General features: G+C 35.5%; 1 pseudogene; it reads right to left on the bottom strand.

The window, feature by feature from the left end:
• Positions 1 to 28,231: 28,231 nt before the first annotated feature.
• On the bottom strand, positions 28,232 to 115,253 carry LOC114494842 (annotated as a pseudogene).
• Positions 115,254 to 117,904: the final 2,651 nt, after the last annotated feature.

Genomic DNA, 117,904 nt, shown 5'->3' with positions numbered 1-117,904 from the left:
AATTCTTAAGTAAGAATGCACAGGAGTTGAAAAAGATCATGAAAAATACTTTTTTGAGAGTCTCCATATCTTAAACTTATTTATATGTTTCTCTTATATTGACAGATGGCTTGGCTATGGGTAAAATACTATATTGGAGGTAATTTTTTCTAGAAAATTGAACATACCACTCCATTGCCTTCTTGATTCCAATGACGCTGCTGCTAAATCCTATAACATTATAGCTCAATCCCTTGTTGTTGTAGTTTTAAGCTTACACACTTTATTAGAGTTTCACTACTTTTCCCAACAATGTCATTTCATTGGTTCAGGATCTAATACAAATGTCCACATTTTATTATTTGTCATGTCTCCTTAGTGTCCTATAATTTATGACAGTTCCTTGGTCTTTCTTTGCCTTTAATGATTGACACCTTTGAAGAGTATTAATGAGTTGTCTTATAGAATAGCCCTCAATTTGAGTTTGTGTTATGTGTTGTTCTAATTATGTTTATGCACAGTTGTCAAAATACCACAGAAGTACTGTTGTCTTTTCAGTGAATTATATCAGAAGGAACATGAGGTCTGCATGTCTTATTATTGATAATATTAACTATTATTATTTTATTATATTGGCTTCTACCAGGATACTCTACCATAAAGTTGCTAGTTTCCCCTTTGTAATTATTATTTTGTGACTGAATTCTTTGAGACTATAAGAATATCCTGTTTCTCACCCTACTTTTATCCCAAACAAAAGATTTTAATTTTTAGAGCAGTTTTAAATTTACAAAAATAAAAGAGAGAGAGAGAGATGCTAACACAGAGAGTTCCCATACTCGACATGGCCATCCCCTCCCCGCCCCGGCACACACACATGGTTTCCCCTATTACATCATCTTCTATCAGTGCGGTACGGTTGTTACAATCCATGAACCAATACTGATACATAATTATTAACTAAAGTACATAATTTAATTTTTAACCCAATGACCTTTTTTTTTCTGTTCTAGTATCCCATCCAGCTGACCGTGTTTACTTACAGTTGAGGTATCCCTAGGCTCTGTCTGGATATAAGTTTCTTAGACTTTTCCTTGTTTTCCTGGTCTTAAGAGCTTGGAGGAGCACTGGTCAGGTATACTGTAGGCTTTTCCTCTATTAGAATTTGTCTGATGGTTTTCACATATTCGGGGGGTTGGGTGTTAGGAGGAAGGTCAAAGAGGTAAAGGACCATTTTTATCAGGTTGCCTCAAGAGTGCATACTATCTCTCAACAGGGTTTATAAGTGTGGATGCTGACCTTGATTACCAGGCTGAGGTAATAATGTTTGTCAGATTTCTCCACAGTACAATTTCTTTTTTTCCCAGTTTCCATATTGTACACTTTGGAAGTAAGTCTCTATGTGCAGCCCACACTTAAGGAGGGATTATGATTCCTTTTCTTCAGTGTGGAGTTTCTACATCAATTATTTACAAGTCTTCTGCATGAAAGATTTGTCTCCTCTCCCATATTTATTAATTTACTAAATCATTTATTTATATCAGTAGGGACTCATGGATATTTTATACTTTGTGTTATAATCCAACACTACTTTATTTATTTTGTAGTTCAGATTGTTCTAGCTTTGGTCATTAGTAGCTTTTTCAGTTGGCTTCTATGTCCCTTTGCTTTAATATACCTCCATTAATGTAAAGATTTTTAGAGCACTACATTACTTTCTGGAACTACTAAGATCCTACAGACTCACCTTGTCAATATCTTACCCCCAGTTCTCAAATGAGTCCTGGTTGATTTTAACTGGAGAATATTGTTAGACCCAAAATTTGGGAAATAGTTATCTTCCCTAATCCCTTTTGTTAACTCATATTTTTTCTGTGTGGGAACTTTAATGTCTGTTATTTCATGAGGATTCTATTTGGTTGAGGCACTATTTTCACTTAAACTGATTGACCATCTGTAGGCTAATTCACTGGGGAGACCTGGGTCCTTCAACCCTGAGAAATTTTCTTGTATTATTATTTGAAGATTTAATCTCCTTATTCTCCGTTCTTGCTTTCTAGAATTCCTGTCAACTGAAGGTTAAACCTTTGGAATTTATTCTCTATTCTTATCTTTAATATCCTGTGATCTATCTCTCTGTACATTCTTTGTGATTTTCACAATATTTCCTCCAAACTCATGCTTTTTCTCCTTCTACTCTTCCTGCTCCCTCTTCCTCCTCCATTTTCCTTCTTCCTCCTCCTCCTCTTCTTCCATGTAATTCCTTCATAAGATTCCAAGAACTATTTCATGTAGTGTTTCTTTAAAACAGAGCATCCTATCCTTGTTCCATAGACATATCACTCATTTCCAACATTAATTATGTTATCTTTGATTTTTTTTCTGTGCTTTGCTCTGTCTCTACCTCCATGGAGTTACATCTTTCAATCGATTTGTTTCACTTCCTCTCTGCCATGCTGAAAGCATTCCTTAAATGTCTAGTGATAGTTGTTTAGTGATTACTGAGTAACCAGTTGGATACTCTATACATTTGTGCATGTGTTTGATGGTTGGTGAAGTAAGCTTTGTGGACTAGAAGGCTTCATTCTAGGATGATCCAGTAATCAGTTACTTTTTTTATTGAAGACATTGAAAAACTCAGTATCAATGGGTCAATCCTGTGAGATAAGTCAGATTTTCAATAGGAAGATACTAGAATCTTCCTTCTGAAATGTAAAATGTGACTACTGGAATTCTGGGTGCTGATTAAGGAAAAGAACCTAGAGTGCAGAAGAGTCTCATTACTTAGAATATAAACTTACAAGGTTTCTCTTGCCAGTCCAGCACAATTCTTCATTCTTCTGTACTTAGAATAATGCCTAGAGAACATACTTTCCAAAATAAACTGAAGAAGAGAATAGTTAGCAGGTTGGGTAGTTAGATATGACTTGGCAGAAATTGCTAGACATCCCCCAATATTTATTTCTAGCACTTTCTACATTAGTAGAAATGTCAACTTTGGGCTCAGTAAATGGGCACCAGAGTAAATATAACATTCCCCAGTTTCCTTGCAACCATTTATGACTATGGGGTTAAGTCTGGCTAATGTGATATGAACTCAAGAATATATAAAATAAAACTTGATTATAACCTTTACTGGAATGAACATGAATTCCATTTCCTCTATTTCCTTTCCCACTATCTGGAATACAAAATGCATTGATGAGCCATCCTTGATCATGCAAATGAGGGTATAGTACAGTAGAAATCGAACATCAACAAGATTGAAAGCCTGGTTCCATGATATTTGGCAGCTCTAGACTGCTAACACTTGGATTACTGATTTTAAGAGAAATAAATTTCTGCATGTTAAAGCTAAAATTATTTTAGGTGTTTGTTACAGCAGCTGAATCTGACTTTTGCACACTGTATGCATATATTCCACTATTTCATATGCATGTACACAGATTATAATGGGATGTCCAGATAAATTACAGCATATTGTAATTTTGTAATTATCATTGTTTTGTTTTGATTTTTTACTTGATAGTATTTTGGGGTTCTGCTAAACTTGGTTAGGAATTACATCAGAGATGATTGTTGGTATGAATTTGCAAAGTGGAATGTATTTGTGTAAGAACATTTTGAACAGAAACTATGGATGTGCAAGGTCTGTCCAGAAAGCATTCGACCATGTAAAATGAAAAGTAGAGACATTTATTGAAGAAGATACATGATAGAAGAAACATTGTACATTGAACAATGACACCTCAGTCCCCTTCAAAGTAGGCACCTTGGGACCTCACACAGTTATCCCAATCACCATCAACTGCTCTGTCATATTTTCCTAAATCTCATCAGTGATTTGAAATCTCTTCCCTTTCAAAAGAGATTTAGTTTGGGGAAAAGCCAGAAGTCACAGGGTGCCAAGTCTGCGCTATAGGGGAGCTGACTCACCGAGTGATTTGATGTTTCACAAAAAAACTCTGCAGGTGATGTGATGCATGAGCAGGTGTGTTGTTGTGATGAAGCTGCCAATCACCAGTTGCCCATAGCTGCAGACTTCTGAATCATCCAAATAGTTTCCATAGAGAAATGTTTAAGCTTAATGCAAAATTTGATGCAGATTTGTTGTTCTCCTCACTCAGTCATTTTGAATGTGATGGCCACATAGTACACATGCTCACTCAATGGCATCTACCACCCCTACTTGCCAGTACAGTGAAGCTGTCATTATTCACACATGTGCATTCCAGTCCACTCTCCTTGACTGTCAGGTTACATTTGTGTCACACAAAACTTTCCCCTTATATTAATAATGGCTGGACTTTCTCCAAACATACCTTGTATATGTGATTTTTAAAATCTGATTCTTGGGACTAAAGCAAACCATGAAATAAACATAAGCACAAAAAAGTCCACCTTATGAGTGTGTACTTTTTCCAAATGAGATGTTTGACATACTTTCATCCTTTCATCTCCAATATTTAATTTGATATAATTTCATCTTCAATATTTGATATTCTTTGTGACTGCCTTTCTTGGCTTCAGGCAGACCTGTGCTTTGTGTCAAGATGTATGGTGACATATTTTAACTAGACCTATTGTGGGATCATTTCACAATGTATACAAGTGTTGCATTATTATGTTGCACACCTGCAACTAATATAACACTGTATGTTAATCATTTCACTCTTAAAAAAAGGACAATACAGTGACATGGGAATTTTGAATAGGCAATACTTGGAATGGCAGCTGTCATGTCCACTCAGAGGCCACTAGCCATGCCTGACTGTCAGGAAATAGGTGAATAAGGACTACTTAGTGACACAGTATTGCATAGAGTGCATTATAAACAGAATATACCATTTTACTAGGGGTCCAGCGGGGGGAAGAGGAGAGGGGTTTGGTAAAGAGATGGCTGGACTGTGTGATGCAAAATTGTTGTCTCTTTCTAAAGACTTCCCAAAGACTGATTCTGCTTAGGTTTGGAGCAGTTTACACTGGAAAAGGGGAGTGTCTAGAAGGAAATTGGGAGGAGAGAGCAAGGAAGACAGACATGAAAAAGGCTCCTCAGTATTGAAACAACAACATTATACTGGAATCCTTTTATAAATTAAAATTGCAGTTGAAATTGTACATTGTGCGAGTAAGACCATCATACAACACAGAAAAATATGGGGTGGTTCACCACTACCTTGAAAATGTAAGAATAATTTGTATTTATTTGGTAGATAAATCTATCCAGATATGAGTACAGGTATTTCTCTACTTGCCTATGAAATCACCTTTAAATGTCTGTTTCTGAGGGCAAAAAGAGAAAATAACAATGGCCTCATCATAAAGTGATATAACATTTATATAAAATATTATCCCATCAAGACAACAGAAAGTCCAATACCCAACTCTTGTCAGCAGTACCTGATATATTCTACATAACATTTTACTTTTAAGGGAGATTCCCCTCCACATTTTATTAAATTTAGTGGCGTAACATTGGTTAATAAGATTATGTAGGTTTCAAGTATACATTTTTATGACATGGAATATTCATATTGCACTGTGTGCCCACCACTCAAAGTGAGATCATCTCCCATCACCATATATGTGACTCTCTTTACCCTTTACTATGTCCTATCCCTCCCCCTCATCCATGTTGTTGCAAATGACAGTATTTCATCTTTTTAATGGTCAAGTAGTATTCCACTATAAAAACAAGGGGGGACCCCTCAAAGAACAGAATTTATTTATAAAAAATATGTATTTATTCTTACATGTTTAAACTTCAGTTGCCTTCATAGTACTCTCCATTTGCAATACACCTATCAAGAATGTTTTCCACTGTTCAAAACAGTTTTTGAACTTGTCAATTTTAATGCCTTTTAGTGCTTGCCATTTTTTGTTTCACCTCTGCAACATTGACATAACATTTCTCTTCAAGGACTTTTTTCACCCAGCAGAGAAAAAAGTCACTCAGGGTGAATAGGGAGGGCAGGGCACAGGGGTCAGGCCATTTTTAGTCAAAAACTGCTGACTACTCAGTGCAGGTGCACTTGTAAACCACCCATCATAGAATGGTCAAAGCATTGAAAGAGTCTTAAAAAAATTCACTGAAACTGAACACAGCTTCTCACACCAATGCCAGCTGGTACACCAATACAGATGGGTTCGTAGAACACTCACCTGGCAGGGGAAACCTGTGCTACAAGAGGTTCACCTTCTAGAAGGTAATTCTGTTTTTTGTGGGTCTCCCCTTATATGTACATTTACTTTATCCAGTCATCTATTGAAGGACAGTTCAGCTGTCTCCAAGTCTTGGCCACCATGAATAATGCCGCGCTGAACATACGAGTGTGTATGTCTTCGTGAATAAATGTTTTCATTTATTTTTTAAATCCTTGGGGGATCTTTTGCTGTTCCTCTTATCAGACAGAGTTAGATACTTCAGCTATGGGCTTTCATATTACTTATTGTAATTGTTATTATGTCACTAATTTGTTTAATTTATATTTTCTTCCCAGAATGTAACATCCAAGGAGTCAGAGAACCTATTGTTCTTACCACTATTTCTCAGTATGAGCTCTGGAGATTTAAAAGTTGTTGCATGAATTATCTGCAAAACAAGGTAATAACATAACAATGTCTACAGTCTTCGGGATGATTAAATGATGCAATGAATTTAAGGCTCTTTAATGTAGTCATTACTTAATAAATATTATATTGTTATTGAACTTTCAACTACAGATTATTAAGGATCAATCAGAACAATAATAGAACAATAATACAATTTCCAAACATCTACTCTAGAGTAAAATACAGACAGGTTAAAAAAAATAACATCACATTGTAATTAGGTAGGCTACCTAGGTATTGTGACTACTTAATGCAAAGTACAAGGAGGGTTTTGGACAAGCTAAAAGAAAGACAGAAAATAAATTATGTATGATGAATAGGAAAGAAAAGTAAGATTCCAAAGTGTACTAAATATATTAAAAATATTAAGGTTATATTGCACTAGGTCTCTCTTTGCATAGTTCTAGTCTTGGTAGAAGTAAACATATACAAGCATATTAAAACACAATATTGAGCATATCAGTTTATATTAAGTGCTTAATTAGTATGTATTAATAAGTTCATTTATAATCTGTGCTTTTAGGTATTTTCCATAAAAGGTAATATATTGTTCAACAGAAACAATTTTCTATGTAGAGGTCATATTTGGCAAAAATATTTGGAGAGAGCCAGGGTGAAACCATTAAGAAATATGAACTCTGAAAAGTGTTGCAGAACTTCTCAACTCAATTATTCAAGACTATTTCTGCTTATCCAGCCTTTCTTCCCTACGATGACCAAAACTGAGGCTTTCCTAAAATTTATTCTCCCCTCTCTACCTGATTTATTTCTTACCTGCTTCCTCTGGGACCTTGTTCAGTTGACTTTCTTTATCTTTAAATTCTCCCATCTAACTTCCCTATGAAAGATATGCTACCCACTCTATCTACAGAAAAGACACAAATGCACAAACCTAGAAAGTTTTGCACTTAGTTTCATAAGGGACGTGAACTTGTCAGAAGATCATTTATTAAACTTAGGGCACAGAGTGAAGTGAAACAAGCTGCTCTTCCACGTGCTACTGTCCTCTCTTTTCTGTCACCTCCTTAGAAGAACAGCTTATACCTAATGTCTGATTCCTCCTCACTGGTTCTATCATTCTACTCTGGAATGTAGCTTTAGGCTCTTGCTCTCCCGCTGACATGCACTTGCCAGGGTCACCAATAAGAGCATCTTCTATGAATAAATAACTCTCCAAAGGGCACGCAGACAGTGATTGATGTCTCCAAAGGATGCCAGATTAGTTTATCTTTCCTTCAGTTTATGTTTTCACAAAAATTTTGCAAAGTTTACACTGCAAAAGTTAAAATTGGATATGTTTTGATACTGATTAATTGATATGTTTTATAATTCTGTGATTTCATATGTTACAGTTATTTTCCCTTTCTGGGAGATCGTGATGTTATGTTAGGACACTGGGAAGTGGGGAGGCACTGTACAGCATGATGGGAAAGATTCCCGAAATGCCAGAATCAATGGACCTCTCCGTTTCCATCTGCCTGTCAACTCTGTTGTATTATTATTTCCTTCTTGAAACTATCTTCTTTTTTTGTGTTTGCTGACACCACACATTTCTGATTCAACTTCTCTGGCACAACATCTCAAGAGATCTGGTTTCATTCCAGCTCTTTCTCTAGTGTGATCCAAAAGAACCTTCTGTCGTGATGGAAAAGTTTCATCTCTGCCTATCTGATATGGTAGTCATTAGCCATGTGTAGCTATTGAGCATTTGAAATATAACTAGTGAAATTGAGGAACAGCATTGTAAAGTTTTAATTTGCTGTAATTGATTTAAATTGAAATAGTGACATGTGGTCAGTGGCTACAATACTGGACAGTGCAATGCCAGAGAACAGTGTGATGGAGAATTTCTTCATCTACAGATGCAAAGGGTTCAGAACAATTGTTTTCATTTACTCTTTCTACCTTTCAGCTCTGCCTTCACATGGATGAAAAAAGACTTCCTGGAAACATAAGTCACAAATGTTTTCCTTTTTATATTTCAAGCAGTTTGAATACTGGAGAAGAGAATTAGCACTCAGTTAGTTATAGACATTTATTTAGTGAGTATTTGCACAAGAAAGAAGAAAGCTAGTTAAGAAGTTATAGTTTAGTTAAGGGAGTAAATCTTAAAAATTCTTATAATGAAGAAAATTGTGACTGTGTAATGATGGGTGTTAACATTATGGTGTTCATATATATATATGTATATGTATATATATATATATATCTCACGTTGTACACCTGAAACTAATATGATATTATGTGTCAATTATATCAAAACTTAAGGGATCGGCATGGCAGGGGAGAGCAACATGGGAAAAACTGGGACAACTGTAATTGAACAGTAATAAAAAAAGGTAAATGGAGCAGCCAAAGAACATACATGCATTACCCATGGATGTGGACAACCATGTGGAGATTGCCTGAGAGAATGGGGGGTGTCTGGGTAAAAGGGGACAAAGGGGGAAAATTGGGACAATTGTAATAGCATAAATAATTAAACAATAACTTAAGTTAAAAAATAAAGAATAAAAAAGGAAGCAATTATAGTTTACTATTATAAGAGGCATATGCATTAGCTACTTTGGTTTTAATGAAATTAGGAGGCATTGATTTGTATGAGGTAACTAACATTGGAAGGATAATGGATTTAATAATCATTCCATTTTAAAAACCTAGGAACTGTGTGCATATTTATCAAGAATATCCTCAACATATATGGTAGGGCAAAAGTAGGTTTACAGTCATTCCTATGGAAAGTAATATAATAATTAATAAACACTAATACAAGAATGAACTCTGTTTTGCATACTCCAACTGTAAACCTACTTTTGCCCTACCCTGTATTTTTAAAGACTCATTGAGCACATGTGACTGATTGAAAAATGTTTCAAATTGAGTTTTTCCTTTAGATACGATATATTTCATTTTATTTTTAGGCACTGCAGAGCAAGGGTTCCCCAACGTCTGGGCCATGGACTGGGACAGATTTGGGCCTGTTAGGAATCAGGCTGCACCGCAGGAGGTGAGCTTGAATGTAATGCGCTGGAATCATCCCAAAACCATCCCCTAGCCCACTCCTGGTCCGAGGAAAAATTGTTTTCCACGAAACCAGTCCCTGGTTCCAAAGAGGTTGGGAACCACTGCTATAAACAACCTTTTATTTCACAGGCTGTATTTTGATGGTGTTACAGTATATTTTAAATAAGAAAATCCCCTACTGCCCTCTGGTGTTCAAATTAGGTCATGTTCTACATAATCTACCTCCACCCCACATCCTCATCATTTTAGTAAGCTTTTTCTCATTGGAGGTAAGGTATTGTTCAAAATTTTGATTCCAGTAGCTCTATTTTCGTCCTAGTTGTGGCTTTGGTGAGATTGTTATACCTGATACTTTTTAGTTGATTCAGTTGGTATATCTGACATAATTCCTGTCTAAAATGTAAATTTCACTGTTTGCTCTTCTTTATCTCATTCTCCTTCCTTGCTCACTTCCTGTTCTCTCCCTCTCATTTATTACACGTACACATACACACATATGTATGTATTCATGAACATTTTCAAAGATGCAGTCATTTAACTTGCTTTTCCCTCCTCCTGTTCAAATTAATTCTAAGGAACATCAAAAATCAGATATTGTTAGACATTTAGAGTTGTAGCGATGTTTAGGTAACATCCAGCTCAATTTTCTCATTTTAGAATATAAGATGTCCTTCATAAGCAACAGTTAAGATAACAGAGAATCAATGATAGAGTGTCAGATGTCCTGCTCACCACTCAGACTGTGTTTCTCAATTCCCTGGAGGCAAGCAGAAAGGGAGTTTTTACTGGTCAGTTTACATAAAAACATTTGTGGGATACCTACTCTGTACCAGATTTGTGTTAGGTACAAGGTGGACCTCTCCTTTCCCTCATGAAAATTATAGTCTAATAGAAGCTACAGATAAACAAATAGGATTTACAGTATGATGTGATAAGTGCATTAAAAGAACAATACAAGATATTGTGGAGGACCCAGAAAAACCCTTCTGATCTAGATAGCAGAGATCAAAAACTTCTCATCAGGAGTGATGGTTAAGCTTTGATCAAAGTGAGAATTTCAACACCCCTATAAGAGTCTCTTTGTTTGTTGCTGCAAGAAATTTGGCCATGAAGTATAACAGCAAGGGGCTTGCATTTCTAGAGGCCATAGTTGTTTAGACACAGGGAGTAGTGTACAAAGGAAAAAAAAAACTCCAAATTTAGAACCTATTCTCTTCCACATTAAATCTTGAGCCTCCCTAATCAATGCAAGGAAAAGGTAAGGAAAGAAGGTAAAAACTAGTAGGCAGAAAAGACATTAGAAGGTTTTAAAATTACTTCAGTATAAAACAACAGTACTAAAATGCTTCAGAGAATGAATCACATTTGGAATTCTGGATAGTCCACAGATAATTTATATGAAAATGGTTCTTAAACTTTATTTTAATAAGATAATTTGTTTCAAGAATTCAGAATGCAAGGAAATTTTTGCTACATTTTGGGGGTGGGTAGTTGTAAAAAAACTTACCATTTTATTGGGAGCCAGGAAAAAAGAACAGCATTTTGGGGGTCAGAATTAGTTACAAGTTCCAGATATTGTTTTAAAAACACACTTGCTTTAGAAAATTATATTTCATATTTTAATGACAATTGAGAATTTGTTTTTTTAGACAACTACAACTGCAGATTTTAAATTTTACACAAATGCTGTAACTGTAACTAGAAGAACCTTCTGCATATAATCGATTGTAATTGCTTTTTGTCTTCAGCCATTAAGAATAAAAGTCAGTATTTGTAACAGCACAAAAATTAGCCTTGCTGCAATGGTAATGATTTTCAATAATCCAAGAGCAGGGAAGAAAACTGAAAGTGCATTTAGAGAGTGAAGATAATGTGAAAAAATATATTACTGCCTAGGCAGTTCTCTGAGTCTTGGGGACTTTGAGACTAAGGAGATTGTGAATCTCTCAGAATCCACAATTGTATCTGAAACATGATGGCTTCACTTTACTTAAAATCAGTCATTTAAAAATATTGTTTATAGTCTAAAATGTTATTCATAACATCATATGCAATACATATTTCAGCTCAAACTCAAACTTATGGTAGGTATGTATTTCATACAGGATTATTTATTGAAGTCAGAGGCATCATGGAGTATTTGAATAATGCTGTGTGTTCTATCTTCAATAATTGTTTGCCTGACAATAGCCTAGATCCTTTCTTTAGTAGGGTTCCTCACCCCTTACTCATTCCTTCCATAAGATCTCGTTATTCCCTTTCCATAAGATCTAGTGATTCTTCACTGGCTTTGAAACTTCAAATAATCCTGAATTGCTTACCTGGGCCCTAGTTATTTGGGAACAACTCGGCCTATTCTCCTCTGACATTTAATACTGCTGAACAATATGCTTCTGCTTAAGTAACTCTAAGGTTTCCATGTGTAGACAAGTAACTAGATCATAATAAACAGATCCCTGACTCCAGAAAAATGCAGAATATAATTTTTTAACTAAAAAATCTCCAATTATGCAGGTTTGAAATCTAGTTATAATAGTCATTCAGAGAATTCTTAAAGGGGATATGAATTCGTTAGAAGGCAACATGCATGGAGCAAAGGCACTGAAAATATGGAGCTTTGCCTCAACAATTAGCATTTCACCCAGCATCACTGAACATGTATTACATGTCAAACTAAAGGCTCAAAACAGAAGTAAAATTATCAACCCAGCATAAATAGTGAGTCCCAGTAGACATATTTCAGGGTCCATGTTCTTAACCCCTAGTGTATAAACTCTTTTTTAAAAAATTATTTTGTTATTGTTCAATTATAGTTGTCTGTGTTTACTCCCTCCCCACCCCAGCCAAACCCTCCTCCCTCCCTTGTTCCAATCCCTCTTGTTTTTGTCCATGTGTCCTTTATAGTAGTTCCTGAAAACCCTTCCTCCCTTCCCCCCATTATCCCCTCCTACCTCCCCTCTGGTTACTGTCAATTGTTCTTAATTTCAATGTCTCTGGTTATATTTTGCTTGCTTTTTTCTTTTGTTGATTATGTTCCAGTTAAAGGTGAGATCATATGGTATTTTTCCCTCACTGCCTGGATTATTTCACTTAGCATAATGCTCTCCAGTTCCATCCATGATGTCATGAAAGGGTAGGAGCTACTTCTTTCTTTCTGCTGTGTAATATTCCATTATATAAATGTACCATAGTTTTATGATCCACTCATTTGCTGATGGGCACTTAGGTTGCTTCCAGCTCTTGGCTATTGTAAATTGTGCTGCTATGAACATTGGGGTGCATGGGAAGACACAAACAAATGGAAGCATGTACCATGATCATGGATTGGGAGAATTAACATCATCAAAATGTCCATATTACCCAAAGCAATTTATAGATTCAACACAATCCCTATTAAAATACCAATGACATATTTCACAGATACAAAAAAAATATTTCAAAAATTTATATGGAGCCATAAATGACCCCAAATAGCTGCATAAATTTTGAGAAAGAAGAACAAAGTAGAAGTGATCATAATATCTGATGCCAAACTGTACTACAAAGCCACTATAAACAGCCTGGTACTGGCATAAAAACAGACACATAGACCAATGGAACAGAATAGAGAGCCCAGAAATAAACCCAAGTCTCTATGGTCAATTAATATTTGACAAAGGGGGCAGCAGCACAAAATGGAATAAAAATAGCATCTTTAACAAGTGGTGTTGGGAGAGCTGGACAGCCACGTGCAAAAAAAAAAAAAGAAAGAAACTCGATCACCTACTTATACCATACACTAAAATAAATTCAAGGTGGATAAAAGACTTAAATATAAGTCGTGATGCCATAAACTCTTAACCTTTAGAGTTTAAGGCAACTCATAGTCCCCAGCGTCCAATTTGCATAAAAATAGCTTGAAGAAAGTTTTGCAAATCTTGTAGATGTGGAATGGGGTTCAGGGATTTGCATTTTAACTGTAGTCCCTGTCATACATATAGACACACTAAAGTATTGTGCTCTACTGGTTTGGGAATAATTATGGATGTAATAATGTGATCATTTTTGCACATGTGAGCTCCCTGTATTTGTTTTCTACCAATTGGAGGAGCCAGCTTCCTCACTCAGTCTCATCCCCCTGTGCATCACTGCCAACCCAGCACAGCCAGACTCCCTCTTGATCTGCTCTGCTTCCTCAGGAAGAACAGCACTGGCTTCCCCCAAATATTCACTCTTCCTAATGTAACAGCTTTGGCTAAGCATTGGCATCTTAGAAGAGAGTGCTAAGGGATGGAAGAACATAATACTACTCACAGGCCCATTGAGACTGTTGAGTGGGAAGTGTTGAAAAGCAACTCTTTCCAAGCATTACTAAGAGCCATAAGTGACAAGTTAAATTTAAATCCTTTTTCTAAACACAATTAAATGGAGATACTAAAAGGAATGGAAGGATGGAAGTAGCCATCTCTTATGGTAATGACATAATTTTCAGCCTTATTGTAACTTGGATACAAAAGAGAAGAGTTAACTTGTAAAATCCATTAACATATTGGCCATTTTTATTCTTTCTAACCACCCAGTTCACTGTTTTCTAAATGTATTTCTAAATTTATTTTACTGTGTATATTGTTGTTACCCATCTGAAAGGGATTCCATTTTTGTCATCACACCCAATTTTATAATGTCTCAGTAGTGCATTGTGTGTACTCAAAAAATGTTAATATAATCACAGAAAGTATTCTAAGTAGTGCTATAAAAATAAGAAACAGCCCTGGATAGGTGGCACAGTTGGTTGGAGCATTGTCCCATACACCAAAATGTTGCAGGATCTATCCCTGGTCAGGGCACATACGTAGGTCGTGGGTTCCATCCCTGTTTGGGACACATATGGGAGGCAATGGATCAATGTTTCTCTCCGTCTCTCTCTCTCTCTCTCCCCCTTTTCTTTCTCTCTGAAATTAATGAACATATCCTCAGGTGAGTATTAAAAATGTATAAATGATAAACAAAAATGTATTTGAGAAAATTATTGGTTTTAGTAAAGCTCGCTATTAGCACAATTCTTATTAATATATTCTGAATTTCAATGTATGCTTTATATATTTTTAAAAGATTTTATTTATTTATTTTTGGACAGGGGAAGGGAGGGAGAAAGAGAAGAAGAGAAGCATCAATGTGTGGTTGCCTTGCACAAACCCCCTACTGGGGACCAGGCACGTGTCTGACTGGGAATCGAACCAGTGACTCTTTGGTGCATAGGCTGGTGTTCAATCCACTGAGCCACACCAGCTAGGGTGGATTTATACTTTTTGAATGATAAATTACTTTGGTATATTAACCTGGTATGCTCTGCTAGGATATGTGATATGTGTCCCAGATCTAAAAAAATGTAATAGTACAGATTTTGCAAAACAGTTTGAGAGTCAAACTAAGTGTTGTTGAATATGTCATTGAAAACCAGCAAATAATTTTATTCATTAAAAAGGCACTACTAAAAGTATGGAATATATTTCTAGAGTTTAACAGGAAACTCAGGCTATATGAGTACACCTGGCACCACTTATTGTCACTATAGATCTTCTTGAACTCATCTTGATTCTTAGGTCAATTCTTTGGTCCCAGTTGTTGGTTGAACTATTAATTTTATATGGATCCTGCCCCAACTGTTACAGAACAACCTAACAAAATTTTGAGATGCTTGTTTCTCTCACCCTTTCTGACTCGAATAAATTTTCACACAGCAGGCAGAGGAACTGGGCTTCCTGATGGTAGCTGAAACTATCAGGTGAGAAACCCAGAAATGAAGGCTAATCACTCTTCCATGGGGGAAAACTTTGGCCAGTAAGGAATAGGAGTCCAGTGTGAACCAGAGGAAATGACCTGTCAACATCCTGCTGGTTTGGATTATTTGAGATGCATTTTTTCATACTTTGATGAGTGTATCCAACAAGACAAAGGAAAAAAAAATCATTCTTGTTATAAAGCTGTGGCTGCTTCAGTAATGCACCCTACTTATCTGTTCTCTTTTCTCTTGTAGAAATCAGAACCCGAAGCAAAAGCCACTTGCTTATGCTTTATTGGTGATTGCAGCCCCTCAGACCTCAGCTCTAAGAAGCGGGCAATCCCCAGTATAAATCAGGCACATACTCTTTTACTTCAGATTCAATTTTCTATGTAATTCTATCTAAGACAATATGGAAGTCTGGGTAGTAATGTAATTTCAGTCCTAATGCAAGTTTCAGTGGGTGTAAGGGTTTGTCAGCTCCCACTGGAGGGAGCATGCAAAGCTATACATGCATACACTTCACCAGAGGAGCTCGAGTTAGGGAATTCGGAGACTCTCCAGTAGGGAGAGCTGCATGCCTAACACTGTTTATTCAAGTCAGCCTGAGTATTGGAGGAAGAAGAGATGGGGGTATGGTTCATAGGCACGTCAATTTAAGACTAGAAAGACTTCTGTAAGCAAAGGAAAGAAAAATATGATAATATAAAAAGTGAAGTTGGGAAAAGCAAGAAACAAAAGAGGAAAATGGTTCAGAATTCAGCTGACAGAAATAACCCTGGCTTGGAAAAGGAGCCTAGAATAAACTGCTTTAATGTCACACCAGTTGATCACGGTGTATTTCCTTTTTAGATGTGTATATTATTGGCTTGATTTACTAATATTTTGCTTAGGGTTTTGCATGTATAATCATGAGAGACATTGCATATAATTTGTTCTTCTTATAATATCCTTTCCACTGGATTCGTGGTTATAGAGACCTCATAAAATAATTCAAGCATTTTTTTTTTATTTTTCAGGAAAAGTTTATGCGTTTATTTAGGAAAGTTTATGTGTGAAACTATCTGGATCTGGCATTTTCTTTGGGGTAATGGTTTTAATTTCTTAAAAGGTATAAAACTATTCATTTTCATTTCTTCCCATAACCAAACACAGAAAATTTGTTGATTCCATTCATCTAAATGTTTAACTTATTGGAATAAATTGTTTAATATACCCTCTCCTTATCTTCTTATACCTAGAGGATATGTTGTGATGTGCATTTTTAATTCTTGATTTGGTAATTTCCTTCTTTTCTTGATCAGTCTTTTTCTTTTTGATCTTTTAAAGGAATTAAATTTGTTTTTATTGAGTCCTCTGTTATTAGTGTGTTTTCTGTTTCATTGCATCGTGTGTCTTATCTTTATTATTTATTTTCTTCTCTTTCATTTTGTCTTGATTTGCTATTTTTCTAGCTTCTTTAGATGGATTCTCCAATTAGTAATGTTTAGGCTTTCTTCTTTTTCCACAATATGCATTCAAGGCTATAAGTGTCACTTAGCATTGTTTTAGTGACATTCTGTAAGTTTCTGTTTATGTTATTTTTCATTTTTATTTAACTCAAAATATTATCTTATTCTCTTGACAATTTTGTCCAATGGGCTACTTAGACATATGCTTTTTAATTGCTAAGCAGAGATTTATTTTTTTTTGTTGTTGCTATTTACTACTAGTTTAATTTCATTGTGCTCAGATAAATATTCTGTATGATTTTTTAAACCCTGGGCTTTCTGGCCAAAGACATGGTCTACTTTGTTAAATGATCCACATGCCCTTTGGTATATTCTGTTGCTAATGGGTAGAATGCTCTACATGTCAGTCAGTCATTTTTGTTAATGGTGGTGTTTAAATATGTTATATGCTCCCTGGTTTTTTGTTGCCTTTGGATTGAACAGCTTGCTTTGTTTTTCCCATTTTATCATTTGGTTATTCTTCCCTTTCTTCCTAATATATTTATGAAGAATTAATCAAATATATTTTAAAATATTTCCATAATATTTATGAAGATATTCTCTTATATAAACTTAACTATAGATTGTGTTATTATTTGGGGAGAAGGAGAAGGGATGAGGTTCCTAGAGACTATACAATGGGTCCTTAATTTATTGACTATACCTTAAATTAATATTTTAATTTAAATTACTTTAATATTTTAATATTATTAAAATATTTTAATTGAAATTACTACCAAAATTAATATTTTAATTTAAATTACTACCTTAAAGTACTTTTTCAGGCAGTACAAATGAGTATATAAATTATGGTATATTCAAATTACTGCTATGTACAACAATTTACATGAATCTCTAAATCATAATATTCAACTAAAGAAGATATATATGAAAGTTTATATGCTTTAGGATTCTATTTTTATAGAGTATGTGGCCAAGAAATCTAATTTATGGTGATAAAAGTCAGGATAGTGGTTTCTTTTGGGGAAGGTAGAAAGAGGGAGCACAGAAATGATTTCTTAGGTGCTGTTTTGTACATTTTGATGTGAATATTGGTTATTTGGTTAACTATGTCCAATGCACATTAATTGAGATATACACTTACATATGTACTTTTCTATAGGTATATGCATATATATATATATAATATATATATTAGTAGTCGTTAATAGATATGAAACAAATTCTAGTTTATTAACATCTCCTCTGGGTTAACTTCTGTAAGTTGTCCAGACAGGGTGAATCACTCCCTTTGATGTCATAGCACATTGCTTGAGTGCCTTTTCTAAGCACTCATTTAGGTAGATTGAAATGTGTCAGTTTACTCAGCAGAGTCCCATTTAAATGATTCATTTTTCAAAGAGGATTCTGTGAAAGTCAAGGGCATGAGTCCCTAATAATCATAGTCATCCATCTTGTAATAAACCTTGATTTCAGGGGTAAAACGTAAGTCATATTTTTTTTTCAGCTCTACCCTAGGCTTGCTGTGGAGAGCCTAGAGACAGGGACTGGCCAAACAGCCCGCTAGGACCTTGCACTCTTTCTACCAGAAAACTAGGCTTACCTGCATGCCATCCAGCTGCTAAAACCTTTATGCTTTTTTCTTAGTCCTAAAATCCTGCCTAAATTCCCTTCTTCTCCCCCCCCCCCCGCCACCCTTATTCTTCATTAACTTTACCAGGTAATCAAGATGTGTGCTAGGTATATGATTAAGACAGGTTTCTCCCTGGAGAAAGATTCCTCCACATTGTGGTTCAACTATAACTGATCTCCCAGAATATTGGCTTCTTGACTTACAACTCAGAGTAAAAGTGTCTTCTCTTTAAACTCATAAGCAGATTCTTTCTTCCCTTGTTGTGTAAAGTTATAAATTCTGCATATGAATCCAACTTACTGTACTTACCTTTAGAGTAATGAGCGTGTCCTCTGCTGAAGCTTTGTCTACTGATGCCTGACCCTGGAGCCCTTCACACAATTAGCTGCATTTTTGTGTATCATCTTTCTTCTGTCACAAGAGCTTATTGTCCTTTTAACCAAAATTCCTTTTCTCCTCTTCTTTGCACAGAATTACCTATACGTTTCTTCAGTCTCTTGTAGAAAATAGCACTTATTATCTTCAAATTCTCCAGCAGCAGCCAAATCACCAGCACTAGTTAGCAGGGCAGGAGAAGGGCTCTATATCCATCCAGCCATGTCTAATACTGACCATCTTTTTTCTAGGCAAGAAAAGCTTCTACTGATTTAGTATTTGGATTTCATTGTAGGTTGGTTGAAGATACTGTTTTGTTTGCAATTTTATAGAGAAATTGCCCTGGCTTTCTCTATGAGATGAAAACAAACAAATAAAAAAGAAAAAATGCACAAATATTTTATGTCTTCTATTTTGATAAACACCCCCCCCCCCCAATCACAACTTCAGTCTGGTCGAGCTGCATGCCTTTAAATAGTGAATACTGGTATCATATGTTCATAGTTAATCGGTATTCTCAGCTCATCTCTAGGGTGATAAATTTAATTCTAGATAAGCTTTGCTTTCATTTTGAGGACAAATTTGCCAAAGAGCCAACAATAAGTTCAACACCAATTTCTAGTCCTCACCAGTCTTCGCAGGGATACAGCTGCTCTCTAGTCAACTAGATACTCAAGCCAGAAGCTTAGGGGTCATACGTGGCACTTTTTTCTCCTTGATACTCACATCTACTCCATCACTATTAATGGAACCTCTTGATTCTCTCTCAAACAGTTTTCAAACCCATATACTCACCCACTGCCACTACCCTGCTCCTAGCTACCATTGGCCCTCACCAGCCTCCTACTGCTCTAGCCAGATATTCTTTTCTATTCCAAGCAGTCTCAGAAGAAAAATATTTTCACAACATGAAACACACTTCTCCTAAAGACAAAGACCAAAATCACTAATAAGACTCATGTGGCCCTACATGGCCTGGCCTCTTTCTGCTCCTCATACTGCTTTCACTCCAAGCACTGCCTCGCTGAAAGCAGCCCTTCTGCACTCTCTTCATTTCCTCGGATGGGTTATGCGCAATCCCCTCATCACCTTCAGATCCCAGGCAAAGCTTTGATGACCATCCAGAGCAGATCAAACTCCTCTACTTTTACAATTATAGCAGTTGCAACATTAATAATTTAACATATGCACAGATGAATATTCAATCAATGTTTGTCCTTCTCCCTGAACAAAACTCAATGCAGACAGAGAAACCTAGTTTTTTAAATCTTCTTTACTATCTCAAGCTCCTAGAACACCATATTACATGTGGTTTTAGCTCACCAGCTTTCCCTTTTACACACTGTTAGGATGAGTATGGAGTTCTTGGTTAGAAGATAATTATTATAGTCCTGACTGGTGTGGCTCAGTCAGTTGGGCACCATCCTACAAAGCAAAAGGTCACCATTCAATGACCAGTCAGAGCACATGCCTGGGTTCTGGGTTCGGTTCCCAGTCAGGGCACATACGAGAGGCAACCAGTCAATGTTTCTCTCTTGCACTGATATTTCTCTCCCTCTCTCTCTCCTTCCCTTTCTCTCTCCCTAAAAATAAATAAATAAAATCTTCAAAAAAAAAAAAAGGAAAAAGAAGATAGTCCTTCTAGAAATAAGTGAAGACCATAATGCTTGACATATGCTAAGAGCACTGGTTTCAGCACTTTACATGGATTGGCTTATTTAAATTCCAAAACAACCCATTGAGTAAGGGTTAAAACCATTCTCGTTTTATTAAGAAAATGTAAGGCCCAAAGAAGTTAGTCATCTGTCAAGATCATGAGGGTGACAAATGGTTGAGCTCCTCTCTGAACCTAGAAAGTCTGAATCCACTGTCTACGATCTTTGTCACTAAGTGGCACTCTAATGCCTCCTAAAGCAACAAAATCATTCTCAGTGGTGGTGAGCCTGGAAAAGGCTGTGAAAACACATTTGTGTAAACAAAACACATTTGTGTAACTTTTGTGCTTGTCACCCCCTACCCCACACAGGATTTGCATAAACTTTAGAAAGTGACCTATAAAATATCCATAGAATGAGCAAACTAATGAAATAATTGATTAAACAATGACTCACTCTGTGAAGAGGTATGATTTAAGGGGCTGAAACAACGAAGTGATTGATAAATGGCATGTGTTAAGAATAATAATCTATAAGATAGGTTGCAGGTGAGAGCCTTGAAAAAGCACTAATGACAGTTATGATCATTTACATATGAAGTGGTGGGGCTTGGACTAGAATGTAATTAAGAAGCTGATGAGATAAATACCTTTTACAAAATGCCTTAAATGTGAAGTACGTTTTCTATTTTTTTTTCTCTGCCTTCCATTTACATATCGGTCCTACAGATAAGGCAGATAATGGGAAGTGGAAGGCAATTTATAAATTCTTTAAATATCTCATGGCCCATATTAAGAAATAACCCTCCAAAAAAAGGCCTACTTCTGTTTTAACAGAACTTAATTCTTACTTAATATCTGAGAGGAATATTATATTAACCTCTTTTTTTTTGTATTTTTAGTGATAAACTGTTTCCCAAAAGATCTTTTTTTAAATCTCCATTGCTTTCTTTCTCATTAAATTTAAATTCAAACTTCAAATGCTATTAATAGACAGAATAATGTCCTCCCTTACCGCCCACCAAAGATGTCCACATTCTGATGCTTGGAACTGTCAGTCTGTTACTTTACCCGGCAAAGTGACTTTTATATGTAATTAAGCTCTTGTGAAGGAGAGACTATCTTGGATATCTGAGTGGGTCCAATGTAATCATCAGGGTCTTTGTAAGAGGGGGGGGGGGGCACAGGTATCAGAGTCAGAGATTGTTTTGAAGATGATAAGCTGTTATCTTTGAAGGTGGAGGAAGGGCCAGGGGCCAAAGACTGGAGGAGGCCTTAGAAACTGGAAAAGGCAAGGAAATATTCTGCTTTAAAGCCTCCAGAAAGAATGCAGACCCGCTGAGGCCTTGGTTTGAGGATTTCTGACCTTCACTCTGTTGGATAACAAATTTGCATTGTTTGAAGCCACTACATTTATGGTAATTGGCTATAACAACAGGAATCTTTTGCCCTTATGGCATGCCCATGACTCAATTTTTTTTTTAAGATTAGAAAAGGAGCAAAGAACTAGTATTGATTCACCTCAAAGGATCAATTATTTTGCTGTTGCTGAGGACATAGACAATTAAAGCAATTCTTAGAACACTCTGAAGTTAAAGATATCTTGTTTTGTTTTTCAGAAATGCTTTAAGTGGTTTCAATATATCTCAGTTTTTCAAAACTGGATAACCCTGGAGAAGTAAGTGATTGACAGTGGAGGAAGGAAGAAGAGGCAATGTAGATGTAAGTACTTGTAGACTTATTGATTTAGATACGTGCTTAATTTATCAAGTACTGATATTTTTTGTTTCAATGTTTAAGATGATCAGAGGAAAAAATAGTACCTCCTTAGAGTTAATGATACATTGCATATATCAGTTTCATATAAAACATTGTGGAATTACATTGTTCAAATTTTCCTAGTAAATTAGAAGCAACATTTACTTTCCTCTGTGTTAATTACTCCCTCTATCCATATTCTAAACTACAATTTACATTTTAAATTGTATATTTTTCATTCTAGTACAGTCTTTCATTGATTTACCCATAATCTAAATACTAAATTTCTTCTTTGTATCCAATTAATAGATGGTTTATCTTTTCCTATATTCTGCACATCTGATTTATCTATCTATCTTCCCAAGACTGATCAACTATATATTTAAACAATAGTAGGAAGGACTCATGTTTTAGTATAACCTTATATATGAATTCCACAGACTTGGGGGAAAATCCTGTATTCTTTATATATTATTACAGATGTGGTGTAGATAAACTGTGAATAATTTCAAAGTCTCTTCTGACTGTGTTTGTTAAGTGATGTGTGATTAGTAAATTTTACTCCTCAAAGTAATTTAAGGAAAAACCTTCTACCTGCCAGACATCCCTCTCACCTCTGTTACACTTACTTAGGGGAGAATTTTCACAACCTAAACAAAGTTTTGCTTTCCTGGTAGCTGCATAATGCAAACTGACAGGTCATGATCTCACTAGATGATGCCAAGAGTATCTGTTATTTCTGCCTGATTAAATTCTAACATGATTCTGGTGGATGTCCTGAGCCGTAGGGTTAGGCAGGACCCCTAGACTCTATAATTTAAAATAAGGAGCCAGTTTAAATGTTGATTTAAAATGTAGACAAATGAGTTTTTTCCCTTCATCTGTGTAATTTATGGGTCAGCCACCTCCTTTTTTTTTTTCAGTTAAAGAATGTATCTTTGTACCTGAATTAAATACCTCTTACATAAACATTCTAACTCAATGAAAACAGAATTGGTAATTATCCTTCTTTTTATGTACTTGTTCTTGTATCAATCATCACTTTTTGGTTGAACTGCAACACGTCAAGCGGTTCCTGTAAGTAGTGCCTACTGCTGACCTTTGTGATTCATTCTACATTTCTTTGCAGTTTCACATGGTTTTATTAGGTTCAATCCCAGCCCATATCAAGGTCAGACTGTTAACCTGTTAGTCTGGCATAAACTCTATTATCAGCTATCATTTAAGAAACTCTCTTAAAAAGTTGCCAAACGGAAGGAAATTCAACAGGTTTTAGAACTACTCTGCCTTTGGGTATACTCTAGGCAGATGGTAACATTAGAGAAACAATCTGGCCTTGTTCTCAAGTACCCTTAGGCATGTATGGTAATTTCTATGGTTCCTCTAGCCAGAGAGGTTTGAGTGAGTCTAATGAGTCACTCTTTTCATCTTTGAGAATGTAACCAACTAGAGTCAGACAAGGAGCCAGTAAGTATTAAAGTAGGCTCATAATTTTACTGGTGAAGGATTCATTTTGAGCCTAGAAATGAGACCCTTAAGTCTCTGACCTGTCCATCATGTTGCAGGTGGACAAGCTCTTCCTAAAAGAAGGCCTGCTTCTTCATCTGACTCCATGAAATTTACAAGAGCCAGCATTTACTGTGCCTGGGCAAGGTCCTCTCCAAGAGGACAAAAGAAAGTGGGGTCTGTGCTACCTAAATTATGCTGGGGTCAGACATTTTTGATTATGTAATTCAGGAAACAGCAGACTCTTAATTGGAATGTTCACTTCTACAATGAGGACAAAGTGGGAAGGAGAATGGGATGAACTGTTCCTGGGAAATAGAATGGAAGTGACTTCATTAAAAAAAAAAGGACTTGGAGAAATAGCTCCCTGTACCAGGAAAAATACCCTCATGTGCCAGGTATATGAAACCTTGACTTCCAAGTATTTCTGTGTAGCTGCTTAGGACTTGGACTCAGCCAACATGACTTTAAATCCTAAACTGCCACCTTTCTAATAGACCATTGCATAAATATCTTAAGTGTATAAACCTCAATTTCTGCATCTGGAAAAGGGCAGTGATACCAGTAGCTACACCACAGGGTTGTGGATATTAAATGAGAAATTACATGTAAAACACTACAGAAGGTGTGGGATCTGTAGAAAGGCCATGCAAAATGAGAGCTACATAGCAATTGTAATTACTTTATTATTATCATTATTGTTATGCTTAAAGGAATATCTTTTTGTTTTGAGCTGAACTCACTTATATATTCACATATAGATCAATGGCGCTTATTCATTTGTTAAAATCAGTACTTAATTCTAACCCAGGATCAGCAAACATAGCCCACAAGCCAAATTCACCACCAAATTCTTTTTTTTTTTCTTATAAACAAATTTGTACTGGATCACAGACATGCTTACTCATTTGTGTATTGTTTATGGCTGCTTTTGAGCAACGGTGGCGGAGGTGAGTAGCTGGGACAGACACCAGACACCATCTAGCTCACACAGCTTAAGATATTTACTTTAGGGCTCCATACAGAAAAAGTTTAGCAGTCATTCCTAACATCTGTACAGGGATATGTGAAACATCAAAATGGGCCCAACTTAGGTAGAAAGAAACACTTAGGGAAATTCAAAATTAGATTGAGTGTTGATGCCCTTTGGACAAAGGTAATGAGTAAAAATGTTTGGCTTTATGAGGCAGTCAGACTTAGAAAACTTTGTTGGGATGACTTTGAAATAATGTTGTGTTTGACCCTTCTAACAAGCTACTAATAGGCATGGTTTGGTTTATGAATTATTTCTTAAAAAACAAATGTATTGGGGTGGCATTGGTTAGTAAAATTGTATGTGTCAAGTGTACAGTTCTACGATACATCTTCTGTATATTGCACTGTGTTTCCACCACCCCAAACTGAGTCTTCTGTCACCATGCATTTGACCCCTTTTACCTTTTGCTACCCCCACCCCCCTTGCTTCTATTAATCACCATACTATTGTCTATGTCAATGAGGTTTTGGTTGTTTGGTTTCCCTGGTTGTTCATTTGTTGCTTTTAGTTTTATAACATACATATGAGTGAAATCATATAGTTCTTGAATTTTTCTGTTTGACTTATTTCACTTAGCATAATATTCTTAAGACCCATCCATATTGGGCAAATAATTTTCAACAAATGAGCCAAAAACATGCAATGGAGAAGAGAAAACCTCTTCAATAAATGGTGCTGACAAAATTGTAAAGTCACATGCAAAGGATGAAACTAGACTCGTGTTTGTGCCCATATACAAAAATTAACACAAAATGGGTCAAAGCCATAATATGGGACCTGAAACAATTAAGGTATACTATTGTTTTTTAATAAAATGCTTTTAAGCACATTAGTCCTTTTCATCTTTACTAATTCTCTTTCCTCATTACTTTGGGATTGTTATTCAATTCTAATAGCTTAAGATAAATACCAACTCCTTTATTTTTAATCTTCGTTAATAATGGAGTATTGTAATGGTACATTTTTTCCTTAATTCTGCTTTTTCAGTATCCCCTTCTAAGTATTCTCCTTTTATTTATTTTAGTTTATAATTTTATTCCTCTGTTCCTTTGATTAAAAAGTTGATTCCTAAATGATTATTATAGGGAACTGTTCTGTGTAGTAAGGCGAATGTAGTCCAGCCCTATGGGAAAACCGACAGGTGTGAGTGGCACACAGGAACCAAACCGCAGATAGGTTTTCCCAGGGGGGAATCAGGGCTGCATTGTACCAAGGCTGCTTTGAGGCTTTCTTTTGCTAAAACACCTTCACCCTGAATTGAGGCAGCAAATGTTTACTAAATATCTCTAAACTAACTTCCTAAAATCTGTGCTAAACCTCCCAAGTATGGGGTGTAACCAGTTCTACTACTTTTCCCTTTATATCTGCAACATCCTTCTTTTTGAAGTAATTAGCAACATTCTTTTCTTTGTTATCTGTAAAAGGTAATCACCTACAATGAAACTGTGCATGGTAAATGAGGACCATTCTCAATGTAATGTACCCAGAAAAGCAATAAAAGCCTGTCCAGGAAGGAGTCAGGCCCTCTCTCACTTAGAGAGCGGCCATGCTGTCCCTTTTTCTCCACAGGACTTCTGTAGTCTGTGTGAATTTGGTCACAGCAGCCGCAACACACAGACCCTGCAGACCAGAGTCCACATCAGATCATGATACATTTTAAATTATTTTTTCTTGTTTTGTTACAAGTATGTGATATATAACCACTTTACTTTTTTGATTTATGATATTCATTTTAACAAAGTGCATGATTAATTTTTGAAAATGTTTCATAGATATACCATAAACCTTATTCTCTATTTGAAGTTAAGTCCCTCCATACATCTCCATATATATGTAATCAAATATACTGATTGCATTATTCATAGCCTGTATGTTTTTACCTGCTTCATTTGTTTGTTTGTTTGTTTACTATTCCAGTCCAATTCCAGATGGGTGTATTGATATGTACTTGCACTGAAAGGGGGGAAAACACACCTTGATATGATCTCATTCGTGCATATGTAAAATTGTCCTTAGATGTGTGTGACCTTTCTTATTCCCAGGTGTTATTGCCATATTGACTTCCATCACGAACCCATTCTTATTTTGACCAAATAAGGGGTTCTATATTTTTATGCCTTCCTAATTTTAAAGCTGGCATATGAATGAGTACTTCCACTGCTTGGCCCTGTGTATATCTGGCAAATTCCTTACACCTAAAAATGACTGCATGGCTGTTTTTCAGGACAGTAACTAAGTTGAAACATAGTTACCTCCCTTGATTGTATCTGCTTTGAGTCAGTGCTCAGCTTTATGCTCACTGCCTAATCTGAGTCTTGTCCAGGACAGGTTAGTTTTCATTTCCAACATGTGATCCCACTATAGGACGATAGGTGGGGCTAAAATCTCATTTAATGCTTCTCTTAAAAGACACTGATCTGGATTTTCTCCCAAATCAACCCTTGATTTGCTTTTTTCTGTGCCATATTATTGATTTTCACATACAGACCACAATCTAGAGTGATTTTTTTGCATAATAAACTTCAACATTTCTTAAAAAGTTATAAGAGAGAAATAAATACCAGGCATTCCAGTTGGTAGCATTGTAGTCTGTTCTATATAAACCAAAAAGGGGGGGAGAGAGGGCAGACTATGTGGCTACAGAGAAAACAATGTTAAAATAAATGCAAAGCAATGAAAACTTTCATTAGTCATGGAAAGCCCCAGTCCAATAGCTTGCTTCTCAATGTTTCTCAGAAGACAGAATGTACAGTAGGACAAATGTAAATCAAAACAGACAAAAAAAATCTGACTTTATAAAATCTATCACATACAGTCAAAAATGGAAGAAGAAAAAAACCCTTTAAAATTAAATTTATATAGCTAAACTATAAGCCCAAGAGTTTTGACAAGTACAATAGATTTTATGTTGGTTGAGTTTTTTATTTTTTTTTTTCCTAAACTGCTTCTTTAAGGTAAACTAATCCAATTGATCTCTGAGAAAAGAAGTTAGAAGCTACAGTTGCAACATGTTGTAAAAAACTAGGCCCTAGTATTGTAATCTAATAATTCATATATTTTAAATTGAAGTTTTGGTTGGTTTAGATATCCAGTTTAATATGGGTTTTAAAAGATGGGCAGTGGGGTGTGACCTGCCCATTAAAACTATCAGTAGGCATAACTAGAAAGTGACTGCACACACATTCTAAGTATAACTAACTTATGCGTCTAAGACTTAAGGACAAAGCTCTCAGTCGCCTAGAGCATTCACTCCAGAAATATGGAGGCTGTACTTAAGTGAGCTAAGAGTACTGCTCACTTACTCTATATGTGGTAACTGGTAGCACTGAACATTTATATCAGAAATCTTAGAATTGGCTTTGTATAATACTAAATTTCACAAATTTTTTCTGCAGTCCGCTTACTCCTCCCATGATTGCTCCTTCCAGAAAACTTGACACTCTCATTTGGTGGCCTCAGGAATCTTTTCAAAATAATTATTTCTCAAGAAAAGGAAATTTTCTAAATCACTCTTTTGGAGAAGTTCTCTTTCCAGGATTTATCTAGGTTTTCAAGAAAGTTTTCAAAAACCTTTACAGAAGGAGCTAGATTTGTTTTTCTTTAAACTATTCCATGTTTGATATCAAATTCAGCTTTGTTTTCCTCTCTGTTACTGGAAATGGCATGCAATCCATGGCAGATGGAGCTTATAGGTGGGAGTGGAAGTGGATCAAACTGGTCCACTTTCTGTAAATCAGTAGGTATGGAAATGCAGCCTTCTACAAAAGCTGCAAACACTGGAGTTGAACTGTGATGCTTTCAGAAGCTGTGCTGAAGTTCATCGTGAATTTTTTCAGGAACAAGGGCTAAAATCTTATCCTTATTTTCTTTATTTTTAAGACTATCTTGATCAAGAGATAGTCTTTAAAATATTTTTAAATTATGTTAATAGATTTTCTGTCAAAAGGTAAATTTTTCACTTAGGCAAACTTTCCTTTAACCTCTTAATCACACTTTACAATACTCAACTACCCCAGAGTGGAGTGCAGAGGACAGTTTTCTGATTGGTCACTGACCCAATGATGAACACTGTCCTTCCAGAATATATCTGGGGTGATGCTTAAATCCAAATTCCTTCTTCAGTGCTCAATGGATGATGTGAATGGCCACTGTCATGAGGGTCCAGCCCCTACAACATAAGTCTGCAGAACTGCAATGTCTCCTCAAGTAGCCATGTTCCTGCCCCGTCAATGTGAAACACTAGCTGTTTTTCCTGAGCCTGGAAAGCTCCCCGCTTCACTGTATTGTGTTGATTGGGTCTGTGGGAATATACCGTGACTATATCAATCTTGTATCTCTCTGTCTTTTTTTTGCATCTCCTTTTCCGGATCACTCTGGCTATAGAAGGATTGGTAACATATGTAAATATCATCTTTCAATGTGGATGAATTTCATGTTATTTAATGTAATTCTTTAGCACTCCGCCATAACTCAGCTAGTGTTAGTATCGGGTCTAGGGAGAGAGCCCGGTTTTGAGGCGCCAAGTGTCTCAGTACAGCGCTGAACTCAACCCAAGCAAGATTACCCCAGGAATTGGCAAGAACAGCAGACCAGCTTAGCCTCTTTACACGCACAACATTGATGTGACCCACAGAGGCCCTCAGGAATTGTAGTTATCACTTAGGTGTTAGCCTGGGCAAGAAGCGCTCTAGATAGTCTCCTCCCACCACCTCCCACACTATTTCCACTTCTCAGGTGGACAGAATGAGGCCCTGCCAATTCCAGGAAAATCTTCTGAAGGTGGGGACCGTTAAGCATATTGAGAATCAACACTGAGATGAAGAGTTACATAAGGCAAGGTAGGTGGGAATGTTACCAAGAGCGGATGGGGTCCTGTTTCCTGCCCCTACCCTCTAGGCAAAATTCCAGAGGCAAAGGTTTGGTGATAAAGGAAAGGAGTGTTTATTCAAAAGCTTCACAATTTTGGAATAGAAGCTTTCCACTTGCATTAGTCACTTAAACCTATCAAAGCTGAACATTTCACTCTTTAGTTACAGCTTTAATCACTTTAATGTATCAATTAATGCTAAACTCTAACACCTGAGTTCTCCTAGTGTTCCATTAATTTTTAATTATATTATTTCTTTGGGGCTAGTTTACAAACTAAAACAACATAAGATATAAAACCTACATAATTTTGGAAGAACGGCAGGCTTCTGCCTCGGAGTTCGTCCCCCCCGGGAACATCCAAAGACGAATAACCCTTCCACCCTTTGCCAGGTCAGCCTGATTCTAGGCTGCACCTGGAGTTCCTTCCCATCCAAAATACTGTCCATTGGAAAATGCAGGCAGCTGCAGGTTGATCATCCAGGTATCCTGGAGGAAGATAGCCTGAGAGAGCCCATGAGACTGTGAGCCAGAGAGCCCTTCTTTTATTTCAAATCTTCTGACCCATAATTCCATGTGCTCTGAAGACATTCAGGTTCTCAGCCAATCCCGTGCTGGATTGCTTACGACTGCCTCAGCAAAATCCTCCTACCACCTCTCCCTACTCCTCCCCAGTGGCCTGATTAGATCTCTCTGTATCAGAAGAGGCTTGAAGTTTCCATCACGCCACTCATTCCAGTCTCCAGGAGTTCACCAACCTGGAAGTTCCAGAGTGATTTTTAGTACACTGGAAGTTCCTGTGGCAATGACCTTTATTTTCCTGAGGAATAGAAAGAGGTTGGAACAGAGGGGCAAGTATCAAGCTCATTTGCCTGTACTCTGTAGATGTAACTGCTACCAGGAGTCTGAGCTCCATTGAGTATGAATTATAGATAAACTTCAGAATTTGCCTATTAGTCTTTAGATATTCATGGTCAAAAAGGTTTATAAATTTGCCAAGATAAGATATGATATGTTTCTGGGTAAAACTTTATTTGATTATTTCAGAACTTGTACTCTAAATTTCAAAACAGTGAGAAATAGAAATCAATTGGTACTTGACTCTTCCACTCATTGCCTATCTAGCACCATGCAAAAAGTTAGCATTACTCACATTTTTTGGAGAGGATCTGGTTTAAGAACATTTTTCCTTATCCTAAAGCCAAAACTATATTCTCCTATATTTTCTTTAAGAATTTAAAGTTATTGTTTTTTTTTTAAATAAATAGGTCCTTATTAATCTGGCATGCACTTGTTAAAGTCTAGTGAAAAACAATATGTTACTGGGGCAGAAGGCCATGGAAGGGCTTGAGAAACACAAGAAGATAAAATATATTAAAGTATCTATCCAGAGATACTGGTCAATTTAAAGAAATAATAAAGGGTACTCTAACCAGTATGACTCAGTTAGTTGGAGTGTTGCCCAATAACCAAAATGTTGCAGGTTCACATAGCGGCCTGGGCACATACCTGGGCTGTAGGTTCAATCTCTGGTCCGGGTGCAGATGATCCCCAGTCTGGGTGCCTATGGGACACAACTAATCAATTTTCTCTTTCTCCTCAGTGTTTTTCTCTCTCCTTCCCCCTCTCTCTAAAAGCAATGGAAAAATGTCCTTGGGCAAGGATGAAAAAAAATGGGCAGAGAACCTGAACAGACAGCTCTCCCAAGAAGACATACAAATAAATGACCAACAAATATATGAAAAGATGCTCAACTTCCTACTATTAGGGAAATGGAACTCAAAACTACAGTGGGATACCACCTCACACCTGTTGGAGTGACCGTTAACAAGATAGGTAGGTGTTGAAGAGCTTGTGGGGGAAAAAGAATTCTCATTCATTGCTGGTGGAAATGTAAACTGGTACAGCCACTATGTAAACAGTGTGGAGGTTTTTCAAAATATTAAGAATAGAGTTACCATACCATCCAACAACCCCCTTCTGGGTATCACTGGAAAATTTGAAAACATTTGCAAACACATATGCACCCCCTGTAGGTTATTGCAGTATTATTGTGGTGGCCAAGACATGAAAGCAACAGGTGTCCCTTGTTAGATGATTGGATAAAGAATATGTGGCACACATGCTCAGTGGAATACTACTCAGTGACAGGAAAAGATGAAATACTGCCATTTACGACAACATGGATGGGACTTGAGAATATCATGCTAAGCGAAACAAGCCATAAAAAAGTTAAGAACCATATGATTTCACTCATATGTGGGATATAAAAGTGAAAGCAACAAATAAACAAGAAAAAGAAACACTCATATACAATAGTATGGTGGTTACTAGAGAGGAGGGAGGTAAAGCGTGAAGGGGGTAAAATATAAGATGATTTGACTTTGAGTGGTGGGCACACAATGTGCAATGAAGATCATGTACCACAGAAATGTACACTTGAAACCTATATGATCTTAATAACCAGTGACACCCCAATAAATTTAACAAAAAGAAAAACAATAGTGTACATTCACAGCATAATAGCTTCATTGTCTTGTCCAGTAAATCTAAGAAGCCAAATAGCTTTTCTTTACTTCATCTTGTCTTGATCTCCTTCAAATCAAACTGACAATGTTTCTGCTTATGCAATCCCATAATCTCTTTATTGATTTATAGTCTAGCTATACTTCTGGTGTTCTGTTCTGAATAAGCTTTCTCATTTTTTTCAATATGGAGAAGCTGAAAATTTTCCAAATCTTTAAGGTTTTTTCCTTTTTGCTTAGCAGTTCCATCTTCAATTCATCTTTTTCTTCTCACATTTTATGCTTAGTAGTCAGGAAGAACCAACTGCTCCTTAAACATTTTGCCTAGAAATTTCTTCTCCTAAATATCTACACAAACACAATTCAGCTAAGTTCTTTGCCACTTTATAACAAGAATTGCCTTTTCTTTAATTTATAATAATACAGTTCTCATTTCCATCTGAGATCTTAAAATGGTCTTTCACATCCATATTTTTTTACCAATATTCTGGGTTTTTTTTATGATTATGTATGTATTCTCTAGAAAGAAAGATGCTTTCTCTCTGGCTCTCTTTTTTCTTTTTGAATTTTACTAGAATCACCCTTAATATCCATATTCTATCATGTACCTCAGAACTCCCCCAGTCTCTACCCATTACTCAGTTCCAAAGCTACTTGCACATTTTTAGTTACTTGGTATAGCAGCATCCAACTTCTTGGTACCAAAACCTTTATTAATCAGCTGAGGCTATGAAACTAAATAGATAGATTGAGTGGCCTAATAGGAATTTATTTCTCACAGTTTTAGGCTTCAAATTCTATATCAAAGTGATGGCCAATTGGTTCCCTGTTGAGGACTCTCTTTTTGGCTTACAGACAGATACCCACTTGCTGCTTGCTGTGTCTTTATATAGCAGAGATGGTGAGAGGAAGAAAACTCTCTGGGGTCCCTTCTTATAAGAGCACTAATCCCCACATGAAGGTCCCAACCTTATATACATTATATGTCACATGATATTGTATAGGATATCTTACATGTTATATATTTATGTATATAAATATGACATATAATATATGAATATATCTTGTACTTAATATATATTTATATCTGGCAGTATTATCTAAATCAACTAAAAATCAACATGCTATAAAGTTGAAACCAACTTAGCAAGAATGCATGATCTTTATTTTAAAAAGTCATATTAAGTTTATTGAACAAATTGAATGGGTAAAAAGATGTATTCATGGTGGAATGGTGTAGCATGGTAAATGTGTCAAATATTATCAATTTTCTTCCAATTAGCTTACAAATCCAATGCATTTTCAAAATAATTCCTACTGGATTTGTGGTGTAATTAACAAACTCATTCAAAAATTTTTGTTGAATGAAGATCTTTAAATTGCTAGGTATACTTTAAGAAGATAAATGAAAATACTGAGCAGATATTAAGACACTCTGAAAAGTTATAAAACTATTATCTTTATGCAAAAAGAGACATGTGGATAAATGAAACATAATAAAAACTTTCAAAATAGGTACTTGCGCATATGGAGGCATGCTATCCTATGAAATGGCACCAGAAATCAATAGCTGGAAGATATCAGGGGAAACAGATTCTCTAATTGGAGAAAAATAAGCCCGAGCCTTCCTTATTACTTATACAAAGGCAGATTCTGATAACATTATGGACAAACTATATGAAATTTGTACCATAAGCACCATAGTTTATAAAGTTATTCCTAAAAGAAGATTAGGAGAATAGCTTTGTGGACCATAGGTAGGAAAAGACTTAAGTAAGAAGACCTCTAAAGCACAAATTTTGATATGAAGAAGCCAGTTGTTACATTATCAATAAAAAGGTTTTATGTTCAATGAAGGATACAATTGGTAAATGGGAATGATACTAGCTACGTTTAAAACTAAAAGATTGCTATCTGTTATATAGAAATAACTTTTATTAATCAAGGAAAAGACTAAAACTACAATGAAAAAAATGGGCAAATGAATGAGACAAACTACCATAGACTTTTTCACAGCTAATTAGTACACAAGCATACTCTCATACTCATTATCATACAAATGCAGATGAAAACAGTGAGAGATCACTTTCCTCTTATCAGAAAGACTATAATTAAAAAGGAGAAAAATATCAAGTGGTAGTGAATGTGTATAGATAGAGTATTAACTTTCACTCACTTGCAGGGAAAAGTAATCTGGAAAGTAATTTTTTCTAAATTACATATTAATATGCCTATGATCTTATGATCCTATATACATATCATATAGAATCTTCAGAAGCATTTATACATAGATGAGTACAATGATATTGATTGTGATATTTTTGTGGTGACAGAGTTGGTGGCAACCTCAATAACTATCACTAAGAGATGTAATGGATGTTTAAATGTGGTGGATGTTTACTAAGGTTCACTATGAAATATTAAGAATAAATAAACATGTTCCCATGACATTGAAAGACCTCTAATTAGAGGTTTGGATTAGAAAAGTAGAAAGTAGAATAATCTATACACCATATAGATAAATTGGAAATATCCACAAAATGCATTACACATTTTATGAAATTATTTTTAAGGGCATAGATTAAGCCCATTAGTTATGGAATAAGGAATAGGAATAGTGACCATGAAGGAAAGGTAAAAATAAGATGAGAAAGATAACTGGCAGAGATAGATGATAGTAATGTGCTTTTTAATTTAAAAATGTGGAGACTGGATCCAAGACAGCAGAGGAGTAAGTGGAAGCTACACTAATCTCCTCCCAGGACCAATTTAGAATTACAACTACCATATTTTTCTGTGTATGATGTACACCAACATATTTGGCCCAGACTTTCAGGAAATGAAATGTTTGTTTTAATTCAATTATTTATATATTTATTTAGATACTTGTTTTTGGTATTATAAAGGAATTTTAGCATTTATTTCTGAACATATTATGGTACAAGAAATTTTATGTAACAAATAATTACAGAACAGATACAACGTATTTCAGATACTACCCTTGTATAAAGTATATTCTTATTTTTCCCTAAAAAAATTGGGCAAAAAAGTATGCATTGTAGATGGCGAAATACAGTAAATTGTAGAGAAATCATCCAGAATAACCAACTGAACACCAGCTGAAGAGAAGCCTTAGAATCACGGACAGAAGAAACCACTTCACAATGTGACTAGTAGGGAGTGGAGAGGAGATGCAAGATGGATGGCTGGGCTCACATGGGCGGCAGCTGAAGTGCTGGAAGGATAGTTCAGTGGCCAGAGGCTTCCACCTGAGAAGTGTGGGGTCTAATCCCCAAGCTGGGCTTCCCAGCCTAAAGCACCAGAGCCAGAAAGGAACCCAGATAACATCCAGAAAAGCAACAAAGTGACATGTGAAAAGCAACAGAGTTTCTGTCTGCCAAGAAGAAATGGCTAGATATGCAGAGAGCCTTTTAAAGGGCCAAAGCACAAAATTTTCTTTTGTAGCCACTTACCCTGGGTACCAGCAAAAGGAGGGCAGACAGAGTGCACTAGAGTCATTTGAGGAGAGTCTGGGAGTCATGGGGAGAAAACTGAAGGAAGAGCCACCAAAATCTTGTGCTGAGTCATTCCTCACACTTCAGGAGCCATTAGTCTCAGGCAGAATACTCCTTTCTGAGTGGTATCAGCCTGAGGGGAAGAAAGAACCCTCCCTAACCACCCCCCCCCACAGGAATTGCCCTGTCCTACCCTGTAGTGTTTAAGCCAGGCTGCTGATTACAGCATGATTAGATTAATAACTGATCATTTCAATCATTGATTAGTTTAACAGCTAAGGCAGAAAATACAAAGCAGACAAAATGGGAAGATAAATAGACCCCAAATGAAAAACAAGTGAATTTTCCAGAAGAACCAGATGAAATGGAGGCAAGCAATCTATCAGATAGAGATTTTTAGAGTAATGATTCTAAAGATAACAGCATGAAAAAAGACAGGAGTCACAGAAAAGGACCAGTCAGAAATAAAGAATGCAATACCTGAAATACATAATATACTGGAAGGAATAAATAGTACATTAGAAGAAACAGAGGATAGAATCAGTGTTTTTGAAAGACAAGGTAGAAGAACACACCGAGGCAGAGCAACAAAAGGAAAAAAATAATAAAAAAAAAATGAGGAGTGCTTAAGAAACACTTTAAACAATTTGAAACACAACAACATTCACATGATGGAAATGTCAGAAGGAGAAGAGGTCAAGAATATATTTGAAGAAATAATGACTGAAAACTTTCCTAATCTGGTGAAGGAAAAAGTCACACAAGTTCAGGAAGCTCAGAGAGTCCTAAACAAGTTGGACCCAAAGAGGCCTAACTGTGACACAGCATAATTAATATCACAACACTTAAAGACAAGGAGAGAACCCTAAAAGTTACAGGGGAAAAGTAAGTTATTACCTACAAGGGAGCACCAATTAGACTGGCATCTGATTTCTAAACAGAAACACTTCAGGCCAGAAGGGAATGGAATGCAATATTCAGGGTGATGAACAGAAAGGACCTACAACCAAGGCTCCTTTACCCAGCAAGGTTATCATTTAAAACCGAAGGAGAAATAAGGAGCTGTTTAGACAAGAAAAAAGCTAAAGGAGTTTGTTAACACCAAACAATTACTGCAACAAGTGTTAAAGGGCTTGCTTGAATAAAAAGAAGAAGAGAAAGAGAAAGGAAAAAAAAAACAGAGGAAAACAGTCTAACAATAAAATGACACTACAAACATACCTATTGATGATCACCCTAAATGTAAATGGTTTAAATGCTCTGACCAAAAGACAGGATAGCTGAGTGGATAAGAAAACAAGACCCATGTATATGCTGTCACCAATAGACCCATCTCAAATAGAAAGATACACACAGACTAAAAGCAAAGGATTAGAAAAAGATATTTCATGCAAATGGAAAAGAAAAAATAAAGCTGGGTAGCAGTAGTTATATCCAACAAAATAAACTTTAAAACCAAGGCTTTGGTTTTAAAGGGAACAATCCAACAAGAGGATACAACCCTAGTAAACATTATACACTCAACATAGGAGCACCTAAAAATGTAAAGCAAATCTTGGTGGACATAAAAGGAGAGATGGGCAGAAATACAGTCGATGTTGGGGATGTTAACACCCCAGGGATTTCAATGGATAGATCTTCCAGTCATAAACTCAACAGGGACACAACAGCCTTAAATGACATACTAGATCAAATGGATTTAATTGATATCTTCAGAACATTTCATCCCAAAGCAGCAGAATATGCATACTTTTCAAGTGCACGTGGAACATTTCCTAGGATAAACTACTGGTTGTGACAATGATTGAAATCAGAAAATGGGGACTACTGTAATTGACAACAATAACAATTTTTTTGTAAAGAATATTGAAATCATATCAAGCATCTTCTCTGGCTACGATGGTATGAAACTAGAAATCAATCACAAGCAGAACACTGAGAAAACAGGAAGACAAGGAAGCTAGATGACATGCTATTAAACAATGAATGGGTTATTAATGAGATTAAGGAAGAAATCAAAAGATACCTTGAAACAAATTAAAATGAAGATACAGCAACACAAAATCTGTGGGACCATGGGAAAGCAATCCTAAGAGGGAAATTCAGAGCATTGCACGACTACCTCAAAAACAACATCAACAAGCAAACAAACAGGAAAAAGCTCAAATGAGAGATCTGACTTCACACTTAAAGGAGCTTGAAAAAGAACAACAAACAAAGCCCAAAGTGAGACAGGGGTGTCAAATGCATTCTCACCAGGGGCCACATCAACCTCATGGTTGCCTTCAAAGGGCCAAATGCAATTTTAGGACTGTATAAATGTAACTATTCCTTAACAGTTAAGCAGGAACTTGGCACTGCTGCCAGGCCAGACAAAACAAGGTGGAGGGCCGGATTTGGCCCTCAGGCCTTGTGTTTGCCACCTGTGGAGAAGAAGGAAAGAAATAATAAAGATGAGAGCAGAAATACGAGAAATAGAGTCTAAAAAAATTATACAAAAGATCAATGAATACAAAAACTAGTTTTTGAAAAGACAAACAATATTGACAAACCTTTAACCAGACTCATCAAGAAAAAATGAGAAAGAACCCAAATAAATAAAAATCAGAAATGAAAGAAGAGAAATAGCAACTGACACCAAAGAAATACAAAGGATTGAAAGAAAATATTATGAATAATTATTTGTCAATAAACTGGACAAACTTGACAAAATTGATAAATTCTTAGAAACACAAAATTTTTGTACACTAAATCAGGAAGAATCAGAGAATGTGAATAGACAGATTACAACTAATGAAATTAAAGCAGTCATCAGAAGACTTCCAACAAACAGAAGCCCTGGACCATATTACTTCACAGATGAATTTTACCACACATCTTAAGAAGAACTATCACCACTTCTTCTCAAACTATTTCATAGATTTCAAGAGAAGGGAAGGCTTCCAAACTCATTTCAGGAGGCCAATATTATCCTCATTCCAAAACCAGATAAAGATACTACAAAGAAAGAAAGCTACAGGCCAGTATCTCTGAAGAACATAGATACTAAAATGCTCAAAAAAATATTAGCACACTTAATACAGCAATGCATCAAAAAGGTCATATACAATGATCAAGTGGGATTTATTCCAGGAATGCAAGGTTGGTACAACATTTCCAAATCAATAAATGTGATTTATGACATAAACAAAATAAAGGATAAAATCACATGATCATGTCAATAGATGCAGAAAATGCATTTGATAAAATCCAGCGTCCACTTATGATTTAATTGATTTAAATTCTGAGCAAAGTGGAAATAGAGGGAACATACCTAAACATAATGAAGGCCATGTATGACAAATCCACTTTCACCATCATACTTAGTGGGCAAGAACTACAAACATCGCCTTAAGATTGGGAATAAGTCAGGGATGCCTACTTTCACCTCTCTTATTCAGAGAGGTATAAGAGAACACTGGAAGTTCTAGCCACAGCAATCAGACAAGAAGAAGAAATACAAGGCATCCAAATTGGAAAGGAAGAAGTAAAACTGTCCTTATTGCCAGATGACATTATACTGTATGTAGAGAACCCCAAGGATTCCACCAAGAAACTACTAGAACTGATAAATTAATTCAGCAAATAGCAGGATACAAATTTAATATTCAGAAGTCAGTTACATTTTTATTTTCCTATAACAAACTAACAAAATACGAAATTAAGAAAACAATCCCATTCCCAAACACTTCAAAAACAATAGAATACCTAAGAATAAACCTAACCAAGGAGGTAAAAGACTTGTACTTGGAAAATTATAAGATATTGAAGAAGATACAAGTAAGTGGAAGCACATACTGTGTTCATGGACAGGAATAATTAACATCATTAAAATGTCTGTACTACCCAAAGCAGTCTATAGAGTCAATGCAATTCTTATCAAGATTCCAATTATGTATTTCATAGAACTAGGACAAATATTTCAAAAATTTATATGGAACTACAAAAGGCCCCACATAGAAACAGTGATCCTAAGAAAGAAGAACAAAGTTGAAGGAATCACACCACCTAATATCAAACTATACCAGAAGGCCATAGTAATAAAAATAGCCTGGTACTGGCATAAAACAGATGCATACATTAATGGAATAGAATAAAGAGCACAGAAATAAACCTGTACCTTTATAGTTAATTAATATTCAACCGAGGAAGCAAGCACATACCATGGGCTAAAGTTCATTCAATAAATGGTGTTGGAAAAATTGGACTGATACATGCAGCAAAATGAAACTAAACCATCTTCTTACACCACACACAAGAGTAAATTTAAAATGGATCAAAGACTTAAATATTAGACCTGAAACCATAAAAATCCTAGAAGAAAACATAGGCAGCAAAATCTCAGATGTTGCTTATAGAATATTTTTATTGGATATTTCCCTCCAGGCAAGGAAAACAAAAGAAAAAAATAAACAAATAGGACTACATGAAAATAACAAATTTTTACACAGCAGAGGAAATCATCAAGAACATAAAAGCCCACAGAATGGGGGAATATATTCACCGATATATCTGATAAGGGATTAATACCAAAAATTTATAAAGAACTTAGAAAACTCAACATCAAAAATTAAAATAAATAAAAATAAGAACAGCCCAATTAAAAAATGGGCAAAGGACCTGAATAGACACTCTCCAAAGAGGACTTAAAAATGGCCAATAGAGCCCTGGCTGGTGTGGTTCAGTTGATTGAGTTCCAGCTTGCAAACCAAAGGGTCATCAAAACAATTCATAGTCGAGGGCATATGCCTGGGTTGCTGGACAGGTCCCCAATAGGGGCACATGGGAGGTACCCACACATTGATGTTTCTCTATCTCTCTTTTTCCTTCCCTTCCCCTCTCTCTAAAAGTAAACAAATAAAATCTTAACAAATACGGCCAATAGGCATAGGAAAAGATGTTCAACATCACTAATAATCAGAGAAATGTAAATTAAAACCACAATGAGATACCATCTCACACCTGTCAGAATGACTATCATCAATAAATCAACAAACAACAAGTGCTTGTTGAGGATGTGGAGAAAGGGGTACCCTTTGGCACTGTTGGTGGGAATGCAAACTGGTGCAGCTACTGTGTAAAGCAGTATAGAGATACCTCAAAAAATTAAAAATGAATCTGCCTTTTGACCCAGTGATCCCACTTCTGGGAATATATCCAAAGGAACCCAAAATACTAATTTGAAAGAACATAAACATCTCCATGTTCATTGCAGTGCTATTTACAGTTGCCAAGATAAAAAAGCAGCTCAAGTGTCTGTCAATAGATGAGTGGATAAAACAATTATGGGACCTTTACACACTAGAATTCTACTCAGCTGTTAAAAAAGAAGAAAATTTTACCCTACATGGATGAACCTGGACAATATTGTGCTAAGTGAAATAAGCCAGTCAGAGAAAGACAAATACCATATGATTTCACTCATATGTGAAATCTAATGAACAAACTGAACTAACAAGCAAAACAGACAGACTCACAGATGGAGAGCAGATGACAGCTATTGACAGGGGCAGGGAATTAGGGGGTGGAGGGGTAGAGCAAAAAGGAAAAAGAGCTCATGGACATGGACAACAATGTGGTGATTGCTGGGGCAAAGAGGATATAAGGGGACCAAATGGTAATGGAAAAAATACAATAAAGATTAAATTTTTTAAAAAGTGTGATTAACTCAATTATTTTAAACTGAACTCCAAAAGGGAAAAAGAGGGAGGAGGGAGGAAGGAATGAAAGCATCCCTAATATCTGATGTTTGCTATTTGGAGTTTGGAATGTTTTGTTTAATACTTTATTTTAAATCATTTTAGTTTATGTTTAGTTTCATTTCATTTAGTTTAGTTAAGTTGAAACATTTTTAGCACTTATTCTTACACCAATTATTTACCGTTACTGTTGTTTGTTGCTGCACTATTATCATTATATCACCACTATGCATTAATATAGTGATTAATTCTTGCTTATATGGCTTGCTATTCTGTGTATAGTTGCCATATAAAGATTCCTGTCTTCCAATTATACTTTAATATTCTCAATCTAATCTCTTTGAGTATTGTTTCTCAATACTTCTTTAGTTGTCTTTCTCTTACATTCTTATTAGGGGTAAATTCGATCCTCTCACCAAATGTGTCATTTGACATCTGTCTCTGAACTTCTTTTTTTTCATGATTTTACTCCTTTTTTAAAAAGATTTTATTTATGTATTTTTAGAGAGGGAGGGGAGGGAGATAGAGAGAGAGAGAGAAACATCAATGTGCGGTTGCTGGGGCTTATGGCCTGCAACCCAGCCATGTACCGTGGCTGGGAATTGAACCTGTGACACTTTGGTTCACAGCCTGCGCTCAATCCACTGAGCTACACCAGCCAGGGGTGATTTTACTCTTTATTTTAATAGCTTTTCTAAACTTGGTGTGCATGCTTACAATAAATAGCTCATAACTTTAATCTTCTCTTTGACTATGTCTCTTTTCAATTTAAACAATCTCTGAATTTTTAAATTCCAATGATTACCTCTTTAATCCCTGGTATTTACAGGCATTTGTTTTTCATGTTACCCTGCTTTGTGCTTCATGGTTTCCTTTCTCCTATGCCTTTGAGAATCTGCAGTGTATTTATTTTACAGTATCTGAAATTTATTTTATACTACATCCATAGTAATAATCTTTTCAATTTTAATTCTGTTAGCTATTGTTTTTGCATATTTTTTCTCATTGCTTTGGAATTTTGGTTTGCATGTTACTCCTCTGGAATTACTGGTGAAACCTAAGGTGCAGTCATGGTCCAGTAAACAACTTGGTACTTAATCCTCTGTGGGAACATTTGTCTATTTTTTTTCATGTCCTTTATTACACCTTATATGTAAGTCATTCCCTTGGGTAGAGTTAAACTTTTCTTTGCACCACTTCATAGGCCTGGGTAGAAACAGCCTGAATTCAGGGTCCAGCTCTATGAGGTGTTTTTATCTCTGTAGCTCCCTGTTTATTCTGCTTGCTGCCCAATAGGTCTGAAGTTTTCACTCTGCTGTCTTTTTTTCACAACCAATTCTATTTCTCATGCCATAGATGTTTATCTTATTTTTGAGGCTTGCTATTCTTTAAAAAAATTTTTCCTTTCCAGATTTTCTCTATAAGTGATATTTATTTAATGTACAAACAGAGGCTGTCTCAAAGAGTGAGCTGGTATTTTGGTCTTCTTTGTTATTAAAAAACTAAAATAACTGAATTAAAAATACATATATACATACATGCATACATATAGCATTTAAGAGATTCTCTTAAAGTGGTTTAAAATAAATCACTTTCTTAAAAATGTCTTAAAATATGTAATTATATTCTAGTCTCCACCTAAAATCTTTCATCAGAGTGATGTTTCACAAATTATTTTTTTAATTCATGCAAATTATTTTTAATCTTCTAGTTGCTAGTCAAGATTTTTGAAGTTTCAATGACATAATTATAGCTTTTAGAAGTTGTCATCTTTTTTGATGACATACTAGCAAAACATAATTGCAAATAATATTGCTTAAGAGACAGACATTTTAGGAGCTTACTCAAACTTATTTTCATGGATTTATCCTGGAAAAATATAACTTGGGGATTGACTGTGTTTTATCTGCATTATTAATTTAGGCCAATCTCTTCATTGAGAAGTACAATTTCATTACTTTTTGGCAAAAGCTAAAATTTTGAAAGCACATTAAAAATAATATACTGCCCCTGCTTGTATGGCTCAGTGCATTGAGTGCTGGCCTGCAAACCAAATGGTCACCAATTTGGTTCCCAGTCAGGGCACATGCCTGGGTTTTGGGCCAGGTCCCCAGTAGGGGAGCATGTGAGAGGCAACCACACATCAATTCTCCCCGTCTCTTTCAGCTTCCCTTCTCCTCTGTCTGGAAATAAATAAATAAAATCTTTAAAAAACTAATGTAGTACTTATAAGTTTGCATGACTGATTAGATTACAGAGAGATACATCTATGTTAATAATAATAAGGAAGATTTATTGCAGTGTATAGTAGCTACATGTAGTGTTTTTACAATGTTGTAAAAATACTCATTTCTGTGAATTATCTTTTTCTGATATTTGTCATAAAAGTATTCATTTATTGTGTCTGATATGTTTATAGACTACTAAGTACATATTTATTTTTCAGCAAAGTTTCCAACTTTACCTTCCTAAAAATAATAATGTTGGAATTAAAGATGTTGAAAAGATATCATTTTATTCCCTAAGAGTCATAATCAAAATAAGTTCCTATAATAAATAAAGTTGCATTTGAGTGATTTTCTTCTATTTTAATCCTTACTATTTAGCTAGTTCGGACTTCATATGTTCTTTAATCCATATTCATTCATTTAATTAAAAAGCTAATAATTACAAATATTTAAGCTCTCCTCAATAGTCTAATCTCTCATTATTCATAAAAACAGCTTAGTTGTAACCTGGGTACAGAAGCAAACTGACCAACTTTACATGAATTAAATAGGAAAAGAACACGGTCTCTGGAGTTGGAAAGACCTGAATTTGTATTCCAGTTTCATCACTTAATGCCTCTATGACCTTAAGAAAGGTATTTAAGTCTCAGTTGCATCATCTGTGAAATTCTGGAAATAGCACATAACTCTCAAGTCTGTTGGAGGATAAAATGTGATAATGTAAAACCATCAGCCTAACACCTACCCCATATTAGGGACTCTCTCAGTGATTGTATCAGATATGAGAGTTCTAAATTTGATCTGATTCCTTGGAACTGAAATATCCAAAGAAAACTAACATCTTTAAAAATAGATATATTTTAATCAATAACCATCTTTTGAGTACTCACTCAGAGGCTTGTATAGGCCTACTTATTGTCAATACAAACATACACTTGAATTCTATTCTGGGAAGGAAGAACATTTATATGTAGAAAAATGTACAGAATTCCCAGTTAAAGGGCAGATGGACATTAGTCATGGGAGTAAGAACTAAGAACTATAAAATAATCAGACACTATTATTCCCATTTCTTGCATGCTTTCTTTTGGGGTTCATATTTCCTCTCATCCCTGCTTCTTATGGAGCTCAGCTTCTTTCATCTTTTTATTCTGTGTGTATGTATGTGCATCAGATTTCCTTAAGTTGCTCATGGTAGCACTTAAGGAAAGCACGCATAAGATCCTTTTGGTGCAGACACTGCATGTTCTTTTTTAAAAAATATATTTTATTGATTATGCTATTACAGTTGTCCCATTTTTTCTCTGCTTTATTCCTCTTTGCCCTATACCGCCCTCCTACCATCATTCACCCATCTTAGTTCATGTCCATGGGTCATACATATAAGTTCTTTGACTTCTCCATTTTCCATGCTATTCTTAACTTCCCTCTGTCTATTTTGTACCTACAATTTATGCTTCTTATTCCCTGTACCTTTGTCCCCATTTCCCCCTTCCCCACTGATAACCCTCCATGTAGTCTCTATTTTTGTGAATCTGTTCCTGTTCTAGTTGTTTGCTTAGTTCATTTTTGTTTTTTTTTTAGGTTCAGTTGTTGTTAGTTGTGAGTTTGTTGTCATTTTACTATTCATATTTTTTATCTTCTTCTTTTTCTTAGGTAATTCTGTTTAACATTTCATATAATAAGGACTTGGTGATGATGAACTCCTTTAACTTGACCTTATCTGGGAAGCACTTTATCTGCCCTTCCATTCTAAATGATAGCTTTGCTAGATAGAGTAGTCTTGGATGTAGGTCCTTGCCTTTTATGACTTGGAATACTTCTTTCCAGCCCCTTCTTGCTTGCAAGTTTTCTTTTGAGAAATCAGCTCATAGCCTTATGTGAACTCCTTTGTAGGTAACTGTCTCCTTTTCTCTTGCTACTTTTAAGATTCTCTACTTATCATTAATTAGTCTTGGGTAATGTAATTATGATGTGCCTTGGTGTGTGCTTCTTTGGGTACAACTTCTTTGGGACTGTGCGAGCTTCCTGGACTTCCTGGAAGTCTGTTTCCTTTGCCAGATTAGGGAAGTTCTCCTTCATTATGTTTTCAATTTCTTGCTCTTCCTTTTCTCCTTCTGGTACCCCTATGATTCAGATGTTGGAGGAAACCAGGACTCAAATCAATAGTTTGGACCAAAAGGAAGAAATAAACATTCAACCAGAACAGAATGAAGAAACAAGAATTAAAAAAAATGTAGGGAGACTGCATCTTCTAATCCCTCTGCATAATGGCTCCACGTTCCTTGGGGACAGATCACAGTTGACCCAGCTTTGGTTGCCTGTGCACCTAATGCAATGGGCTGTGGCAGGTTGCAAGGCCATAGAGTTGACTGCTAACTCTGAAGAAGCTGAGATGATGTAAGGATCTGAAGATGTGGTCTGTGCAAGCTGGAATGAAATAATTTCTAGCCACTAATAAACATTCTTAAGAAGGGACAATATATTACTCAGAGAAAATAACTTAAAAAGAAAGATACCGTAGGCTGATTGAAATAAGGTCAACCATGTCATATCTGACTTCATCTGAATTTTCTCACATCAAAGTATCTTATTACAATGCAGTGACAGAAAGTGAAGTTATTTATGGGAGTTGATGAAACTGTTTCATGGAGCTAAGAATTCCCTGGCAAAGACTTTTGGTGTCTTGATAAAGTGTTATAACTACGAAATCTCTTAGACACCTTCATAAACCACATTTATTTGTGAGCTCATTTGTTTCAACCACCTTGCTGATATGAACAAGGACATAAAACATTTAGCTTTACTCTAGTTCACTAGTACAAATTGTTCCCCAAATTCCAGCCAAATAGAATCTATTGGTCTGAAAGATGAATAGGTGAGAGTCTGTATGTATGTATTTTAAAATATATGTTTACTCAAAATTATTGGAGAAAGGATTTATGGTAGCATATTCAATACTGCATCAAAAGTATTACTTTACTATAAAAGTATTTCAAATAGCATGCCCTACTAAAAGAGGACAAAGAGCAGCACTCTACATTACACACCAAAAATCAATAGCATTATCTGGAATTTAGATCTAGGAAAATAGAAGTTGTGGCACCAAGGACAAAGAGTAAGGCAGACAGAAGTAGAAACATAATTTGGATTCTTAACACCAACTAATTCTACAGTGAGGGCAGTGGAATTTAAAACAACTTAGACAGGATAGCTTATTTAAATTTAAAAATAAAGCATTTCTCAGACTGTATGTCCACAAGGAGAATTAATAGTACATGATTTACATGGCTGAAAATCACTATTTTTCTTAAATAAAATTACCTTCAGTAGTGTTTAGATCAACCAATACTGAATGCCTAGCATATGTAAGATTCCATACTAGGTTTTGAGGATGAAGAATTAATAAAAGTTATAATAGTTTCCTTTGGGATTTAAAATGAGGAGATTGGATGAAGAAGACATGAATATACATAATTATTAATTCATTGCTACTTTCAGAAACATAGAAGCATGTATACATTATAAAAAATAATGTGAAGAAAGACTGAAACTACCAGTATGTAAAGCATAGAGTGGTTCACTAATCATATAGATTCCAGACTTAGGAAGATTGGAGATTCACCATAAATCTTTTTTTTTTAAAACGAAACTGCCTTTTTAAAATTTTTTTTTAATTTGTATTTTAAAGATTTTATTTATTTATTTTCAGAGAGGGAAGGGAGGGAGAAAGAGAGAGAGAGACAAACATCAATGTGCAGTTGCTGGGGGTCATGGCCTGCAACCCAGGCATATACCCTGACTGGGAATTGAACCTGCGACACTTTGGTTCGCAGCCTTAGCTCAATCCACTGAGCTATGCCAGCCAGGGCTCCACCATAAATCTTAATGTCACCTTCCTGAGGTAAAAAGCATTGGCAGCAGATTTCTTTCCCATGGAGAGTCAAAACTTTAGGACAAATGCTTGAGGTATTGAATATTAAATCAACAATCAGTCAATAGGTAAAAAAGTAGAGTTTTTTTTAATATGGTAGGACATTCCAATGCTTCTGAAATCAAGCTTAGAAGACAATTACCTACTTTATGCCTTGTATATGGAATAGGTCCTCTTTCAACATAACTCCACTTCGGACCACTGTTTGTGATAGCTCTCAAACAATTTTCCTGGCTTTCTTGCCTTTATTTTTCACTCCATAGCCCCATTTTATTCATGCCTATGACATTGCATGGTCTTCTTCTTGTGGTAGATGCAAGATGGTGCTGTAGATGCATTTGAAAGCTGTCCCTCATTTGTCTGCTCGAATTGGGCATCCATGATGTTCCCTTTGTGTAGTCTTGATGATGTAAGCTCTGCCTTAACTTTTCCAGTAGATTTATATCTGTTGACATTATAATGTATCGATTGAGACACATAATTTCTCATACCTTGATTACTTGGCCCAGGTACTATCTTCTTCTCCTTGCAGCTTGTGATAAAACTTTGGAATTATTTTAGGAATATATAATAATTATCCTGTATTGCTCAAAATCTGATTTATATTTGGTTATTATATCAAGGTTATAACTGTAAGCAATGGCTTTATTTATTTTTTATCCTCATTGTATCTGCAGATCCCATCAAGCCTATGCCCCCCTTTCTCCCATTGCCAGTGCGAAGCATCTTGGCTAAGCCTGTGATTAGAAGCTTAACATGGAACATGCTGTGAAAATGCTTCCAACAGTGTGCAGGTGAGTGGTTTGGTAGAAGAAGAAAGCCATACAGTGGGTTCCTTAGTACCAGGCTCTCCTCTCATTGAAATGTTATTTTTAAGCTCAGATATTTGACTCTAGTAAAGTCCATTAAGGCTGTAAGTATTATTTAGGATAAGAATTCCTTAAGAATTATTTGGTACAATCTCATTATAATTATATACATTAGTAATATTTATTTTTATTTCCATTGAGGGAAGATGTGGAATGTAAGACCAAGACATAGATAGGAGGGAGACAGTGTGAGAATGAAGTGAACAGAGACTTTAGTTATACCATATACACTAATTACTAAAACTGGCCATTAGAAAATCTCCATCCTAATCTTAAATATACCTCTGACTATAATTGGAAAACCACTGAATTTCCATATTTTCAAAACTTTCCTTTGAAAATAAAAGATACTAAGTTTAATATTTGAAGTTGCCTTTGCTCACTATGTGAAAAGGTTTGCATGGGTGTTAGAGCTTCATTCTTTGCTCTAGATGAAATTTTATGTGATAATACAAACATTTTTATTGGTTTAAAAATTCCACTGAAATGATAGCAATTTATAAGTTATAAAATAATATAAGGTATAAAACATCAAAATATTTCAAATACTTTTGATGTATGAGGGTTACTTGTGTTTAAGTATCCTTTTAAATATGGAATATGAGTAAGAAACAGTGCAAAAATACAGAATCAACAAGGGGATACATTGCTGGCATTGAACATCCTCAGTTCTTATAGTTCATGTTCTTTCAATTCTCAGAGTTAGTCTCTGTACACATTTCAGTCACTCAGAGTTCTCAAATTCTGATTTCTCCCTCTCTTATAGACAAAGATTTACAAACCATGTGCAATGAGGTATACATGATACAAGTTGAATTTCTTTCTCTTCTCAAGAACTTAAATCAACCGAGGTAAGCAATTAACTATTTCATGGAAAGAAAATGCTATTCTTGCATTCACTTTATATTTTCTTATATTTGAGAAAAGTTTATATTCAAATTGTCCACAACACAGAATTTGCTTAAATTATATTTTATTTTTCATGTCATAGTTACAAAGACTTTTTAAAAATAGAACAAATCATAACATGCACAAAAATGGAAGTAAATTGCATTTCACTTTACCTTTGTTATCTGACCCAAAGACATATTGGACAAATCAATTATTTTTTTATGTATTTGAATTTGCATGCAAAGAGGAGGAGGTGAACATTACTTCAAATCTAGGGAGTCAGAATAGATTCCACTGCTGAGCTTAGACTGTTGTTGGAGTGCTCTGGGACCATGTTATGTCTGTGATATTCACAGGTGGTATGGAAATCTGAGTCTTAGGAAATTGTCATTCTGGAATGATGCAAACACTATCAAGAAAGAAAGAAAGTTATGGAGTTTAACAAAGCAAAGATTGCTGACCATTTTTAATATCTTCATTGTAGATTTATTGGTTTTAGTTTTTATGTCTTGGAGATTTGATTTCATTGGTGTTCTCTGCTAACATTTTTCTTTCTATTTCTGTTGTATTATTTGCACACAACACCACAAGATAATAGTTTGCAAATAGGATGTGAAAAGCATAGAGAACTTAATTTGATTTATGTTTGAGATTTATTGCCTTGAAAAAAGAGGCATAGGAAAAAATTCAAGACCTTTGTTGTACAACAAGTGGAATGAGACTGAGAGTTGAGCTGTTAGAATATAAATTAATTGATTAATATGCAGTCTTATAAACAAACATTATGATGCTAAGTTCATCTTTTAAAATAGATAATTTCTACTTGAAAAATATGCTTACAAATTAAAAGTATAGTAAAAGTATTATTCTATCTTTTTATAATATAAATACATTTTGTTACTAATATTTAAAAGAGTACTTTACTCATAAGAATTGATCTGTGGCCCTGACAAGCAGTTAAGTTAAATTATCACTAAGGCAGAATTATCTTCCCATCCATTCATTATTGTAACACCCAATATTATTTCCTACTCTATATAAAGTATGGACTTCAAATTTAGCTTTCTAGGAGACTGAAATAATGGTATCTATGTTGGTTTGTGTATGACCTTGTATATGTCATTTAAAAATGTATAAATTTGCCATTATCCAATACTTAAAACCTCAGACATAAATCATAAGAATTACAACTTAAAATGATGTATGCAAAGAGAAAGTATGCAAGTGAATTTTAGTTATTTTTTATTAGATTTAAGCCAAAACTCTCTGACCAGGCTTTAACTGGTGCTATATTTTTTTTAAAACTTCACTGGAATTTATTCTATTTGAAAAAATAAAGATTCTGTGCTAAAGTCTAAAACTGTTGAAAGTAGCAAAGGCCATTCAGAAAAAAAAATTACTGCTGGATTGCTTTCTTACTTTTGGATTATTAATTTAAAATGGTTATGAAAACTATTACATTTAAAAAATATGAAGTCTAATTTCTTTGCAAAAGTCTCACAAGTTGCTTGTTCCTGAGATTTAAATATAAATGATCCAACAGGTATTTTTTGTACTTTAAAGTGATTATATAGTGTAAATATGGGATAGTTTAAAAACAAAATACAAACTCACAGGGGACTGTGGTTTCCAGCATGGATGGAGTGGAGTAACAGAATTTATACTTTCATATGAAAACAATAAATGGGTGTGCATATTTTTCCAATTAATGAATATAAGGTAACACAAAACTGATCCCTAAGCTATAAGAGAGGAAGGAAAATGAGGTAAATCTTATAATCGCCTTAACTTACTGCCTGTGACTTTGCAGGGTGCTGCACTGGGGGGGGGGGGAACCCAGGGATCCTAGTGAACTTCTGAGTTGGAAAGATGGAACTTAGAGCCTGGGGAGGCCAAGGTGTCCATGTGCCACAAAGAGTTCCGGAGAGACAAGAGCTACACAGACATATTACTCTGGAGATTTTCTGAAGGTCTCATTCAAGTGTTCAGCTTAGCACAAATTACATGAGTCTAGTCAAATAACCATCTAATATGAACAAAGGGACCAATTCAGACAGCTTGTGCATGACCTGGAAAAGCTGGTCTTCCCACAATCCAAAAATGCCTTGGTGGTGGGGTGTTGCTTCAACAGGAGGGAAAATTAGCCCTAGATTAAGGCTGCTTTGGCTCCAGATAATAAATTTTAAAAGTATGCTTTGAAAAATTCAAAGAGTTTTTAAGACTTTCCAGAAAAACAAATCCCTCAAGAATATATAGGGTATACAAATACATAGAGCACCCAAAAGGGTAAAATTCATAATATCTGGCTTCTAGTCAAAAATTACCAGGCATACCAAAGAGTGGGAAAACACTGATGCATAATGAACACACACACACACACACACACACAAAACATACTCATAAATAACACAATAGAATTTATAATAAGCATATGAGAAACTATATGCTTATTATAAATAAGCAAATAACTATAGAAACTATAGTTATTGTAACTATATTCCATATGTTCAGAAAGCTAGAAAAAAAATTGAGCAAGTTTAGAAGTAATATTGAATCTATGTAAAGTGTTCCTATAAAAACTTCTAGAAATGAAACCTAAAAATTTCTCTGATAAAAAGAACAGTATAAACTACCTAAAATGAAAATCAGAAAAGAAATTACTTTAAAAATACGGACAAAAAAGTTAAGAACTGTGGGAAAATTTAAGTGGCCTAACATGTGTAATTGAATCTCAAAAGAAACAAGGGGACTGGAAATACATTTGAAGAAGTAATGGTCAAAATTTTTCCAAATTTGATGACAATTTTAACAAATTGTTCAAATCCAAAACTTAACAAAATTCAAGCACAAGAATCTTAAGAAAACTACAGAAAGGCACATTAAAATTTCCATCCAATGTTTGTTGAGATAGTTTAATGCCATATAGGCCAAGAAAAAAAAATCCTTTAAAGAAATCATTATTCCTCTATCAGTCAGTTCCTCATTTCAGTTCAGAAAATTTTCAAGAAGACTGTCAGATAGTGGGTAGTTCAAGAATAAGGGGTCAATGAAGATTCCACATTTTGAGGCACAGTGGTGTTGATTTTTTTCCAAAGAACACTGTAGCTCTCATAATAAAGACTTGTTGATTTCCTACTTCAGGAACTCTACAAATTATTTTTCCCATTCTAATCTCTCCTACCTTCCTTCAGCTTTGGTTTTATTCTAAATGATGAAATGGGAAAAGTAATTCTGCAAGCACCTTCTGCATCTGTCAGTCTTCTATGGCTGACAAGGTTTTTAGGAATATATAGAGAGCACAAGAGTAAGGAATTATGGAGAAAAAATAATTATTTGAAATAAAATTTTGCTCAAGGGATTAAATGAAAGAGTCAGGCATAGAGCTGGGTACTGACTTGAGGATTCTCAGCTTGGGACAGCACATGTCAAATGCTTAGTTGGCTGCTTTCTCTGACCTTTCTTTCATTTGTTCTTTCTCTGTTCTAAACCCGTCATCTCTTGGGACTCTTTTGAAAGTGTGAGTAAATTACATAATATACATAAAATATACATAAGAAAATTTATGTATATTTTGATAACAATATTTTATTTTGGTAACTTGGAGTAGAATACCAATGCAGTAAAAAAGTACAGATGGGGGAAATATTTTTAGTGTAGTTAGCCAAAGTCTGAGTGAGATACTACATTTGCCTCAGGAAATCGTGGTTAATAAAGAGCTTTTGTGAGTTAGAGCTAATTACCACAATTTACATTTTCATAGATAATAATCAAGGACAAAAGGGATACAATTAATGATATTTCCATTTCTTTTCTGGAGAAAGGTGTGACTTTTGGAAGATTAAATAAATTAATTAGTTAAATAGCTAATGAACAGAATGTTATTTTCAGAATCTTGGCCCAGGAGTCCAGAATGATTTTCTCCTAGAAAAGAAAAAGAATATATTTTTTTAAGAAAAATGAATAACTTGATCAAAAATGCCTTAAACTTCATAAAAAAGATAGATATGATTATATGGTCATTTCCAAATGTTAATGCCATTCAAATTAATAATAAATTTAAAAAATAAAATTTAGTTGTTTCAAATCTAAGAGATTTCAACTAAGAAAAGGAGAAGTATCTGGGACTACAGTGCAAGGCTTTTGATGTGCTCAGATTTTAAATGTGCATTTATAAATGATGTAGGTAATATTATATAAATAACCACAATAAAATAAAAATATCTCCCAAGAATAGCGTGAACAGCTGTGAACCATAAAAATTATGTTATGAAATGATGAATACTTTTAACACTATATTTAGAACAAGAATAAGAAAAAAGTTCCAATTTGGAACACATTATATAAAATTATCAAATAAGATAAAGAGAAGGAGAGAAAGAGAGACACAGAAACAGAGAGAACACACATTTGCTTCCTTAGATTATTAAGATAATTACACAATTATTCAGATAATTACATTGAAAAACATTGAAAACCCTAGACATTGAAGGTGTGAATATAACACCACTATTGGGAATTTTTTAGATATAATATATATTGGGCAATATACTAGAAGAATGAATATTGGTGAATGTTTACATTGTTGTTAATAAAAAATAAGTAGACTGAAGATTATGAAGATAAGTAGACTGAAGATAAGTAGACTGAGTTTAACCCTTGCAAGTATATGTAAGTGTTATTAAAATTAATTATTTTTAAGTTATTTAGAAGGCAAAATAACTTCTTTACTAAGGACACTTTTCTGAAAGATTGTTCTTTAATTTTTTTTTATTTCACCAAGATCACTATAACATTCAGCCAAAATATGATTTCTTGATCTCTGTTACAGAAGACTAACTTTATCTAAATAAGAATGATTAAGTGCAAGCTTACTATAAGCCAAGATTATATGATTTAAAAGTAACATAACAAATTTCCAGCAATTCAAATGGAGAAGAAAACAAGACCCATACATCTATTGTCTATAATACAACTGCTTCAGATCAGAAGACACACACAGACTGAAATAAAGGTATGAAAAAGATATTTCATGCCAATATCTCTGATGAACATAAATGCAAGAATCCTTAACAAGATATGAGCAAACCAAATTCAACAATACATTAAAAAGATCATACATCATAATCAAGTAAAATTTCATCCCTATGTCCATTGCAACCTTATTTACAATAGCTAAAATATGGAAGCAACCTAAGTGTCCATCAATAGATGAATGGATAAAGAAATAATGAAATGTTTGCATTTATGAAAGATGAAAGCATAAGTATATATGCTTTGCTTCCTCGAACAACCAAAAGAAGGACAACAACAAATTTTAAAACAAAACCAACCAGAACTGCCAGAAAATCAAACTGTATGGAAGTCTTACAACCAAGGAGTTAAAGAAGAAATATTCACACAGACTGGTAGGAGGGGCAGAGATAGGCAGCTGGGTGGAGAAGATGTGTAGCAAGGCAGAGGCTGAAGGACTGGGAGGTTCCACATTTGTGTGCATATAAACCAGGAGGAACAACTGGGCAGCGAGACAGTCTGTGCAACCCAGGGTTCCAAATAGGAAATAAAAACCTCAAAACCTCTGGCTGTAAAGACCAGTGGGGGTTGCAGCAGTGGGAGAAACTGCCAGTCTCACAGGAGAGGCTGTTGGAGGGACCCACAGGGTCCTAGAATGTAGACAAGCCCACACACCTGGGAATCAGCACCAGAGGGACCAATTCACTTGTGGGTAGCAGAGGAAATGACTGAAAGTGGGGTGAGAGCTGAGAAACTGGCATTGTTCCCTCTCTAACCCATCTGCCACATACAGTACCACAATAAAACAATGTGGATTGCTTGCCCAGGTGAATACCTAAGACTTTGTCCCTTATGACATAACAGGTATGCCATGACAAAGAAATATGGCCCAAGTGAACGAACAGATCAAAACTCCAGAAAAAGAACTAAGCAATGAGGAGATATCCAACCTATCAGATGCAGAGTTCAAAACACTGGTAATTGTCATGGTCACAAATGATTGAGTATAGATGCAAAATAGAGGAAGAAGTGAAGACTATGCGAAGTGAAATTAAAAAAATATATACACGGAACCAACAATGAAGGGAAGGAAACTGGGACTCAAATCAATGATTTGGAGCAGAAGGAAGAAATGAACATTCAGCCAGAACACAGTGAAGACACAAGAACTCAAAAAAAATAAGGAGAGGCTTAGGAACCTCTGGGACAACTTTAAGCACTCAACATCTGAATCATAGGGATGCCAGAAGGAGAAGAGGAAGAGCAAGAAATTGAAAACTTACTTGAAAAAATAATGAAGGAAAACGTCCCCATTCTGGTGAAAGAAATAGACTTGGAGGTCCAGGAAGCTCAAAAAACCTCAAAGAAATTGGACCCAAGGAAGAACACATGAAGACACACAATAATTACATTACCCAAGATTAAAGATAAGGAGAGCATCTTAAAAGCAACAAGAGAAAAAGAGAGAATTACCTACAAAGGAGTGCCCATAAAGCTATCAGCTGATTTCTCAAAAGAAATCTTGCAGGCAAGAAGGGGCTGGAAAGAAGTATTCAAAGCCATGAAAGGCAAGAACCTACATCTAAGATTACTCTTTCTAGCAAAGCTATCCTTTAGAATGGAAAGGCAGATAAAGTGCTTCCCAGATAAGGTCAAGTTAAAGGAGTTGTCATGACCAAGCCCTTATTATAGGAAATGTTAAAGGAATTTATCTAAGAAAAAGAAGATAAAAAATATGAACAGTAAATTGACAGCAAAGTCACAATTATCAACAACTGAACCTAAAAAAAAAAAGCAATAAAACAAAAAACTAAGCAAACAACTATAACAGGAACAGAATCACAGAAATGGAGATCACATGGAATGTTGTTAGCAGGGAAGGGAAAGGGGAAGAAAAAGGGAAAAAGTACAGGGATTACAAAGCACAATTGGTAGGTACAAAATAGAGAGGTTAAAAATAGTATAGGAAATGGAGAAGCCAATGTACAACCCATGGACATGAACTAAGGGGAGATGCTGGTATGTGGGGGGAGGGCTGCAGAGCAGAAGGGGATGGAGGGAGAAAAATGGGACAACTGTAATAGTAAAATCAGTAAAATAAACAAACAAAAAAAGAAATCTTACCATTTGTGACAACATGGATGGACTAGTGGGTATTATGCTAAGTGAAATAAGTCAGAGAAAGACAAATATCATATGATTTCACTTATATGTGGAATCTAAAAAAACAAAATAAATAAACAAAACAGAAAAAAAACTCATAGATACAGCTAACAAACTGATGGTTGCCATGTGGGAGGAGAGTTTGGGTGCTGGATAAAAAAGGTAAAGGGATTAAGAAGTACAAATTGGAAGTTACAGATTAGTCACAGGGTTGTGTAAAGTACAGCATAGAAAATATGGACTCAAATCAATGATTTGAGACTAAGACTAAGTCAATAATGTTGTGGTAACTATGTATGATATCAGGGAAATACTAGGCTTATCAGGAGGATCAGTTCATAAGGTCTATAAGTGTCTTACCACTATCCTGTCACATAAAACTAATAATATATTGAATGTCAACTGCAACTGAAAAAAAATTTTAAAGAGCATTTTCAGCAACCCAACTGTAGCACCAATAAAGGACCGAATATAAGAACAAAGATATCCAAAAAAAACTTTATAGGTACAACATCATTAGAACCAGGTGACAGGGGATTTCATTTTTGATTGGGATATAAAAAGATATTGATTGCTTTCACTCCTGTGTTAGCACAAAGGGGAACCTAAAAAAATAGAAAAACCATACTTATCTGTGGGATTATTGGAGAGCAATTGATGGAATAAAGTTTTGATGACGTGATTTCTACAGAGAGGATTGGTTGATATGTGAGCAGTAAGTCCCAGAACAGTCCTGGAGCAACTGGTGGGCCTGGTTCAGCCAGACAGAAGAAAGTCTGCCAAAAAATTGTAAGAAATCTACTTACTGAGGAAAGGCCAGGAAAGTTAAATCTGGTGGCTGACTTCTCATTATAAACAAAGCATGCCAACAATTATAAAATGACATCTTTAAAGTGGTTGAAAAATAGAAAAACCCTAAAAACAAAATGATTTCCCCAAAAACAAAAGCAGAAAGGCAACTATAAACCTAGATTTATATATCAAGCATAAATATTGTTTCAGAGTAAAGGTTAAATGGAGACATTTTTAGGTAAACAAAAGCAATAGGACTTGAGGCCAACAGTTCTGTGCTACAAGAAATGCTAGAGGAAATCCTTCAGTCTAAACAAAAATAATACAAGTTGGAATGGTAGAGCCAGGGAGGATGGAAGATCACTATATATGGTAAATAAATACATATAAAATACTTTTTTCTAATTTTTTCAAAATACAGCATCTGTTTAAAGTACAAATAGTAACATGTTGTGAGGTTTATAACACACATAGTGATAAATTGCATCATAACTAGAAAAAAAGGATAACAAGGGAGTAACAGGGAAGACTACTTTTGTAACCATCATATATTATACATAAATTGGTTTAATATCAATTCAAGAAAGACTGTGATAAATTAAGAATACTATTTTAGTTGTTAGAGAAAATGCTAAAACATTAAAACAAAAAGGTACACATATAAACAATGAAGGGGGAAAAATGAAATGGAAAAAATTGAAAATACTCATTCTAAATAGGCAGAAAAAAGGGTCAAAAGACAAAGAACAGAGGAGAAAATAGAAAACACATATCAAGAAAATTAGCAAAATCAGTCATATAATTACATTAAATTTAAGTAGATTAAACACTGCAATTAAAAATAAGATTTACAGAATAGACTAAGACAAAAATCAAAACACAATTGTGATGTTCAGGAGAGCTGCATTTTATTTTTATGATGTTTGTTTTGCTTTTTATTTTGAAATACTCTCTAATATCCAGAATGTATGAGAATGGCAAAGAGAATTCCCAAATAACCCTTATCCAAATTGACTAAACAGTGCACACTGCCACACAACAATTTCATGAAGACATTTAAATTCTCTTGAGTCATCAAAGCTCAGAGAGGTTTAGATGACACTCCTAAGGCATTGCAGCTAATAAGCATTTGTGCTTCAGTGTAAACTCAGGCAGTCTTAAGTCTAGAAGACATTGTAACTGAAATGCAGGTCTGGCTGGCTGCAGCTATGGAAGCCAATACTCGAGAGGCAGGTGCTGATGTAAAGGGAAGTGGTTTATTTTCAGGTGCCAGCATCCTGGAAGATGGAGGACTCATGTCTCAAAGCTCATTCTCCATCCCCATGGTGGCTGAGGTTTTTACAAGGAGGGAACAAAAAAAGAGATCAAGGGAGGAGTTTGAAATGTTCTCTGCCTGCAGATGAGCACAGTTCATTCCGATAAGGACAGTGATCATCTGGTGTGCATCATCCTTGTTTAGTCATCCTGGCTTCTGGTCATCTTGGCTCCACTGTTGACGGTCAGCAAATCTCTCAGAGCTAGGATGCCTGAAGGTTGGAGTCTGTACATTTTGAAGTTAGCTCCTAGGATTCTCATGCAAATATGCTGTTTATCTATAAGCTATATATTAGTCAGAGTCAGCACTTAGAGAAACAATGTGAAAAGAATGGTGGGGTGGTTGATACACTGATACCTGGGTCTCCTGGTTAATTAATTCTGAAAAATGCCTGATGGGTGCTGAAATCAACCAGTACCAAGCAAACGATGAGAAATGAAGCATTTTCTCTTGAGGGTGGCATCGTGACTCATGCAGGTTCCAGCAAGTGTGATGAATCCCAAGCAAACAGATTGCTGAAACATATTTTTCTCTTGAAAACCTGAATACAGGGTTTGATGAGTTCTAAAGCCAATGAGTACTATGGTGTGACTGTAATTTCCAACTGTTACAATTTATCACTATTATGACATGTTCTTAAGTACTCTGTTTTATTACTAGTTAGGTGTATAAAAGCAACTGGTAACTACTGGTGTCAATACTCAAATGAAAGTCAGTCTGGCTTCATAATACCATTTTGTATCTCAGTGTAAAATAGTTAGTTGTCCATAAAAGGTTGATCAAAAGTCCGTTGTGATACTTTGTAGAGTACAGTAGTAGTAAGCTTATCACAGGTGTTGTTCAACGTTACAGCTAAATGACAGCATTTCATGCATAGAGTATAGAGAGATTCTGCCTTGAATAAATGATGAAATCAAATGGCAGAAAAGGCTTCTTAAAATTCTAAGAGTCTATTATATTATCTGCTGTTTTATTGGAATACTCACAATTACAGTTCCCCGATGTGCTTTTTCCCTCCAGTCCAAAAAGGATAATGGAGTATCATATCCTTTAGAAGTCATCTTGATTTATCAATAGATTTTCATTGTATTCATAATTGCCCTAGGAATTAAGGTACTTTCCAGATATTAAAAAAATCTTCATAATCTTAATAGAAAGGAGGTCTTATGTTCCATTAAAACAAACTTTATTAAAATTTTCAAGCTTCATTAAACTTAGTTAAGCCTCATTAAATGAGGCTTAGTGTCTTTAGCTCTTTTAAACCAAGCTGAGAATATCTAAAATTTTAAGAATTCTTATGTTTTTAAACTCAAAAGACTAGATAAAACTGGTTAAACCTCTAAAGCAAACCAACCTAGCATCATTGAACATCTTTTTTTTTCATGGTTGACAGAACACGTGGGTTGCCAAATCAAATTGGATTCCATTAAATAGTTTTAAATATTATTAATATTTGTTAAGCATCAGTAATCTAATTAATCATCATAAAGACAATACACTTAAACTTCTGTTTAACTTTTAAGAAAAATCTTTGGACAGATGTCATTAAATTTATGAGTAACATCAATATATTTTTAGAATTATTAACTTAAGCTATATTCCTATTTAGAGATGAAGAGACTGAATCAGTGAAATTTTAAGCATTTCATTTATCAATCCATATATCCAAAGACATAGAAACATTTAAAATCCACTGTTTATTATTCAGGTGTGCTCTCTTTCTCTGCCTCTGAATAATGAATAAATGGATAAATATGCCAGATATGGAAATTCTATGTGTGCAATTATTTGTTACTGAAAGGAAGAGAGTGCATACCAAAAGACACTTGAAGGAACCCGCAGTTATTTTTTGCATCACCATCTGCTCTTTGGTGGAGCCCTTAGACTATTTTTTTTTGTTTCAGTGCCATATGAATTGATACTTAAAATGTGTCTATACTCTTCAAAAAGTTAAATATTCTTAATGAATTCCTTTCACCTTATTTCCTTTTGATTAAAGAAATGTATCAATCAGAACAAAGTAATGTCAAAGGGGAATGAAATGTTTTTAAAGTGATAAAATGTAACATGCATTCATTCTTTCATACATATTTTCACTTAAGCTTGAGATGCTGCTGCTCATATCAGCTTCATCATTCAGCGACCACGTAACACTCAGGCCATGAGAAATAGTTTGAATTTACCACTTACAGGCCAGGCCAGTCTCCGCCAGGCTGCAGCGGCAACCTGATAACTGTGCAGAAGAGGGCATGTCCTTAATCCCCATTCCTACCCTTTAATTCACTCTGTCTTGCCAGGTGCTTCATGTAGCATCTCTTCCACTTGTATTTCCATTGCCATTGGGTGTGGTAGGGATTGTCATAAGGCCTGAATGGTAGGGGCAACTTATGCTGCAGTCTGGGCCCACTATGAGTCCTTTCTCCATCAAACCTTGTGCTAAACTGGCTGGTAAATGGGTCAGAGATTAGTCACCAATGGTATGTGTTTTCTTCAGTTATCCTAAGAATCAAAACACACATTGCGCTTCTTTCCTCACAGGGTATGGTGTAAATTGCCTTTCACTTTAGAAGGAAAATCCGGACATACCCACTTTCCTACAAACTGTACAGATACATCAAGTGCCTTAACTTTTTTTACAGGGTTCATTTCATATCCTCTTGCATTGCGTGTCTTACCAAGTTAGGCAGCTAGAAAGTGTGTCATATCCTGCTATCAGACCAATCAGCATAACATCATCAATATAACATACCAGTGTGCTATTCTGAGGAATAATAGAGAATCAAGGTCCCTCTACATTACAGCATGAGCAAAAGCGGAGGAGCTGCCATGTCCTGAGGTAAGGCAGTAAATTGTTTAGCTGTTTCTGAGTGTGATTATCTTTCTTGATAGGAAGTCTAAAGAAAGCAACATAGGATTATTGGGATATATTGATTATATCTACTAAAAATGCTTTTTTTTTTTACCACAGTTGTGATTGGTAAAAACTGATTAAGTTTGTAATAATATTTAGCCATTTATTTTGAAAGGCCTGTCTGGCTTTGTATTATATTAGCTAAAAAGGTAAGTTAATGGGCATGCCACAGTAATCATCACCACCAAATTTTCTGTGTACTATTGGATAATAGCATTGATTTCAGCCAGTTTCTTGGGATAAAAGTATTGCTCTGAATTTACTATCTTGGTACAGGTGTGATTGAATGGCTTCCACTTGACAAGCTTACCATTAATCCTCACAGCACAAGAACAAATCTAGGGATTCTTCTAGTTACCAAGTGTATATTCTAGGACCAAGGAAGGAAACACAACACGTGGCCATTATTCTACCAGATGTCTTGTCAGATGGCTCAGACTCTATCCTCATTTTTAAACTACCTTCCAAAGCCACTTAATCTGACCAGGGAATCATAGTGGAGTTTGGGCCTCTAAGAATTGGATTCAGTTAAGAGACAACCTCCAATAATTCCTGGAAGGTCTGGGTACTTCTCTTGCCCTTGGCATCTTTACCTTGGTAATATTTACATTAACAAGTTTCTGCCACTCTTTTGGGTGAAGGACATCTTTTCCCAGAGTAGGTCTTTTACTTCTCCACTGAGGCTGCTATAGGATAAAAATCTCTTGTTTGGGCCCCTGGCAATGAGAGGTCCCTATGGGAATCAGGCATTCTTGGGGCAAGTGCCTGAGGTGGAAGATTTTATGGAAAGTAATGTTGATTCTCTCATGAATGGAATGGCTGCTTCTTTAAGGAAAGAAGGTTTAGGGTGATTTAGGGATTCCGATCTCTTCATCTTACCTATTTTTACCAAAGTGACTCCCTTTTCACCCTATGGCTTCATGTTAGTCAAGAGACCTACAAAAGTTCTACATTTAAATGGCCCTGCAACTTTGTAACCTTTATGATCAGACTCAGTGTTTTCTCTGTTGTGCCTGAACAAAACAAGAAGCCTTTTAAAGATTTGATAGAGATTTTAAATTTCAGTTCTGAGCCACACATTCAAAAACTGGCACTTCTCATTTTCCCTTGGTACCATCTTGGGTTTCCAGAAGCAGCCATCCCACACCCTGGTCTTTGTAATCTCTATACAACACAATCACTACTGGAATAGCCTCTCAATAGTAAAATATCAGTATAAGCACACCAAATATATGTAACATATATCACATATATAAATATTTATATATTTATTCAATTTATATCATAGTTCAATCTTTCAAGAGAACTGCTTTCATAAATTAGAAGGACCATTTGGGGTCAAAAAATATATGTTAAATCAAGTGGTCAAATAATAGTTACCTTTCTGTTACTAAGAGTGCTAACCCAAAGCTAAAATGCTCCTCACTAATTAAGCCTGTTTAATTAGTCAATCAGAAGACCTACATCTAAAATACAAATAACAGACATTAATCACATTCCTATTGTGTAAATCTGAGGAATTTGTGATATCATAACTGTATAAAATGGATCTCATATAATCACGTGAGGTGCACATTAAGATGACATGCTGGCCCATGCCTGATCTAGCATGGTGATGGTTGTCAGTATTTCCTCCAATTTGTTTGAAGTCTTTTAAGGCCTATCAGAGTGGGGGAGGAAGCAAGGGCTGGGGAAAGTGGCAATCATGTACTCAGAAGAGTTTGTGTAGGCCTCAGGTCTGTGATCTGCTCTGCTTCTCTGGGAAATATCTGAACCACAAAGTCAGTTTTTCTCCCAGCATTTTGGGGCATGCATTCTATCCATTATTCCCAATAACTGCCACTAGCTGTTTGACTCCTTGAGGACTTGTGTTCTGCTCTATTAATTTCTGTAACAGATTCAGCCAGATTTCCCTGAATCCCGTTGAACAATGTCAGACGTGCACATCTCCAGCACCTTCCTTGTGCCAACAGAATCCAGTCTGGTGCAATGACCTGATTATTTTCATATGAACCAATGAAACTCTATCCACATTGCATAAGAAAAATTCCCTGGTGTTCCAGGAGTCATCTTCCACTCATTTGTAAGAAGCATCAACCTTAGTATCAACCTACTCACATTTTGCTTTTCAGAATGTGAACAAACTACCAATTAGGAATAGTGTCTGATAAAGGAAACAGTATGTTCTAAGTTGTTTCGTCTAAAATAAGAATAGGTCTATTCAAATAATTTAAAAGATTTTTCTTATATAGAAATGCTGTTTTATAGTACCCGCTATCATGCTGTACTCAGCCTTGAACTAGACAGTTTCTATAGAAGTGAAACTTAGAAAACTTAATTTAACTAACAGCTAAGAATGATTTATAATTAGCATATCAATTATTCATATGTAAATGTTTCCAGGCTACAAGGAATATGTATACAATTTGTCACATAAGCAGGGCAATTTCTTCACAAGATAAATATGCTTAGCAAATTATTTTCTCATAAAGCAAAGGTGAAATTAAGCTGAACCCTTACTGAAATATCAAAAATGTGAATTAGGCACAAATTAGTTTTTCCTGTAGGCTTAAAAACAGTATCTAATAGCTTTACAATCATGTGATATTTAATATCCATATATTTGCATATAAATTACTCTTTAAGATATCTTTAATATTTATACAGAAAGACTGCTGAAAATGTAGTGAATATTAAAACCAGCAATAAAATGCATCTATTGTTTGAAAACCTATTCCTCCTGAGACTGCATCAATAACTTCCATATTAAATTTTCTTACTTTATGCTTCCCAACAATATTTTTCAAATATTCTAATGCCATAAGCATAGCAAGCCAACTGCAGATCAGACTGTTTATTCTGCTTCTAGTCACTAACACTAAAACAAAAATTTTGGAGTTAAAATTTACCTGACAATTTTGCAGATGATGAGGTATTCTTTCAGTACAATGCTGGTGGCATACCTCCTTTAATTTTCCTTCATTATGGTTCTAATATTGAGAGCAAAGGCCATGCATGTCTACATTAAAAAAAAAGTATGTGAAAGAATAATCACTTTGTATCATGAAAAATGCAGTTGATGTTCAACTTAAACTTCATGCCTCCCAATGTTTTTTTCTTTTTTTCCTTTTTAAAAAATTTTTATTTAAATTGTTGTTGGAGTACAATTTTCTATCTTTTACTCCCATCCCAACCCACCCACCCAGCCCTCCCCTCCTCCCTCCAATTTCCACCCACCCCTAGTTTTTATCCATGTGTCCTTTATACTTGTTCCTGTAAACCCTTCCCCTTTTCCCATGAAATTCCCTCTCCTCTCCCCTCTGAACTCTGTCAGTCTGTTCTTTATTTCAGTGTCTTCGTTTATATTTTGCTTGTTTCTTTGTTTTGTTGTTTAGGTTCCTGTTAAAGGTGAGGTCATATGGTATTTGTCTTTCACTGCCTGGCTTATTTCGCTTAGCATAATACTTTCCAGTTGCATCCATGCTGTTGCAAAGGGTAGGAGCTCCTTCTTTCTTTCTGCTGCATAGAATTCCATTGTGTGAATGTACCATAGTCTTTTGATCCATTCATTTATTGATGGGCATCTAAGTTGCTTCCAACACTTGGCTATCGTAAATTGTGCTGCTATGAACATTGGGATGCATAGGTTCTTTTGGATTGGTGTTTTAGGGTTCTTAGGATATAATCCTAGCAGTGGAATTGCTGGGTCGAAAGACAGATCCATTTTTAGTTTTCTGAGAAAATTCCATACTGTTTTCTATAGTGGTTGTACCAGTCTGCAATCCCACCAACAGTGTACTAGGGTCCCCTTTTCACTACAACCTCTCCAACACTTATTTGTTGCTTTGTTTATGATGGCCATTCTGACTGGTGTAAAGTGGTATCTCATTGTGGTTTTAATTTGTACCTCTCTGATAGCTAGCGATATTGAGCATCTTTTCATGTGTTTCTGGATTCTCTGTATGTCCTCCTTGGAGAAATGTCTGTTCAAGTCCTTTGCCCATTTTTTAATTGGGTTGCTTGTCTTCTTAGAGTGGAGTCATATAAGTTCTTTATATAATTTGGAGATTAAACCCTTGTCTGAGGTATTATTGGCAAATATGTTTTCCCATACATTTGGATCTCTTTTTATTTTAATACTGTTTTCTTTAGCTGTGCAGAAGCTTTTTATTTTGATGAGATCCCATTTGTTTATTCTTTCCTTTGTCTCCCTTGCTTTGGGGGACGTATCAGTAAAAATGTTGCTGCATGAAATATCTGAGATTTTCCTGCCTATGTTTTCCTCTAGGGCTTTAATGGTGACATGGCTTATATTTAAGTCTTTTATCCACCTTGAATTTATTTTTGTGTATGGTGTAAGTTGGTGCTCAAGTTTCATTTTCTTGCACATACCTGTCCAGTTTTCCCAACACCATTTGTTGAAGAGACTGTTTTTACTCCATTTTATGTTGCTGCCCCTTTGTCAAATATTAATTGCCCATAGAGACTTGGACTTATTTCTGGGCTCTCTGTTCTGTTCCATTGGTCCATGTGCCTGTTTTTATGCCAGTACCAGGCTGTTTTGATTATAGTGGCCTTGTAATACAGTTTGGTATCAGGTATTGTGATCCCTCCTGTTTTGCTTTTCTTTCTCAAAATTGCAGAAGCTATTCAGGTCATTTATGGTCCCATATAAATTTCTGAAGTGTTTGTTCTATGTCTGTGAAATATACCATTGGTACTTTACTAGGTATTGCATTGAATGTGTAAATTGCTTTGGGTAGTAGGGACATTTTGATGATGTTAATTCTTCCAATCCATGAACATGGTATATGTTTCCATTTGTTCGTGTCTTCCTTGATTTCTTTCTTCAGTGTTGTGCAGTTTTCTTTATACAGGTCTTTTACTTCCTTGGTTAGGTTTATTCCTAGGTATTTTATTTTATTTTTTTTGCTATGTCAAATGGGATTTTTTTCCTGATTTCTGTTTCTGCTCTTTCATTGTTGATATACAAAAATGCCTTTGATTTCTGGATATTTACTTTGTATCCCACAGTTTCGCCAAATTCGTTTATTAGGTCAAGCAGTTTTTAGCAGAGTCTATAGGGGATTTTCTAGGTACACTGTCATGTCATCTGCAAACAATGACAGTTTTGTTTCCTCCTTTCCAGTTTGGGTGTCTTTTATTTCTTTTTCTTGTCTGATCGCTGTGGCTAAAACTTCCAATACTATACTGAATAGAAGTGGTGAAAGTGGACAGCCTTGTCTTGTTCCTGATCTTAGTGGAAAAGATTTTAGTTTTTGCCCATTGCATCTGATGTTGGCTGTAGGTCTCTCATATATGGCCTTTATTATGTTGAGGAATGCTCCCTCTATTCCCACTTTGCTGAGTGTTTTTATCAAAAATCGGTGCTGTACTTTATCAAATGCTTTTTCTGCATCTATTGATATGATCATGTGATTTTTGTCTTTGCTTTTGTTTATGTGACCTATTACATTTACTGATTTCTGAATATTGAACCATCCTTGCATCCCTGGAATGAATCCCACTTGGTCATGGTGTATGATCTTTTTAATGTATTGTTGGATGTGATTTGCCAATATTTTGTTGAGGATTTTAGTGTCTATGTTCATCAGCGATATTGGTCTGAAGTTATCTTTCTTTGTTGTGTCTTTATCTGGTTTTGGAATTAGGATGATGTTGGCCTCATAAAAAGAGTTTGGGGGTCTCCCATTTTTTTGGATTTTTTGGAATAGTCTGTGAAGGATAGGGATTAGCTCTTCCTTAAATGCTTTGTAGAATTCACTGGTGAAACTATCTGGACCTGGACTTCTGTGTGTCAGGAGTTTTTTGATTACTGCTTCAATTTCATCTGCTGTTATTGGTCTGTTCAGGCTTTCTGCTTCTTTTTTATTGAGTTTTGGAAGATTATATTTTTCTAGAAATTTGTCCATTTCACCTAAGTTTTCAAATTTCTTGGCATACAGTTCTTCATAGTAATTTCTTACAATCCTTTGTATTTCTGTGGTATCTGTTGTAATCTCTCCTCTTTCATCTCTGATTGTGTTTATTTGGATCCTTTCTCTTTTTTTCTTGATGAGCCTGCTTAAAGGCTTGTCAATTTTGTTTATCTTTTCAAAGAACCATCTCCTGGATTCATTGATCCTTAGAATTGTGCTTTTAGTCTCTATGTCTTTTAATTCTGCTCTGATCTTGGGTATTTCTTTCCTTCTGCTTGCTCTGGGCTGTCTTTGTTGTTTTTCCCTGAATTCTTGTAGATGTAGGGTTAGGTTGTTTGTTTGAAATGTTTCTATCTTTTTTAGGTAGGCCTGTATTGCTATGAACTTCCCTCTCAGGACTGCCTTCGCTGTGTCCCATAAATTTTGGGTTGTTGTGAGTTCATTCTCATTTTTTTCCAGAAACTTTTTGATTTCTTCCCTTATTTCATTCTTGACCCATTCATGGTTTAATAGCATGGTATTCAATCTCCATGATTTTGAGTGTTTTGGGTTTCTTCCCTCGGAGTTGGTTTCTAGTTTCAGTCCCTTATGGTCAGAGAAAATGCTTGGTATAATTTAAATTTTCTTAAATTTGTTAAGGCTTGCTTTGTGTCCTATCATGTGGTCTATCATTGAAAATGTTCCATGTGCGTTTGAAAAGGATGTGTATTTTGCTTCTTTGGGATGAATGGCTCTCTATATATCAGTTAAGCCCATTTCCTCTAGGGCATTATTCAATGCCACAATATCTTTGTTGATATTTTGTTTGGAAGATCTGTCCATTTTTGACAGTGGGGTGTTAAAATCCCCTGCTTTAATTGTATTGCTGTCAATATCCTTCTTAAAGTCCTCTAAGATTTTCTTTATGTGTTTGGGTGCTCCTATGTTGGGCACATATATATTTACAATGTTTATGTCTTCTTGGTGGATTCTTCCCTTGAGTATTATAAATGACCTTCTGGGTCTCTCTTTATGGCCCTTTTTTGAAAGTATATTTTGTCTGATATGAGTATTGCTACCCCACCTTTTTTTTTCCTGTCCATTTGCTTGGAAACTTTGTTTCCAGCCCTTCACTTTTAGTCTGTGTAGATCTTTTGTCCTGAGGTGGGTCTCCTATAGGCAACATATGTGTGGGTCATGCTTTCTTATCCATTCAGCTATTTTATGTCTTTTGATTGGAGCCTTTAATCCATTTACGTATAAGGTTATTACTCATAGGTACTTATTCATTGCCATTTTCATACCTCTCTCTCTCTTCCTTCTTTTCCTTAAAGCAGGCCCTTTAGCATCTCTTGCAGCGCTGATTTGGTGGAGGTGTATTCTTTTAGACTTCTTTTGTCTGGAAAGCTTTTTATTTGGCCTTCTATCTTGATTGAGAGCCTTGCTGGGTACAGTAGCCTTGGTTGCAGACCTCTGGTTCTCATTACTTGGAATATTTCTTGCCAACCTCTTCTGCCTTGGAGTGTTTCCATTGAGAAGTCAGCTGCTAACATTTTTGGGGCTCCCTTGTATGTTACTTCCTGTTTCTCCCTTGCTGCTTTTAAGATTCTCTCTTTGTCTTGGTATTTTGCCATTTTAATTATGATATGTCTTGAAGTGACCTTCTTTGGGTTCCTCTTGATTGGAACTCTCTGTGTTTCCTGGATTTGTGTGGCTTTTTCTCTCATCAAATTAGGGAAGTTTTCCATCATTACTTTCTCAAATAGGTGTTCTATCCCTTGCTCTTCTTCTCCTTCTGGTATCCCTATTATACGGATATTATTATGTTTCATATTGTCTTGTATTTCTCTTAATCCCTCTTCATTCTTTCTGAGCCTCTTTTCCTTTTGTTGCTCCTTCTGGGTGATTTCTTCTACTTTGTCCTCTAGCTCACTGATCTGATCTTCTGCTTCATCGATCCTGCTTTTCATTCCTTCTGCTGTGTTCTTCAGTTCAGAAATTGTATTCTTCATTTCCTCTTGGCCCTTGTTGATAGTTTCTATTCCTTTTTTCATATTGATGTAGTTTTCAGTGAGTTCATTGTAGCTTCCCTATAGTTTCTGGTAGCTCATTGTGAGCTCATTGAGCTTTCTGATAATGATTGCTTTGAACTCAATATCTGATAGTTGAATTGCCTCTATTTCATTTAGCATTCTTTCTGAGGCTTCCTCCTTTCCTTTCATTTGGGGATTGTTTCTTTGTCTTCCCATTGTTTGTGAGACTCTTCTTGTTAGCCTCAGCTTCTTAAATTGATCTGTTCTTGCTCCCTGGGTTTGTGGTGTGAACTTCTTTAGTAGAATAGCAGTGAGTTTCAGTGGTGCAGTTTCCTTGATCTCCCAAGCTCACTGGTCTTGGGTTGTCATTTAGGTTGGCTTTGTGTTTGCCTTTGGGTTTTGATTGTTGTTGAGTCTTTCTTTGGTGGTTCCTTCCCACCAGCTGGTTAAATGAGGGTCACTCTGTCCACCACCTCTTGTATTTTGTTGTGTTGGTGAGGGCAGGTTGTGTTGAAACTGGTTCTTCCGTGTGTATAAGGTTTTAAGGATTCTCTCTTGCTCTTGTTCAGTTGTTTGTATTGGGTACTGTCTCTACTGTTTAGTTGTATTTCTAGATAGGTCCTGGATTGAGGTTTGTGTGGTTACCACTACCTCCTTCACTTTCTTCTGTTGTTATCTGTTAGTGGTTCTTTTGTTGTTGGGTTTCCTCTTCCAGTGGGTATCCTGGTGTTCACCTATTCCTCCTACTCTTTTCTGTGATCAGTTGGTGGGGGAAGGCAAAATGGTTTAAGACAGCAAGAGAGTATTCTATGATATTTACAGTAGCAGCCAGTAGAGAAGAGATAGGAGATCCTTTGGCTATGTGTAGTGTTAACCGTGGTCTTCCACCCAGCTAGCTGATTTTTAGAAAGGATGGAAAGAAGATAAGACTCTTGTTGGGGAAGGAAGGATTGTGAGTGGGATCTAGAAAGCAGTGAGATTGTGGGAGGTCAAATTCTGAGGTAAGGTGAGAGGAAAGGATAGTAAATAGGTGTAGTGTGTGAGAGAATATAGTTAACCACTACAGTATTAGAGTTCAGGAAACTTTGATATGGGCTAAGATCTGGGAGGGGTGTTGTGAAGTAATTACAATTGCATGGAACAGCAATTATTTACAATAATATTAGGGCAACAATCATATGACAGAATCTATGAGATCTGGGTAACAAGAATAGGGAGTACAGAACCTCGAGTAGTGTGCTAATGGGACACAGGTGAGTTAAAGGACAGTAGATTAGCAATACACTATGAAAGAGATATCAGGGGAAAGCTGTCAGGTCATACAATATAACCAGCCTAGCAAAGCAGACTATACAAAAAGAAGAGGGATACAAAAATACTATTTAAAAAAGGTGTAAGAATACTGGAAAAATAATAATAATACAAATATGCAATAACTTGCAGGTTCTCTGTAATAGCAGAGTGAAATGTGTCTCACTGTCCCAGCTGTTGTGATGCCCCTTCTTTGGGTTCAACTTTGGTCTTTTCACAGATCCAGGATTTTGTCTCACTTGTAGGTATTTAAAAAAAATAAAAAAGGCAGACAAAGGAAGGAAGATGAGATAAAATTGGAGGAAAGAAAGGAGGAAGGAATAAAACAAGAGAGCAGGAAAGAGAGGAAAAAGAAATGAAAAGAGAATACAAATAATAAAAAATTAAAAATTAAGAATTGTTAAAAAAATAGAATAAAATTATAAAGTCTCTTGGTTTCAAAGTGGCCAAACCAGTTTTTCTGCTCTTGCTGGCTTCAGCAGGCTGAGGGGTGATTGGTATGGCTTTTCTTCCTTGGTCAGCAGTCAGCGGAGTGCTCGCTCTCTGGGAAGCTAATGTGGCTCCTCAGCCCTGTGCCCTGGGTGTGGGAATCGGGCCTTTCCCCAGGGTTATTGCTGTGGACTGGGGTATGGAGATGCTCTCCCCATGTGGTGTGTGCCTGTGTGCCCTTGGCTGGGTGGCAGGGAGACTGGAGCGATTGATCACTTTAGGAGAATTCCCCAAACAGTGTCTGTCTTTTCACTCCTTCCTTTTAAGAAATACCTCCTATTCAAGCCTGCTGTTCCACACAATGGTGGGCTTCTCCCGCAGCCCAACTCTCCAGCCAGACTGGTGACTGTGGGGATCAGGACTCAACCCCTCCGGTGTCCACAGCCTCGAAGGGTGCTCACAGCCCTTGTGTGTTTGCTAGCAACTGAGTTCCTCCCAGTGCCACTCAGACCTTGTTTGGTTGGGGAGGGAGCAGTTGTCCTTGCTCTCTCCCAAGGACTCTGTGCCAAACCCAGCAGTGGGCGGTGGGCCTAGGGCTGCAGCCCCTGGACTGCACTGGTCCCTGGGACCCTACCGTGTTGCAGCACTCCTCTTGGGGTCCGGTTTTTCAGTTCCGCCACAATCCTTGGTCCCCTATTTTCACATATGCTGAAGTATGTTTGTTGCTTGCTCCTCTACTCCATAGATCGGCCAAGATTTTCTCCCCTGTGCCAAGGGAAGCCAATTCTGCTCTATCCTACTCCAACGCCATCTTATAATCTCCCCAGTGTTTTGGACGAGAGTCTGTCTAACCATCTGGGAAGAACTGGATGACTGTGGTACAACACCTGGTATCATGGATTGAACTGTGTGCTCTCAAAATATATGTCAAAATTCTAACCCCTGGTACCTGTGAATGTGATCTTATTTGGAAGTGGAATCACTGCAGCTGTAATCAAGCCAAGATAAGGTCACACAGATTTAGGGTGGACCTTAATCCTATGTGGCTGGTGATGTTATAAGAAGAGGAGAAAAGACACAGATAGAAAACCCACAGGGAGATGGCCTCGTGATGCTGGAAGCAGAGCTTGAACCATGTTTCAGTAAGCCAAGGGGTGCAGAGAATTGCTGGCAACACCAGAAGCTAAAGAAGGCACAGAACATCTTCTGCAGGGCCTTCGGAGAAAGCATGGTTCTATTGGCACATTCTAGCTTCCAGAACTGAGAGAAAATACATTTTTGTTATTTTAAGCCACCAAGCTAGTCATCATTTTTTACAGCAGCCCTAAGAAACTAATATACCTGACTTTTTATGAGAGGTGCTGCTTTTCATTAGACAAAAGAGGCCTTTATTAAAATGTGTTTTTTGACAGGATAATGAATTGATTAGCAACTATTAATATATCTTTGTGGAAACAGTATCTGGAGAAATGAGACAAAGTCAGATACATTTTTTTATAAAGATGACAAGAATTACAAAATATAAAACCAATTCACAATAGAGTGACATGGCCGGGGCCTGATGATTGTATTCTGTGTTCACCCACCAGGCACCATGAGAGTTTAGTAACTGGAAAAAGAAATAAGTGTGGATTGGGTGTCAGTAAGGATGTTAGAAATAACGACATAATTTCACATTGTATTTAGGATCTGGTCAAGAACATAAAAATTTTCCTCTTAACCTTGGTCTTAATGTAAACATCATGGAAAATGTTTATGTTCTTGCCCATGATGTTTACATTAAGACCAAGGTTAAGAGGAAATTGGGTGAAGATAAAAAAAAAATCATAGCATAGAACAGTAAGAGAGGTCTTTAAGCATTATAATGTTCAATATTTTCTGGTGTTAGAATAAAATGTAGGCTAGAGAACATTAATGGAATGTAATTAGTATCCAATAAATTGAACTAAATTATTACTTAAAATGAGTTATAATGATAACATCATACAAATGATATGGTGATAAAGAAAGAATATTTATATGATAAGAATGGACCATTTTAAAACTGTAATCCTCTGGAATAATTTCTTTTATTTTATCTAATTCTCACATAAAACTTCATTGAGATTGTATGGAAGCTTTAGCCATTTAAGGAAAAGCCCTGAATTTAGATTACTATAGGGAAAAGCTATTCTAGAAATGAAATTTTATAATTTTGATAGAACAGAACTCATAACTATCATTTCAACCTATTTTGTGAAGCAATTTTTTAGCTTGTCACTAACAAGTAAAAACATTCATTTTGTGCTTCAAAATGATGAGTAAGACCACGTGATAATCCAAACTATTGAGATTCTCCAAAATACAAGTTTAGCTGGCTTTGGAATCAATTTTTTTGATGGTTTAACAAACCAACCATACTTTTTTTTTAAGTTGGTCTATTTTATCTCTGTGGAGTTTACTTTTTAATTCTTGGGGAGTTTTTTCTTCTATAAAGTCTTGGAATTCACAGTGCTAAGTATGTGCTAAAACTATGTGATTGACAAGCCAGCCAGAAATAACACAAACAGTTGGGCTACTTAAATAAATGGAAGCCTGATAAAATCCAGAAGTTTGTTATATATAATTGTCAAAAAATTATTTTAAATTGAAACAGCCAAGAAAAGAATTGGTATTCTTTCAGTGCAGTGCTGGTCTTGACTATCTGTTGACTAGGCAATTCTTGAGTCTGAAGGGATAAGAGCTTAACTTGTGGATAAGTGTCTGGATGAGAAGCAAATAATGTCTGTCCAGAAGAGCAAATGACACTAAAGATCACCCTCTGGAGACTTGTGACATAGAAACTTCCACATCAGACACAGAAATCTTATCCTAACGTTTCTTTAATTCCTTATATACTCCTAGCTTTTTAAAGGATCTATGACCCAGGCATAATTCTTACTGGCTTGCTTATTAATTAATTATTTAAATAAAATACTTGATGTGTTCATTTTATTTACAGGGTCCAGCACAAATAACACCTGTTTTGGTGTGGTTGGTAGGGTAATAATATGGGTGTAATAATTTATAGTTTTAATTTGAACATTTCACCCAAAATATCATATGGTGTGCTTGAGTGTGATATTGTTATGCTACAGAATTGCACGCTTATGATTTCATAATAAAAGATTTTATAATAAAAAGGAGTATTTTTTGTGCCAACCCTGTAGTATGAAAATCATGTTTTTTAATTTTGAAAATTACACTTTATTTGTTTTGAAGACTATCCACTGAGATGCCCAAGTGGACTCATGACAGAGTCAAGTAAATGGTATTGTAGGAGATGCATATACCACGGGCTGTTTAAATCCAGGCATATCTTTTCTTGGTTCCTCAAGTGATTCTCAAGTGGCAATAATTTTGAACTATTCTTGGTAGTGTAGGTAGTTATCTAGTTATTAATAAGAAAGGAAGCAAAAGGAATCAGATAATAAACCAGGAAGCTAAATCAGATATTAGGACAGCATTCTATTAAGCTTAGTAGGATGTTATGGTGTTTACAGACTCATTTACACTCCAGGGAACCTCAGGCTAGTAGATTTAATATTCTAGGCAGACAGAAGTGCTGTCTTGGTGTGCTGTCCTGCCAGGTATTGGGTATCAGAATTATAAGAGGGAGGAGGAGAGAAAATTTCACTGCTGTGCACATGCACAGTAGAAACCAGATGATGTAACAGAACTTTTTGACATGCACGGTAGAAATCAAGATTTCACAGGGGGAGGTGTTTCTACTTTTGCTCATGCACAGTAAGAACTAAAATGGGAGCCTAAAGGTGCAGAATCTAGCCTAGGAAAAACTGGACAGGTAATCAGATTAGATGGCTACATGAAAAGATGCCACTAATCATCAGAGAAATGCTAATTAAAACCACAACGAGATATCACCTTATACCTGTCAGAATGAGGATCTTCAATAAATCAAAAAACTACAACTCTTGGCAAAGATGTGGAGAAAAGGGAACTTTCATGCACTGTTGGTGGGAATGCAGATTGGTGCCGCCACTGTGGAAAGCAATATGGAATTTCCTCAAAAAATTAAAAAGGGAACTGCCTTATGAACCAGTGATTCCACTTGTGGGAATATATTTGAAGAAACCTGAAACACTAATTCAAAAGAATATGAGTGCACCCATATGTTCATTGCAGTGTTATTTACAATAGCCAAAGTAGATGAGTAAATAAAAAAGATATGATATATTTACTCAACAGAATACTACTTGGCTGCATAAAAAAAGGAAATCTTGCCTTTTGCAATAGCATTCATGTACCTGTAAAGTATTACGCTATGTGAAACAAGACAGTCAGGGAAAGACAAATACCATATTGTCTCATTTATACATGGAATCTAATAAATAAAATAAACTAACAAAATATAAACTGACTCATAGATAAAGACTACATATGGATTGATAGCTCTCAGAAGATAAGGTGGTTGGGCACTGGGTGAAAAAGGTGAAGGGGTTAAAAAAACAGACAAAAACAACAGTATGGTTATGGTCAGAGAGAAAGGGGATATGGGAAATAGAAGAGAGTAAAGAGGGGAGACAAGTGGCAATAGAAGGAAACTTGACTTTGGGTGATGAACACACATGCAATATGCAGATGATGTGTTACAGAATTGTGCATTTCAAGTCTGTTTAATTTTATTAACCAGTGTCGCTGCAGTAAATTTTAATTGAATTGAAATCTTGAAACAAGATTTCAAGAAAGGAAGTTCTCAGGCTTTTGCGTTATGTCTTGTGAGGCTATTATTCCTAAAGCCACTGAAGCTATCTTTCCACTGTGAGAAGATAAGCCTAAGGCTGAGGATGGTCCAGTGGATAGTTGGAAAGGATCTGGATCCTGGGTAGCATTGCTATGTCATTGATTTAAAAAACTCTGTAACCACTTGTCCTCTTTCCTTTGTGTGTAATATGCGATAATAAATTTTTTGGTTTAAGCCAGTTTGAAAAAAATTTAAACAGAGTAAGATGTATTACATATATTTATAAGCTTTGCCGGTCTGCTGACATGCTTGTATATGACAGTTTTCACTTCCCTGACCCTCAGTTTTCTCTGTGAACAGAAGTTATTATTTTGGTGAAAAACTGTAATTAGTATGGGTGGACGAAATTATATTAGGAACAATAATGACAGAAATATAACTACTTGGTTTAAGAGTTTGAAATTTTTACTATCAATTATGCTAAACTAAATATTAAATCAATGATTTCTTTCTGTTGAACTTGTTTCAGAGTCTTAGTAAGGGCTAATGAGAGTTACTTTATCTTCTGTATAATGTGTCCAATAGCAGAGGTTCTGGATTTTTCCTGTATAATTATTTTTTATGTTAACTTTTCAAGTCCTCAATTATTAAAAAAATAAATAAAACTATTTTCTTTGCTTATGAATGTGCTATATTCTTAAAATCACGTTGCCCTCTTCTGTGTTTATCTTGAAACATGTTATTGTCCCTTTGGTTAAGTAGGTAACAGAATATTGTTTCTCTGTCAACTCTAATCCAATATTAATCTAGTTACAAATCTTCTTTGATGACTCTTGAATTTAACTTCCAAGTTTCAATCCTAAGTTTAGAAAATAATAAAACAAAATATGACAATATCTTTCACAGCTAAAGTTATCTTTGAAATATTTCAGAGATCTATTTGGAAACCATAAATATGCCATCTTATCTTATCAGAAGGAGGCTGTTAATTAGTAATTAGATTTTCTTGATATGCTCTCTATATCTTTTTTCCTTTCCTTTCTTTATTTTTTATTGTTCAAGCACAATTGTCTTCATTTTCACCCCACCATGCCCCCCAACCCCACCCATCCCTGCTTTTCACCCTCAAACCCACCCCCTTTGGTTTGTCCATGTGTCCTTCACACATGTTCCTTGATGGCCGCCCTATAACCCCCTATTATCCCTCTCCCCCCTCCTCTCTGGTTACTGTCAGATTGTTCTTTATTTCAGTGTCTCTGGTTATATTTTGTTTGCTTGTTTGTTTTGTTGATTAGATTCCACTTGTGGTGAGATCATATGGTATTTGTCTTTCACCTCCTGGCTTGTTTCACTTAGCCTAATGCTTTCCAGTTCCATCCATGCTGTCACAAAGGGTAGGTGCTCCTTCTTTCTTCCTGCTGCATAGTATTCCATCATATAAATGTACCATAGGTTTATTTTAAGATTTTATTTGTTTATTTTTAGAGAGAGGGGAAGGGAAAGAGAAAGAGAGGGAGAGAAACATCAATGTGTGGTTGCCTCCCAAGTGCTCCCAACTGGGGACCTGGCCTGCAACCTAGGCAAGTGCCCTGACTGGAAATCAAACTGGCGACCCTTTGGTTTGTAGGCCCACACTCAATACACTGAGCTACACCAATCAAGGCTGTACCATAGTTTTTTGATCTGTTCATTTACTGATGGGCACTTAGGTTGCTTCTAGCACTTGGCTATTGTAAATTGTGCTGCTATGAACATCAGGGTGCATGGCTTCTTTTGAATTGGTATTTCAGGATCTTTAAGGTATTATCCCAACAGTGGTATTGCTGGGTCCATATTTCTGAATTAGCTCAAAACTATTGTTAAACCCAATGAGTACACAGCCTTCTGTGGTTAACATGAGAAAAATGTCAAATCAGAACTGATCATTCTTCCCAAGGTTTGTATAGGTAAAATTCAGTTAACATAAATGTTTTATTGAGTGTGAAGGGAATAGAGTTTTGCTACCCTGAAATATGTTCTTTGGGGGATATTGATTATTTTAAGTTGGTTACTTTTAAGAAATGAAAGACTCAAGAAAAGCCTATTGTTTTAACACCCTTTGTTAAATCTTTTGCACATGGGTATATTTTCTGTTGAGTTTACTTTACCTTTTTGCCCAAAACCAGTTTTCCATATCTATTCATGTGTCTGTTTCTGTACTGTATTGTGTTTCCCTGATTTGTCTATCTTTATGCCAATACCATATTGTCTTAATTACTGTACCATTATTATGAGACTTGAAATGAAGTAGTTTTAGTTATCAAATTTTCTGGTTTTTTAAGACCTTACTTTTGAAGCATTATTAGGTGTACAGCAAAATTAAGTTGGCATACAAGGTTTCCCACTTATTTCCTACCCCAATAGTTCATGTGTAGCCTTCTCCATTATAAGTACCTCCCACCAAAATATACATTTATTATAATAGACAAACTTACATTGACACCTTATTGTAATTCAGAGTCCATAGTTTACATTGTATAGTTTACATACTTTATACTGATATTTTACTTTTTATGGGTTTAGACAAATTTATAATGACATGGATCCATTATTACGCAGTAGTTTTAGGGCCCTAAAAATTGCCTTCTTTTTAAAAGCAGACAATTTTGGCTATTTTAGGTTCTTTGTATTTTCATATTAATTTTAAAATTGGCTTGTAATTTAGATGAAAATAAATGAATTCTCTTTCTTTTTTTAGGAGGTCCTTAATTTCTCTCAGAAATACCTTGCAGTTTTAATGTACAGGTTTTGTACAAGGTCTGTCTGGAAAAAGTCCAACCATTGTTAATATAACAAGAGTAGTTTGCACAACATCAGTGTAACCTGGCAGCCAAGGAGAGTGGACTGGAATGTGCATGTGTGAACAACAGTGACTTCACTGTACTAGTCAGTAGACACCATTAAGTGAGCATGTGTCCTGTGTGTCCGTCACATTCAAAATGACTGAGTGAGTAGAATAATGAATCTGCATCAGATTTTGCATTAAGCTTGAACATTCCTCCATGGAAACTATTTGGATGATTTAGAAGGCCCCTGCTATGGGCAACTGGGCAACTGGGATTGGCAGCTTAATCATGATAATGAGCCTGCTCATGCATCACATTTCCTGTGCAGAGTTTTTTGTTAAAACATCCAATCACCCAGATGACTCAGCCCTCTACTGCCCAGATTTGGCACCCTGTGACTTCTGACTTTTCCCAAAACTAAAAGCACCTTCAGTTTTACCCTTTCACCCTTTGAAAGGAAAGAGATTTCAGGCCAATGATGAGATTCAGGAAAATATGGAGGGGCAGCTGATGGTGACTGAGAAAACTATGTGAAGTGCCAAGGTTGCCTGCTTTGAAGGGCACTGAGGTGTCATTGTCTTGTGTACAGTGTTTTTTGTATCTTGTATTTTCAGTAAATGTCTCCATTTTTTGTATTACATGCTGGATACCTTCTGGACAGACCTTGCATATATTTTATCAGATGACTTCTAGGTTTCATATTTTAATGTAAATGGTATTGATTTTATAATTTCAGTTTTCATGTGTTAGTTGCTAGTATATAGAAATACAATAGATTTTTATGTACTAATCCTGTATCCTAAAAACTTGCTAAATTCACTTATTATTTCTAGTAAATTTCATATAGAGCCCATATGATTTTCTATAAAAATGATTAGGTCATGTGCAAATGAAGTTAATTTTACTTCATACCTAATTTCTTTTCCTTTCTTCCTTCCTTCTTTCCTTCCTTCCTCTCTTCCTCCTTTATTTGTCTCTCTCTGTCTTTGTTTTTAGTCCTATTACACTGACAGTGTATTTTATTTTAAGTGAATGGGCAGACCCAATTCTATTCCTATGAGAATAAGGATTTGCATTCATATTGGTGTTCTGAAGGAAACAAAAAAAAGCCACAAAATACATCTGGTATGTGTTCTAAGGTATAAAAATTGGTAGGGAAAGGAGATTTAGAATTTTACTCTTTAAAGGATTTATAACTAGTATGTATAATAAATGCAGGAAAACTTATTATTTAATGTTAATCAATTAATTTTTGGAGCAATAGATTGTCTTTACCTTCAAAACATTTTCAGAATTGGACTACTCCCCACTTTCCACCATTACTCACAGTAATCCCCCGATTAGACTATTGCATTGGTCTCCTAACTGATCTTCCTGTTTCCATTCATTACTATTGGTAGGTTTTTCTCCATGACGGCATCCAGAATTCTTTCAAAATCAAAATGTCAATGAGGTCATGTTATTCTCATTAAAATGGTCCAATAGCTTCCCTTTTCTTACAGTAAAATTCAGTGAACTTATCATATTTATTGAAAGGTCATATATAATCTGGCTCCCAGTTATCTTTCTATGTCTTCCACCACTTTCCCTGTATTGCTTGCTGGGATTCATTTACAATAGCCTTATTTTTTTCATTGAGTAAAACATTAATACTTCTACTTCAGAATCTGGCATTTGGTATTTCTTCTCCTTGAAATGCTTTTTACTCAGATGTGTATATGACTTGTAATCTCATTTCATTTCTGTTAGAGGCAATATCTAACCCATCAGTATGAAACATGCCATTCTGTATTTTACCCTCTTTGGTTTATTTTTATTTTTTTCTCCTCCCTATTAAATTATAGGTTTTATGATGGTATGGATGGTATTTTGTTTAACACTGTATGTATATAAATACCACCTGCTACTTAGAATAATGCCTGGCCTAGAGAAAGTGTTCAATAAATATTCAATAATGATAATTTTAGAATAAATTAATTAATTTTACCAACAGTACTAGGCTTTAGACAACTGAAGTCCTGGCAAGTGATGAGCTAGCTATTATGGTTTCCTAAGAAATAAGTATATCTATATTATATAATTTTTAATGAACTAGGCAACATAAGAATCAAAAGAATAAACAAACAAACAACACAGATACAAAGAGCAGACTGCCAGCTCTCAGAGGGTAAAGGTTCGGGGGGGCTGTGTGTAAAAGGTGAAGGGACCAAGCAGTACAAATTCATAGCTGCAGATTAGCCACAGAGATGAGAATTGAGGCCTGAAGAATATAGTCAATAATGTCGAGATAACAAGGTATGGGGCCAGGTGGGTGCTCGGAACAGCAAGGTGACCATTATAGAGTTCATGGTTTCCTGGCCACTTTGCTGTACATCTGAAACTGGTGTAGAACAGTACTGAATGCAAACTGTGGTTGAAAATAATTATTTTAAAAAATAACACTTACTTTACCATATCAGGTTTTCATGCTTCCACAATTTATACTAAATTTAATGTTTGATCTAAAATCATGTGCTACCTTTAGATTAATTCCTTGCCATAGTGAATTATGTAATTAATTTTTGTATGAGTTTCTTTCTTTATTTACCTTTGTTCTTTCAACTATGAACATAAATCAGTGGTTAAAATGAAAATCATGAAACTAGTGAACATGTTCAAGATATTAAACAAAATTTAGAAGAACCACATACTTTCCAGATGTGGAAAAAGATTTGGCTTCATTTGTAAAACTGCTTTGATACAAATAATGAATCAGTAAGAGCAATCCCAGAATCTTTGTGTATATACAGTTGCTGCCTTGCACATAGGTTTTATTATTATGAAATTACCAACAGGTCTAAATATTCTTTGGTAAAAAAAGCAGAGCATTGCATTTGCAACATGCAACATTTAGAAAGAAAATCTAAAAATTTGTTTGTAATTGGAAAAAAACTTCTTCATTAAGAGAAATACAATTGAAAGCAAAAATAAAAATAAATCTTGTTTAATGCTTTCTTCAAAATAAGTTTCAGGAATCATGTTGGAGTTCATGTAATAAAAAAAAAATTAGTGAAGCCCTTTTCTGTAACTATAAGGCAAAAATATACCAACTAAAAGAAGTTTTATTATTTTCTATGCTTTTCTATGCTGTTTTTTAGAACCTTAGAAGTATTTTTATGTCAAAACCAGGACACTCCACTCATAGATGGTCCAATGTAATATTACTTAAAATGAACATAATATATACAACATTATTTATTTATTCAAAACCTAAAATCTAGCTGCTTCTACCCAAAAACCAAGAAAAAATGAAAGTAAACACACACACACAAACAAACCCACTTTATTCCTTATTTTGAATTATTTGTTGTCCAGATTTCCTCCCCATCTTCACTTATTATCTCTTTTGCTGACAATGACTTTGTCTTATTCTCATTTCTGCATACTTGTCCCTTAGTATCAACTTTATTATTCTCCAGTACATAGAAGAATATTTTGCATTTTAATACTTCAATAAAGAGATATTTTACTTTAAAACCCACAAATAGATTGTTGTGGTGCATAGATTTGATGTTTGATGAAGTCAATAAAGAACTGTCTCAGCATAAACAATATATCAATAGTCTCATGACAGCAAGATAGATTAATTCAAATCAATACCAAAATAAACCATGATATATTGGATTTCCAATACTTCATCTTCTCACAAATAGGAATTGCATTATGCAGTGGAACTAATATTTAGAAATCTTTGAATTCTCAGATTCCAGTGACTTGTGCACATAAAGTTTATGACAACACCTGGAAGCAAAAAGAGAATATTACCATTTTTGTGACAGAAGGACTTGTTTTGGAGACATCAATGTAAGTGATAAAAAGCTATTAGAAATTTTCTTAAGCTGAAGTGATAAAATTTCAACTTTCAAGTTTTGAGATATGAAAGTCCAAAGTTCAATTTTCAGCAGAAATTAATTTTTCACATTCTGGCATCAAGAATACACATAGTCTTGATATCTATCTGTGATAAGAGGGAAAACCACAAGAAAAGGCAAGCTGTAGAATAATTTAAAAGACCCATTCTCTGATCTCCCAAGTAGCTGAGAGAGAAAAAATGAAGAGAAATATTTGTGTGAAAAACCTTGTCATTTTTAGAAAAATTACTTTTACTCTGCCATTTAGATACCTTCAGGAACAATTAATGTTACATTAAAACTGTTTTAAGTTATAAACTTGATATCAAGTTTATATTTGTTGGCTAAAATAACTCAGTAAACTCAGTGACTCATTTTTTCCAGTAACTTTTTTGCCTTGGTCTCTTTCCATGTGTTAGTTTCACCATGAGGTTGTTACTAAGACCATGCAATTAATCCCAGACTTCAGATGAATTCATGACAATAAAGCAGAATGGACAAAGGTTATTAAAAATTCCCAGAAGATAAAGGAAGTATGATGTCACACTTTCCCAGAAAATCTTTTCTCACATCTCATTGGACCAAGCTGTGTCATTTGTCCATTCTTAAACCAATTGCTGATGATGGAAGGTGGGATTACTATCAGTTCAGTTTGGTCTAATTTAGCAGCTGAAGGTGAGGTCAGTTTCTCCAGACACACAAGAAGTATATGAAAATATATGGGGAAAAAACTGACACCTATACAAAAAAAAGGAAGAAAAAGGATCTCTGCTAGAGATAAGATGAAATGGAAGAATTGATAATAAACGAGTGAATGATAATGTACACTATAACCATGTATATATATTCTTAACAACAATCTATAAAGAAAATACATCTACATATTCTTGCTGCAAATACACCAAAGCATATTTTTTGACAACTAAACTTTACTGATAAAGTTTCAACTTATATCTAGTTGACTCATAACTAAGTTGCTCTTGTCAGTATTTTTATTCCCACTACAGAATCAGATTGATTTACAGGTCACAAAATTTTCTGTTATTCCAAACAAAAAGAAAAAGAATGGTTAAAAACATAATTAAGTTAGTCTATAAAATCAATTGAAATTCTATTCCTTACTTATGCATTCTTTATACATAATAAAGTTCAAACCAGCCCCTCCACCACATAATTAAATTTGTATCTATCAGGGTCTATTCCTGACTTAGCTCTATTTAGCATTAAAGATTAAAGTTCTTCATCCTGCAGATTCTACTTATTTTCAGTTCCAAATCCATTAATAAATCAAAAGCCCATCTCTTCTAGAAAGTGAGATTTGGAGTATTAGATGAATGTTTCATGTAAAGTGTATGCTGTAGTTGGACTCACATTTGGGCCTATAAACTCCAATCCCTGAACTCCATCTTAGCATGCCGTGCACTATGTCATTTGCTGTGAAGAGAACACAGGACTATAGTCGTATGTTTCCAGGTAAGGTAAAAACTGTGGTGGTTTGTAATGGATGTGTGATGTAATCTTGTCACCTGGTGCCTTTTTTGTTAAACTGACAAGCATGTAAGTCAAGCTGCAGACTATTTCCTCTTTTTTTCCAAGTGCATATTTTTCCTCTTTTTTAAAAATTATGTTTTATAGAAATATCTAAAATTAAATTTTGGAATTTAATTTCTTGATGGTGTATTCTGTGCTTCAACTAAAAAGGTTATGATACTTGATTAGTTGTCCAATGTGATTAGACTTAACTGCTTTTGGCAACATTCATTAAGAAGTGCTCACCTGATCTCAGACATGAGGCATGTAACTGGAGTTTGGCTAGTGTTGGGGGTAGCTGTGGGAGAGGGATACAGTAGAGTCAGATAGTTTTATACCCATCACTCCTTCATAAGTGAGGTTCCCATTTATTCTGCAGCATTTGAGTCTGCAGAAACTCAGAAGAATTTGCCTATGCAGCAGAGGAACCCCAGGGGAAGAAACATGACTGTCACTCTTCCAGCTATGTGTCTTGGGAGTATTTTCAAGAAGTAGTATGAAACTTATACCTGATTTTACCCAAATGTGCCTTTCTTCTTTTTATTTTTCTATAGCAAAGATGTGTTAGAAAACCTTAGGATAGGAGGTTGGCCAGTCTGAATGGAAGTAGGCTTCTTTTCATATAGCTATTAAAGTCACCTAATAAAACTCTAAAAAAATAATAATGTTTGAGTACCCTTAGACAGTTTTAGGATCAAAATATAACTAAAATCCTATTTTTTATTTAACTTAAAAGTTCTAATTCTTTTATTAATTTAGCAAATACTACATACCTTTCTAAAAAATAATGACTTAGGTGCTAAGAGGCTTTGTAATATTAAGGCAAGTTCTATTTCAGAATAAAAAGTATATATGTGTGTGTGTGTGTATATATATATATATATATATATATATATATATATTGGGATTGAGCAGATAAATAGTGATAGCCTAATTTCTCCCTCTTGGAAAGGGAAAGCCACAGGTAGAAATAACCATGTGGAATGGGATTGGAAGTGGAGACATCAGTATAAACTCATGTTTAATTTAATGCAGATGGATAGATACAGAAATATAGACCGATTTAAAGGGAATCAGGGCTTCATGGAGAAATGACCAATTCTAAAGATTTTAAAGGAAGGGAAGTACAAGATAAAAGTAGAATATACTGTAGTACCAGAAATTAAGGAAGTGCTCAAGAGAAGGGAAGGTGTATAGGGGCATGCCAAATGGATTCAGGAGCCAACCAGAAAGTGTTCCTAAGGCCAGAGCTAGAACAACTTGAGCAACAAAATAAATAACATGGTGTCAGATTATAATCCAAAGTATAAAATAAATATTTATGAATACATATTATGTACTTAAATGATTGAATAAATAAATAAGGGGTGGAGAAAGGCAAAACTTCTTTATGGAAGAATTTGGAAGAATTCATATAGCTACTTCTGTTCTAGGACATAGAGCTCATTCTCCTCCTTTCCATGCCTCCCCGGTGTTGGCTGCACTTAGTCACTTGCTTCCAGAGAGTAGAATATGAAAAGAGGGGAAGTAACTTTACTTTGGAGAAACACCAAAACTCTGTCTTTCCCAGGTACAAAGTTAACATCATCAGTGAAAAGTTGTGTTGATGGTAGGTACCCTTGATGAGAATGGCATTCACCTCTTTGGTCTTCCTTCCCAAAACTAGAATTCCCAGACTAACCATAAGAAAAGCATCAAACTCACTTTAGGAATAGTCTACAAAATACCTGAACTTAAAACTGTAAAGCAAGATTTATAAGGTTTTCCTTATAAAACAAGGAAAATCTGAAAGTGGTCATAGTCCAAATGAGGTTAAGGAGATATGATAACTAAACTTAACCTGGTATGGTGGATGGGATCCTGGAAGAGAAAAAGGACATTAGAGGAAAAGCTTTTGAGGTAGTTAATTAATAATGTGTCAGTGTTGGTTTCTTAGTTGTGACCAATGAACCATTGTAATGTAAGAAATTAACAATAGAGGAAACTGGTGAGGGATATATATGGATCTCTATAATACTGTTACTTTTCTAGAAATCTAAAACTGCTATAAAACAAAATAGTTTACATATATACACTTTAAAATATTAAACCTGTATGAATTCAATTGACAAATCCCAATCTGTCATTTTACCTCACAGTGCAGTGACCTAAGATGAAATTGGAATTATGTCATGTGCAAGAAAATTCCAAGAATTTAATCCATGTTGTCTTAAATGAGCATTCAGTTGACATGGGCCACAGTTTTATATGCCATGAAGAAAATTAGGGGAGAAAGGAGTCTATGCAGTAATTATATTATTGTTTTAAAACTTCTTTAAAAAGAAAACTTCCAAAGTATTAAGTTCATTGCATGGAGTCATAGGTTTAGGGTCTTTCAGATACTCTGATCAACAGATATGAAGGATTCAAAGGATATAGTTATTCATTACAGAGTAATATTTTAGCACTTTAATCTGTTATTTAACAGATTGAATTCTTTCCCAATTCCTTCATATTTTCATCCATTATGCTCTTTTTATATTCCATGTAACTTCCCTGATTTAGCTAGGCTATCTTCCTAGAAAAGCCCTTGAGTAATTTCTGCAAAGTGTTTTCTGGAAAAGGGCTTTTAAAATAAATTTAATAAGATTTACTATATTTCTCTAAAATTTCTGGATAAGAATACTTTAAGAGTGAGAAGTATTAAAAACAGAACATTCTAAGCCTTCAGAAGGTAGCTGATGCAATTAATGACCAATTAGACTCATATTTCACAAAGACATAGAAAGCACTTTTCCAAGGTCAAAGTTACAGGAAGATTTTTTTTGTAAGAGCCTCAATTTGTGCCATTAAAAGGTTTAGAAGGCAGATTGCTTGGCACACAGGTTTTAGAGTCAGAGCTAGGATTGAATCTATCTTCTTCATGCACTATCTCCTCAATCTTTGTGCAAATAGGCTTTTTTTTAAACCTCTGGTTCTCCATATAAAATATGGAAACAATAGTTATTATCACACTAGGTTAATGAATGAATTAAATCAATTCATGTGGCAGTCCAGTGCTTAGCAGATATTTAAAAATTCAAAATATCATGCCTGCTATTATTAAATGTCTATGATTCCTTTTCCCCCAACTACAACACTTGGCCTCTTGTTACAATTCCATTATTCTACATATTAGCATGTGGTGTTACACGCAGATACTACTATTACACCAGTCATTCATGGTCTAAGGGGGAAACTGGTGGGGGACGTAAACTCTCAGGAACTTCTCTATGGCTGATGGCAAAGCTGTGTCAGTACCATGAGGGGGTTCCCTAAAGATAACCACTGGTGCTAACCTTTAAAAGCAAACAGAAAGAAATCACGAGAGAAGGTGCTCAGAAATGCAATAGGAAATATGGACAGACCACCAACAGTACCCTCTTGGTTTTGAAAATGTATTACCTTCCCTCTTGAAACAGAAAGTTTCCTGGAATACTTTCTGTCTTTTGCCTCCTAGATTTTAACTCAAATGTCACTGTCCCAGGAAAACATTGTCTAATACAGCTAGTCTAAGCCTTTCAAATATTGTGATCTCAAATAATATTCACATATATTCCCACTGATTTTTAGTTTGTGATAATATACATTTATTATGTCTATTTACCTAATAATTTCACCTTCCCCGTATCATTCATTAGCATGACTGTGTCTACATTTGCTTACTGTTTTACCCTGGATGTTGGCATACAGAAGGCCCTCAATAAATATTTGTGGAAGAAAGGACAAGTGAAGGCAGAGGAGAAAATTGGAGCCAAAGTGCTTAAGAAGTGGCCCTGGGAAACATTTAATTTCAATAGGAATTTCACAACCCTTCCTTGTGATTTGGAGAATTTGATCTCATTAATTAATGAAGTTGTTTATTAAGAGAAAATTGACTCCACATATGGTCATATTGGGTTGTTTTTTGCTGGTGAGCAGAGACTTGTTCAGGAAGTTAAGACAAGTCTGTCTCATTAAAGATATTCCATGCTTTCCCAAATCCCAACCTAGCCAATGCATTTTTAGCTCAAAAACTCAAGGCTTTCATCCAGCAAGTCTTCACAGAATGCTGGCTTTGTAATGAGCAGTGGGAGTGACTAGAGATGCTAAAATAAGAGGAAGACATAAATCAATTTTTATGATATCTGGTCAGTTAGGAGAGATAGATATTAAGTAAATGATGACACATATTTGCTTCAGAATACTTGATAACTGTTTTGAAGGTAAATAATAGCCATAAATTATGATAAATAAAATAGTATTAATAATATATAATAAAATATATAATACATAAAAGTCTAGATGGATTAAATAGCTCAAGGATTTAATATATTATTTTGAGAAACTAAAGAAAAACTTTTTGTAATACTGTGGAAAACAGGCTACTTTTGGATCATGCTGCAAACCAAGATACCATAAGTAATCATTGTAAATTTGACCACAAATTCTGTTCTTCTTGGATGACAAAACACCCTGAGAGCAAAACAAAACTAACAAATGACAGAGAATTACCTTTTGAGTAGAATTTGTAGTTCAGCTGACTGAACTTCCCCTTAGTACAGTCAACAGAGATTTGAAGACCATTCTAGTTGGTACCATGAATGAGAATCTAGAGAAGTCCTATACACGTGACTGGTTTTACCCACACAGTTTGGTGTGGGAGATTTTGAAGCTGCCTGTAACAAGAACCCAATGAAGTATACTCAGGCACTGATGTGCAGAACTGAACATTCCACTGTCTTTGAGAAATAGGGCAGCAGAGACTTGAAAGGCTCTAAATTGGGGCATATCAGGGAATAAGGGAGAAATGGAAGTAGACTAATTTAGAAATGAACCCTGGCTCCCACCTAACTCAATCCCTAACTGAAAGGATGAAATCAACACCTCACCCTATTTGCCTGGCAGAGAAAAGAGGAGACACTTCATCTACAAATGAGGGGAGAAAAATAATATCATCTACAAGCTCTCTAGTTTTTTATGAACAATATTTAGTGTAAAATAAAAATCATGAGTTATACAAATTGGGAGAAAATGTATGCTTAAAAATCTTGAGAAGAAACAGGCAGTAGAGTCAAACCCAGAGATGGTATATACATTGAACTCAGCAAGGCAAAGACATTAAAATAACTATTATAAATATGTTAATGAAATAGCATAAAGTAAGCAAAATGAATTAAAAGATGCTTAAATTAACCAGAGAATTCAAGTATATTCAAAAATAGCATAGGCTTTCTGGCATTGAAAATTCAATATTTGGATTGAATGATTCAGTACAGCAGATGTCAGGATTAATGATCTGAAAACAAGTCAATAGAAAATGTACAAACTAAATCAGAGAGAGGAAATAAAAGAATGGGAATAAGACCAGTGCAGAAATGCAGGGCACACTCAAATGGGAATGGGAAGCATTCTATAATCTAATGATTAAATATCAGTTAGGTTATTCTTTTTTGTTGTTGTTGTTATTGTACTGAGTTCGTGGAGTGTTACCTTCAAAAGCATTGCTTAGACTACATTTTTTTTCTCTCTTATGTAATCTAGGAAGGCTAGAGGGGTATGAAACTGTCTATTTTATTGCCCTTCCCCCAGATCAGGTAAAGCTCTCATACAGTAGTTTCCCTTAAGGAGTCTCTTGAAGATAAAACCCATGAAAGTGTGGGGGTTCTCTTAACACCAGGCTTCCAGGGGCTTTTAATTCTTAAGCCAGTCCCCAGTTACTGTTTAAATTGTTCTTGCAAATTGCTGGCTCCAGCTCGTAAACTGATCTCAGCTGTTGTTCTTTTTTTTTAAATTTTATTTTAATCATTGTTCAAGTACAGTTTTCTCCCCTTTACTCCCAATTCAGCCCACCCACCCAACCCTCCCCTCTTCCCTCCCATTACCACCCTCCCCCTAGTTTTTGCCCATGTGTCCCTTAAATTTGTTCCTGTAAACCCTTCCCACTGTCCCCTGAAATTCCCTCTTCTCCCCCATGTGGTCACTGACAGCTGTTATTCTTTATCTCTACCTTTCTCTTCAGTTCTCAAGGCAGCAGTTGTGCTGTGACCTCAGTTCTCCAATGGATCTAAGAGTTGTTGAGGTTAGATCGTGCAGTGATGACGTCCAAGCTCTTTACATGTCAGAACTGAAACTGTAAGTGTGATCACTTTTCATTAGGCTTTTTTTCTTTGCAGTTTTCCTGACACAATACATTCACAATATAAATGTATGTGAATGAAGCCTATTCTTAGAAATTCCTGTTTGTTTTTTCACTCTAAGTCCTAGATGAGGCAGACAAGATTTTTGTTTTGGGGTCTCTCATTCTTGGCTGTAACATATTTTCTAGTCTTTTGTCTCTTAGTGTGTTTTTCACAATTTCTGTTGTTTTCAGAGTTCTCAATTCCAATGTCTTACAGGTTCTGCAGCAAGACCTTGTCTTTTCATTTACACTGTAAAAGTAATTGAGATCAGCAAAACCCTCCACTAGCTGAAGCTTCTGAGCCAATTTTCCACTGTGCTTTTCTGACCCTGCTTTACTCTTGGCCTCTTATATTGTTGCAAGTTCATATGAGAATTTAAAGGTTGTTTGTTTCATTATTTTTAACTTGAAACATCCATGTTTTTTGTACATGCATGTTTTCACTTTCTTTTTATTTGTTGACTTGTTCTTAATATCTTGTCTAAAATCTCTTTCCTTTATGGTTCACATCTGTATTGTGGAAAGTTCAGATCATGCAATAAGCCAGGGGTGTCAAACTCATTTTCACCAGAAGCCGCAGCCTCATGGTTGCCTTCAAAGGGCTGAATGTAATTTAGGACTCTATGAATGTAACTACTCCTTAACAGTTAAGGAGAGCTCCATGCTGCTGCTGGGTAGAAACAAAGTACTGGGTGGGATAAAACAAGGTGAGGGCTGGATTCAGCCCATGGGCCATGCATTTGCCACCTGTGTAACAGACGATCCTCGGACCACTGAGATGTACCCATCATTCTTCACTGGAAGCAATTATTCACTCTACAGGTACCAGGCACGTCTACTGAAAGAATGAATGAGACATCATTAGGTAAATTCCATTTTGCCTAAGAACTTTCTATCTAAAAACAAGTGTTGGAGAGAAATTTTTTTGTCTTTTCTCAGTTCTTTGACTAGTCTAATAATTAAATTGACATAAGGCAGATTAATAGGAAAACAATTTAATTTTGTATGTATGGGAGCCTCCATAAAAATTCAAGACTCAAAGACACGGCAAAGCAGGGAACTCTTATACCTTTTAAACAAAGAAACAATAACATTATGAAGAATAGACAAAACAAAGAGTTTGGGCTTGGGGTTGTAAATTAGTGAGGAAGAAATAAGGTTTATTTATAAAGTCTTCTTGGCCCTAAGTTTCCCTATCTGGTGATAAGACTGTCTTCTACTCTCCTGGTACAGGGAGATACTTTTCACATCAAAGATTTATTTTCTGCTTCCAGGGGACAAAGGAGAGTCAGAGTGTTCTCCTTGCACTGGCTGTGTCTCAAGTGCCTCTAAAGAATCAATATACCAAAATGGCATATTTTGGGCTGGCCTATTCTTCTCTCCTTTGAAAAAAGAGAGATTTACAAACATGTCTAGAAAAGTGAAGTGGCAGTGGAGCATGTATAGAGTGCTAAGAGCGCACAGCAAAGACAGAATGCCTAAGCATGCCATGTTGGGGTGAACACTGTGGGGGTGGCTGAGGGAAATCTGAATGAGGAAGGCAATAACTGAGGGAAACTTGAAGAGTAACTAAAAATTTCCTGGATCTAAAAAGTTATGTAGGGTTTTCCAATGCTCAGAAATAACAAATGCATAGGTAACAGGGGGAAATAAATGAATTTCCAGGTGGCCGGCAAGCTGTGTTGGTGGGACATTAGAGTATGGGAGCAATACACGAATCAGACTGCATGGTGGATTTTAAGTTAAAATGAGCCTGGATTGTATTTTGAAGATGGAATAGGAAGAGTTGAGTATTTTAAGCAGAGGAACAGGAGCATACTGAGAAAGGTGTTTTAGAAAAGCCAGGCTAACGGAGTTGTACAGCAGTGGTGCTTAAAGCCAGGCAGGTGTGAAATCTCCTCGAGAGGTGGTTGGAACCAAACTGCTGGGTACAAAATCCCAGAGTTTCTGTTTCTATGTCTAGGGTGGCATTTCTAACATGTTCCTAGCTGGGAGTGATACTCCTGGCCGTAGGATCACACTTTGAAAATCACTGATGTAATGGATGAGTAGACTAAATGCAGGACAGGCACCATAACAGGGCTAATGTTAAAGCACAAAATTCATCAGTCAGGCATAACAAAGTAAAACAAAAGCAACCACAGCACAACAGACTCAATTTAGTTCTATTTTAGTAGAGAGACAAATTTAAAATGTCTTGCGATAGTATGTATTCCTAATTGATCACTGTGAGCCCTTTTTCTTCCCTCCTTCCTCTCCTTTTCCTTTCCTTCATTCATTCTCTTCCCCATTATCATGCTCTGAAGGGAAGTACCTGGACAGTGGTCCAGGAAGAAGTAAGGCTATAATATACAAAGAAATGGAAGAAACAAGAGAAATAGGGTTACTAAAATAATATTTATGCTTCAATTTTAATGATTTTGTGTTTTATGGCACAATTGTTTTTACATTCTTGTGGGCCATTGTAATTTTAGGCATTAAGGCCTTTTTACATCTTCATCTGGCTTTGAGTGAATGATCTGGGGACAAAAAAAAACAAAGAAAAAATATTCAAAGAGCTCTCTCAGCCTTAATGCCATCTTCTTAGAAACCTCTGCGCAATGAGAGCCAAGTGGAGGAAGAAGCAAATGTGCAGGCTCAAGCGCAGAAGAAGAAAGATGAGGCAGAGTTCCAAGTAAACTGCTAGCTTGTGTACCCATGGAAGCCACAGGAGCAGAAATAAGGGAAGCCAGAGGCCAGGGACACTGGTACAAATTGTTCTGCTGCATGCCTGCTATCGAGAACTTGTCGATGGATGTAGAACATAAAGTGTGATCTCCGCGACCACCTTTTGAGAGACCCATGCTGCTCTTACAACAATAGTCCCTTTTGGTCCTTTGCCCTGGACCTGTGACATTTATGGACTGGTTCTGTTATTATTTGTGGCTGAGTGTGTACAATAAATTATTTCTTCTTAGCTGAAAAAAAATATTCAAAGAACTTGGGAGGAGATAAAGCATGCCAGATTGTGGAATAGGAAAATGAAAAGGATAAAAAATGAGAGCTGAAACAACAACAAAAAAATAGATACAGGAATTTATCATTAGTTTAGTAGGTATGAATGACAACAAAGTTAAGGCATTTGTTCCCGAATATGTTTTCTCCCAGTAAGTGGGGGTACCTTTGCAGTTGTAGTTAGGTTTTGATCTCTTTAGGCCTTCAGAGAGGCATCTGTACAAACTGGAAACTACTTCCAATATATAAAATCACCTGTTTTAGTGATTACCCAGTGAATATTGTGCATGTTTTAATTTTAGGTTTAAGCAGAAGGCAAAACTAAAGAAGGAAAAAAAATTCTGGTGTTCCAAAATCTGACACTCCAATCAATAGCATGTAGGTTTCTGTTACTAGGTGTTTTTTTTTTCTTTTTTTTTTTAATACTATTGCTCTGAAAAGGTGGTTTGATCCAGAATCTTAGTAAGTTTTTTGGAAAAAAAATATCTACTATACTTGATTCTGGGGGTGCAAATAGGAAGTGTCCATTCATTTTCATTGTTGGATGCAGTTGATTGTTATTTAGTGGTCCTCTCTTAAACCGGTGGGTATGCAGGGTTTCTGTGGGGATCCCCGTCCTGCACAGCATTGGTACCAGGTTACGAAACATTACTAGACCAGTAGTGTAGACTAACATTTTTAAGATTGTATGTGGGGCTTGCTTGACTTTCTGGAATGAAGAAATAAGGTACTACATTTCTTTTAACAAACACCAACAACACATAACTTTTTCTTGGTTACTCAGTACTCCTTATTGAACTATCAGTTTGATTGCCTTTTAATTTCAAAAATCTTATCACTGATCCTTGTTGACCTATCTCTAGCCTTAAACTCTGTGTTGGATGTTCTTACCACCCCAACATTCCACAAGGATATTCTTTTCTCACTCAATTCTACATAAGTTGCTTTAGTTACTTCCCACATGGTTACATTGCAGTGTTTTTTTCCTTCGTGTTCCCACAGCACCCTATGCATTTCATTGGTAAAAGGATTGTAAATTTTTCCAAGGTTAAGAAATGTTATTGTGTGCTTATTTCTGTCTCTCTATTAACCTGAATGTATTTACTTTCTCAAACATTATTCCCTGTCTCTTTGACAAAGCTTTGTTTCTTCTTTTAGTAGGCCTGCCCTTACCGTCCCACTGAAAAACATGTGCTGCATATTCTAAAAAACTGTCTTGGCATTTTATCAAGCTCTTGTCTGGTCTGTAAATCATGTATCCAAAATACAATGGGCATCATTAAATAGGATTTGAAGTAACTGAAAAATTGCAGTTGGTAAAGTAGAAATCACAATTTATCATTGTTAACACTAAAAATATAGCAATTTGTTTATCTTGGTATAAAACAGTTACATATAAAACTAAACAATGAATGGGAGTTCAATGTTCTCATAATATCTGACTAAACACAAAATATTTAGAGAGGCATTTCTTAAAAACCATTGCTATATTAGAATGTGAAACACAAATATATTTTTATACCCCTTATTCTGTTTCTAAAAATTCTCATTAAAATAAATTAGCATTGCCCCCTCCAACTTCTCTCCATTCTACAAGAAATGATGAAATGTATTTTGTACACAGTATAATCTCCTGTGCCTAACCTTCTCAAAACTTCACAGCTTGAGGGGATGGCATATTCTAATGTACTCATCACTGGCTGGTTAGTACAATATAATAAAAATAATAATTGAGCATGAATGTTTTTAAAGATCCTTTTATTTATAGCAAGGGTCATAGCGTCTGGGTTACACAGCTTGTCTTCTAGATTTATAATTCAATCCCCTATTTTTGTTCTTGAATGATATAAAAAGCAGGCAAATACTCCAAAGGGTTGTGTTTTTTCACAGCAGCATTAGCTGCTGCTGCTGCTGCTGACATCATTGTCATTCATGTATAAGGATATAGCTGAAAAGATGGATTCATGATCAGGAAAGAGTAACTGTGAATCTACAAGTTGCTATAGTGAAATTTAATCAGAAAGTGTAAAAATAATTCTTTTTGAAAATCAGTGAAATCGTTCTTTTCAATATTTACTCTAAAATGTATATAAACATACTACATAACCATACTACTGATTTTTTGCATTGGCATTTATTCTTTCCTTGACCATTACTGGCAATTTTGCTACATTTAAATATGAGAACAAGGAAAATCGTATAGCTGATGAGCTGAAAATTCTAGGCACCGAGGAAACTACAACCACATTTTTCCTTCAAGCAGAGAGCATATTACAAAGCTGACATCCCCCATTGAATAGACTCTGGATAATGGTACACTACAGACCTACTGCTGTGAAGAACAGATGTTGGCAGATGTTGAACATTTTGTGAAATGTAGTAAGTTTAACAAATGTTATATGTCTGAATTAAAATTATGGGGTTACTTGGCCTTCTTCCCAGAGTTTCTCAATGTTCTTACCAACCAGATTAGTTTCAGTTAACTTGACCCTTAAGAGAAGAAAGTAGCAAAATATTATGAGTGATTCCCAATCACAGGATCATGTTTATGTAAAAGGTAAATTATTTCTTGTGATAAATATTTTTTGTATCTCAAAATTAGGGGGGGCATCATGAATAGATGGCATAGAATCTGTCTCATCTGTTAGAGTCACCAGATGGTTTCTACCTTGTACTCGATCATTCCTAGTAGCATTCACTTTCCATAAAGTGATTCAGAGAATTTTACTATTGATGCTTTCAATTTCATCTAATAAAAACAAATCATCAGAAAATTAAGATATATTTTGTGAAGAAATAATTTCAGTGTGTTTCAGAATAGAATGTTCTTTGATTTGAACTCACACGACTCCACTCCAGGAAGACAAACAACCCAATTAAAAAAATGAGCAAAGGACCTGAACAAACACTTCTCCAAGGAGGACATATAGAGGGCCCAGAGACAAATGAAAGGATGCTCAGCATCACTAGCTATCAGAGAGATGCAGATTAAACCCACAATGAGATACCACTTCATACCAGTCAGAATGACCATCACAAAAAAATCAACAAACAAGTGCTGTTGAGGATGTGGAGAAAAGGGAACCCTAGTACACTGTTGGTAGGAATGCAGACTGGTGCAGGCACTGTGGAAAACAGTATGGAATTTCCTTAGCAAACTAAAAATGGAACTGCCTTTTGACCCGACAATTCCACTGTTGGGAGTATACCCTAAGAGCCCTGAAACACCAGTTTAAAAGAACCTATGTACTCCAATGTACATAGCAGCACAATTTACAATAGCCAAATGTTGGAAACAACCTAAGTGCCCATCAGTAAATGAATGGATCAAAACACTCTGGTACATTTACATAATGGAATACGACGCAGACTAAAGAAACAAGGAGCTCCTACCCTTCGTGACAGCATGGATGGAACTGGAAAGTATTATGTGAAGTGAAATAATCCAGGTAGTGAAGAAAAATACCATATGGTCTCACGTATAAGTGAAACCTAGTCAATGAAACAAATACGTGAGCAAAATAAAACCTGAGACATTGGAATTAAGAACAAACTGACAGTAACCAGAGGTGAGGGGGAAGGGAGATAATGGGGTAAAGAAGGGGAAGGGTTATCAAGGAACATGTATAAAGGACCCATGGATAAAGACAAAGTGGGGTAGGATAGAGGGTGGGAGGTGGGCATGGGTGCCTTTGGGGGGAGTCGTGGGAGGAAAAGGGAGACAAATGTACTTGAACAACAATAAAAATGCAAATAAATAAATAAAATCTTTTTTTAAAAAAAAGATGAAGGTCTCATTCTACTGAGGAGCATGCAGTGGTAAGAATTTCTACATTAACACACAAGACTAATTTAAAAATATATAAAATACTAAAAACAGAAATAAGCTTTGTAAGAAATGTATGTGACCACTAGCAGTAAAAACAAAGGAAAAACTACAGCATTTTAGGAGGTAAATTTGACACATTATGCAGTACATCATTTATATTTATTCTCATCAAATCATCTGCAAGTAAAAAGTAAAATAACAAGAACTTTGGTATTTTCTGTAGTTATACTCACATGTGTTTATATGAGAAAAGGCATTTTAGATTTCATAAAATTCTATGTAGGTTTTAAGAAACATTTAAGGATATACTTCCTGGTATTTCTTAGGAAGTACGGGGTTATGGGGTAATTAATAAACATAGTGTGTGTTTAAGGTCTTTTAGTCACCGTACTTTTTTTACAGAAAGTCACATATTATAACTTAGAAGTCTCCATTTATTTTACATACACTTCTGGGTGTGTAGCTATAGTCACATCCATAGCAGTTAACAATGTAAAATAGTATGTATACTTACCCTTACATGCATCTTGTAAGAATGGTGATCAGAATCCCAAAATTTGAGTATTGTTTATATCCTTAGAGTTCCTGTTGTCCGTCTTTCTTATTTTACATAGGAGATGGCAAAACTAGCTTTTAATCTGGAGTACATACCTTGCTGTTGATAATAACACTTATAGTAAGCCACCTTTTATTGAACATTAATTCTGTGTGGTTGCTTTACATTTACTTTTCTGACTTTTCAGATGAGGAAAATGAAAGGAATGGGAAAGTTGAATAGCGAGCGGCCCGAGTTCACATAGCTATTTAATATCTGAGCTGGTATAGTTGAACCCAGGCTCTTGTGACCCAAATCAGCTCATTCTGCACCCCCACAGGGATTCTTCTCATCGTGGTATCTTTGTAATGAAAGCAAAAGAGTGACCAGTCATTTTTCTATGCTAGATTTTTTCCTTTTTAAAAATGTATTTATTTTTACTTAGCAGTGTTATCTAAAGGAGAATTTGAAAGTAAGCAAAATGGGGAAAAAGTAGAGGTAGGAAAACTTCTACTTTCATATTTCATATCTTTAGCTTTGTCACATTTTCTGCATCTTCCTCCTTCCCTAGACATCCTGGGCCTACCAGGGGGCTCTGGGGGCCCAGGCTCCTTGACTTTGTGGTACCGTTACGGCATCCCCTCTCAGCTAAAATGTTTAATACTTCCCTTTTATGTCTCCAAAAGCCTGTCCCCTTGTTAAACTTTACCTCTTCTATGACAGAAGACTGAGGATTGCACTCCATTTCCTAAGGTGACAATTGACAAATGAATCCTCATACCAGGGCTAATAACTGTTATAGCTTAAGGGCTGTGTCCTTTCCATAGGCATATGCGTTTTAACAGGATAAGTGCAGAGTTACTTGAAAATTGTTGTAACCCTTTAATGATGGGGTATATGAGAATAACAAAGATATAAGGGAGAGATTTGGGGTGAAGGGACAATGAATTTGCCAGACCCTTTAAATTTCACTGCACTCACAAGTAAAGCTAACTCTAGGAATTTTTTTTAATGTTAAGAAAGTTGATGGCAAATAAATCTAAAATACAATGTTCTTTCCACAGCAAATGATGGAAAAATCATTCAAATTACAATACCTTGGCTCTAGCAAGTGTGGCTCAGTTGTTTGGAGCATCACCCCATAAAGCAGATAGATGGTTGTGGAATCCATTCCTGGGTAGTGGGTTTGGTCCTGATCGGGGTATATGCAGGAGGCAGCTGATCTGAGTTTCTTTCTCATATCGATGTTTCTCCCTCTCTCTCCTTCCTCCTCTTCTCACTAAAATCAATAAACATGTCCTCAAGTGAGGATTAAGAAAAACATCACACTTAACAAACATAAGGTTAAAGTTGTGGTTTTAAAAGCTATAATCAATAAGAGCATTAACTTGTAAGTGTACCTAACATATAAGTCTCAAATTGAACATCAGAAGAACACCATTGTCCTTGGCATCAGTGAAGAAACATAGGAAATGATTGACTGGACCTAGGACTGCAGTTTAATTTTCAGGAAGTGGTTTTATGGAATGATAAGGGTAAAAATTCTTTTTCTTTTGCTTACAATAAATTTTTTCATTGCATGAAAGTTTCATTATTGCTTTGTTTAACAACCTGTGGTTAGTGGATCATACATAATTAGTAATACAGGTAAAAGTATTGTTACTATAAACCAACTGACTGATATTTTTTATGCTGTAAATATTAACATCCACCTAGAAGTAATGTCAAGAATATTCTCTAAGAAAGTGATTCTCAATCACAGGCGCTCTACACAAGAAAAATTACACTGAACTCCCTGGGCAGGGCTCCAGAAACCAGTGTGTTTGAAGTCTCCCAGGTTGGTTTCAATGTCATGTCAGAATTGACAAACTCCATTCCAGCGTAGGCTACGGAGATGATAGGATAAGTAGAGGGACTGATAAGTAGATCTTATTTACAGTTTAGTAAATATTTCTGGTGCTTGCCAGGTTTTTAGATCTCTTCCTATTTCTAAACATATAGAAAGATTATCTGTTGAACCTAATCAAAGCTGTCTGACTTGCTTTAGTCAGAAAAATAAGAGTGATAGCACCTAAAGTAAGGATTCTCCATATTCTTTTCCCTTACTTAAATGAACCCTGTAGCTTTGTGTTAAAAGAGAGGTGTCATAAGAATGCCTGGAATTCTGAATGACCTCATGAATATTAACTGTTTTGCTTTTGCATGGATGAAAATGAAACTGCATAATGTTAAACTACTGAGATTTTGGTGCTGTTTGCAAATTACTGCAGTTATAACAGCCTTCTGACTGACACACATGTCCTCACGTGGTCACAGCCCTCATCTTCCCACCTTCCACCATTATAATGGAGTGCACTGCTTGTCTCTAAGAGCCTATCAATTTTTATAATCTAAGTTACATGAGGAAAAGGAGCTTTTCTAATATTTTGTTTGTTTCTTTGTTTCACTCATATAGCCCAAATATTTGGGCAGATTTAGCTCTCAGTAAATATTTTTTAGTGAATGAATGTGCTTTGTGTCTCATTGCCTTCATTTTACTAGAAATTTATCTCTTCCATTGACATTTGAAATTGATATATTTCTTTTACTCAGGCCATTGCACCTTCTCTCTCCCCATTCATAGCCAAATGCTGATGTCATGCAGTCACTTTTCACAGTCATCTGAAACCCCACCCACATCACTCTATTAACTTTTTAAGAACTGTATCAGTAATGACTTGCTTATCTTTACATACCATGGCCAGTTTGCACAGTCCTTACCTTACTCAGTTTTGATGAGCAGAAGCCAGCACTAATGATTATTCTCTCAAGACATTCTCTTCCTTTGACTGCTGAAGCATTATCCTATCACCCTCAATCTTTGGAGGAAACTTACCTGTTTCTTTTCCAGGTTTTTCCTGCTCTACCAATCCATTGAATGTTAGGATTTCTCAAGATTCAGCCCTCAGCTTTCTTCTTTTTTCAGGCTACTCTCTCTAGAGGCAGTTACTCCAAAATTGATTTTTCCAGCTCATACCTCTCCATGGAGTTTAATGTTTATTGAACTTTGACTATTCAACAGACTCTTATTATAATCACTGGGCACATGGAATTATGACTAGCCAAAAAACATCTTGTTGTGGTACATAGAGTACAGTGGCAGAAACAGAAGCTCATTTCAGCTGTGAATATTACATTTATGATGCAATTACTTGTGATACTCCCCTCTCCCCCATTTGAGTGTCATTGCCTCAAAAGCAGAGACCATGTTGTACTTTTTCATCATGTTTTCACTTCCCAACATAGTGCCCAATAGGAACACAATAACAATTTGTTGAGTGAATGTGTGACTGAGTACATGCACAAATGGTTCATGTCCATATTTTACATGAGAGACTACTTTAGCTTCATTGTTTACTCCTCTGAATAAATCTATTGCACCCTTTTAGAGTTGCTCTTCAAGGACGCAGATACTTAAACTAAGAAATGGAAACAACTTCAAATCTTGCCTTATTTCCAACTAGAGTAATGTATTAAAAATATCAGCCACTTCAGATGTAAAAATGATGTAAAAGACCAGCATTAAAATTAAATGTGAAAATTGTAGTAGTTTTGTGATCTTTCATTTGAGAATTCTAAAGGGTTTTATGAATATTTTTAATTGCCTTGATTTCTCTAAGTGAAAACTCTTATTTGGAAATGATTGATGAAGATCAGACTGACATTTATGTGGTCCAACCACAACACAGCATTTTTGTTAGTTCACACTAGAAACCACAGGTAAGATTCTGAATGCCGAAGTACTAATTATTTTTCATTACAATTGTATTTTTAGATTATAGTGGTGTCACTGATTTTGAAAGGAACCCTTGAAGTGCTATGCAGCATTTCTGTGGCCACAAAGCCAGCATCACCACGTGTGTCTATGCAGGTTGTGGATCACACACAGGCATTTGCCTGAGAGCTCAAGGATGCACTCAGGTTAGTTTATGGGATATGTAGGAAGCTGTCTGGTTTTTGTAGGTCATTAGATATGAAGAGCTATTCCAAAAGCGTCTTATCTTAGACTTTGACTATAATATTGACTTAAAAATCTCTGAAGGTGCTTAAGTTATAGTATATTCAGCATAGCCAGGTCAGAGAAAGCCAATAACAAGATTATCTATCTAAATTAACTATCTTTCTAACTCTCTGTGTATCTGCATATATGTCTAAATACATATATATCTCGGGATATAGATATATATCAAATGTATAGTAACTGTATATAAAAAAGATCTATAACTATATATATTGCATCCATTCTACCATATTCTGGTCTAAATTAATATCCATGAATAGATTTGAAGAGTCCAGGACGTTCCTGAAGGTGGCGGAAGGCTCTGTGGTACTTGGAAATGTGGACTGACATTTTAGCCACAGTTGCCAGCTATCCTGGGAAATCTTGATACAGAGTTTGGGAAGTTTTCTCATCTCCTATGGGTTCCATGCATGGAAATTAAACAAACAAATCAAATACACATGACTGTTAATGGTAAGACATTTGCTGTTTCGTATCTACTGTAAAAATAGTTATATTGTATTTCAGGTGAAATATTTGAATCCAAATTAAATTTACACCATTTGTCAGGCTGGCTTATTTTGTCACTTAAAGTCTCCAGGCACAGGCTTGTTTGTTACTTAGGGAAAGTGAAAAACAGTTAAGAAAAATAATCTTAACAAAGGCAGTGAAAAATTGTTCTTAGAGTCATTTAGCCTTGTACCAATACCAAAAAACAGAAAAGCAGCATTATTTATTCTTTATGTCATTCCACTTACTCTTTCAAGACTAGAAAATCCACTCAATTACATTAGGAAAAGTCTATTCCCAATAGAAAAAAAAACAGGCTAATAATCAACTTAAAATATTGATTTTGAAGAATTGCAACTATTTACCTTAATGATGTTGAAATGGTAAAATTTGCCAATGATAATTATAATTTTTCTCTTTTATTATTTTGAAAGGAAGTAACATTTTACAAACATTGCACCTTCATTTACAGTTGTAAAAATACAGGCTCACATTTACATATATTATATGGTATTTTGTCCATAAACCTTTTGCCAAAGTTTCAAGTTTTCTTAAAAAGTTTTTATATACTCAGAGAGTAATGCAACCATCACATCAATTTAAGGACATTTATATCACCTCAAAAAGAAATTCTATACCCATTTGGAGTCATTTTTTAATTTTGTCATGAGTCCTGCAGCCCTATGTGACTACCAGTCTACTTTCTGTAGATATAATTTTTTGTATTCTGGACATTTTATACAAATAGAACATGCAGAATGTAGTCTTTGTGACTTCTTCTTTCATTTACCATCATGTTTTCAAGGTTCATGGATTTTATAGCATGTCGGTACTTCACTTTATTAATTGCTAAATAATATTCCATTGCGTAGATATATTGCACTTTTGTGCACATGCATCAATAGATGGGCTTTTCAGTTTGACTTTTTTGACAATTATGAATAATAGTGCTTCGAACATTAATACACAAGTTTTTGTGTGATTACACACTTTCATTTTTCTTTGGTATATACCTGGGATTGAAAATAAAAGCTAAAAAGGTAACTTTGTTTTAACTTTTTAGTAACTGCTGGGATGTTTTCTAATGAAGCTGCACTATTTTACATTCCCACTAGCAGTATGAGTTTCAATTTCTCCATGCCCTTTTGAACATTAGTCATTACCTATGTTTTTATTATAGACATAATAGAAACTGTATAGTGGTAGCTCATGGTTTTAATATGATTTCTCTGGTGGCTAAGTATGTTGAGCATCTTTTCATGTGTTTATTGGTTATTTATATATTTTCTAATTTACTACCATAATGTTTTGTAGTTTTCAAGACATCAGCTTTGCAGTTATTTTGTGACATTTATTCTTATTTTATTTTTGAGGCTGTTGTATTATAAATACAGTTGTTTTCTTAATTTTATTTTCAGATTGCTTATTGGTAGTGTATAGAAATATAGTCAGTTCTTGTATATTGACCTTGTATTATACAAGTTTTTGGACTCTTTTATTAATTCTAAGTTTTTTTAGTGGATTTTTTTAGGATTTTCTATATACACGATCATGTCATCTGCAAATGGATTTTTATTTATTTATTTATTTACAATATATATTCCTTTCATTTTATTTTATTTTTCCTAATTGACCTGGCTAGACCTTTCAATATAATGTTGAATAAAAACAGCAAAGCAGATGTCCTTTTATTTTTTTTATTTTACAGGGAAAGCATTGAGTCTTTCACCATCAGGTATGGTCTCAATATATTTTTTTTATTTCATAGATGCCATATCAGGTTGGATAAGTTGTTTTATTTCTACTTGATTGAATATTTTTATTGTCATGATCTGTTGGCTTTTGCCAAATGCTTTTTCTGCATATATTGCAATGACCATATGTTTTATATCCTTTATTCTATTTTTCTTCATTTTTTGGAAGTTTTCTTGCATTTTTAATTTTTTTTTCTAGTGATAAGATGTATTATGTTAATTGAGTTTTGGATATTAATTTGACCTATTCCTAGAACAAACAATATTTTTTCATTATGTATAATTCTTTTTATATGTTGTTGGGTTTAATTTGCTCGCATTTTGTTGAGAATTTTGAGTTTCTATCAATAAAATGTATTGATCTAGAGTTTTCTTGTGATGGCTTTGTCTGACTTTAGTATCAGGATAAAACTGGCTTCATAGAATGAGTCAGGAAGTATTCCCTCCTCTTCTGTTTTTGTGAAATATTGGTGATAAATTTTCTTTAAATGTTTGGATTATTCATTAGTTAAGTGATCCTAGCCTGAGCTTGTATTTGTGAAGTTTTTAAATTACTAATTCAAACTCTGGTTGTTATAGGTCCTTTTAGATTCTTTGTTTCAGTTCTAGAAGTTTAAGTTGGCTTGGGAATTTGTCCATTTCATCTAGTTTATTTAATTTCTTGGCATAGACTTCTCTATTGCAATCTCTTTGTATAAATTTTATTATTAAAAAATGGTGTAGTGCCCCCTCTATTTTTTACTTCATTAATTTGAAGATTTTCACATTTTATTTGATCAGCCTAGCTAAAGTGCTGGGATTTTTTGTTTTATTTTAATCTATTAGGGTGACATTAATCAATAAAATCATGTGGGTTTCAAGTGTACATTTCTATGATATATACATGATTTGTACATTTCATTATGTGCTGATCACCCAAAGCCAATCATCCTCTGCCACCATATATTTTGCCCCTTTTACCCTTTACCTCCCTCACACCCCCTTTGCTCTGGTAACCACCATGTTGTTGTTTGTATCTATGAGTTTCAGTTTATATCCCACATGTGAGTGAAACCATATGGTGATTGATTTTTTCTGATTGACTTATTTTGCTTAGTGTAATGTTCTCAAGGTCTATCCATTTTGTTGCAAATGGCAGTATTTCATCTTATGGATAAGTAGTATTCTGTTACATATATGTGTGCCTGTGTGTATATACATGTGTATGTATATATACGTATATGTATATACACACATGTATTCTTTATCCAGTCCTCTATTACAGGACACTTTGGTTGTCTCCATGTCTTGGCCATCATGAATAATGCTGCACTGAACATAGGGTACATGTATCTTTCTGAATAAATGTTTTTGAGTTTTTCATATAGAGACCCAGAAGACGGATTGCTGGGGCATAGAGTAGCTCTATTTTTAATTTTTTAAGGAACTTCCATCCTGCTTTGCATAGTGGCTGTACCAGTTTACATTACCATCAGCAGTGAATGAGGGTTCTTTTACTCTATAACCTCTCCACACTGGTTATTACCTGTTTTGTGGATAATAGCCACTCTAACAGGTGTGAGGTGGTATCTAATTATAGTTTTGATTTATATTTCCCTAATAGCTAGTGAAGTTAAATTATCTTTTCATCCATATCTAAGGTCGTTTTTATATTTTCTTGGGGTAGGTATCTGTTCAGGTCCTCTGCCTACTTTGTAATTGGATCATTTGTTTGTTTGGTGTTGAGTTGTATGAGTTCTTTAAGTATTTAGGATATTAACCTCTTGTAGAGCTGTTTGCAAGCATTGTTTCCATTCAGTAGGTTGCCTTTTTGTTTTGTTGTCAGTTTCCTCTGCTGTGCTGAAGCTTTTTAGTTTCATATAGTCCCATTCATTTTTGCCATTATAGTCAAATTCATAAAATGTTCTCTACAATCAAGGTCCATAAGTTTAGTACTTATGTTTTCTTTTACGTTAATTATTGTTTCAGATCTTATATTTAGGTGTTCGATTCATTCTGAATTAACTTTTGTACATAGGGACAAACTGTAATCTAGCTTCATTCTTTTGCATATGGCTTTCCAATTTTTTTAGCACAGTTTATTGAAGAGGCTTTTTTCCTCCATTGTCAGTTTTTGAATCTTTTGTCAAAAATTATTTGCCTATATACATGTGGTTTTATTTCTGTACTCTCAATTCTGTTTCATTGGTTGTGTGTGTGTGTGTGTGTGTGTGTGTCTGCCAATATCACGCTCTTTTGATTTTTGTAGCTCTGTAGTATAATATGAAGTCAGGTAGTTCAGCCTCCAGCTTAGTTCTTTTTTTTCAGGATTGCTTTGGCTATTCAGACTCTTTTGTGGTTCCATACAAATCTGATGATTTTTTTTGGTCTATTTCTTTAAAAAAGTCATTGAGATTTTGATGGGGATTACATTAAATTTGTATATTGCTTTAGGCACTATGGCTATTTTAACCATATTGATTATTCCAATCCATGAACATGGAATATCTTCCTATTTCATTCTTTTTCAATCTCTTAATAATGCTTTGTAGTTTTCAGCTTCTGAATGTCTGGAAAAGTCTTTACTTCTTCATATCTAAAGGACAATTTTGGGGGATATATTATCCTAGGCTGGTAATTTATCTCTCTCAGTAATTTAAATATTTGGTTCCACTCTTTTCTAGTTTATAGAGTTTATGCTGAGAGGTCCAGTGATAACCTAATGGTCTTTTCTTTATAGGTTACTTTCTTTGTTTTCCTGACTGCCTTGAGAATTATTTCTTTGTTGTTAATTTTTGATAGTTTTAATACAATGTGCCCGTGATTCAGCTAACTAGGTGTTCTGTTTGCTTCTTGGATTCAAGGATCCGGCTCTTTCCATAGATTTGGGAAGTTCCCATCAACTTGTCTGAACAAGTCTCCATTCCCTCTCCCTCTCTTCTTCTTCTTTTTTTTTAAAAGATTTTATTTATTTATTTTTAGAGAGGGAAGGGAGGGAGATAGAGAGAGAGAGACAGAGAAACTTCAATGTGTGGTTGCTGGGGGTTATGGCCTGCAACCCAGGCATGTACCCTGGCTGGGAATCGAACCTGGGACACTTTGGTTCCCAGCCCGCGCTCAATCTGCTGAGCTACGCCAGCCAGGGCCCCTCTCTTCTTCTTGTGGTATGCCTATTATTCTCACATTGCTCTTTCTGATGTAGTCAGGTAGTTGCCATCGTTTTTTTTTTAATGTTTAAGCTTCTCTCTTCTCCCCTCTTCATAATTTATATATTTTTATCTTTAATACCACTGTTTTCTCCTCCATCTATTCATTTCTAATTCCCATGCTTGCCAGTTCATTCTTGATCTATTTTACTGAGTTTCTCATCTCCAGAATTTCTCTTTGGTTCTTTTTAAAACTTTCAATGTCTTTGGTAAAGTATTCATTTTGTTTGTTGATTTGTTTTCTGAGCTCATTAAACTCCTGTCTATATTTTCTTGCTTCTCATTGAGTTTTTATCAGAACTGAAATCTTGAATTCTCTGTCACTTATTATCACATATTTCTATGTCTTAAAGTTTCTTTTCTGGATATTTTTTTTTCTTTCTGAGCTGCCTCATTGCTTTGGTTATTCATGGTATTTGATGGATTCCCTCTCTGTCTAGGCATCTATGTGTGAATGGCACCTCTCTAGCACATTAATATGGAGAGGTCTGTCATTTTCCAGTAGGTGGTGATGAATCACAAGTTTTTAAGTTTTCTTGCATTTCTCTGGCTTTTCAGATCTCTATGCAGTTGTGTTCCTGGGTAGGTGGTTTCCTCCCCTCTGCTCTGGTCAACCTGATCCCAGGGGAACCAACCCTATAGGGGAATGTGGTGAGTGATAGGGCTCCAGATCCATGAAATCCCAGTGTTATTCCCTCTAGCCAGATGTTAACATCAGTGTAATAATGATCAATGAATGTGGAGTGGGCTGGGGGAAACTGGCTGACTTCTTGGTTATTTTGGCCTCCCAATAATGGTGACCTCAGATCTCCTTGAGGTACCCCTGTTCCCTGACCTCAGGACCAGTCACAGAGTGCACCCTTTGTGGAGGGGGAAAAAATGATTCTGTAGTACCAGTTCTCGAATTTGCAGATAATGTGCTCCTCAATCTAACACCAAGAGCAAAAGGAGGTGAGCTCTGGGAGGTTATATGGTGGCTAGGTTCCATGGTTTTGTATCTCTGTCAGATGCCCACTGCCCAAAAACTGCAGCACCACCTCTGTGCTGTGTCCTTGCCCAAGTCCCTGGGTTCAGCTCCAGCTACTACATCCACTCTTGTAGGAATGCCCATTGAATCTCTGCTCCTTCCAGCTGAAGGGAGTGTCAACTACAATTTGACTTCTCTCCTCGACAAGCTGAACATCACCATGAGCTCCTGGATGTAGAGTTGTGTTCCTGGCTTGTCTCAGCTTTTCTCCCTTCTCTCCTCCCCAGTTTGCTTCCGCTTGTCCACCTTTAGATGTTTTAATGCACAAATTTCCCAGGCATTTCTGTGCATCCAGCAGGGAAGGTTTGCAGGGAAGCTGTTCAATTTGCTGAAACTGCAAGGGGAGAGACCAAAATAATTTCTCATTCTGCCATCCTCTAAAAGTAGACTTTAAACTCTCTGACTAATATTTTAAATTGTCTGTTTTTCTCTTGAATCTTATCACTTTTGCTTCATATATTGTGTTTGGGACTTTGTTAGGTTTTCTGTACTTATAATTGTTAGATTTTCCTGATGGATGGGCCTCTTTGTTTTTTATTATAAAATATTCTTATTAATTCCAGTAATATTTTCTATTTTAAAATCTATTTTGCCTGCTATGAGTATAGCTGCTACATCTTTCTTATGGTTGCTATTTATATGACATAGCCTTTTCCATGTATTTATTTTTGAACTCTACGTATCTTTGAATCTAATGTACAGGTCTTCTGTAAACAGCAGTGTCTCCTATAAACAGATCATGTTTTTTAATTCAATTTTACAGCCTTTGACTTTTGCTTAAATTGTTTACCCCATAATATATATCATTATTTTTGTTATAATGGGATTTAAATCTGTCATTTTACCATTTGTTTTATATATGTCTTATGTCAGTTTTATTTTTCTATTCCTCCTTTACTTCTTTTTGAAAAAGTGAATATTTTTAGTGTAATATTTAAATTCTTTTAATGATTTTTACTATATTTTTTAAATTTAGCCATTGCAAACAGCTTATCATAGATATTAACTTGCAAAAATCTATTTCACATTTACACTAACAAAAATCTATTTCACATTTACACTAACTTAATTCTAGTGAGACACAGAAATGTTCTTCCTATACAGTTCTATTCCTCCTGCCCCTTGTTTTGTTATTAGTTTCATGTTATACATCTATGTCTTTTACCTAATAATACATTGTTTTAATTACTACTTTGTATAATTTCATGTCTATTAAGAAAGTTGAGAAAATTAAGGGAAGCAAGTATATATTTATAGAGTTGGTTGTATTAGACTCCTTATCTAGCACTTTGGGTTCGTATTTGTTCCAGTGGATTCATATTGCCATCTGCTGTCACTTACTCCAATGCAGCTTTCTTCCCACCTCCATTCTCTGTTGTTACTGTAAAATTCTTTACATTTTTATATGTTATAGCTCCAACGATGCAATTATAAACACATTGTTTTATATAGTTATTTTTAAAACAAATTAAGAGAATAAATATTCATTTATATTGTCTTATAATTATATAATTACCTTTACCAGTGCTCTGTTTTTCAATGTGGATTTAAATTATTGTCAGTGTCACTTGCTTTCAGTTTTAACATCTCACTTTATTATTTTAAGTTGTTTTTAGTTTTGTAGATGTTTTTTCCTTCATTTTGAAGGTAGTTTTGTTGGCTATAAGATTCTTAGCTGACAGTTTTTCTTCTTTCAGTACTTTGTATGTGCTATCCACTGTCTTACGACCTGCACTGTTCCTGATTAAAAATTATCTGTTAATCATATTTGGCTTTCTTTATATGTGACAAGTGATTTTTCTCTTGTCTTATCAAAATTTTCTTTTTGTTTTTGGCTTTCAGCGTATTTTCTTTGCTGTGTCTAGGTGAGGTACTTTTTATGTATATATCACTGTAGTATAGGGGTCTGACGTTTACCTTTTTTTACTGTAATGTTTCTGACATTAAAGTTTTGATCCGTCAGGCATCCATTTTATTTTATTTTTTAAATACATATATCAGCCCTTGCTGGCATAGCTCAGTGGATTGAGCGTGGACTGCTAACCAAAGTGTCACAGGTTCAATTCCCAGCCAGGGTACATGCCTGGGTTGCAGGCCATAACCCCCAGCAACCGCACATTGCTATTTCTCTCTCTCTCTATCTCCCTCCCTTCCCTCTCTAAAAATAAAATAAATAAAATCTTTTAAAAAAAGGACATATATCTCAAACATATGCCAGTTCCACAACTAGGTTAAGACCCAGACTGCTCCACTCATAACGTTCCCCTTTATAGAAAGCCTTGGGTGACCTAGACAACTTGCTGCTTGAGTGATCCTGTGTTTTGCTCTCTACATTTTAATTCCTGATCTTATACTTTAAATTCACCCATAAGGAGCAAGTCCACAAAACCCTAGGCACTCCACTCTTGATTCTAATAAAGGCAGAAGCCTAATTCCATACACATTCTCTACTCATGCCTTAACTGTGAGGCCCTGAATGCATGTGTGTTTTTTTTAAAGTTCTCTGATGTTTGTTGCTGACATGCACCTTACAATTATAATAAGAAGTACAAGGGCTGGTCTAGCCCAGATTGGCTCCTGTCAGGGAAATAAATGTCTGTGAGGGCTTGTCACACATAGTAGAGGCCCAGATATTCCTAGCTGATAGCATTACTGTTGATAGGCTGAGATCAACATAAAACAACTACTTGGAGTTCATTGAAATTCTTGGGTGTTTAAATTAATGTTTATAATCATATTGGGACATTTTTAGTCATTGTTTTTTTAATGATTTTTCTGTTCCTTTTTCTTTCTTTCTTTCTGCTACTTCTATTTTATGTATCCTGGTGCTTTTAACAGTGTCCTACATTTCTCTGAGTCTCTGTTCATTTTTTTTTTCATCTTTTTTTTCTCTCTGTTCTTCAGATTGTATCATCTCTATTGATCTCGATTGTTTTTTCTTATGCCAGTCCAAATATACTATTCATCCCTTCTAGTGATTTTTTTCCTGAAGGTTACTGTACTTTTCAACTTCAGTATCTGCATTTGGTTGTTTTTTCTCTATTCAGTGTGACATTGTCTTCATATCTTCCTTTTCTTTTTTAAGTCTGGTTCCTTTTAGTTCTTTAAACATGTCATAAGGGCTTCCTTGAAGAAGATGTAAAGTAAGTGTGACATCTGGGCCCTGTCACAGTTCCTATTGCCTGCTGGTTTTCCTGGGTAGCGGCCACACTTTCCTGTTTCTTTGTATATGTCCTATTTTTTTTTTCAGGAAAATGGACATTTTATTAATATAGTATAGTAATTTGGAAACTAATTCCTCTTTTCCTGTTGGGAACCACCCTGCCTGGTATCAGAAGCTATAACCCCTGCCTAGGCTAAGGCTGAGGGAAGGACCTTGGACTATAAGCCAACAAGGAAACAAAAGCTTATCTCCCTGGCAGGAGCACCGCTTCTGCTCCTTTTACTTCATCTATAACTGGCCCCCAATGCTTGGTCGGTTAGCCAATGATGGGTAAGATTCCCCAAGGGGGGAATGATCTAAGACAGGCATGATCACATGGAAGGCCCCGAAGAAAGGACTTTGGGGGCTACAGAAAAAGGGGGTGGTGGATCCTCGACCCTCAGCTTTGACAAAGCCTGAGTCCTCATTGTCTGTGAGAAAATCTCCTTATCTCTTGGTTGCCTTAGTTCCCTTGCTCCACCTAAGCCTGAAACAAGGACAGGGTGGTGCCACCCTGTGCTGGAAAGGGCAGGTTCCCTGGGTGATCAGGACTAAGAAAGAATATGTAAAATCTTGTGAAAGTTGCTTTGTTTAGAATGCTCTCAATTGAATGATAAGGGTCCAAGGAAGAAGTAAGTTTGTTCCTTAAAGTTTTTTACAGCTCTTTAGCTATCTGACCCTGACTCAAAATAGGCCCTCAGAATTCTTTGTTATCTATTGTTTGATCCATACTTCCTGGCAATGAGTAATGAGCTTTACCTAAATTCTTATGCAAACAAACCCAATAAAAGCCTGCTTGGCGGGAGAACAAGGCACTCTCCCCTAGGGAGGGTGGCCGAGGTGCTCTCCACTAGAGAGAGTGGCCATTTCATCCCTATTTCCCCACAGAACCTGGTTGTCTCTGTGTATGTTTTTCTCGTGTTTCGATGAGCCATCTGAGCATTCTGTGGTCATTGCCAGTCGGTGGCTGAGTCATTTTCCATATTTGATATATTATGTCACTGTTTATTTGTTTAATCATTTGATGTATTTATTTCCTATCATTCTGCAATAAATTTTCACAAACTTGGTGGATGAAAAGGAAACACATTTATTAGTTTAATGCTTAGAGGTCAGAAGTCCAAAATGATTTTCCATGGACTAAAATCAAAATGACAGCTTGGCTATTTTTGTTGTGGGAACTCAAGAGGAGAATTGATTTCCTTGCCTTTTATAGCTCTAGATTTGGCCTACAGTTTTTGACTTGTGGTTACCTTCTATTTTCATAGCCAATGATAGCTAGTTGAGTCCTTCTCATGCTACTTTACTCCAACACTGACTTTACTGTCTTCCTCTTCCATATAACGAAGACCCTGTTATTACATTGGGCTCACCTGGATAATCTAGGAGAATCTCCCCTTCTCAGGGTCAGCTGATCAGAAACCTTAATTCTTTCTGCACATCTAATGCTTTTTTTGCAATGTAATGTAATGTAATGTATTTACAATTTCCAACAATTAGGTTATGGCCATCTTTGGGGAGCCATTATTCTGCCTTCCATACTTGACAAGAGTATTTTAGTGAAGTACATTTCTTTCTCTACAGTATGAAGTCTCTAAGTTACTCCTCACAGGGAATAGCCTTGGGCTTGTATACAATCACTCTAGATGACTTTATTTTGAATATTGGAAAACAGCTCTCCATAAATATCAAGAACCTTTTCCAATGTTTTACAGGCATGTCTTAATAGAGCTTGAACTAAAAAAATAGTTATTTTGAGTTTTCAGTTCAGTGTATATTTTTCCTCATCAATTTGCCTTCCAAATATTTCCAAGTGAAGATTATAATGATGGTAGCTACATAGACTCATCTTTCTCCATGAAGGAAATGGTGTTATTAACAGGACTCTGTCTATATATGTGAGCACAAACACTCATTAGAAAAGGGGCTGTCACAGCTAAATCTGTTTGCAACATAAATGATAAAATATTTGTTTTAAAGGAAACTTTTTCACTGTGTTGGTTACTATTGGTTGACAAGTGAACTTAGAAATAATTTATGAAAAGAAAAAATGTTAAATTTATAGCTGTTCGCTCTAAATATATTCCAACAATTGTGATGTCATCTGGGTTAATTTGTTTTGAGGTAATAAATGTAGTCATTACTAGGGCAATCAGAAAATGAGTATCTCTAGAGAATTATGAGCAAAGAGATCAAGCTGGAAGACACTAAGTACATTGTAGGCAGTGATTTTGTATGTCTACAAAATCTAATGTGTAATGGTTAGTGAATATTTGGGGGGATTGTGATAATTAGATATATAGGCACCTTTATAAATGTTCATACTGTTCTTTTTACAATTCATCTATAAAATGTTATATAGTTCATTATGAAAAATGGAAATTTGCCTGAGATATTTAATGACAGGTTGTATTGTCCAAATCTGCAGTGAGAGCTCTGTACTCTTAATGTGATGATTTTGTGAAAATTGTCTCTTAAATAGTTTTTGTTCAGTACTGAATGAGAGAGAAGTTTTCAAGTATCATACCACTTATTATAGACAAACCTCACAGCAACTGAATGAGTTCTTAAATTAAATAAACAGCATGTGTGTAGTTTCAGCAGCATATACAGCTAGCATACAGTGAATAAATCAGGACTGTCAATAGCAAGATCTGATATATGGAGTGAAAGAAATAAAATAAGAGATAGTACCAAAGGAGGATAAATCAATTTAGAGACAGAATTATGAACAAGATGGAGAATCTAAAAGGAGCCATGAAAAAGTCAAACTATTTCAGATAAAAGATACTGCAAAGAATAACCACCTAACAATCACAGAAATTTTTGAGAAGGCAGAGAAAAGACTTGTTGGTGTTACATATGCCTTAGCTTAATTGTAAAGTCTTTACTGTATTAATCATTAAAGCTGTTTATTAGCAATATTAGTGCCTAGTACTTAAAGTGGTGTTTTCATTACTGAAAGAGCTATTAATATAGAAGAGGTTCACCATTATTTTGCTTTTTAAAAAAATCTTTATACAATGACATTTTTTCATTGCTTTTAGATAGAGAGGAAGGGATGGGGTGGGGAGAGAGGAGAGAGAGGAAGGGAAAAAGAGAGAGAGATCAATTGGTTGCTATGCATATGTGTCCCAACTGGTGAATGAACCCACGACCTAGGTATGTGCCCTGACTGGGAATTGAATCTGTGACCTTTCGGTGCAAAGGATGATGTTCCACCCAACTGAGCCACACTGACAAGGGCTGTTTTAATTTTTATTGTGAGGGCCAAACCCTTTTCAAGTGGAACCTAAAGATATAATGGAATTCTAATGGTTTCACCATATATCTGAAACTTATATAAGATGATGTGTAAACCTATCTACAGTTTTGCTGCCCCTTGACTAGAAAATAATATCTGTCCATCAATATACTGAACAGTTACTGTGAAGGATACTGAGGAAAAGTTAGAGTGTGCTTAATCATTACAACAAGAAAGTGAGGAAGCTTGCTTTCTTATGTGGACCTTGAACATAAGAAAACAAAGGAGATATATATATATTTATATATAAACTATATGTGGTTATGAATGACTACAGAAAAAAGATTGTGTAATATCTATCTTACCTTATGCATAAACAATCCTACCATTCATATTACAAACTCACACATAGTTAGGATAATGGTGAGCGTTGCTATCCAGTGTAAAGGCAAAAGGCAGTAAATTACCTCCATGGCTTCTACAAGTGGAACCTTGTACCTCAGTGGTTTTTTCTTGCAGGAACCCAAGGAGGTCTTCACTTTATCTAACATGTTTCTTTGAATTTGCGTTATGCTACAGACCTCTCAAAGTTGAACAGGCTTTGTGCATCAACCACATGAGCAACAGGAACTGCAAGATCATTTGTGCAAGAGCCAAGAAAGTGGGAGTGCTGACTGGGACAGCACCACTCACTTCCATGGACTGGTAAACTAATTAGGGTAACTGGTTTAATGCATATGCAACCTTCAGAGAATATCCACTTGTATCATCTTATGGCTCCTTTAATATTAAAGGTAGAGGAGACCATAGAGATCATTTAGACAAATCCATGCACAATTTACAATAGGTAATACTTTAAAATAAATAATCAGGTACCAGAACCTAGCAACACATAAGTTTTATTATATTAAATTATAGTTAATTCAAGCTTATTCTGGTGATAATATAGTTCTTGCTCATTTACATATATTTGAATAACAGAGAAAAGGGGGAGATTTATAGTTAACATGGGAAAAAGTGAGTAGAGACTATCTAAAAGGAAGTAAATAATATCTGTTGTGTAGGAAAATATTGGAGACCTGTAGATTTAGAACAACCTGCCAGGGAAGTTGCTCAGTAAGAAAATAACAGCGGAACTTCAAAACTGTCATTTTTCTGCCACATCAATCTCTTTGTTTCATACCTTTGGGATTCACAAAATAAACCAGTGAGGGGCAGGAAGCATTTTAATCATCTTTCATTGTCTATCCCTCTGCTAAACATCTAAAGAAATGCTATGGCAGCAGCAAAACCAAGATGTGGCAGAACAGTGAGCTGATTCAAAGTGATTGCAAGCCAGGAGAACAGATGAAATAGCCTGTGACTTTGCCATAAATAATGCTGAAGGGAAAAAAAAAAAACCCACGTGGTGTGCTGTGCAAGGCTCCGAAGTCTGGATGTGAGCAGAAATCTGGATGCGGCTTACTGAAAGCCACAGAGAGTGAGTCATGTCCAGGAAAAGGACCACGATTCAAAAACAACAGGACTGACAAAAAGACTATTTTTTTGGAATGCTGTAAATTTATATACCTGCCTCACACCACGAACCCCCACCAAATGAGGGAAAGAAAAAGATAGATTAAAGATGTAATTGTCAAAAACAGAACTACAAAAGAATTATAAGGTGGAGCTAATACATTTCATTTTGCTTAGACTCCTGTATGACTGGATTACTTCCTAATAGCAGCTATACATCAGATTTAATTAAAAATTCAAACAATTAAAAAATAAAATGATGTGAAAATAATGGCTGGTATCTACATAAACAGCAGCATCTTACTTCCATATGGGACACTCTTATATCTGTGATAAGTATATAGTATTTGCTTTATGCATTTATTAATCTTATTTACAAATATAAGCTTTAAACCTTACCAAGAATAATAATTTCAGGTAATCTACATTTAAATCACCATTTTATGAAGCTACTTTAAACAAGATTAATTTACAATAAAAATGTCAAGGGTGTAACTATTCAGTACAGAACAGCACCAAGATAACACTTAGAAGCATTTTCAAGTAATGCAAAAGCAAATGTGCTTGTTAACAGGGTGCTGTAATTACAAGATGCCTTGTAATGCAAGGGAACAGTAGACGAATTCTTCTAGGGGAGAAACACTGTGACTTAGCATATGAAAGACACCTCCATCCCTCTTATATAATCTTGCTTATAAAATTCAAGCAGCATTGTTATCATCAATGTTGCTGTTAAATGTCATCTCTTTTGTAATTATAAATTTGGAATATGGAGGTGTACATAAGATTAAATTTTGTAACACTGAGTATATCACAAAAAGAATTGAACAATTACATAAATTTAACCATTCCTAATGTAGAAAAAAGTGTATTCATTGTCTCCAGCTCACTGTTAATGCAAAAGATCTAGCAAGAGAAGAGTGTGGAAAGAAATTCAGAATCTGTTTGAGTCATGTTAGAATTGAGATGTCTATCAGGCACCCATGTGGAGATGTCTGTTGGAAGTTTTATACAAATATGAAGCTCAGGGAGGTGTTTAGCACTGAAACAAAAAATTGAGGCTCATATAGGAATTAGGATAGAGGGAGAAGATAATATATAAGTGTTTATTGAATGTAAGTCCCCATTATTTCTGAAGGAAAATTAGATAAATACCATATCCTGCTGGGAAGTCACTGCTGCATGCTTTTTAAAAAGCTGTTATGTTAAGTGCTTACTATGTGTCAGACACATTTTCATATATCTTCCATTTGTTAAAATGATAATTAATTTTATGAGTTATAAGGCTTGTTATCAACACAGAGCACAACATGGCTAAGAGAGAATAAGAAATTAAATTTGCCAGCAGTCTAAAATGGTCTAAATGCTTCTGTCGAATTCCAGGGGAGTTCTCTGGCTCCATCTTAAGAGTCGAGCTCCTGAGGTTAAGTGACCCCTTTTAGTTATAGGTGGAGGGTCTGAGCTCATCTTTCCCAGTTCGAGACTAGTCGCCCTCGCAAAGGCACCCAAACGACTGGGCGATACCTGCATCCGAGCTGAAGTGGCATTGCCACACTTTCCTTAGAGCACTGTTACATCACAAAGCTTTCCTGTTCAATTCCCTTATGTGTCTGAGAGGATTAAAACAACAACTTTTTCTTTTCAAAGGACACTGCAAGTTCATATTGAGTGGGCCTGTATCTTTTTA

Source organism: Phyllostomus discolor, chromosome 4 (genome assembly GCF_004126475.2).
Source record: "Phyllostomus discolor isolate MPI-MPIP mPhyDis1 chromosome 4, mPhyDis1.pri.v3, whole genome shotgun sequence".
Taxonomy (NCBI): domain Eukaryota; kingdom Metazoa; phylum Chordata; class Mammalia; order Chiroptera; family Phyllostomidae; genus Phyllostomus; species Phyllostomus discolor.
This window is presented reverse-complemented; position numbering and strand designations above follow the sequence as displayed.